The sequence below is a fragment of the Pipistrellus hanaki genome, assembly GCF_964339955.1.
Source record: "Pipistrellus hanaki genome assembly, chromosome: 8".
Lineage (NCBI taxonomy): Eukaryota > Metazoa > Chordata > Mammalia > Chiroptera > Vespertilionidae > Pipistrellus > Pipistrellus hanaki.
In genome coordinates, this window is record NC_140510.1 from 30,321,253 (window position 1) to 30,465,431 (window position 144,179).

The following is a 144,179-nucleotide window of genomic DNA, read 5'->3' on the forward strand; positions in this document are numbered from 1 at the left end:
AAAGGAAAGACCACCATAAATAACTACTTAAAATTCTAAAACATGGCCTGGCTGGTGTGGCTCAGAGGTGGAATGTTGGCCTATGGACCAGGAGGTCATGGTTCGATTCCCAGGCAGGCCATCTGCCCGGTTGTGGGAGGCAGCTGATCAATGATTCTCTCTTTCATCATTGATGTTTCTATCTCTCTTTCCATTCCTCTCTGAAATCAATAAAGCTATATTTAAAAAAATCAATGTGAGAAACATTGATTGGTTGTTTCTCATACCTGACCCAACCGATGATCCAATCCATAACCTAAGTATGTGCCCTAATGCAGAATGAAACTCTCCACCTTTCACTGTACAGGATGATGCTCCCTCCAACCAAGTAAACCAGGTCTGTTTGCTCCTATAGCCAAGCAGTCCCTTAGCCTCTCTTTCACAGTGTTTCAGAGTAATCCATTCATCCATAGCTCAGGGTCTGCTGGTCAGTCCTGGCAGATTATAATGACAATGGTGATCATGATTAATAGTATAAGCCAGGTACTCTGCTATAAATTCACTTAATCCTCACAGTAAACCTGTGAGACAAATCCTATTATCTCAGCTTCACAGATGAAGAAATAGATGTATAGAATGGCTAAGTAATTCACCCAGTGTTATATGGTTAGTAAGTATAAAGACTTACAATTTACCCAGTGTTGGAATTCAGAAATGCATTATACTGTACTGCCTTTCCATGACTAGACTTTTTCTTTTAATGAAATTAAATTTCCTTTTTAATTAAAGTGGTTTGAATTTGATTTTAATTTCTTGTACTTTTTAAAAGACCAGATTAATAGTTTCAATGATGAAAACTATCAGACATCTCCCATATGCCATTTTGAATCTTCTCATCCCACTCCTTACTCTAGTCACCACTACAGCAATCAGTCCTACTTCCTCTTGAACAGTTTGGGACAGATGTCATCTGCAGCATCTCACTTGAGCCTGCTTCAAGTACCTATCATGCCTGCTCCTGGATTCTCTGATGCTGTATCATGGAAGAGCCATGAAAACCCCCTTGGTGTCAGTGTACATGGAATCTGGAGCTATAGGGAAATTATCATCCTTGAGCTTACCCTTGATCAACTGGAGATCAGAACCAAAAGATACATGCTTCCCTCTTTCCTCTCCTGAGTGGATGGTTCTGATGCTCATTTCAGGAGGCTGCTCAGAAGATACTGCAGAATCATGCATCAGTCACCCACAGTGAGGCCAATTCAAGGGCACACCCACGCTTTGGTTTTCTCCACTTCCTTATTTAATTTCTCTTTTTCTTCTTCACTCCAGCACCCTGTGATAAGTTTTCAGATAAACTTCTTTCATGCCAGGCCTCTACTCAGGCTCTGCTTTGAGAGAAATCCAGGCCAGTCATTAATGACTTGTATCTATTTTCTTAATTTCATAATTTAAACAAGATTTGTGCTTGCAGAATATGTAAAAGAATTCTATTAGTTATAATACCAAAATGGAAATTAGAGTTTTTATTTTCTATGAAGCTGATGAAAATTCTTTGTTAATAGAGACTCAACTAGGAGGTGTTGAGAAAGTGACAGTAGCACTATTGTGGAAATTCTGTTTGTTGTCTATTCTTCATTCACATTTTTAGCTATAATAATGGCAACTTATTATGTACTTGTGTTATTACCACATCTTAATTTTATTATTAAGATGACCAACTTAGCCAGGACTGGTTTGGCTCAATGGATAGAGCGTCGGCTTAGGGACTGAAAGGTCCCGGGTTCGATTCCGGTCAAGGGCATGTACCTTGGTTGTGGGCATATCCCCAGTAGGGGGTGTGCAAGAGGCAGCTGATCGATGACTCTCTCTCATCGATGTTTCTAACTCTCTCTCTCTCCCCCTTCCTCTCTGTATAAAATCAATAAAATATATTAAAAAAAAAAAAGATGACCAACTTAATACTTGAATACCAAGGAATCATCATGTTTATTTTATTACTTATGAAGAAATGGGTCAGGTGAAAAACTAAATTAATAATTATAACAGAAAGCCTATGAGTTCTTCATTTACTTTCACTCACTCAAATAACATAAACACTTTTTAAGGGCCTGATGTGGTTAGTTCTGTGAGCTGCACATTGACATTAACTAGTAATGAAGAGCATGGTTGGAAGAATTTAATATTTTTGTTATAAACCCTTAATCATCTTATTTCAAAGATATGACCCAGGATTATAGTCATTAAAAGAGTCATATGTTTAAAGGACTTAAAATTAGGTAGAATTTTGTTTCCCACTTACCCAAAATGAATAGTAGTGGGCAAAACACACATGACCACAGCCATCCTCAACCAGACTGCCTTTGATGCCTCAAGACCAAGACAAACTCACTCGGCTCCTTGAGGCTAAGCCAGAACCACTTCCTTACCAAAATGGAGCTTTTCTTAAGCTACCAAGACCAATTCAGATCCACTGAGGCTTTGCTGAGAACCAAACTCTTGACAAATCTTGTGTTACTTGTAGAATATACCACTGATGATTCACCATTATAAATAGAAATAAAATAGCTAGTTTAATCTTTTTAAATACAAGGGTTGTAATAAATATGATACCAAGAATTGTAGCTTTTATCTGAGTAATAGCTATAATCTTACAACTAGTATAATCTTATGACTGATATACAATAGGTGTAATCTTACAACTGGCTAACTATAAAAACTTACCACTAGGATATGGTCTTTCAAAATAGGCTCAAAAGCCTAATGTTTTGAAATGGTTTGAATCTATAACTGAAGATACATAGAAGGGTTTTCTTTTTGATACTTTTTTTTGTATTGAAATATAATATACATACATTAAAAAAGCACTATATACAGTAAAGAGCACAACTCAACAAATTTTTATGACTTCAACCCACCCAGATTACCATAGATCAAGAGCATTATCAGCACCTGGGAAAACTCCTCTGTCCTCTTTCAATCATCCTCAGTCAGTATTACTCCAAAGGTAACCAATATTCTGAATTCCATCACCAGAGATTAGTTTTGCTTGTTGTTGAACTTTATATAAACTGAATCATGCATTATTCTATAATATGTACTCTTTTGACTCTGATGATATTGCTCAACGTTTTATCTGTGAGATTTATCCAAATTTTTATTTATACCCACAATTTGATTTTTCTTCAATGTGCAAAATATCTCATTGTAAAATACATCACAATTTATTAATGGACATTTGGGTTATTTCCAGTTTGGGACCATTATGAATAATGCTAATATAAACATTTTGTACATATTTTGGTGGACATATGTATGCATTTCTGTTAGGTGTATATCTAAGATTGAAATTTCTGTGACACGAGGTACCCTGTTTCCCCGAAAATAAGACAGTGTCTTATATTAATTTTTTCTCCCAAAGTTGTGCTATGTCTTATTTTCAGGAGATGTCTTATTTTCGGGGATACACGGGTATGTGTGTGTTTAGGTTTAGTAGCTATTTCAAGTAGTTTCTTAAAGCAGTTGTAACAATTTATATATCCTCAGCATTGTGGGAGAGTTAGTTGTTCTACAATCATTGGTGTTATCTGTTCTTCGTGGGTTTGTTTTTTCTGTTTTGTTTTGTTTTGTTTTTAGTCATTCTGATGGGTAGGTAGTGCTATATTATTGTTGATATAACATGCATTTCCTTGTTAACTAAAGATTTTGAATGTCATTTCATATTAATAATTTGCATATATTCCTCTCCAAGTGTCAATTTAATCCTTTCACATATTTGAGTGTCTTTTTATTTATTTTATGGTTAATTTTTAATATAAGTTCTTTGATAAATATACACATTTCAAACATCTTTGCTCCTCTATGGTGAGTTTTGACTTCCTTCATAATATGTTTTGATGAACAGAAGTTCTTAATTTTTAATAAGACCCAGTTTATCAAGATTTTCCTTTATAGTTAGTGCTATTGTGTCCTTTTAAAAAACCTTTGCTCAACTAGTGGTCATAGAGATATTGTCTTACATTAACCTTTAGAAGCTTTATTGTTTTACTTTTCAGATTTTAGCATATCATACTTAAGTATTCCACATCTAATTAAGCACATTAAGTCCATCTGAAGTTAAATTTTGTGTAAGATTTTAGTCAAAGGCACATGCTCTAGTTGTGGACTCAATCCCTAGTGGAGGGCATGCAGGAGGCAGCCAATCAATGATTCTCTCTTTCATCATTGATGTTTCTATCTCTCTCTCTCCCTTCCTCTCTGAAATCAATAAAACTATATTTAAAAAAATCAATGTGAGAAATATTGATCGGTTGCCTCTCATACCCAACTCAACCAAGGATTCAATCCATAACCTAAGTATGTACCCTGATGCAGAATGAAACCTTTCACTGTACAGGATGATGCTCCAACCAAGCAAGCCACAGCAGCCGAGGGGTGGGGGGGTGAAGGGGAGAGTTATTATTTTTAAAATAAATTTATCTGCATTTTCATTGTTATATAGAAAAACAATAGTTTTTGTATAGTTACCTTGTATTCAGTAACCTTGCTAATTCATTTATCAAGCCCGATGCTTTGTTTATGGACTTTTTGGCTTTTCCATGTACACAAGCACATAATCTCCAAATAATGAAATTTAAAATGTTTCTAAATCTCATGACTCATTTTCTGTCTGTTCTATTGCACTGATAAACCTTCACGTACAATCTTAAATGAAAGTGACGACACTGAACATCACTTTGTTATTTCTAACTTTGCAGGAGAAGGCATTTTCCTGAATTCCAGTTTTTCCCCAGTAACCATCAAATTGCCAAAATATGAGCGTGCAGCTTAGCTTCTCAGCCTCTCAGCAACTGTATTCTTCTGGGTTTCTGTCTCTCATCTTGTGCACATGCAGTTTAGAAGTTACCAAATGACTCAAGGGGAAACTGCACACGGAATGTGGAATTCAACACTCTGCAGATTTCTCCCTTCATCAAAGAGTTTTCAAATCCCAGTTGTCTAAGTAGCTTGAAATTTCAATTTTTGTATCTTCTCCCAGTGAAGCTGCCAGAATGCAAAATTGCTGCTTTTACTTTTGCAACCTAGGTGCCATGTCCAAAGAGATAAAAGCAGCAATGAAGACAGAACTCACCTCAATTTATTTTCTTTCTTTATGGAATCTTAGCCCATTCTGACTTGTCTGGCTAGATTGCTCTTTAGTGATTCCATAAAGATTTGTGTGTGTGTGTGTGTGGGGGGGGGGGGGGGGGGGAAGGTTGTTTATTTTATTTTTTAATCCAGTTTCTAGAGTTGATATTATCAGAAACATTAGTCTGGTAAGAGCTACTCCATAAGCTAGAATCAGAAGCCCCTAAAATAGAGCTCTAAAATAGATTATTTCGCAGCATCTATTTCTTCCCCTATCACTCCACAGGTAGGAGAAGAACAAAAAAACTGGTGTTTTGGCTGAGATTAGGAGTTTGTTCCCTGTCAGGGGCAGGATGAAAGATTCTGTATCACTCTCCTGAATCCTGTCATTGTTCATTGGCTGGGATCATCTTCATGGTCCATTGGTGTTGCCTCCAAATATTAGATTCTCATAATAATATTCACGGGTCTACCCATGGGCATATTTTATTCAAACTAGGTTTAAGATTTTTTTCCATCTGACACTGAAAAGAGACACCATATGATATTTCAAATTTGGTTTTGGTTTTTGTTTTTCTGTTCAAACAGCTACCATTTTAACCTCTGTAGAAGAAGGATGAATTATTAACTCATAAATCAGAAATATGAATCTACCATCTGAGCAACAACTTATAGACCTATGATTGATTCATTGCCTATAACTTCAACAGTCACAGTATTTCAAGAAATGTTGACAGAATATATTTCTTCCACAGGGGCCCAGCCCCCATCTTAATAATGCTGACCATGGACAGTCAGAAATTTACAATAGAGTCAAGAGGACTTTTCTGACAATCTACTTCCTGATTTATCCTGGAAGACTCTTATTCCCCCTCTGCTTATGACAAATTTTAGAAGGAATAAATACGCAATGGCTGAAGTACTCTTCTGGCACTGAATCTAAGAGCTTCATAGAAATAAATTTGCCTAGTCTATAATAAACATCTTCTAATTTAAAAAATAAATTCTGAGCCTTTGGTTTTCTAAATCCTACCATCAATATGGTGGTAATGGGATTGAAAAGCATTTTAGCATTCATTTCTGTAGAGCCCTTAAAAGAGATAAAAATAAGGGGTAGGAAGACTTGGTAGAAATGTAATCATTGTTCAAGAAGATACTTGGTCTCTGGTTCTAGGCTGTTTCCGTCTTATTTCTAAGCCTTCCTATTTCCTCAGTGCCTCTCTCCTCTCTTTACAGCCTCTGTCACCCTGCAAAAGGTTGCTGACACTCTGGAACACTAAAGGCTACTGGTTTGAACTGCTTAGCCAGAGTGGTTCACTCATGCTCGCACAGTCTTAAAAAGCTCAGATTGTCTGTAACTGAGACCTGACTTGCTTTTAGCTCTGGGAACAGTGAATAACAAAGTCTGAGATCACCCTCTTGTGCAGCTCCTTTCTTAAGATGGGCCCAAAACACAACCAGCCTTTTGAATAGGTGGCAGGTGGGAATATGCCACACTTCTGCTTTGGGACAAGGGATGAATTAATGACTTCCAAAGCTCATTTCCTTCCTATGAGCCTCTAATTAGATAATGCCATCTCATCAATTTATGATAAGAAAATTGATGTCTCACTTATTCAAGGACTATGCCACAGTATGGGGAAAAACATTCTCTTAAAGAATTTCTGAGACACTGAACAATAGGGGGAAAAAACAATTCACAGAGATGGGAAAGTAATTTCTCCAAGATCTTAAACATCAATCAACAAATGTGCACTAAAAGCTACAGAGGGACTCTAGCTAGTTTTGCTCAGTGGATAGAACATCAGCCTGTGTAATGAAGGGTCATGGGTTCAATTCCAGTCAAGGACATGTACCTCAGTTGCAAGCTCAGGTTCTATCCTGACCCAGTGGGGCCATATGTGACAACCAATTGGCATGGATGTTTTTCTCTGTCTCTCCCCCTTTCACACTCTCAAAAAAAAAAAAAAAAAAAAAAAAAAAGCTGCAGGGGATACCAAAACTTACCAAGCACTAGTAGTCCTGTCCCTGAGGAATTCTTGGACTAATTAAAAACAATTAAAACAGTCTCTGTGGAAAACACTGATAACACACTTACATGTATTCACAGGAGTTGGGCACTTTCTCCCAAGTCTGACAACACTCACTGGCCATATGTAACTATTTTTAATTTGAATTTCTACTCAAATACATTGTAAGCTTCTTGAGGACAGAAATGCTGCCTTCCTCACAAAACCTAAAGCAACGCTGCACAAATATTTGTTGGTTGAAAAGGCTTTTGATGGAGCCAGAGCAATTCTGCAATTTCCCTTTCAGTGCAAAAGTACTGTTTCCAGGTGCATGCACACACATGAGAAGGGGAATATTTTCTGATCTCTTAGGATGCAGAGGAATGTAAAAGTGTTTCTGTGGGAGTACTATTAACATCAGGAAGGATGAAACTACCGTTCATGCCATGCATTTCTTCCAAAAAGATTTTTCTGCAAGTGATTCAGGAAGTATCTATGAATGATTCACAGAAAGTTCTTAAAGTAAGCAGGGGCTTGGTTAACACTGTCAAACATTCTATTTAAGCACTTGAGGTTTTACTTTGCCATTGACAATCGAACCCCTTCAAGCTTCCTAACCTGACTCATATAGTGAGAATGGGTGTTCCTGCAGCAAAAGGCTAATTCCCCAAAGCAGAAGTATATGTAGAAAATAAAGAAAGGAAACCATCAGCAAAACAAAAGGGCAACCAACTGGGAAAAGATATTTGCAAGTGGTATTTCTGATAAGGAGTTAATATTCAAAATATATTATGAACTCACTCAACCTAACAACAACAAAAACAACCCAATTAAAAATGGGTAGAGGACCCAGCTGGCATGGATCAGTGGTTGAACATTGACCTATGAACCGGGAGGTCACAGGTTGATTCCAAGTTGGGGCACATGCCTAGTTGTGGGTTTGATCCCCAGTGTGGGGCGTGTTGGAGGCAACTGATCAATGATTCTCTCTCATCATTGATGCTTCCCTCTCTCTCTCTCTCTCTCTCTCTCTCTCTCTCTCTCTCTCTCTCTCTCTCTCAAATCAATAAAAAATATTTTTTAAATGGGCAGAGGATCGCCGAAACTGGTTTGGCTCAGTGAATAGAGCATCAGCCTGTGGACTGAAGTGGCCCGGGTTCAATTCTGGTCAAGGGCATGTACCTTGGTTGCGGGCACATCCCCAGTAGGGGACGTGCAAGAGGCATCTGATTGATGACTCTCTCTCATCGATGTTTCTAACTCTCTGTCTTCCTCTCTGTAAAAAATCAATAATATATATATATTTTTTAAATCGGCAGAGGATCTAAATAGACATTTTCAAAAAAAGACAACAGATATGTGAAAATATGGTCAACATCACTGGTTATGAGGGAAATGCAAATCAAAACCACAATGAGACATCAACTCATATCAGAATAGCTACTATCAAAAGACAAGAAATAAGTGTTGGCAAGGAGATGGAGGAAAGGCAACTCTTATACACTGTTGGTGGGATGGCAAATTGGTCCAGACACTGTGGAAAACCATATGGAGGTTCCTCAAAAGTTTAAGAATGGATCTACCATATGACTCAGCAATTCTTCTGGTTATTTATCCAAAGAATATGAAAGCTTTAATATGGAAAAATTTATGCATCCCTACGTTCATTGCAGCGATATTTACAAAAGCTAAGATATGGAAACTACTTAAGAGTCCATTAATGGATGAAGAAGATGTAATATATATGTTTCATTTTCCTTTCATTTAAAATCACCATAAGAAGCATAAAATGACAGGTATCTTGTTTGTTTTCCAATATTTGATGCAGCTCTCTGTTGAAGTTCTTTCTCTTGTTGCCATGACTAAAGTAAAGCTTTTAGGGCCTAGGAGAAAAGTTTTCTCCTTTTTTGGATCCTTTGAAGTGTTTGATTTTCACAAACATTGGGCTCTGCTTCTGAAGAATGTCTAGGTTTCTTTCAACTGTAGATTACTATAACTAAATAATGTCTGGCACATAATAGCTGCTCAAGGCATATCAGTTATGATTAACTCTTTTGTAATTATTAATAATTAAAATCTATTAACTAAAAAAAGCAGGAAGACAGAAGAATTATTAGAAAAATTACCAGAAATATTTCTATTGTTAAAAAAAAAAAGTAAAAGTACACAAAAATAATGGATACAGGAAAGGCTTATGATTCTCATGGCCCTGGTTTTCCAGCATCAGTATCAAATACATCTTACTTGCTCTGTGGAACTAGAACTCTGGTTAAAAGCCGAGATCCTTTGTCAGTAAGAAAAACAATATATTAATTGAGCATAACAGCTTGGTTTCTGGGTTCTCTGTTGTGTTCCACTGGCCTATATATCTGTTCTTATGCCAGTACCAGGCAGTTTTGAGAACAGTGGCTTTGTAATATAGTATAATATCTGGTATTGAGATCCCTCCTACTTTGTTCTTCTTTCTCAAGATTGCTGCAGCTATTCAGAGTCTTTTTTTATTCCAGATGAATTTTTGGGGAGTGTGTTCTTTGAAATATGCTGTTGGTATTTTAATGGAAATTGCATTGAATCTATAGATTACTTTGGGTAGCATGGACATTTTAATGATGTTGATTCTAAGAATTCAAAGAACTTACTTGAAGTAACATCAAAGACTATTCCTATATCTTTTGCAAAGATATTTAGATAATATGTTTTAATAAGTTTTGTACATGTATACATTAGTAAACCTATGTTTATAAGTACATGTGTGTTTTTTGAACATCCCTTTATTTAGAGGAGCTGAGATTCTTGTGACTTGGAATGGTCCTGACACTCATGTTCTACATTTTAAATAAGAAAGGAAAAGGGATGTTTAAGAAAATGATGCTAAAGAAATATTTTTAAAATACGGCACATTTAAAAACATTAATTATTATAAAGAAAACATATTACCTTCTCTTTATTACAATTGGAAAGATGTTGGTTTGTTTTCCCTCAGGGAATTTCAATTTTAGATAACACCACTAGTGAAACCGGTTTGGCTCAGTGGATAGAGCCTCAGCCTGCGGACTGAAGGGTCCCGGGTTCGATTCTGGTCAAGGATATGTACCTTGGTTGTGGGTGCGTCCCCAGTGGGGGGTGTGCAGGAGGCAGCTGGTTGATGACTGTCTCTCATTGATGTTTCTAGCTCTCTATCTCTCTCCCTTCCTCTCTGTAAAAAAAATCAATAAAAATATATATATTTTTTAAAAGACAGAAAGAAAACACCACTAGTTCCTAATGCTCAAAATTGAGGAAAAATATGGCATTCCAGGTGTAAAAGTTAGACGTCTTCACACCTGTGTTATTGCTCTTAATTCCTGCCTAAGGGTCCCCAGTAAAGATGTACAGACTTAAGGTCTCAGTCTTCTCCTGGAGACAGAGGACTAAGAAAACACTTAACTCATAAAACTTCAGCATTCCTAGGTTGGAAGCCCCACAAGCCTCAACTCCAAACAGAAATCTCCTGAAGGGCAGGCCTCTATTCGATTGCTACCAGTGACGAGAAGCTCACTACTTTGCCAAGTGCTCACTGTTGAACTACTCCAACCCAGAGGCAGTCAACATTTTATCTCTAACTTTTACTCTTAACTCTTCCCTTTGAAAACATCCTACATAATAAAAGAGTAATATGCAAATTAACCATAACTCCATTATACCACCAGCCACGCCCACTAGCCAATCAGAGTGGGTATGCAAATTAACCAAGATGGCTGCAGCCACAGAGAGCAGTTGAGAGGCTTGGGTTTCCCAGGCAATAGAGGAAGCCAAGCTTTCCACACATCCTGGCTGACCGAGGCCTCCACTCAAGGATACAAAGTTTCAATTATAGAAGATAAATCCCAAGAAAAATGGCAGCAGCCACAGAGCTGGAGAGAGCATGCTAGGGTTGTCCCAGGCAACAGAGGAAGTAAAGCTTTCCACACACCCTGGCAGGCCCAGGCTTCTGCTTAAGGCTCTGCTTAAGTTTCAATTATAGAAGGTAAACAAATCCAAACAGAAATGGCTGCTGGCTACCAGTGAGCAGGAGGCTTGGCTACGCTCCAGGCTACAAAGTTTCAGTTGTAAAAGGTAAATAAATTCCAGATACCAGGGACTCTGCTTGGGACACCAGGGGGCATGGCCGGCCTGCAAACCACCATAGACCCCTCACTCAGGTTGCCTCAGGCCCCAAAGGAACCCCCATCCTGATTAGGGACACCCTTCAGGGAAAACCAGCTGGCCCCCACCCATGCACCAGGCCTCTATCCTATCTAATAAAAGGGTAATATGCAGATTGACCATCACTTCAACACACAAGATGACTGCCCCCATGTGGTCAAAGATCCTGCCCCATGTGGACACAGGATGGCCACCACAGGATGGCCAGCAGGAGAGGGCAGTTCGGAGGCACCAGGCCTGCAAGGGAAAGCAGTTGAGAGGGACCAGGTCTGCAAGGGAGGGCAGTTGGAGGCAATCAACACTGCAGGAGAGGACAGTTAGGGTGACCAGGCTAGTAGAGGAGGGAAGTTGGGGGCAAACAGGCTGGCAGGGGATCAGTTAGACATCAATCAGGCTGGCATGGGAGTGGTTAGGGGGTGATAAGGCTGGCAGGCAGAAGCGGTTAGGGGCAATCAGGAAGGCAGGCAGGCAAGCAGTTGGGAGCCACCAGTCCTGGATTGTGAGAGGGATGTCTGACTGCCTGTTTAGACCTGATCCAACCCACCAGGAGGGTGCAGGCTGGGCTGAAGGACATCCCCCACCACCACCACCCCATGCATGAATTTTGTGCACCAGGCCTCTAGTCTATATATATATATATATAAAAGGCTAATATGCAAAGTGTCCCCTCGGGAGGTCAACTGAGAGATCAGGAGTTTGATCGCTTGCTATGATGTGTGCTGACTACCAGGGGGTGCTGCAGAACAAAGGAAGGCCCTGGCCAGCAGCCAGAATGCCCCTATCAGCACTGATCACTGGCCAGATCTAGGGACCCTACTCATGCAAGAATTTCATGCTCTGGCTGAAACTGGTTTGGCTCAGTGGTAGAGCATCAGTCTGCAGACTGAATGGTCCCAGGTTCAATTCTGGTCAAGGGCATGTACATTGGTTGCCGGCACATCTCCAGTAGGGGGTGTGCAAGAGGCAGCTGGTCAATGTTTCTCTCTCATCGACGTTTCTAGCTCTCTATCTCTCTCCCTTACTCTCTGTAAAATATAAAATATATTTATAAAATATATTTATTTAAAAAAAAAAGAATTTCATGCTCTGGGCCTCTAGTAGATAATAAATTAAATTCTATAACCAATCAAATCCTCCAAGTGTTAAAAGAAAGCTTCTTATTGCTATTGTGCCATCCATCACACTTTATTGTAACTGTCAATGTATCTGGACCACTAGATGCTAAGTTCTGTGGGCAGGACCACATCATTTTATTCAAAGCAGTTTCTTCTGGCCTAGTGTACAGGACAGAGTAAGTGCTCACAATATGTGTTAAATGAATAATTTTTTTTTTTCTTTGAGCTAAAATTTGAGGCAAAAAAAAAAAAAATGGGAGTAAAGCTAATTTCTCTCTCTCATTCTTTTTTTTAAAATGTTTATTGCTTTTATTGGTCAATAAAATTATATAAGTTTCAATTCTATAATACATCGTCTGTATATTGTATTTTCTGTTTACAACCCAAAATCAAGTCTCCTTCCACCACCATTTACTGCCCTTTACCTTCCTCTAACTCATCCTATCCCCTTTTCCTCTGGCAATCACCAAACTACTGACTATCTATGAGGATTTTCTTGCTTTTTTATTCTTTCTACCATCCTTTATTCTCATTTCCAAGACTAATATATTAAAACAAATTTACAGATATGCTGATGAATGAGGTAGGCTAGAAAGCACTGGATTAACTGGAGTACTCCAAAATATTAAGTCAGTAATTCCATTTGGGCTTTGAATTCCTTGAGTTTCTGATTCATAATAAGTGTGGAAATACACTAAAGATACCAGAAGATGACATTAGACCAAAAAGGAAGGCTGAGGGATGTTTGTCCTCATGGTCAAAAGACCTCATGATTCTGCTTTTTCAAAAATAGAACAAGCCTTTGTGACTTCAGGTGGCATCTTTGAAAGAGGCTGCCAACCTGGTGACCTACAGCATTAGCTTTTGACAACTCTTCCACTGCTTGTGACCTCAGGAGAAAATTCCACCTAGTGTGAGTCCTTTGAAGTGAACAGTGACCCCCTCTTAGTTTTTCTGGGACACGGCATTATTTTGGATGAAAGTCACTTTTATAAACAAAACAAAACCCAAAAGAAAAACCCAGGAGGTGCAAACTCTCACCTCAGAGTCTGGTAGCAAATGAGCCTGAATGACTTCAGAGTTGAGGTCAGCAATTGGCCAAGAAAACACCCAAAGTTTGAGAAAATTATGTCAGAAATCATCTGAGCTTTGGATCTAGGAGCACAAAAGGAAAACAGTGATGAGGTCATTTACTTAAGAAAGGAGAAACAGCAAGGACTAAAATATGACTTGACATTAAAAAAAAAAAAAAAAAAAAAAAAAAGGAGAATAAAACACAGCTATTTCAACTTCAAGCCAACGATATAAATTCTTTCTCCAAATTACAAATGCTTCCTCTTTTTTACTCAAAAGATTTATTGCATTTGCTAATTCAATCAGAGCCCCGTGCAAGCACACAGCACCAGCTGAGATGGAGAAGAGAAGGTATGTTCTCTGTGTTTTTTCTGGGGAAGACACGTGTTGCCATATTGGGATCATTGATCACAGTTGATTCTGTTGTTGATATTTCACATCATTGGATCAATACATCATGGGATCAAGACAGGAAATGAAGCTGAATATGGATTTGTCTTTTGTGCAAAGAGAGAACTTAGACCTTGGGGTTTTACTCCTGGGTTCATATCCTAGCTCCTTCGCGCACTCTGTCAGGTGATGGGGCAAGTTATTTCACTCAACTGTGTCTCAGTTTCCTCTTCTGTGAATTGAGGAAATGATAGCATATGAATCAAAATATTGGGGTTGGAGTTTCAAAGAGGTGATGCGGGTGAAGTTGTTAGTACAGCAAAAAATAATTATTTCTATAATAATAATTTCAGAAATAATTTTATTTCATATAGTTATTTATACTACTTCTAACTTACATATAAATATTAAATCATTATAATAACTAAGATAATTATTATTACTATTTACCATCACTGCTGCCACACTAAGGACTGTTGAATCTGAAACACCTATATATTTTCTCTCTATTTTACTCTGGCCTCAGAGCAGCAGCTGGGGATAAAGCCAGATGCCTAGGGCTGAGAAAGTCAAGTCTTTTGTTACTAATAGAGAGACAGCAGGGCTGCAGCCTAGAAACCTCCAGAAAGCTGTTCCCTGCAGGCCAATCATCTCCCCTCTCCCCCACCCCTTGCCACATGCACAGCATTCTTCTAATCTCCAAAGGCAGGCCTCAGCTCCTGGGATTTATTGTGATAAATGTTTCAGGCTACAGAGTGCCAGGAAACTTGATTCCTTTGCTTTTCAAATACCAAACCTCTACCTGAAGAAGGAATGCTGAGTTGAGAGCACGGAGTTGAACATGTTGACGGTAAATGTGCGGTTCTCCCCTTAGCCTATTGTCCGCTCTGCTCCCCGACTCAGAGTGGGAAGAAAAGTATCTTCACAGAAAGACTGTTGTAAATCACTAGTAAAAAGTTCAATACGATTTAGCAAATGTTCGTTTTTGTCTTGACAAGCAGGCTGTATTGGAACTGCCTTCAAGTTTAAAGGCAATGATGGTCTCAAGGGGATTGTATGTGTTTTAATAAAACCACTCTACAAAGGAACATAGTCCAAATTCTTAGCTGTGTTTCTAAACTTTTCATACCTAATGTTATTGTAAGAGGGAACACTGTTGTTTCTTTTTTCTCCCCCGACTCGAAGGGAGAAATAAGATTTCCTGAGTACCTGCTAAGTGCCATGTCTTTTACTTATATTGTACTGTGTAGTCCAGCAAAGCTGCATTGTTTTACAGACCAGGAAACTGACAGAATCAAGACCTTTCCTAAGTTCGTAGCTCTAACAAGCAGAGGAGGTAGGATTAAAAGGCAGGTATGTGTGATTTCAAAGCCAAACTCTTTCATGAGAACTGCAGAAGCGCTGCAAATACTTCAATTGTGGTATGATAGAGAGCTTTCATCTGACGCCATTCAACAGGCCACATCCACAGCGTCTTGCCTATAATTTTCAATGCTTTGTGCCTCTAGGATAATATATTTTTGAAGTTTGAGAAAGCATTTAATGATCAGTTCTTGCTCATTTATTTGCTTATGTGCTTATTGACTATACTAGAGGCCTGGTGCACAAATTCGTGCACCAATGGGGTCCCTTGACCTGGTCTGCAGGATTGGGCTGAAACCAGCTCTTCAACATCCCCCAAGTGGTCCAGGATTGTGAGAGGACACAGACCAGGCCGAGGGACCACACCAGTCACAATCAGGGCTGGGGAAGGACACGGGAGATAGGCCAGCTAGGGAGGGATTGTGGGAGGGCTCTAGGGCATGTCCACCTATCTTGCTCAGTCCCAATCAGCCAGACCCCAGCAGCAAGCTAACCTAAGAGTCTCAGCATCTGCCCCCTGGTGATCAGTGCACAACATAGCAACTGGTCAAGCAGTCAACTGTCTGTCCCCTAGTGGTCAGTGCACATCATAGAAAATGTTTGAATGGCCTTAGCATATCAATAGCATATTATGCTTTGATTGTTTGAACAGACAACCAGATGACTGAAAACATAGCATATTAGGCTTTTATTATATAGGATTTTTCTTCTATAATATAGGTTCCATAGGAACCAAGCAGTGTCTGTCTTGGTCATCTCTATATTCCCATTGCCAATGACAATTTCTGCCACAGAGAAGCAACTCAATAAATAGTGTGGCTTTTTTTTATTATTTATTAAAAGAGTTAAAAGAATGTTATAGATAAATAATACATTTCTAATATGCCTGGGATGATAAGACGTTAGGAAGTCAAGTTAATTCTCACTTTCCCTCTGGAGGTGAAGAATGATGGTAATATTTCCAATATCTTGTTACATTTCTCATTATGACTATATGTAGAAAAGAAACCTTTCTTCCTGTTTTGAAAGTACTAGTACTAATACTTAATTCATCAAGTCTAGAGAGAATTGTCATTCTCCAAATTTGTCATGGCATCAAATTTATACTGTTGAATCCTGAAAATGTTTCTAATGTTTTAAGACCTATCAGAAACTGCTCCTAAAAAAAATGCTTTCCAAATTTTCTGTGATTAATTGTGACAATAGAAACAGTGATACTCAAATGACATAGTATCATGTATTGCTTTAAACTTGATGACAGGTTTCTCTCATATGTTGCTTCCTTATTAGTTAGCTCAGTTGGTTAGAGGTTGATATAATGAGGCCCAGGTCATGGGTTCAAACCCCTGGTGCAACAATTAGCTTAAGTTTGTTCCCTGGATATAGGATTAACTCTGAGCCCCTTCCAGTCTGCTTTGCTTTGGTTCTGTGTTTCAGAAAGGCCAGGAGAAATAGTCACACAAAACAAAACAGATGTTTACTGAGAGAACAGCAGGAGAGTTCTCTCTTCATAAAATCTCCAGTTCTCACATTTATACTCCTCAAAAAGTTATATTACTATCTCACACTTCATTGAATATTGATTTTTATACATTTCTTAATTAGTGCTAACACAGTGAAACAAACACTCTATAAACAAACTTATAAATAACCAATTGGTTTATATAAAATTAAATATGAAAAAAAAACACACTAAGATTTCCAAAGACCAGAAGGAACCCTCTGGAATAAAACCCACTATAATACCTTAGGTAAGAGTTTGCCTTAATGAGAAAATAGCTACTCAATTTATTCTGAGGTTGAATGCACCCTTAAATTTTATACAAGGACTCTCAGAAAAGTATTAGTGACTTTCTAAGCAATAACAAGAAGGCATCTCATTACCTGAGGGCATTCAGTCCTGGAGGAGATTGACTCCAGGAGACACAGCCGAGACACAGTCCCTACCTCCAATAGGGACTCATTCAATTTTAGTCAAGAGCTGAATGAGAAATTGAACCTGGGTCTGGTCCACAGAAAGACACCACTTCTGTTGAGAAAACACGAGGTTTTTTTTAAATGAGCCCAGGCTATATTCGTTTACTGAACCAGATGCCATATATTACTTAAATATAATTTGTTTTTCTTACTTGAACATCTAGAGAATAAATGGTTCCAGAATTCATCAAGTTAAAAATGGGGAGAAGGGAGAATAGTCCCCTCTGGAAACTAAACAATGTTGCCCTTAAATTTAGCCAAACTGACATCTAAAAAGCTGGGGTATCCCACGTTGGCTGCCACCTTAAACCACAAATGAATGGCTGGTTTTGTTGCTATAATAAAATCGTAGCTAATGCTTGGGCAAAGGTACTGATTGAGATGTCAGGCTATATTCAGGAAAACTAAGACAACCTCTACTATATTACATTTAACATGGTCAGTCTCTTCACTTTTCTACCATTGCTTGCTTTTTTTTTTTTTTTTGTAAGGCAATGCCTTGGTTCTTTCTTTCTTCTTCCTAAGTAGTCTTGCACATTCCAAACCAAAACTAAGCAAAATGGTGAAGCATCAATATTGGCACTTTGTTCTCCCAAGTTTCCTCTTTTCCCATGTTGGGGCCTTCTCACCTCCCTCTCTTCCCATCTCGGCCCTCACCCTCACATCCCCATCCTCAGTAGACTCTGCAGGAACTTATCCATGCTGGGTACACCTGCATGCCAATTCTACTCCACATTTACCTTGTCAAAAGATTTCTAAATTTTCAGTTCTTCCTCCTCATTAAATGATATCTAAAGCAGATCATAGAGAAAGTTGGATATGTTTTATTTTTTAGAGGGAACATAAGTAATAAAAAGAGCAGAGGATCAGTGTGAGCCCTCAGACTGAAGTTTGAACTCTCTCAAAGGCTTCATGTCTCCCTGAAAGCAGGGAAAAATAAGTCTGCCTCAAGGTGATTCCAATATTAATGAAACCATTTTTCAGAAAGAACAAAAGCATGGTCTTGTATAAGAGATGCCATATGTATGACTTATTAATACCTGAGCAGTGATGGTTTCTGTTTTCTGTGAAATAGGGAGCATGACTGTCTGTTAAGAGTAAAGTGAATGGAACGGAGTGGGGTCGTAATATTGAGTGATATTGAGAATCAGAACAGCTGCCATGAAAAATGTGAAATGGAGATGAACAAATGATACCTAGCAACGTTCCAGTCCGGCTGGGTGGAAACCGTACAGTGGTAGGGGCAGGGTCATGCAGGGCATGATTGCCCTGGTATACGGTCAGAGAGTATATTGTTCACTTGGTCCAGAGTCTGGGTTATGCTTGTTGATGAGCAATTTGCGAGAAATTCTTATCAACAGCAACGCAGGCTTAACCCTCCACCAAGAAAGAAAAAACAGCGCAGAGTCTGGTCTATGTCGAAGGTACACTACACATTCATTAAAGATGCTCAGGTCTTAGGAAGCCCAGATTCCTGACTCAGGGCCTGACTTCTAAACAGGAAACAGAGAAACCCTGTTTGGTTATGACTATGGAAGATTTATGTCCTAGCTCTGGGGCTTTTCTCAAGCGTTCTTTTTTCTTTCTCTTTTAGGTTAAACAGATAGGATTTGATATAGGGTGTGGAACCAATGTCATGTGTGGCTGTTTTATCCTGGATCTCCATCACCTTTTGCATTCTGCATCGCCATGTCTGACAGGTTATCACTATTCACCAGAGTCTGGCTATTTTTTTTAGAATTTAGATAGATAATAAATATAGTTTCTCTGTTAGGTGACCTATAGACACCTAAGCAAGCTATTCTGAGAAAGTCTCTGCCCTAGCCAGTTTGCTCAGTGGGTAGAGCATTGACCTGCGGACTGAAGGTTCCCAGGTTCCATTTAGGTCAAGGTTACATGCCTCAACTGTGGGCTTGGTCCCCAGTAGGAGGCGTGCAGGAGGCAGCTGATCAATAATTCTCATCATTGATGTTTCTACTGGTATGTCTCTCTCCCTCTCCTTTCCTCTCTGAAATCAATAAAAATATATATTTTTAAAAAGTTTCAAGATGGCTTAGTTATTTATTTCCTTTAAATATGCTACTGACTTCTTTGCTCCTTTTAAAACTCCACTACCCTTTTCCCACTACCCAGTTTTGGCAGATACTACATCCTCTCCCCAAAAATCTCAGTAGACCACAATGGGTAAGATCCCTCATATTTTCAGCAGTTTTAACCTAGGTGTGGGGAATTATTTTTTGAGGAAAAATTAAACCATTCCATTCAAGCCAGACCACTAGGAAAATATATCACAGTCCTGAATCAGAAAACAGATAGGCTATATTATTATTTCAAGTAATAAGTTGGTAAAAATAAAAAATAAAATTATATATATATATATATATATATATATATATATATATATACATTCCTTATCAAAACAGTAAGGTGCCAGAGCTGGGGCAGGAACACTGCACGTTGGGAAGGCCCCAGGAAAAGTGATATTTGGTAATGGGGGGGGGGGGCAGCCCCCCTTTTGCTCTAAAGGAGCCACTCACGAAATAAGCCAATCAATGAAAGAGAAACACCACATGACCTCACTCATTTGTGGATAATAAAGAACATTATAAACTGATGAACCAAAAGATAGATATAGAGACAGTATATCAACAAGTAGACTGTCAAATTACAGCGGGGAGGAGAGGAAGATCTGGGGGAGATAATAGATCAACCGAAGGACTTTTATACATGCATATAAGTACAACCAATGGACACAAAACTCTGGGGAGGGAGGGGATGTGTGGGAGGGAGGGAGGGGGGCAAAAAAAATCAATAAAATATATTTTAAAAAAATAATAAAAAAATAATAATAAAGGAGCCACTCACAGTTCCCTGCGGAGCTGCTTATTTTTCCTCCTTGACCTTCCTGTTGCCAAAGAATTGTCCCAGTAGGGCTCTGTTATTTCAGGGGTAAAGTTAGCAATACCGCTTTAGGTTTCATTCCTGAAAACCAAGTGTTTTCCATATCCAGTACTTCATAACTCTTAACCAAGCAGCCAACAGTTCCTCTGTCACAGTTCTTTCCTGTGTCTGTTCTGAGCACAATCAGAACCCCTGTCCCTTCGAGGTAGAGCACCACTGCAGGGCTGTCCTGTCACTCCGCTGCAGGCAGGCCTAGGGCTCAGCACAGCAGCCATTGGAGGGGAGGTCTTGCCATCTTTTTTAGAATTTAGATAGATAGTAAATGTGGTTTCTCTGTTAGGTGACCTACAGACACCTAAGCAAGCTATTCTGAAAAAGTCTCTGCCCTAGCCAGTTTGCTCAGTGGGTAGAGCGTTGACCTGTGGACTGAAGGGTCCCAGGTTCCATTTAGATCAAGGGTACATGCCTGGATTGTACCCTTGACCTAAATGTACCCAGGGTGACATTGCCTCTCATGTGCTTGGAGCTGGAAGATGGAATGTGCGCGAACTTAGGACGTGCACATCCACATCTTAATGGACGGAAAGAGAGATCCAAAGAAACCTTTCAAAGTTCTTATCCAAACTACCTCCCCCAACCCCACACCTTAAATCAACTTCATGCCCTTGCATATAAAGCAAAACCAAGCAAAACGAATACCCAGAAACCGGTTTTCCGTTCTCAACGAGTGACCCCTGGGCTTTGTTTCAGAGCTTATGGAAAACGGTGTGGTGATGCGTCTGGGAAACAGGAGGCTGGCAACACACAGAAACCCCTCTCCTCACCCTCTTCCAGATCACTGGCACGTCAGAGGCACTGTCAGCTTGCTGGTCCCTCAGAGGGCTCTGGCTTGGCTTAAGGGAAATGCCTGCTGGCAGGCATGTTGCCACAGAACATTTAGGCTCTCAAAACCTCTCTGGCCCAAAGGATAGCACCAGGTTTAACCATTTCACTTTCTAGGATTAAAACATAAAAGAACCAGTGTCTGGAGGCAAGTGACACATGCCTTAAACTTGCAGCCATCCTTAATTTCTTCATTCATAAACTTAGTTTAAAAAAACAAAATTATCATTCTTCACTTTAAATAGATTCCTGCCCTCAGCCTCCATGGCCAATGGCAAAGACTGCTATTTCTGAATGAATGAGACTCCATCTTCATGGTCCTGGTTGGATGAGGTTCATATGGTCATCCACACCCCTCTCCAGCTGCCACTTCCCCTGAAGCTCTTCACTCCTGCAGCTATTGAATCTTGGACTTTTGTCCTTGCAATGCATGGTGTCCCGGGCCAGGTGACCCTGGAACGTCTCCAACCCACTGGAAATCAGGGCCTGGGCTTGAGCCAGAGGCACTGGCGAGGCTCAGTGCCCTCGTGCACCTGCTGCATGGACGCCTGGCTGTCCTCACAACAGCCTGCACCGCACCAGAACACGAAGTCCTGCATCTCCCAGATGCTCGCTCTCTTACAGCCTCCTGCTCCGGAAGCTGCTGCAGGTCTGCAATTAATGGTGGTCCTGAGCTGCTCTGCACAGTGACAGCACCCCCAGGGACTCCACAGTCCCTCCGCACCCTCCGGGATTGTTTGTTGTTGTTGTTAATCTTCACCTGAAGTCTTTTTCTTCCATTGATTTTTAGACTGAGTAGAAGGGGGCATCAGAGACAGAGAGAAACATCAGTGTAAGAGCAATACAATGATTTGTTGTCTCTAGACTCCCCGACCAGGGCTAGGGATTGAGCCTGCAACCCAGGTACTTGCCCTTGACCAGGAATCAAACCCTCTACCCTCCAGTGCACAGGTGACACTCTAACACTAAGCCACACCAGCCAGGGCTCTTTTTTTAATTCTCAACCGAGGATATGTTTTTACTGATTTTTTAGAAAGAGTGGAGGGGAGGGAGAGAGAGAAATATTGATGTGACCCAAAAACTTCATGCCAATGTAAACAACAAGGGAGTAATACCAGTAGATAAAATTCCCAAATTCTGTACAAACACAGACAAAGAAAAAATGTACACTTGTTGTTACATAAATAATAAGGCCCATGCTGAAATCAGTTTGGCTCAGTGGATAGAGCGTCGGCCTGTGGACTGAAGGGTCCTGGGTTCTATTCTGGTCAAGGGCATGTACCCTGGTTGCGGGCATATCCCCAGTAGGGGGTGTGCAAGAGGCAGCTGATCGATGTCTCTCTCTCATCGATGTTTCTAACTCTCTATCCCTCTTTCTTCCTCTCTGTAAAATACCAATAAAATATGTTTTTTTTAAATAAAATTAAAAATAAATAATAAGGCCCATCTTTGCAGTGATCCATCAGTGAACTTATGCCAAACAGACTGGAGTCAGGTCAGTGTTACATTTTTTTTAAAGGAGAAGAAACTCTAAGCATAAAAATATGCCAGTTTCCTAAGGAACAAGACTGATAAGCAAATATGTCTGTATGTTTACATCTTCTTTTGGAACCCAATAGTTCCCAAACTTTTAGAAATAACCATTTCGATAAAAGAAAAAAGATTGAAGGATGCATCTCCAATAATTATTGATTTTATAAACATTAATTAAAGTATTTATGTCACGTAAATCTATTCTAAAAATACATTGTGGATATAATAATTTTTAAATGATGTGATAAACATAAAATAAGTAATTTAAAAGCTTTACACATTTCCTACCCATACCATCACTGACTAATATCCTAATACAATATATACTTAGAATTTGTTATTAACTGCAGCAGAGGTAAATCCATATTTTAAAATAGTTGCATTGATATTTGTAATATTTCACTGAATTCCTATCAGATCCTCTTAATGTGGCTGGCAAGTAGAAATTATTACAAGTAGAGTAGCAACTCTGCCATTTATTATTACCTGCAGCTTGCATTAGTTTTATCTTGCATTTAATTTCCTGTGCAATACTAGAATATTTTATCAAATATTTCTTCCATAATTCTGACAGCTAAATTAGTAAATATGCTGTATAGGAAAAAATGTACTGATGAAATATATACATAATATGAATAATATGATGAAAAAATCTACGTAAGAGGATGCTTGAATTACAAGGCATTGCAATACACTGGTGTTAATCACATGAGGACACTAGTGCCAACTCTCCACGTGGTGGAACTCCTACTCTTTCTACAAAATAGCTTCTGTACCATCTGAAAAAATGGACCTACAGCAGGTAAATGTAACCGTTAATTCATATGTTAAAATTAGTTGTATGAGCAACAAAAGAAAAAAATAGATAAATCAAACTTCACCGAAATTTTAAAACTTTTGTGCATAAATGACACTAACAACAGAGTACAAAAACAACTCACAGAATGGGAGAATATTTTTACAAATTATATATCTGATAAGGTATTGATATCAACAATGTAACTACTATAACTCAATAACAAAACATGATGACAAAATGGGTAAAGGACTGGAACAGACATTTCTCCAAAGAAAATATACTAATGGCCAATAATCACATGAAAAAATGTTCAACATCACTAGTCATTAGGAAATTGCAAGTCAAAACCACTTCAAAACCATTAGGCTTGTTATTAAAATAAAACACAGAAAATAATGTGTTAGCAAGGATGTAGAATAGTAGAACACTCATGGATTTATGTTGGTAGGATGTAGGATAGTAGAACACTCATGGATTTATGTTGGTTATAAAAAATTGTGTGTCACTGTGGAAATAGTTTGATCCTCAAAAAGTTAAACATAAAATTGCAATATGATCCAGCAAATCTACTTCAAAAAAATTAAAAACAAGAAAGAAAATAGATAATAGAATGCAATGCTCATAGCAGCATTATTTCTAATAGCTAAAAGGTAGAAATAATCCAAATGCCCATCATTGGATGAATAAATAAACAAATGTGGTATATCCATACAATGAATTTTTTTGGTCCTAAAAAAATTCTGAATACATGCTACAACATGGATGAACTTTATTTTTTTTTTTACATTTAGTGTATTTTTTAAAATTTTTTAATTAAATTATTATCTCTGTACATATACCTTTGCCCCCCTCCCATACATTCCCTCCCTCCCCAGAGTTTTGTGTCCATTGGTTGTACTTATATGCATGTATACAAGTCCTTCTGTTGCTCTCTTATCTCTCCCAGATCTCCCTACCCTCCCCGCTGTAATTTAACAGTCTGCTTGTTGCTTTACTGTCTCTATCTATCTTTTGGTTCATCAGTTTATAATGTTCTTTATTATCCATAAATGAGTGAGGTCATGTGGTGTTTCTCTTTCATTGACTGGCTTATTTCACTCAGCATGATGTTCTCCAATTCCATCCAGGTTGCTGCAAATGATGAGGATTCCTTCTTTTTTATGGCAGCATAATATTCCATTGTGTAGATGTATCATAGTTTTTGGATCCAATCATCTGCTGGTGGATACCTAGGCTGTTTCCAAACCCTAGCTATTGTAAATTGTGCTGCTATGAACATAGGAGTGCATATATCCTTTCTGATTGGTGTTTCTAGCTTCTTGGGATATATTCCTAGGAGTGGGATTACTGGGTCAAATGGGAGTTTTATTTTCAGTTTTTTGAGGAAGCGCCATACTATTCTCCACAGTGGTTGCACCAGTCTACATTCCCACCATCAGTGCACGAGGGTTCCTTTTTCTCCGCAACCTCGCCAACACTTGTCATTTGTTGATTTGTTGATGTTGGCCATTCTGACAGGTGTGAGATAGTACCGCATTGTTGTTTTGATTTGCATCTCTCAGATAATTAGTGACTTTGAGCATGTTTTCATATGCCTTTTGGCCTTCCTTCTATCTTCTTTTGAGAAGATTCTATTTAGATCCATTGCCCATTTTTTAATTGGATCATTTATCTTCCTTTTATTAAGTTGTATAAGCTGTCTGTAGATGTTGGATATTAAACCTTTATCAGTGATAACATTTGCAAATATGTTCTCCCATACAGTGGGCTTTCTTGTTGTTTTGTTGATGGTTTCTTTTGCTGTAAAAAAGCTTTTTATTTTGAACATGGATGAATTTTAAAGACACTATACTAAATGAAATAAGCCAGACACAAAGGGATAAATATTGTATGATTCCATTTACCTAAGGTACCAGTATAGAAAGTTCATGGATACAGAAAGTAGAATAGAGGTTACCATGGGCTGAGGGCCGAGGAAAATGGAAAGTCACATTTAATGGTTAAAGAGTAATGTTGAAGACATTCTGTAAGTGGATAGTAGTGAGGGTTGTACAATGTTGTGCAATATACTTATTGCCAATGAGTTGTATTTTTTATTTATTTTTTTAATTTTGATTGGTTTCAGAGAGGAAGTGAGAGGGAGAGAGAGATAGAAACATCAATGATGAGAAAGAATCACTGATCAGCCATCTGCTGCATGCTCTCCACTGGGGATTGAGCCTACAACACAGGCATGTGCCCTGATTGGGAATTGAACTGTGACCTTCTGGTTCATAGGTTGACATTCAACCACTGAGCCATAGCAGCCAGGCTGAGTTGTATTTAAAATGGTTAAAATGTTGAGTTATGTTATGGGTTTGAAATCTAATCTGTGCTGTGCTCCCTAAGCCATGTGTTTGGGGGAAGGCTATATCATCCTAGGTGAAGGAATACATTATTTAAATCATTTTGAAAAACTTGCAAAGTTGTCATATGGGTAATAACCAGTAGTTCCTGTTATTACTTCCCCCAAGGCCGGAACTAGTAAATTCAGCATTTTATAAGAATATTCAATTGCATTTTTCTTGGTATATATGTAAAATAAGCTAAGTTTGCCAAATGATATACCATCTTGTTAGCCAAGACACTAAAAATGGTAACAAAGTGAAAAATGGCAACAGAAATATTGAATGAAGTAAGGGTGGCCATAACTCTCCACAATCCTAGTCAAATTCAAATTAACTCATTCATTAATAATAAAAAAAAGGACTGTAAATCTATTTTGTGTCAAGTAAAAGAAGAAACTGGGGGCTAAGAGGTGAAATGGGGTCTCCAAGGCCACATAGGTGATTAGTGGGAAAGTAGCATGAGATTCTGTAACCCCGAGCAGTTGAGGCTCACACCATAGACAGAGTGTGATGGGATGAGCATGGAGAATCCAGTCCAGGGACTGCTGGGAATGTGGGCCCTGTAGAGCAGGGTGTTAGCACCTTCATTGTAGATTGGTACATTTGTGACATCTTCACAGGAAGTAGTAGAAAGAAATGCATAAACTAAGAAAAATGTGGTTGCTGGTTATCTTCCACCATTCCATGCCATTTTGTGTAGCCTCCTCTGCTTTTCCCAGAATTTCCCACATTATCAGTGTTCTGTATCTGCTAAAGCAAATATAGACATTATCTTACATACATCCCATATAATAAAACCCTAATGTGCAAATTGACTGAACAGTGGAATGACTGGCAAACAACCAGTCACTATTACATGCACTGACCACCAGAGGGCAGATGTTCAATGCAGAAGCTGCCCCCTGGTGATCAGTGCACTCCCACAGGGGAAGCACTGCTCAGCCCGAAGCCAGGCTCATGAGTGGTCAGCACAGTGGCAGTGGCAGACCAAAGCTGGCAGTCAGACATCCCCCAAGAGGTCCCGGACTGTGAGAGGGCACATGCCAGGCTGAGGCACTTCCCACTCGTCCCCCACCCCCACTAGTGCACAAATTTCATGCTCTGGGCCTCTAGTATATAATACATTGTAGGTACTGTATAGAGATATGTATATATTTATTTTTCTCTCCAGTTACATAATCATATTTTCTTTAAAACTAATTTTACCTAGTATAAGTTATAGAATTTCAAATATTCCCAAAATAAGGGGGGGAAAAAAACTTTCCTTAATAAGCTGTTGATGGCCCATTTTTGAAATCATAACATGCAAATAAAGTAAATGAATCTGAGGGGAAGAAACAAAACTAAGCAACTGAAAAAAAAAAAGTCTTATTTTTCCACTTGACTGGCAATTCTCTATCCTTCTTTCCCTCCTCATATATTTTGGCCACTTCCAATTTCAGATTCCAAAAATGATATCCAATGGGCTATAAGCTAAGCAAGTGACAAAGATTGGTCAAGTTAAACCAACATGTTATAGGCCAATGTGAAGGGCCCAACTTCTCTGAAGAAGTTTGAAGTGAAAATCTTCACCCCCAGATTGTATTATTTCAGGACAGCTGAAACCCACCTATACCCTTAATGGATCAAGAGCAGTTTTCCTTTATAACATTCCAGATTTTTTATCCCCCGATTCTTTAAAATTCATGGAGCAATTGCTAGCTAAATCTCTGATGTCAACAGGAAAACAAATGCTAGTCATTGGGTCTTAATTTTATTCTTGGGCAAATCTGAGTTTCAGGGGAAGATGCCCTTAAAGTCAAGTTTGTTTTCGCTTTCTTTATCCTTGCATTGTGATAACATGTTAGGAAGCTGGTATTAATGGGAAATCAGATCACCAGCTAAATGAAGAATTATGTCCACTTGGAACAGTGACTTTAGACAACAAAATCATCACTTAGCATCTATATTGGATTCCTTCCTGAAGTTAGCCTTTAGGCAATCTGTTTATTAAAGGATTCTAAAAGCAGTTGACCTTTATGTGCATGAAGAGAAAGCTCAAAAGAATTTCTAACTATAATGAAATCATAAGGGTCATAAACCCGTATGCTGTAGACTTTAATGGCCAGACTGCCCCACAGCAGAGTAAAGTGCTGGGATAGCAGGTGTGTGTGGGGAGGTACTGACTGCCTGGGAAGCAGCTGGACTTGGCAGCTTTTGGACTGAGAACAGAGAGAGAGCAAATCTCTTGCACAGGGGCAGTTTGGCATTCCTTTGACCCAGCATGCCTTAACTGTACTCCTTTGTTACTTCAAATTTTACATCTGCATAGATAAAAAAAAAAAATATGGTTTTCCTATCCTTTAAAGAAAATAAGTTTGCATCCTATTCTCTCCCCTCCCCCACACCTGGATTGGACATTATTTATCCTAAGGCAGAAGGGCGGGGGTACAGCACAACACGTGATCATATTTAATGGCCTCCCAAATTACTTTTGTGAAATATCCACCTACTTGCCACCACTAGATTTACTGCATTGCCTGGGAATAACAAATGTAATTACTTTGGAATCAACATAATATGAGGCCAGATTGCCTTAACATTCCTTTTGCTTGAGAGAAACTTAATATGAATGAGAACCAGCTGTCTGTCTGTCAGCATGCGCATTTGGTCCGCTTTCATAACTGATGACAGATATGGCTCTTTTGGAAAATACTTTAAAGTCACATAATTGTAATGGCCATTTTTTCTCTGACAGATTTAATATCTATAATGAATCATGTAAAGCACACTTATCTTACCTGAAACCAAGAGATAACTTTGTGTTTTCCAAATGGATATCTCCCCTGGAATATTTACCCCCAACCTAAAGTTTTGGATTTCTTTAATTAAAAAAAGTAATATGTTCTTATTCAAAAGGAGAAAATAAATGAAACTTGTGACTTCATAGCTAAAAAAAAAAAAAAAATGACTTCATGTGATTAGATGGCAAGAAGGGTCTTCAAAGTGTGTGTGTGTGTGTGTGTGTGTGTGTGCGTGTAATTTAATTAAGGTAGCTTTTATTATGCATCTACTAATTATCAAACTCTTTGTCAGACAATTTAAGGTTTTAAAAGAACTATCATTTGGGGTCTCTATTTTGTGCTTAGGCTGTCGACATTCATTTTCTTACTTTATCTTCACAACAACCCAACCTTGTGAGTTAGGTATTTGGACCTGCCTCTTTCCAAAAGGAACAGTGAAAGTTAGTGGCAGTAGTAACTTTCCCAAGGTTACAGAACTTTTTAGTGATGAAGTTGAGAGTGTGCTGCGGGCCACTTTGATTCAAGTCAGTAATAAAACCATTAATGAAAGAGCTCAGCAAGATTGGCAAAAACCAGCTCAATATACAAAAACCAGTAACTATCTATGTTCCAGTCATAACAGTGTAATACAGAAAAATGATCTCCTTCATAAGTCAGAGTAATGAGAGTGTGTGATGAACAAATAGGTCAGTGGAACTAGATTACAGTCACATATATGGATACTTGACAGAGTGTCATTACAATGAAGAAAGGCTGGGCTAATCAATTAGTGGTGATTAGAAAATAAGCTATACATATGATTCCCTGCTTCATTCTGTAAAATATTAAAAATATTGCAAGGAAATTAAAAACCTATATCTGAAATGTAAAACTTTAGAATAAAGTAAAGAAGACTAAATGATGTTAAAGTATTGGAAGGAGTTCTTTAAAAACACCAACAAAAAAGCACAAATGACACAATGAAAGAATAAATTTGCCATATTAAAATTAAGACTTTTTAAAGTAACAAAACACAACATAAGTAGTGAAAAAGCAAGCCACAGGCTGGGAGAAGATATTTGCACTACATATAACTAATAACAGAATTAGTATCCAGAACATATAAAGAATATATACAGAAATCAATAACCCAACAGAAAAACAGGCAATTCACATAACAAGAAATCTAATCTTAATATATGAAATATTTTAACCATACTAGTAATAAGAAAAATAAAATTTAACAATGCTATATCATTTCACATTTATTAAATTGACCATTTTTTTTCAAGTCTTAAAATACCTATTGTTGGCCAGATGTGATGCAACAGGAATTTTCACTTATTGCTGATGGAATTGGAAGAACCACATTACTTGGCAACATCTAGCAAAGTTGAAGATTTACATTGCCTAACACCTAGCAATTTGGCTCCTATGTCTATATCTTAGAAAAACTCTCTAATATGCACACAAGAAGAAATAAAAAATATTAAGCAGACCATTGTTTATGAAAATAAAATAATAGCAACCCAAATATATTTAAATTTAAAAAGGGTATATTTTAATATATTTGTAAAATATAACATTATATGACAGCTTAAATAAACTAAATCTGCCTACTTAAAGCAACTTGAATAAATCTCGAAAACATAGCATTGACTAAAAATTAAATTTGCAAAAGCATTTGTACAATATGATAAAATTTATGTAAAGTTCAAAAATATTCAAAAATATGATATTGTTTATGGAAACAACTTATAGAATTTTATGTTTGTACTCATATGAAATACATATATGAAAAACAACAAAACAATATAGTGCTTCTCTATGAAAAGGGATAAATAAAAATGAAACCAGGGAATTTTGTTAGGAAAGCTCTTAAACTTTTTCTTTAAAAAAATCTGAAATGAATATGGTGTTAATGGGTGATAAAAAGAAAGAGAGAGAAAAGAGAAGGAAGGCATGGGAAAAGAAGGAATAGACAAAATGATGTAAGAAAAAAGAGAGAGAAAAGCAGGAAGGGAGGGGAGAAAGAAAATCTATAATAATAAAAGTGTAATATATTAATTAGACTGGAAGATCTGGATAACTTTCCAAATGAAGCCATGGGAGTGGGTTTTTTTGGGGGGGGGAGGGAGGGTTGGAGAGGGGGCTGAGGCAGAGGCAGCCACCCTTGCACAAATTTTGTGCATCATGCCTCTAGTTAAGAGTATAAAATTCTAGATCAAATAATTGAGACTCTGTCTTCTAGTGGAGAGTCATTTAAATTAAACACACACACACACACACACACACACACACACACACACAAATTAGCCTAGCAGGTTTGGTTCACTGGTTAGCCAACTACAGACTGAAGAATTCTATTCAGATCAAGAGCATATACCTCAGTTGCAGGCTCCATCTCCCAACACCCCCTTTTGGAGAGCATGTGGGAGGTGACCAATCAATGTGTCTCTCTCACATCAATGTTTCTCTCTGCCTCTTCCCCTCCTTCCCAATCTCTCTAAAAATCAATGGGGAAAAATATCCTTGGGTGACAACCAAAACAAAACAAAACAAAAACCCAAAACACAATTAAAGGAGAAAATTGTAGATTTTTTTAAAATCCTATATAATGGAGCTTGGTTTAATATGATTTAACAAAAATTTAAATCAATTAGGAGGTCAATTTAAATCAACCAAATCCAAAAATTTTGAGTACTTATAGGCATGCAATTATAAAATATCTGTGCCTACGGTTTTTCAAACTGACTGTAACAAACAATTTACCTTTGTGTGTGTCAGGCTTAAATCTTGAAACTTGAAGCTTTTAGGCCTCTGTGTGCCCCCTCTCCTCTCACCTGTCCCCCAGGGCAATTGTCTTTCCTGCCTTCCAGAAACAAAAACGCAAAGACATGTAAAAAGCTTAGACGTCATTGCTCTCATCCTAACAACAGGAACAAGTAGGGGAAATCTGAAAACGAACAATTTTCCCTGGACACATCCAAAAACTGAGATGTCCCTGAAATCTGACATGAAATCTGTAGACACAGGAGAGTACAGAGATCACAGCCAAGATCTAGATACCTGGAGCAGAGGCCACTGGAACCTTGAACTGGCGGGAACAACAACCTAGTAATTTTGACAAACTGCCAGAAGCTGAGTGTGGACTAGCGTGGCAATGAATAACGCCTGTGGCTCGGGGAGACCTTCACATTTTCTTGGCACTTTCCTTCTGGAGGAAAGATCCCCTCATGGCTCAGACAAGGGGAGGGGAGAGGTTAACTATTTTGAAATACACCCAGAGTTTTCTCCATAAAAAGACCTACTCTTCAGGGGAAAGACTTCACCAGAGCCTGACCCTGCCCCCCTTTGGTTAGCAATTCATGTCCACACAAAATCGAGTGTGGGAGCTGGCAAGAGAAGTTAGGAAGTTATTGCAATATCCATGGGAGGCAAAGCTGCAGAGATTTTTTTTTTTTCATGAATCAGGTGCTTTTTTTCCCATGAAGACTCTAGAAAAGACTGGGTCCATAGGAAAGGGAAAAAGAAAGCCAACTAGTAAGGCTGCTGAAAAGAAGGCAGACTATAGGTGTGGCCAGAGAAGGGAGAAGATGGACCATCTGTCTCAGAGTGAAAGAGCAACAGGTGTCCGGAGAGAGGAGAGCCCACGACTCCTACAGCCCATTGACTACTCCCCTGTGGCCAAACTACTTTTCAGGAGGTGAAATTGGTGAGCTCCCTGGACAAAGGGTAGAGAATTTAGTTACCCCAGGGAGGGACAAGGTTTACTCCCTGATCAAGGTGGGACTGAAGAGAACATGTGGAGAATTTATCCTTGTGCAAACCTTTTAGCAGTTTGCAGATGTGCCTTATCCAACGGGCTGTATGATTATAGAGCCAGGAGCACTGTTGGCACTCTTCAGCAAAGCTCAGATCCCAAGGTCACAGGGTCACCTGGACACACATTCATACTGGGAGTCACCTCTCTCTTCCCTTCAAATTCCCTGACATCGTGACCAATTTCTTGGCATTATTTTTATGGCTACACCAAATGTAGATGTGGATCGATGCTCACAGGCTGCAAAGAGGCAGATTACACCCATCCTAACACTAAGGAACTCTACCAGTCCCTGGGGGTCTGCTGGTCTTTATCCTGCAGTTCCTCAAGCATTGCTTTGAAAGTTCCTGAAGCCACTATAAAATTTGTATTTTACCATTCAGGTGGTACTCCTGTTTTTTGTTTCTCAGCAGATCCAGCCTCAACACTTGTATTTTCTCACTCAAATTAATCTAAACTATTCGTCAGAGCACAGCCTAAATGGCAGAGAGGACACATCACAGTACACAGACACTCTGGGCAAAAGACTCCCCTGGACTGGGCAGCCCTGTTTTCTCTGCCATTTCTGTGGCAGCAGCCGGACATTCTCGGGCCACCTAAGCTTGATGTAGCCTCCAGAGGCCAGGAAATGAGACCCAAGAGGATTCTCGCTTTTAGGAATTCCTGTGTTCATTTATGTCTATGTCGTGTCTGCATGTCAGAAATGTTTATACTCTGAACTTCCGAGATAGCATTACTGAGATTTGATAGTTGAATGTGAATGAATAAATGGATGGATGCATGAGTGGATGGATAGATAGATGATGATGAATGAATGAATATCAGAAAGCAATGTTAAATATGTAGTTGAACTTTTCTTACAAAAGGGAATTCTCAAAATGCCTCCCTTCAGGCAGAACGCATCCTAATTTCTCACTTCCTTTCTTTTCAGTAGGAAATTATTGAATGAGGAACAAAGAAACATATGGGACCATGACTTCATAAGTAAGTGTTGGTCCTCATATTTCATGGTCTCTCTGACCTAATACTCTCAACTCAGAATGGAGTGTTAGAAAGAGAAGATATACTAGCACTGCTGAAATAAATTAACACAAACTGGGTAACTTAAAACAACAGATATTTACTGTCTGATAGTTTGGAAAGCCAAAAGTTTGAAAACAAGGAATCAGCAGGGTTGTGCTCTTTTAGAGACTAAGGGAGACTCCATTCCATACCTCTCTCCTAGCTTCTTGGTGGCTATCAGCAATTCTCAGCATTCTTTGGCTTGTAGACACATCACTCCAATCTCTGCCTTTATCTTCACTTGGGCTTCACGACTGTGTCACAAATCTCCCTTTCCTTTGTTCTATGAGGCACCAGTCATTGGATTTAGAGCCCACTCTCAAACCAGTATGATCTAATCTCAAGATCCATAACTTAATAACATCAGCACAGACCCTATCTCTCAATAAGATTACATTTATATTATATATACCAAAGGTACCTTATCTTATTGGGACCTCTATGCAACTTACTAAGGAAATAACAGAGTATGTTAACTATTATAGTTGATGTACCAAGAGAGTATAGTGCAGGCTTCCTCTCTAGTTCTCATTTGGCTCCAAGAATGAAGGGAAGTCAATATAATAATGGCTCAATGGTTTGCTTATACACACACACACACACACACACACACACACACACACACAGAGTAGTGATTTTTGGAAACTATTTCAGGGACAAATAATGTTGAATGCCTAAGGTTGAGTTAAATTAGGTAGGTAAGTGATGGTGATTTGGAAAATACTCACTGTTCCTCCTGTGTTTCTCGTTTATTCTCATACTCACAACACTTCTGACACAAGAAGTGTGGAGGTTTTTCCACACCAAGCAGCTCTGTGACACCAGCTGGGTGTCCTACAATTTAACTCAATTCTGACACTGTCTGGAGACAATGTCAGAACCCACAGGCTCAGGCTCATGTGACTACTCCTCTCTACAGATGTCAATGGGAAGTACAGTAGTAGGTCCCCAGGTTACCCACAACTTCTGCTCAGCTGGGCTACAAACCAGAGGTTCCCATGCTTTGATTATTGACTACAGCAGGCTCACAAAACTCAAGAAAATTCTTACTTACATTTACCAGTTTATTAAAGAATATAACAAAGGATACAGATGAACATCCAGGGGAAGAGAGATACACAGGGCAAGGTCTGGGAGGGGCCTGAGTGCAGGAGCTTCTATCCCCATGGAGCTGTGGTGTGCCACCCTCCCTGTGTGTAGATGTGTTCACCCACCTGGGAGCTCTCTGAACCCCTAGTATACCACTGAGATTTTTTATGGAGGATTTCTCACATAGGCCAATTAATGCATTTCCAGCCCCTCCTTTTTCTGGAGAATGGGGTGTGAAGCTGAAATTCCCAGCTTCTGATCATGACTTGGTCTTTCTGATGACCAGCTACCATCCAGGAGGCCACCAATTAGAATAAAAGACACTCACTCCCATCACTCCAGAAATGCCAAAGGATTTAGGATTTAGGAGCCTGTGTCAGGAGTCAGGGGTCAAAGACCAAACAATAGAACCAAAGTTGCTCCCAGTGCTCTTATTGCTTAGGAAATTACAAGGGTTTTAGGAGCTCTGTGCCAGGAATCAAGGACAGAGACCAATGCATATATTTTTTTATTATCTCACAGATGGTCTCTCCATCATAATAAAAAATAGCAGCTGTTTAATTGCATCATTAGCAAAGCAACTTAACTTGTTAAAAGTTCTTCAAAAGCATTTGTTCTTTTAAAAAATTAAATAGCCTGCTTCCCTCAACTGGTTCACATGATTAGTTTTTTGTTTTTTTTTTAATAAATCAGATTTTAGCCTTATCTGAGGCTACATTTTTACAAAATTTAAATAAACTGAGTGTGAGTTGATGAACTGCCCTGGTGCTGAATTTACCCATCAATAAATAGCTAAACAAGAGGTAATATCACTTTTTTTTTTTTTTTGCCTTAGCAGTAGATGTTTGATTATGCAGCTGATTTTAATGACTTCTAAATCAGAGAGAGAAATGAACCTCATCAGTTAAAAAAAAATAGGGAAATAATACTGAAATGCTTACCACATGTTTCTTGTGTATAAAATACTGAAAAAGATATAGCTGGGAGGATTATTTTTTTATATTCAGAAATTCCTTACAGTTGATGTCATAGTCATATTGAACTTTATATTTTGACTGTGATATTATTTTATTTTTAAAAGAGATCAAGTAAATAATATATAAAGCTAGAAATAAAGAGGTAATCTATAAACCCCACAGTCCTATGGAAAGGAATCATAACTCTCTCAGCAAATGTGGTGAGTTAATATATACAGGAAACAACTGCCCAAGCTTTACAAAGAAGCCAGTCAAAAGTTCAGTCCACCCTGTTGAATGTATGCCAAGGCCATAATCATTTATTTTACTATAATAAAGACTATATCAAACATCTCCAGAATCTGGACCAGAGTACATAAGAATTAAATCATTTTTACAAAATACAAACTGAGGAGTCATATTCCTTTTCTGTGTGTGTGTGTGTGTGTGTGTGTGTGTGTGTGTGTGTTTTCATCAGTTACCCTGATATAATGCAAGGTGCCTCTAAAATAATACAAATATCTCAGCTCTGCGACTTACTAGTCACATGACTAGAAAAAAAATCTAAACAATGTGACCCAGAGCTTCCTCAACTGAAAGAATGAATCATAGTCTTACAAGGTCATTGCGAAAGTTATAAATATTATGGGAAGGATGTCTGATTTTTGAATGCCTACTGTTATTCCTAGTCTGTGGTCTTTCATTAGGTAATTCTCAGAAACCATGCTTAGGTGTGTTTAATTAGTTCATGTAACTCTGTGTCTGTGTCCAAAACAAAGTGAAAATTGGAATAATAATTTTTAGATTACATTTGCAATTAGAAAGTTGGCTATTTATTTGTATTTAATTGCAATGAAAGAAAAACGTGCTGCTCATAATGTGGCAGACACAGAAACGTGCCTAGAAAGGACTCATCGCCCAGCTGTGAGGAGTGTGGTTGGCTCACAGCCTCCAGTTGTTAGTTTTTGGGATCTGGCTGCTTCACCTTTGCAGCTGAGGTCACATTAGTGGGGTGGCCCCACGACAATGACCTAGCCAGATAGTGGTAGCCAAGAGCAGTTTCTTATCTCAGAAGCTTTAAGTAAATGCCTGAACAAAGCAGGGATACAGGGCCAACCATTCCTACCCCCTATATAGCTCTCCAGTGGGCAAGCTGTGCTCCAAGCTTCTGCTGGGCTGCCAGAGGGTCCACCAGGTTGGCATGGCAACCTGCCACACCACCTGCCCCATCCTCCTTCCTCCCATTTCCATTCACAGGTTCACTTCACAATATTTTATGCTTCTAGCTGCTTCGGCATCTGCTTCCAGAGAACCCAAACTGGGACACATAAACCTATAAAAAATTTATGTTACTGAACAATAACAACAAACCCTGATAGAAGAATCAATGGAGATGCAGGAGTTCATTGTTTTTCCTTAAACATTCCAAACAGGCATCTTACTCTATTCCTTTTTTCCCTCCTTGCTTTATTAAAATAGAATTGACATATAGCATTGTGTAAGTTTAAGGTGCACAACTTGTTGACTTGATACATTTATATACTGCAAAAGAATTACCACCAGAGCATTAGCCAACACCATCACTTTACATAATTAGCATTTTTTTATTTGTGGTAAGAACATTTAAGATCCAGTCTCTTGGCAACTTTTAAGGATATAATACACTATCGCTACCTATAATCACCATGCTGTACATTAGATCCTCAGATTTATTCATCTTATAACTGGAAGTTTGTATCTTTTGATCAACATCTCCCCATTTTCCCCCACCCTTTACTCCTGGTAACCTTTACTGTATTCCTAGTGAACAATTCATAGCTTCAGTCTATACCTATAAGTATTAAACCTATTTAATATTTGTAGTTTTTTCCCATGTGGTCTGACATGAATTGGCTCCCTGCAAGGTAAGCCCACTTCTTCACCATGTACTCGCTGTGAAAGATAAAGAAAGAAACACCTACACTGTGGTTCAAAACATATAAGCCATTCTTTCACTATTGATTAGGATTCTAAGCTTATTTAAACATCCCTCTGAGATCTTCAAGCTATTAACAATTTTATTGCTTTCTTGGATGTTAGCCAACTCTGCACCCTGCAGTTGAATTCAGATGAAGAGTTTAGAACTCAGAGCAGGTCCCTGATAAGAAGCTGGCTGAAGCAGAATAAGACAGAGCTGCTCAATGGCCATAACTCCAGTGACAGGGGTTAACTACAAAAACCAGCAACAAGCTTTCTGGCTATGTTCTGCTTTTATTATTCAGTAATTGCATAATCTAAAATATTTTATTTGTTTATACTCCTTGTCCTTCTAGAGAGTATTTTGGATGGGATTATTTGAAATGCACCAAGGGTCAGCAACATATAAGGCATGACTCCAACAGAAACACAAAATTTCATGCTTTCCATCAGTTTCCTAATAGACATTTTCAAAATCTCCCTATTAAAATAAGATCGGTGCTTACACCAGCACATGCCATTAAAAGTGACAGTGAAGGACACAACAGAACAAAGAAGGACCACATTCCTTTATCTTCCTCTATTAATCTTTTAATATTAATGTCCTCTCTGCTTGCCCTCTGGGTTTTTCATGAGCCAGCTTTCTTGGCCCCCACTGTGTGGTGTGACCTGCTTTTCCAGAAAATATTCCAATAATCTCTTCAGCCACCCTCAATCCCAGTTAGACTGAACTATATTCCGTTTATGTCCAAACACTGCTGCTGCCCCAAGTTCTCTGCCTTATTTTCATTGTCTGTGTCCTCAGATGCATTCCCTCCCCATTCAAAACAGTGTAAGCCGTCTAAAGACCGATTTGAAAAGCTCCTTTGACTAGAAGCCATTTCCATTGTCCACAGTAGTTGTTTGTCCCTTCTCTGAATTCCCAGAGCACTCTGTGGCACTAGCCCATTCCACACTACGTTACCTGATATGTGTGTCTTGTATCATGATCCTAAGATCTGGAATAGCATCTTTGTGCTTCTGACAGCTTTCTGCCAAATATTCATCCAATAAGTCATTGAATTGTCCACAGACACATGCCAGGCACTGAACTAGGTATTGGACATTTGACTATACACAAAATAGACTTGGTACCTGTTCTTGAGGGACATCTGGGCAGGGAGAACTACTAAATATACAATGACATACAATGACAATGGTTCCACAGGAAGCAGAGGGCTATTGGGCTGGTGTAGAAGACATAGGAAGGACTCTTAACCCATACTTCAGGATCAGGGAATTCTGATGAGGACTAACATGCAAGCATTTAGCCAGGAGAGCAGATTGGGTGAGAGTGATTACTACCGGTTGAGAAATAGATCATGAGATGCCACGCGAGACAACACTGTTCAAAGCATCAAGGGGGGGTGGGGGTAGGGGGAGTATGAGGGTGAATGCAGTCAAACTCAGAGGTTTGGCTGAGATGTAGGCAGAAGCCAGGCCATGACAGGCTCCTTGTACATGAGAGCATTCAGAGATTAGCCTGAGGACCATGGCAGGCCACTGAAAGATAATCACTGTTTGCATTTTCAAATGCTCCCTCTGGCTTGAGTACAGAGACAAGGTTGCAAGAGTGAGCAGGACAAAGAACAGAGAGACCAATTAGCAGCCTACAGCAGTAATCCAGGCAAGTCTCAATAGGTGGTGGGCTAGGAGGCTTATGCCCATATATTTTAAGCAAGTGTAATTTGCCAAATTCCAATTAAAATGCCTAACTACCCACTCTTCCCCCTCCAAGAAAAACAGTTTAAGTGAAACTGACAGAAAATATTCAACTCCCCATACGATCAGGGGGCCTCTGACTGTCCTGTGCCAGATTGCCTTGTCCAGCATCTGGATTTTTAATACACCTGGTAACACTTAAGCGTTTTAACCATAATTGTCATGAGAAATTCAGAGTTTCCAAGTGTTACTGTAGTTCATGGTTCATATGTTCAATCAATCAATACTGCAAGCATTTTTATTTTTGCAGCAGGCACAATTACAATATTAAACTGATAGGCAGTAAGAAAAGACTTATAGAGAAAATATATGCAAGAAAACCCACTACTGAGGAATCATGCAATTTTCTCTTCCTCACACTCCTTTGATCAAGGGCGAAATCAGTAGGCACTTCCATTCCTGCTATTGTTTAAAACTGACTGGGAGATGAGAAATGGTTTAGAGCCCACTACTCTGAGAGTTTATCTATTAGATTAGGAAAGAGCACAGAATTCCCTGCGCAGTATAAATCTGCTTTGAATGACAGAAAATGAGAAATGGAGAGTACACAGCCTGACATCACCCACCCCATCCCCCATCATCACTACCAGGTCATAGGTAAGTATTCTCTTCACTATGGATAACCTGGTAAGGAACTAGGAATTGTCTTAGTGGCTGCCATTGCAACTCAAACAATTAACACCAAAAGAAGAGCCATAAATAAGCCATTCTGAACCAGGTAATCCTTTTGGATAAATGTCCTCTATTATCTAATTGACTCTGAATTAAGTAATTTAATTTGCTCAGCTACCTGAACACATAAATCCTTTAAACCACATACATAATAATTTTGTCTTGAACTATACACCAAGAAGTTACATTGTTCATGTCAGTGTTCAGTGAATTCCTAATGTAGATGCTATCATTTGGGGATTTTGTGTTGTTTTTAGTCTAAATAGATGAGGTGAGTATCTGGTTGCATGCTTATAAACACTTTTAGGCCACATGTATTATGACCCTGTTCTACGGCAAATATTTGGGCCTGATTTGCCTTCCTATTTGTCTCTGAATTAACAAGGCTTTGCCCAGAGCCTTCAGTTCGGTGTGTCTCCTTGTCAAGCACCTAACTTTTCATAAAAAAAATAGCAGTTGTCTCCCTCTTTTCAGACATTTTGCTCAGCTAGCTGATAGAAGATACAGCTATACCTAGTTACAGACAGGACTAGATTGCAAACCCCTGCTACTTATCAGGAAAATAACCTTGAATTCTTTGTTCCTTGGTAGAAGATTGAAGGATATCCAATCCAACTATTCCTATAGCTATTCAAAAATCTTTACTGGATTATCCTTGGTAGATGAGTTATATATTGATAATTGGATGGTGTCGTATTGGCTTCCTACTTAAACTAATTTCTACCGATGTGCTGTAGCAATCTCCCATCAGCATAGGCTGAGGGACAAAGGGGACAGTATGCAGGAGAGCCCCATAAAACTCAGGATATATTTACTCTAAGGGTACCGTTAAATATATTGTTTCTTGTATTACCCAGTGACCTCTTTAAAAGGACCCATAGGATAAATTTCTCATAGGTCTTAGTGCAGGAAAGAGCCCTGCTCCCTCAGACAATTGGATTCATTTTCCTTTTATGGGCTCAGTGAATCAGGGGCCTGGTAATGGCCCAGTCTTTGTGCTTGGCTGCTGGAAAGCTTGCAGCCAAATTGGTGGTTCACAGATTCACACCAGGTCACTTTCTGCATTTTTTTATTACAAAAGGAAAATATAATTATTAAAACAAAATTGAAGATTCTAATAAGAAAAAAGAACATAAAAATTACTTTTACTGTCACTACTCCCAGAGGATCATTATTAGTGTTTTGTTACATTTCTTACAGTCTTATTCATATGCATGTCCTTTCTGTTTTTTAACAAAAATGGAAGCATACTACACACCACTTTGTAACTTGATCTTTTTTTACTGAATAATATATTGTGGACAGAATTTACACATTATTAAATGTTCTTCTAAAAACATTTTTAATGACTGCTGGGAATAAACATTCCAGAGGTGTATTAACATCTATTCAACATTCCCTTATAATTGAATATTTATGTTATTTCTATGTTTATGCTATAAATATATTCTGATGAATATCTTCACAGTATATCTTTTATTATTTTCTTAAGAATAAACTTCTAGAAATAAAATGACTGGGTCAAAATATATGCAAAATTATAAGATTTTTGCTAGAAATTAAGAAATTGTTCTTCAAAAAGGCAACCAACTTTTAATATGACTAGCAATTTTATTAAATGGCACATGGTGTCAGTTATGATACTTCAAATCTTTTGACATGTATGCCCACTCCACACACATGCACATTCACAGAAACTCAGGCTATCAATGTCTGTTGCTTGGGCATATTTTAACAGATACAATGGGATAGTTACCAGTTTACCACAACTTCCCTGAGACTGCCCCACAAGGATGGGCCTAGCTTCCCCACTCTCTGCTTGGTGATCGTGGCTACAGCTATTTAGCTCAGAATGTAGGGGCAGGCAGACATGGGGTGGGCAGCTTTTGCCTCACCTGGAAAGCAAGAGCTTGGAAGAGAGCCAGAGAAACATCACTATGCCAAGAGGCAAGAAATAGATTATCCTACATGATTATAAGGAGTAATAGTACCAGTTTTAAAACATACTTATCGAATTAGCAAGAAATAAGGTATCAAATTGTTGCTTTTACTTGCATAGTTTGTACTATAATTATTTTTGTTATTAAGGTCTCTGGAAGTAAATGCATTTTCAGTAGTCAACTTGACATTCTTGGATGAAGACTAAAAAGGGATAGAAAAGATTTTGGTGATGACTTCTCCAATGACTTCCTATAATAGATTCATACCGACTTGATAAAAAAAACTGTCACACTGAGAGTCCAAAAACCAGGGTTTCTTTCACGTTACCACCCATCTCTAAATTTAATCTCTATATCCGCTCAAAATCTCCCCAATTACAAGGCAGTGGTCTCTTGCTGCTGTCCACTAATTCTGCTGCTGTGAACACTAACTAAAGGTGCCTGTGCCACTGTGAATCCTCCCCAAATCTGTGCAAAAGACACCAGTGCCTGCTTTCCAGACACTGAGACCCTGAGGAGTTCCTGCACCAGAGCCGCTGCCCCGGCATGTCCACTGGCCCTCAGAGAGCACGGCACACAGGCCTCGGGGACTAGTTGCTTCCCACATTGTGACCACCTCAGCCTGAGAGTAATACCAGGTGGCATTCAAAGTCACCTTCCTTTCCTCTGTTGGCCCATCATCTCTGAACCAATTTTGTTCACCTCAGTGTATCCTCTTTCCCTGGAGACTCACGGCCTTTCGGTGGAAACAGACATTCCAGACATGTCTGAATACATGGATAAACACAGAGTAAGCTCAGACTAGGATTCTTTCTATTATGTCTATTATCATTATTGCTATTATCCTATCATTATCATCATCATTATGTTAATTATGATGGGGGTGATGAACTGGGGTCTAATAGTGACGCTTACCATATATCAGACCACAATGAACAAAATTAGATGCACTCACTTTCTCTATCTCATTTTTCCAATAGGAAACATTTCCAAAGACCTCCAATATTAAATAAGCTCAGTAGAGCGTTTTCTTCTTAAAAATAAACATAACAGATGTTACATGCTTGAGAGAAGAGACACGCAATACGCTCAGCATTGACTTTTTCCTCTTGTGCATGCATGTGATTGCTGCTGCAGATTAAAAGAGCAAGAAGAAAAGAAGCTTCAAATGGCCTCTCTGTAAGAGATTTGCCTTAGCAGCTAAAGAGTCTGGGTTATAATCATGCCTCACCCTTTCATTAAATGTGTGCATTTGAAAAAACCTCAGAACTATCCCAGACTTCAGGTTTATTGTTAATAAAATAATGGTAATAAAGTTTGTTTTGGGTAACAAGATTAAAGTGAGTGCTTAACAAATAATAATTCTTTTCATTTTAATTATTCCCTGGAAATTATTATATATATATATATATATATATATATATATATATATATATATAATGTTAAATGCAGTTTCTGAAGGCTGCTGTCAAAATTATGAGTTTGTGACTGGTAGATAAATACACTGACTGAGAGACAGATAGATATTACAAGATATTTAAAGGGAAAGTTCAAAACATTTCATCACCAATGTTACTGATAAAGAAACTATAGATCATAGCAATGTCCAAAATTATTTTCACTCTATATGTAAATATCTATTTATCCATTTAGGCATTCATCCATTCATCCATCCATCCATCTATCCATTCATCAGTCTGTATAGGTAGCTAGCTATCTTTGTTCATTTTAGTTTCATCACAACCACACACTCACAATCATTTTTATCCTGTGACTAGGGAGCTATAACTAAAATTCTAAAAGCTATAGAAACAAGTGAGAGATGTGAATAAAGTAAAATTCACTGCCTACTTTTTCCTTCTCTACCTCTCCTATCTCCCCCAGCACCAGTCCACTCCTACAGATACTATATATCACTGATGAGATTCTTCTGAGAGCAACAATGGCCATGACAAAACATTTCACATTTGTTTAGACATTATTTATAAGGGTTTGGGGTATTTGGGATTTGTCCGAAGAAACTCATTGTTTTCCTTTTTAAAATATTTATATTAAGAAGAATTTTAGGCACTGGCTTTGAAAATATGAGGAATAAAAAGATGACTTAGACATAGATGCTGCCCTCAAAGAACTAGTATTTGTGAATGTATTGGAGAATAAGATTTACTCATCTAGAACAATGTATGTGTGTGCATGTGTGTTTTTATTGCTACATAACAAATTACCCTCAAACTTAGAAGCTTAAAACAACACACATTCATTAGCTCAGTTTCTTAATGGGTCATGAATTTGGGAGTGGCTTAGCTAGGTTCTTCTGATCCAGGGTCTCTCAAGAGGCTGAAATCTGTCACCTGTGGTGACAGTCATCTGAAGGCTTGACTAAGGTGACAAGATCTGTTTCCACAATGGCTCATTCACGTGGCTGATGGCAGGACTACTGCCACTAAAGGGGGGATGTGTCCTAAAGGATGGGGACTTTAAGCTTGGCAATAAAGTGCCGCTGTCTTTTAGAACCCGCCTGTCAACTCATCCTTCCCAAATAGGAGGTCTGGTTTGAGCTTAGCATCTTAAATCCCAAAGGAGAGAGCAGCTGCTAGGTCACTATGTTTCCAACCTCTTCTTATCACACTAGTGCAAATTCTTCAGGGCTCCGACACAGACAGCTGCAGAAGCAACCTCTGCAGATTATGGTGGACTTCCAGGTCAAAAAAATCAGAAGTGATCACAATAAACTTCATTCCTGCCCCACATGTTATTTAGAGCTTAGGGATAAAATATGAACTATGCAGGATTTGGAGCAGCAGCTAAAATGGTCAATGGCCAAATATTCTAATTCTATCATGCTCTTTTAAAACCTCCAAAATACCATCGGTTTGACCTTTCGCCCTTCTAAACTGAGTTATGGTTTTGGCTGTGCATAAAAGTTGTTACTGCACAGCTTTTCTTTTCACATCATAACTAGGATCCCCCAACTTCCTGGAAATATTTTTCCAGCAATTTAAAATAATTTCTTAAAGACTGCCTCAGACAATGTCCATTCCTCCTCACTAGCTATCAAACACATCCTTTGACTTGGGTTAAAAATACTGTTTATCATAATTCATCCCAGAAGAGGTCATTAGCCAAAGTCTAGTACACTAATGCCTGCTAGTCTCAATCATGTTACATTTGCTAAAATTCTGAACAAATTTAGTAAAAGAACACAGAGTGCCTCATAGATAAGACTGTCTGTGCCAGTCAAGGAGGCTGGAATAGGAGACCAAAACATGTTGTATGTTTAGTCCTGTCAGACTATTATTATTAATAACAACACTGTGGTTAAATTAATAAATATTAAAATGCTTTGTCTTTTTATAGCACTCTGCAATTTAGAATACCCTACTGCATGTTGTGTAGTAATATGTAGCACAGCAGTTTCATTTTCTAGCTTTAGAAAGAGTAGAAAGAGCAGTAGCTTTGAAGTCAGACATTAACTAGACTCAAAAGTAATCTAAGTCTTTCACCAACTATAAGATGGTGAGCAATTCAACCAACTTCTCTGGACCTTACTTTCTCATCAGTAATATGAGACTAGAAATATTTATTTCTCAGGTAAATATTACTCAACTAAAGAACTGAAATAAATTGAGATATATAGCAAGACATAATAAGTGATACGGTGATTTCCCTCTTATAGGATAAGGACATTGAAACTCAGATATTGAGTTATTTTTCCTAAATTTTACAACAAATAAATGGAGGAGTCAGGCTAGAATTTAGATGGCGGGGGCGGGGGGAGGGGGTAACCCTAGAAAAATAAGATGTACACCACACTTACATAATATGTCTCTGTGTTCTTCCTCATGCAGAGGAAGAGAATAGGTAGGAGAGATGGGCTGATTGAAATCCGGTGTCAACATCCATTTTCTTACTCCTGACATCAGGAAAATGCAGTTCTCACTCACACATAGGAATTTTATAAAGAGCCATAGACCAGGATGTCATCAGGGCTAATTTCCTAAGCCCTTCTACTACGGCTGGACAAAACACTTCAGTCACCAGTCTTACCCAGGCAGAGAACCACATGCATCCTTCCCAAGTGGCAGAGTCATCTCCCCTCCACAAATGGGTCCCCTCTGGGATCTGATGTGAGCAAAAGAGACGATCAGGGAATATGGAGAGAAAAAGAAGCTACTTTGAGAGGTAATGTAAGCTCTTTTTCAGGAACTGTGAAGCATGCAATGCCATCATAATGTAAAATGCATTAAACTGTCAAAGTGAAGATCCTGCCTTCAATCATGTAAACTCCCTCAAGATTTCCACGGTAAATTTTGCATTAAGAAACCTCTTGACCCACTCCCTGGCCTCCAACCAAAAAAAAACAACAACAAAAAAAAACCCTTGCCTTAGAAAAAGAAGCTAAAATACTAATAGAATGTGTGCCAAGTAAAACTGCAAAATTGTAAACCTTTTCTTAAATAGATTTAAATCCATAATTCCATGAGTATCTACATAAGAAATTTTACAAGTAGCATTAATTAGAAATTATTTTGCTTAATAAAACAAAAAATAGAAATCTAGTGATTATTAATAATCAGTTGTTAGTATTATCTAATTTTAAGCCCACTGTTAAAGCTATTAGATAAAACTGATCACTTCAGAAGGCTATGCAAATGTGCTTAGAAATGGATACATGCCTCTACTACCATGTTTTCCAGAAAATAAGACATCCTCCGAAAATAAGACCTACTTACAGGTTTCCTTCTGAGTGAAATATAAGGCATCCCCCCAAAAATAAGCCCCCCCCCCCAGGCTCTGTCTCGAATGCTAATGCTAAACATGAGAGATTTGGTCCACTGATTCTGAAAGAAATGGAGTCACAAGAAATTCACCAGGAAATTCAGGAATTGGATGGTTGTGATGATATTCCAGAAGATGATGACATGATTGTCATTGAATAAATGAGTAAATTCTTGATACTGTAGGCTTCACAGTTTGTCTGGTTTGTGTTGACAACTACCGTACTACCATACAGTATACAGGTAATAAATTTTCTTTATTTTCATTTAACAATAAATGTGTACCATATATTTCTTCATGGAAAAATAAGACATCCCTGAAAATAAGACCTAGCGCATCTTTGGGAGCAAAAATTAATATAAGACACTGTCTTATTTTCTGGGAAACAGGGTAGACAGTTTTGTATTTGATAAATATTTTCCATTTGAAGCTATAAATATATTGATAATCACTATTTAAAACATTCTAATTTTAGATATTATGGCATTTTAAAATCTAGAGCTTCTTCCTTTATTAATACAAGATTTACTGATAAAAAGCAGATGGTCTGCCTTTATAGACACAGTGAAAACAACAAATGAGTAATGTCTCTTTTTCTTCTCTTCTTTTTGTAGTCTTTTATAGCCCAGCATGATTATGAAAACTTGATTCCTAAAAATTAAACTGAAAGCTCAAGGCTTTGCTGAACATTGATTCCCCCCCCTTCCCCATGCTACATTCTCCTGCTTCGGGTTTCTAGTTCTCTTCTGAGTCTCTATCATCTATGGATGATGACAGAAAAATCACTCATAATTGCTAAGCCACAGGGATCTTTATTGAAGATCCTTTGTCAACTATAGGAAATCCCTAGAATACTGTGCTCAAAGACCATTTTTCAAACTTTGTAGATTTTGCATTCATGCTCAATTTACAATGTCTGTATTTTGTCAGCATGTCCACAAATTATCCCCATCCTTTATTAATAAGAGCTCATTTTAAAAGCTGAAAAACCTGGTGTGTAGAACCTAAAGTCTGAAAAGACTAAAAGGACAATATCCATGGGTTTAGTGAGAAGTTAAACTATTCAGTCCTAAACATTTTAATAGATTTTCGCTAGAAACAAGGGATAATTAACCGGGAATTTTTAATTTTGCCTAAATTTCAGTGCTATAACTTTCATTTGTAGAAAAGCATATCATTTGCTGAAGCCCACAAGCCTAATTATTTAGGGTATTATCGAACAAAACAAGAATAACTACAAAGAAGCCATATTCATGAGCACAAAAAAGACATTCATAGTTTGCATGCCAGATAGATTGTCTGCAGTCTATAAATGAAAACATGTTCTATTACAGAGATTTTCAAGAATTTTTAAAATAGCAAAAGTCTATTTAAGTGAAATCTTAGACCCTCAATAATTAAAATAATTAAAAATCCAGATGTGTTCATTAAAGAGAACACCAGTGCAAACAGCTCAATCTTACCTGCTAAAGGTTGCTTCTGAAACGCCTCTGTAAAAGTCTAGATAGAAATCAGCCCTGGCTCAGTCAGTTAGAGCACCCTCCCTTGCACTGAAGGGTCACAGGTTTGATCCCTGGTTGGGGCACATGTGAAAGCAACCTATCAAAGTTTCTCCCTCTTTCTTCCTCTCTCTCTCTCTCTCTCTCTCTCTCTCTCTCTCTCTCTCTCTCTCTCTCTCTCTCTCTCTCTTTCAAAAAAAAAAAAATGATCATAAACTCTAATGAGGATTAAAAGATAAAATTTTTAAAAAGCATAGAAATCATCAATTAGAAGACCTAAATTCTAATGTGAAGATTCTGAAGGTCTGAAATCAACTCTTACAACAGCAACCAAGAAACTGGTTAACATTGATTAAACCGCTCAATTGCTGTGAGAATATTCATTGAGAAAAGGCGTTAGATGATCCCTGACCACTACCCCAACTCCAATACTCAGTGAGTGGGGTTGTATGAGGCATTGTTCTCCTGTGTTAACATCCTTTAGCAGCATTCCAATCTGTATAAGATTTCAGCCACTGAATTTTTGCAAAGACTATGGACGCTCACTAAGATGTGATTCCTCTTCTTCTTGAACATACAGCTAGCCTACATTTACTGGCCTCCCCTCAGTTGAGTACAGCCATCTTCTGAGTAATGGCCAATCCAATGTGAGCAGATATAATGTCTGCCACTTCCAAGCCTGGGTCACAGAGCTCCCCACATGCTTCATGCTCTTTCCTCTTCCACCAGCTAGAAGCAGTTGATAACGAGGTATTTTAAGTCCTTCCTTTTTAGAAACTGGTCTATGAATCAGAAGCAATGGTATCACCTGGTACTTGCTATGCAAAATCTCAGACCTCCTGAAACAGAATCTGCATTTTAACAAGCTCCCAAGATGATCCACTTATGCATTTAAGTTTGAGACCCAGTAGTCTAGGCTAGAGGATGGTAGAGCTGCAAAATGGAAAGAGCATGAGTCCCTAAATTGTAATGTGAAGGAAAGCCATGAGCTAACTAGAAACATCTGCCTTGGATCCATGCAAGACGAGGTACTGTATATGAATCATTATCATTTTTGCTTCTATTCATTAACACAGATGAGCTTACACTAAAAATACAGTGAAACATGTCTATTCTGAAACCATCTTGTGCCTTTATTCTGTTTTCCTTGAATTTGAAATATCAATAAAATATTTAGAAACAGCTTGAACTAACCAAGAGGCTATTTTATCACATGACAAATCTCTGCATGGCTCCAAACTGAGGGTGCTTTGGGATGTGTATTTTATACTAGAAGATAAGTTGTGTAAAATAAAGATAGGGTGTTTCAACTCCATCTATTCCCAGTTCTTTCCTTCCTTCCATCACCCCATGTTATCAAGTCCTCTGTAAAAGGCCTGGTGTTGGTTTTAGCATCCCTGCTGGCTTTAAGCATCTATCATTCTAAGAATGAAATCATTCTTCATGGCATATTATGAGCCTTTTTTTTGTCAGGTAGTTAACTAGACTGGCACCAGTTAACTGTGATCTAAACTTTATATTGACAGATCTGGCAACAGACTGACATTCCAAGCACTAATGTTGGCTGTCCAATATGAAAAAAAAATGTTTGAATTATGATTTATTTTAAGCTGACAGCAGTCTTCATCAGGGTGCCAGCCACTGACAGAGTAAGGGAAAGGACCCAGCATACAGTCCTAGCCTGCTATGCTTTCAAGGCAGGAAGAAAGAATGTAGAGCTCCCTCAAAGCCATAATTTAATTTCCCAATCAAGCTGGAAGGAAAACAAATGTTTCTTCCTAAGCCTCACCATCAGCCGTCTATTTTTCTCCAATACACATTTGTCTTACCTTGTAAAGCCCAGGATTACCATCCCCGAGTCTTACCATAATACCTGACACACACCAACTATCCCAGCCGCTGAGCAGCGTCCCTGAAATGCAATTATAGGAAAAGATATAATAAACCGAAGATTAGCAACAGAAATGTGAGCACTGTTAACTATTTTTCTTTGGGGCTGAGATGAAAGCCAGAAACTAATCAGCTGAAGGAAAAAATGACATAGAAGAGATACAAAATTGGGAAGATCCATCAGCATAATCATGGCACATAAGTGACACTGGGTAGCAGCAGAATGATTTGACCATTAGAGCCTAAATTGTTACATCTCCCTTTTCCAAATGAAAATGAGATGCAAAACACTTTTACACATTGACAAGAAGTTGTCTGAAACATTATCAATATTTCCTAGACCAATCATGCCTTTTTAATGACCCAAACCTCATGTTTTTAGAGTGTGCCAACATTATGGACAAATACAGCAATGTGCAGTTATTCACTGTCATCTTTTGTGTTTGAAACAAATTGATAAAGAGGCATGTATTTGTGTGCGTAAATTCTAATGATAAGCAAAATAAAATAGCCCTGGATTCTGTGTTTAAATCTTTGCATTGGTATTTATGGCAATAAATGAGATGGAGCAGAGAGGGGAGGAGTACATACTGCCTAGAAGCTAAAATTATTTCCTAGTGCCACCGAGCCAGAGTGAGTAAAGTTCTCCTGGGGAAATACTATTCATTCAAATGGGCTGAATTGGACACTATGGTGCCATTAAATGCATATCAAGTGATCATTTGCCAAATAGTTAACCTTTGATTATAGGAAAAAAGGGAAAAGAAAAAACTCCAGTCTCTTTATCTCTATTTACATTTTTGGCAGCTAAAATGTAAATGCAGGAATGAAAGCACACAAGTGATCAAATTAAACTTGTATGCATGGCAAGTCCCAAGCCATTCTGCTACTAGCTACTGCCTCTTTGTTCTTTGCACGCACTCTGCCCTTCCTCATGGCTGGCCATGTCACCCACCACTGCCCATCCCATGGCTGTCCATGAGACTCTATTGTGACTTCTTTGAAACCTTGCCCAGCAAACAGTAGCGCTCTATTCTCTGTTTCCTTCTTTACCTCCTCTTCTTCATTAAACGAAATTTTCATGTGGCCTCTTTTTTCCCCTCCTCATCATATTGGTTCATCCCATACTAAGTTGCCAAAGGAATGCATTCCTTCAGTGCTTTGAAACCAAATATGTTTGTACAACAGAGACTTTCTGTGTTTTAACCCTCCAAACAGTGACTGAGTCAGAGAAGTTAGATTTTGTGACAAAGTCTGGGGGTGGATGATCAGGGAAGCTGGGAATATAGTTTTAAGTAGACAGGCTTCTTAGCTTTTTTCAAATAGCTTGATAAAGATGGCTGTTGGGGCTTTTTATTTTTTCTTTTTTTTTTCTTTAATGTATAAGGCTGTCTTTAGCACTAAGAAAACCTTTGATTTGGGAAGACAAGACAAAATAAAATACGATATGGAAAGGAAGGAAAGGGAAAGGAATGGGAGGAAAGAGGAGGGGAGGAAAGGGGAGGGGAGGGGAGGGAAAGGAAGAAAAGAGGAAGGGAGGGGCGAGAGAGAAACGCAAGTGTAGCTATAAGACAGGCAAATGATAAGTGCTCTTTGTTATATATTAAATCAATCTCAAATTCCTATTTAGTGCACCTACCACCACCACTACCACCATTTTATAGGTGATATTCCTGAGAATTAGAGGCATTAGGTAATTTAGCCAAGTTACACTAAGTGGCACAGATAAAATTAAAAACCATCTATTGGGTGCCAAGTTCATTCACTTTCCTTGGCCCAGGCTGCCTCAGGCATAGTATATTCTGCCCCATCATTCTGCCAGATAAATGGTTGGGATAATTTATTTATTTGTTTTAAAGGGAATTTTTCTGAGGCCTCCTTCTTGGACATTAAAACTTTCCTAAGTGTTATCTTTCCTTATGCATTTAGGGTCTATAATTCCTTTTTCTCACTGTCCAATGCAGAGCACCTACATATTAAAAGTAGTTTTGACCAGTCTTCCACTCTCCTCTTGACTAATGTCAATATTTCAAACTTCGCCTCATTTAGGAAAACAAGGATTCCTTGTCTGCAATATGTTCAGGATGAAGTTTATAAACAGGTGGAATTCTCTTGAGAAAGAACAAGAGAAATATTCGGGAAAGCCCTTGAGTGAAGCTGCGGGTCATTAGCAGCATGACACGGAAGATTTCACATTGATCCTGGCCTCCTCTGACATTAACGCAAATACCGCAGTCTAGCCCCGAGGGTGGCGGGGTGAGAAGGCAGCCATGTGACATGATGGATCCTGGCAGGTTTGCATTGGGGGTGAGGAGTGGAGACTAAGGAGGCAGAAGCAGGGCAGTAAATGCAGCCTGTGGGCTCTCTTATCCTCGTCACCCCTAAGTCCCCATTCCATTCCATGAGCAAATCTAGAGCTACATAAGGAACTGAAATTAGCTTTGTTTTATTTTTGTTTTTATCTGTCACATCCAAGTAGACTGTACATTTAAGGTGGCAGATAGATTCAAGAAAAACAGCTCAGAGCAACCAGAATAAGGAGGAGGCAGCATCAAGCAGTGGAGGGACAACAGAGCTGAGTGCACATCTTTGCCATCTTGGTGTGGCTGTACACGTGTGTAAGATAAAGGAATTGAACACCATCATCTCTAAAGTCTTGTCCAAGTCCAAAATTTCTTTTCACTCTTACTCTTACCATCCCCCCATTTTAGAGACAATGAGATATCAGGGGCTAATTTGAAGTGAATCGCCATCTTCCCACACCCTTGTGGAAACAGCTGGAGGCATTTCTTTTGCCAGTAATTTTTACTGTTGACTCTCTCTTACTTCACAACCTCAGCCAAGCTCAGGGAAGCCTTAGTTCGGGAGGGATTAAAATGAGCATCTTGTGAGAAACAAGTGCTGTGCTAAGCACTTCAACACACATGACCTCTTTTAATCCTTGTAGAAGCTACATAATTATTATTAATGTCTCCATTTTACAGATAAGAAGATTGAGGCATATTAACTGAGCAGCCCAAGGCCAACAGCAAGCAAGTCTGAGCTGAGATTTGACCTAAATGGTCCGACCCATGACAACTGCTCTGAGCGTGTGAACTTCCATTTCTGCTTCTGCAAATCTCTACAACATATACACAGAACACATCCACGCCCACCAGATGAGGTATATGCAAAAGGTATATCAGGACGTGAGTTTGGGGAATGCACTGGCAGCCTATTATAAGTTCTGTTGAAAAGAGAATTCTTATAAGAACATGAGAATTGGCTGCAAAACTGGCAAAACCAAGTTCAAGTGCCTGCTGAGGAAGAATTGGAGCCACAGTATGGCAAGAGAGCCATGGTCAGAGGCATTTGTATTTGAGGACATGGCTCTCCATGGCCTGGATTCTGGGGAAGTTGGACTCCCATGAAGCCCTGGAACTTTGTTCATGTTCTCCAGCAGTGTTCTGAGCTGACGCAGAAGACAGGCTATAGTGGAAAAAACAGGACATTGAGCACCTAGTTCTATATTTGTCAGGAATATAGTTGATAGCATTCTAATATCAAATTAATTAAATGATATTACATGATCTTTGAAATTTCTCCAATGCTAGGATATCATGAGGGGGAAAAATATGTCTTTGCATTGCTATAACTTTGCACAGTGGAGAAGAGAAGATGAAAACAATAATAGTGATTACCATTTATTGAACTCTTACTATCTGCCAAGCACTCCTATCTCTGATTATTAGATATTGTAATCCATTGGACAAAGACAATGGCAAGAGGTAGAACAAGGACAGCAATGAATTAATTAACAAACTCAGAACTTAATTTGAGTGGAGCCCAAGGGCAATTGTAATGCATTCTGGCAGGTTGCACAGATTCGTCTAGCCCTTCAACAATGCAAAGAAAATGTTAGACAAAGGAAGCTTCATGAGGCCTCCCCATTACTGCCAGTGTTCCTGGCAGCATCCACACCCACCGGCCAGCTGGAGAAAGCACAGTGGAATTGTTTTAAAGATGATGCCTCTGACAGTGATCTTGACATGAGGGGCAGGTGTGACCTTTTCTGAACTCTCATAGCATGTAGTGACAATCATCACAGTAATTACTATTTGTAAAAAAAAAAACAACACACCATCATCTGTGCTTTCTCCGTTCATTGTTTGCATCATTGAATGTGATGCTAGCGGGCCACTTGACTACTTGCCCTCCTCGGACTCCTCTCCAAGTGGTTCTCCAATTGAACCACAAGTTCCTCAAGGCCAAAGCCCTGTGCACTTCAAGAGCAGTCAGCTTACTGATATGCACACAGGAAGTGATCAGTAAATTCTAATGGAAGGGAGTGGAAAATCAATCCTGATGTGGACTCAGCAACCACTCCTATCCAGTGTATGTGTGAAAACTATCCTTTGTTGGGATGGCAGCTGCAACATGTGATAGCCACCCTGGTCAGCCATCTCCAGAAAAGTCTCCTCTAGCCCTAATGAGTACCTGCACAATGCTGCCTGGATGCTCTGCGTCAACAGGTCCTTGCAGTTCTCTTCAGGCTTCTCTTTTTGTTGACCCCTTTAAACCTTTTAAGGGTCTTGCTGTTTGTCCATCACTCTTCACATGCTTCAGTCCTATAGAATTTCACTGTGGTAGCTATCCCAAAGATTCTCAAACTTAAGCAAACCTAAGAATCCCCAGGTTCCACCCTTGGGTATTCTGTTCTGGAATAGAATCAGGAATCTACCATTTTAATAAGCCCACCAGGTTATTTCTGATGCAGGTGGTCCATGAATCACCCTTTGAGAAACACTAACTATCTCAAAGGAGTTATAGGATAGGACCTTAGTCTAATGATTAAGTATTATTATGATTCCTAGGAGCCAGAATCCTGAATGTTTTTACCCATGGGGTCCTAGAATTACTGCTAACTTTTCAGGAGTCCAGTGATTCAACCAAAATATTTTCTCAGAGCCCAGCCGGCATGACTCAGTGGTTGAGCATTGATCTATGAAACAGGAGGTCACGGTTGATTCCCAGTCAGAGCACATGTCCAGATTGCGGGCTCAATCCTTAGTGAGGAGTGTGCAGGAGGCAGCCGATCAATAATTCTCCTTAATCATTGAGGTTTCTATCTCTCTCCCTCTCCCTTCCTCTCTGAAATCAATAAAAATAAAAATATATTTTCTCAGAGAAAATATCATTAAAAGCCCTGGGTTGAGTCAGAAAGTTGTCTGTGTGCCTAAATACCAAACTGAGAGGGAGTGAAGCCATAGAACCAGTGGAAAATCAATCATTTTAGGAGGGCAATGAGGACAAAAGACAGGTTTCAGGTCACAATGAAGGGATGCTACCATTCTTGACAGCATAAGGGGCCAATAAGTTGCTCACGTGCTTTGCTTTGGTTAAAGCTCTCAGCCCTTCTGTGCTACATCATCATTAACTTAAAGCAGCAATAGTCCTTGTTACCAGAACTTACATGGAATGTGAGGGTGATCCTTAAGCAAAACAAGTTAGTAGGGTCTGTACATTTACCCTTTCCTTTAGTTATTTTATCTCCATTTTATTGTACAGCTTTCCACTGATCCACTTACCAACTTTCTTCAGATTCTTTCCTTTCCACCAGATGAACTTTAATTTCCAAAAAGCATGTATACATTTAAGGTCAAGTAATTTACACAGCTTAAAGTATTACCTCTCCCACAATTATTTAGATCTAACTATGAATAGATTAAAGTTATCTATACTGAGCAATGTAATTACAAACCATCAGGCAACCATGAGAATTATCATTTTGTAAGATATAATTTTGCAAGCAATGGGAATTTCTAGTATTTCTTTGCACAGATATGAGACCGATCTTGATAAGCAAATTGCATGAGACATTTGAAACCACCTAAGCTGAGTTTTAAACTGGCCTAGGAGTCCAACACAGAGTAGCCACAGGCAAAGTTGGTTACATAATTTATTGTGAGGGTATCCACTCTCTCTGGCTCCCACAGTACCCAAGTCTGCATTTATCTAGCATTTCTCACACAATTTGTACTGAACTTTTATGTTTCAGTTTCTCCTCCATTCTCCGCCAGAGTGTGAAAAACTCACAAAAATAAGTCTGAGCAAGATGGCCTCCTAAGACATCCCTCAACTGTGTATCCCTGCCTCAATAACAATAATTTAGCATCCGTCCACAGACAAAAATGCTTTTGTTGATCTCCCAGCTCTGCAATCCAAAGAGATTGTGAAATCTCAATGCAGCCCAAGAACAAAGAAAGCTGTTTTGAAAAACAGGCCTACACCCAGATAGACTGACCTGCTGACCCTCGTCCTGGCTATAGATCTGGAAACAGCTTCATAACCCTGAGGTCTCATTTGGCCTTGGTTTTATCACCAGTACCATATGCCAAGGGAAAAAGGAGTCTTGTTCACCTTTGTGTAGGGCAATATCCATGCAGATCCTGTGGACCCTGAAGCAGCCAGTGAAGCATCTCCTGTCCCTCTCAGTCATGGTCCATGGGCCCTGGAAGGATACTGATTTAAACAATTACTCACAGATGAGAGTCTTTGTGGAAGTTCAGGAGTCTGTGAAGAGTTTCACCATACCATAGGAACAAGAACAACAACAAAAACAAACAAACAAATAAAAACTCATTGAAGAGAGCAAGAGGAATATTTAGACTTTACCCACATTACTCCTCCCCAAAGATGGCACACCCGTTCCCAAGGGAGCTCTTCTCAGCCTTTATTTCACCCCCCAGGAGAAGTCAGATGTGTGAGTGAGCACCCAGCTTCCCCAGCTGTGCAAGACACTTCCAAAGACCTCCGTTCTGTCTTGCCTCATCCAGAGTGCTGAGTCATAAGTTGCACAACTGGAAGTCAGTGGGCTGGTGGGAGAACAGTATCCAGGACTCAAAACAGAGCATATCAACAGAGTGTAGATCCCATTAACTGCGTCTTGGACTCTTGGACATATCAGGAGGGCCACCCATGTGCCACTGTGGCTGCCTCCCTGGGATGCCCAACTGGCCCTCAGGCAACCTCAGCACTCTGCGCACCTCACCCCTACACACACTCTGCAGCCAGCTCTGTGTGTGGGTTCCCAATGACAGTGAGAGTGAGCTTTCACACACAGCTAGGGAGCACACACAGAAAGTTGGCCCAAATTTCAGGCCTGGGAGAAACCACAAACCTGAGCATTCAGCACAGGCTAGGGAAAGCAAAGGGGAGGTTGCCTAGCTTTGCAGAATAAGGAGAATGCATACAAGTGCAAAGTTCTGCCACAAGAAGGAAAAAGTGTGAAGCAGACATACCCATATATAAGGTCTCAATTTAAGTATACAATGAAATGATTTTTTATAAGTTTATGAAAATATGCAACCATTAATAAAACCCAGTTTTAGAAAAAGTGATCCTTCTAAAAATATCCAGTGCCCATTTGCAGTCAAATCCTCTTCTCATCCCCAAACTCAGGCATTCACTAATCTGTCTCTATAGGTTTGTTTTCTGAACGTGTCATATGTAGAATGTTCATGGAATCATACAACATGTGTTTTTTTTTCATGTGGCTTCTTTCACTTAACATAATGGTTTGAGGCTCATCCATGCTATAGCACGCATCACTAGCCCATTCCTTTTTATTGCTAAATAGCATTTTATTATATGTACAATATATACCAGGTTTTGCTTATCCAATAAGTTAATGGCCATTTAGATGATTTCCACCTTTATTTATTATGAATAATGCTTCTATGAATACTTACCTACAAGTTTTTGTATACACATATTTCTTCATTTCATTTGGGGAGATTCCTAGCAGTAGAATTATTGGATCATACAGTAAATTTATATTAAGCTTTTCGAAAAACTGCCAAACTGTTTTCCAAAGAAGTTGTATCATTTTACATTCCCCCAACTAAGTATGATGATTCCAGTTTCTCTGCCTCCTCACCAATACTTGTTATTGTCTGTCCTTTTTATTACAGCAATTCTAGTACATGTAAAATAATATCACTGTGATTTTAACTCACCTATGACTTAATGACCAAGGATATTGAGCATGTTTTCCTATGCTTATCAACTCCTTCATTCATTAGGGTTTTGTGTGTTTTTTTTTTTTAACATATTCTTAATCATTGTTAACATAAAATCATTGAATTTCAGAAACACAAAAAACACTTCAAAATTATATAAAATAAGTGAAGATATACAGAGTGCTTTGCTCAATACACAAAAGCAAACTTAAGGAAAACTGGGATTCTAATTTCCTAATTCTGAATTTAGCTGAAATTGGATTACATGTTTCCCCATACATCATTTTCCAAGCAATAATTAACTTATGTTCTAATAAAGTTATTGGTAAAAAGAGACAAATGGAAAGTCAAAATTGTAGACTCCTTGAGAACAGTTATGTCTTATCCAACCATGTGACTCTTTGCATCTACCAGTCTCTTACCCATTGTAGGTGCATCATGAATGGCTGTTGAAAGGAATAACATGGAAAAGCATTAATGAAATTTCAGCCCAGTCAGAATTATATCAAAGTTAAATACAATTATATTCCTTGAATATATTGAGCATATCTGGATTTCATATTGTGATTTCATATTAATTATATTTTTATGACCTAAAAAATGTTTTTAAGTACTATGGACATGGCCCTAGGCAGGTAGCTCAGTTGGTTGAGTATCGCCCAATATGCCAAGGTTTTGAGCTCAATCCCCAGTTACTACACATATAAGAAGCAACCAATGAATGCATAAATAAATGGAACAAACTGATGTTTCTCTCTCTTCCTCTTTCTTACTCTAAAAGCAATCAATCAATCAATACTGTGGAGACAATGGTTATTGAACCATTTACCCAAAATGGTATATACTTGGAGCATTTACCTCTGAATGATCTGGAATGTTTTAAAAATACAGATGCCTAGGGATCTCTCTAATCTTACTGAATCAGAACCTCTGAATGCAAGACCTGAAAATCTGTTTTTCTAAAGCCTTCAAGAAATTCTTGGGCACCAAAAGAAAAGAAAAACAAAATTTTAACACAACAGATTATGTGTAACACATTTGGAAACTGTTTGCTTGCAGGCATTAAGACTGGTGACTTAGAAGAGATGCTGGTACTGGAAAACTCAAAGAATTCCCATCTATTGCATGACATAACATAACCTCATAAATTGCCAATGGTGTACATGGAAGCCTTGAGAAAGTTCTGGTCGCTAATTGGTACTTGACTTTGCAAAAAAAAAAAATCAAGGGACAAAATACTCCTTAATTGAGAAGGGAATTAATGGAAAACGCTTGAAGGGCTCTCTGCTCTGCCTCACGGTGCTGCCCGTGTCTCTGCCCCAGTCGTTTGGGACATGAGAACTTACAGGCAACACCAACTTGGATATGTCTGCATTTGCTTGTGTTAGACTGAGGAGCTTTGTACCACAACCATACCTAAGCAGTCAGCTGTGAAACTGTTCACCTTCTGCACATAATTAGGCAGAAAAAGAAGAATGCAAAGGTCTAAGAATGAACTGAAGCAAAGGTTCACAGAAAGTGGATAAGCAAGACTAGCTGGATTTCCTTCAGCTTGGCACTCCTCAGCCCACCTCCGGTGTTAATATTGCTAATGGGGCATTTATGGGAATGTAAATTGATAATTCCTATTCAAGCATGCTCAAACTGGAGCTAACTGCCTTCTCACTGGAATGCTTTTCCCACGCTCTTTCTCATAGCTGCTACCCTGACTAAAAATAACTCTTTCTTCTGCCCCAACCACTATCACCCATATTTCCTTTTCTCCAAGCATGGAGCAGATTGTATTTTCCAAAAGCGGACACAAAAATATTCCCCATCCTACATGCTCGTATACAATGTGACTTTGCCACTTGCCTATCAGAGGTAGAGTCTATTTCTCAACCTTTTCTTGGACTTTGATAGATGCTGAGATTGATTTGACCCAAAGAATACTTCAACGATGACTGCACAGCTGTCAGGATTTCCATGAACTATCTGACAGCTTTTTCTCTGTGATGTGTAAAAACCAGATACCACGTAAAAGTGTGACGAGCATTTTGTAAAAAGCCCAAGTCACCTGGAGAAGCTCTGGAGGATGAGGCATCACGTGGCAAGAGAAAGAGGCCAAGGCGACCGAGACACCAGATGTGTGAGTGCAGGAGCCATCTGGGAAGTAGACCCTGCCTGGTGACATGTGGGTCAGAGACACCAGCCCAGTCAAATCCGTCCCACCTTTCTGATCCACAAAATCAGGAACAAAGCAAATACAGTTGTTTCAAGACACTAAGTTTTAGGGTGATTATAGAGGAAAGGAGAGACAAATATGCCACTCAAGAATGTGCCTATTTGGCATAAAGATTATTTTGAGAAATAGCAGACACTGAAGAAACTTTGAGAAGAGAAGTTATCCTTTTGTAAGAGAGAGTTAATTATTATAAAGGAAATACACATTTGTCTCCCTCTCTGTACCAAAAAAAGAGATGATAACTCTAAATCACAAGAGAAGGCACTCACTTTAAATCTCCGTAACAACCCTGACCCTTGTTTACTGTGCTTTTTCTGATAACCCCTTATACTGGCCTCTGCTCCTCCCAACATATATATATATTTTTTTTGTCTGTAACTGAAGATAGCTTGGGCCACCTCAGGGACTTACTTAGTTTCTCTGGTTATCTCCCATGCATACTGGTATGTGAGGCACATGTATTAATAAATGTCTGTTTGTTTTCTTTTGTTAATCTGCCTTTATTACCGGGGGTCTCCGCCAAGAACTCAGAAAGGTTAGAAGAAAAATTACTTTTCCTCCCCCACAACAGTAATAGATAGCTAGAAGAAAATGCTTAACACTAAATTATTTAACATATATTTATTTTCTATCTTCTCCCCCCCCCTCACCACACACACACACTAGAATGTGAGTCCCAATCAAGTTCTGTCTTTTTATCACTGTGTGATCAGTGCCTGGAATAAAGTAGGTGCCCAATAAATATTTGCTACATTATTATTGAATGCATTTCCTCCCCGGAGGCTCAGAAGGCAACTAATAATATCCTCTGGCTGATACTCTGCCGGTGCCAGTTCTTCCGTCATTTCTATTAGAGGCATTCATCTTTGTGAGGAAATACATCTCCTGCAAAGTCCAGAAAACAGATTGGCCATGGAGCATCGCCACACTCATCAACTACGATTGTCAAAAGCAGGCCAAGCCTTTCCGCTAGGGCCCCCAGGATTTAATCTTGTCAAGCTCCTAAGCTCCCACCACAGTCACAACATAAAGAAACCAGTATTTCCTCTTTGGTCAATGCGATGGCTGATATGGGGCTTTACAAGGGAGTGAACGTAGTGTATTAACTGGTGAGGGAGCATGGCTTTCAAGGATAAGGGGAAAACTGTATTTCAAGGATAAGGGAAGAAACACCAGCAAGAGGTAGGGTTAACAACTGGTTGTTGTTGTTGATTACAAGGTCCTCAGAGCCCTTCACTGATGGAGGATTTGACTGTGCCAGCATAGTAAGATTTTCTCTGTTGAAATGCTGAAATTGCATTCTGCTCATCTCTTCCTTTGTATCTAATAAAAACCTTGAGAACTCCTGTGGTTTTGTATCTTCTAGCAAAGTAAGTGTTAAAAGTCATCCTAGATGTTTGCAAACCTTCAACTGGAATCTTCCCTACAAAGCATATTTATACACCAAATAGGTTATTTTCTAAAACAATTTCTGTGCTTCCATAAGGAATGAGTAGTGATAGACACACATAGTTTTTCCACGCCTTTTGATTGTCTGCAAAATAGCTAACAACATTAAGTGGCAAGCTTAATTTACCATCTCTGTTGCTTTACCAAAAGCAAAGTCGGTTTCTTCCCAAATATCAGGAGTTCATTTTCCCCAGCACAGGATGGCAAGCAATTGCAGCCCTCAGAGACAGCTGTATCAGGCTCCACACAGATGCATGGGTAGATGAAGGTACAGGTCTTGTATACCCTAGAAAGAAAGATTGATAGTGGCCAAGAGAATGTTAGCAAGCCTTTGTTCTCCCTCTTCTGTTTTACATAAGATTTTATTCCTGCTTCACCTTTCCCCTGCAGAGAATTGTACACACATTTGGCATTTGGTGTTTTGTCAAGGATTTTTTCAGATTTTTCCTTATATAAATGCTATGTACCAATTCTCATAATTCGCTGAAAAATTTGCAGCATTCTACTAGAACATTTACTCTTTCTATTGTACACCCATTGATGGAAATTCACATTACGGCCATGTTAAAATTCCCTACCCCAATATCTTGTAACTGCATTCATGAGTCTATGAAACTCCATGTCTCAGTTTTAAAGCACACCATTCTCAAAACAGAGTGCAAACCACCATACATAATTAAATGAGTCAAATCGCACTCTTTGCCAATGTCAGCATGGCAGCATCCTTCCGACTGCACCTGCCATGAGCAATGCCAGCAACCTGAGCATGCCTCCTTAGTTCCCAGCTGGAGGTGCAAAGAGATTTTTGTGGTTGTACCTCTGTAAAATGAAACTATTAAAGGGTTACATACCAGAGCTATTTCTGATTGCAGAACATTTCCTAGGTCATTCACAAGAAATTCTGACATTCACTTTGATCACAGTTTTGAAATTTTTGAAAAAATTATTCTTTTCTTTGCCTAAAGTCATATCATGTCACCATTATTATTAAAATCATGATGGAATTGCAAGAGCAAAGCAAGGCTAAGAGGACATTAAAATAAATGGTGTGCTCATCCTATATAATAAAAGGCTAATATGCAAATTGATCCCTCTGAAGTTTGACCAACTGGGAGTTTGACCGCTCTCTATGATGTGTGCTGACCACTAGGGGATGGCGCGGAAGGAAAGCCTCAGATAGCAGTAGGGGGAAGAAAGGCCCCAATCAGCCCTGATCACTGGCCAGGCCTAGGGACCCTATCCATGCACAAATTTCATGTACCAGGCCTCTAGTTTTTTATAATAGTCCCTGTACCAACTATACAGGATCTAGAACCTTGCTCACTTTGAAAGAAGGACTTGACAGATACATTTCTATGAAATGAGAGTCAGTTTTCAACTCACAGAAGTTCTACCAAAAGAGGAAAATTTTCAATTGCCTCTTTCCCTGCCACAAAGGTGTCAAATAAGAGAGGTTAACCATTCTGCTGAATAGTGCACTCTGTGAAAGATACAGAGAGCTGCAGAGCCATGGGGAAGAAAAACTTCCAGAGAGAAGGCAAGTTATTGGGGCTTACAAACAGCACTGCTGAGGAGCACAGCTCCTGATTCCAGAACATAGCATCAACAGCTTAAACAAGAAAGAGAAGAGTATTAATCCCTCACAGTCCGATCCTTAGAACCTAAACATTTAAGGAACCCAAAAGATATCAGAACAGAAAATATTCCTTTGATTACACTGATTACATGGTTTTACCAGTTTCTACTAATAGGGCATTAGAAATTAATATCATACCTCCACTTGTTATCATTAAATGTGTGTGTTATATAATGACATAATTTTCACTCCATTAAGCGGTTTCATTCATTCTCGGCCAATCCTTCTGATTTTCTTCTTAAAGTCATGAGTTTTTAAACCCCTCCAGATATCTATCTGATGCTCAAGGTGAGAAGACTATATAAATAATATCTCTTATAGATTGCAGCCCTCGCAAGTATTCATATCTACCAAACATTGCTATAGCTCACTTGTAATACTGGAATAGTTTATGAGTCATTGGTGCCAGTTTAGCTTGCACAACTCTATAAAAAGATTAAAGATCATAGAATGCAAATTATTGTCTGTTCCCCTCTCAATGCACAAGTCCAGTTGAAACATTATTCATTTACCCATCAGATGCACAAAGAGGCAGATGCCATCTAGTGTTTGATATGCTAAAGTGCATCCCAATTATACTCTGAGTCTAGTTCCATGTTGGTATTATCCAGATATAGGCATATCAAAAGGTACTGTGATGTATTACATGCAAAGAATATTCAGCACATTATGGTGTAGCTTTTCCATTAACTAGCTGGATTACGTTGGTCAAGACCCCCATGTGTCTTGAATTAGTTGCTCTCCACTGCCTCTTATACGCAACAGACGGATTGCAAAAAAATATAAACTTTATACATTGCAATCTTGATACACTGCAGACCCAAATCTCAGGACACCATACAACACTTTCTGGGGCTAACCTGTGATGTATGTTGACTCTACTCTGTAAAGCAGAATGTTTTTTTGTGTTACACAGAACAGACATAAACTTGAGACATGAGGACACATTAGATCACTCTGGGCAATGATTTATCACCAGGTATAGTAAGGAAGAAAAGAAGTACAAACAGGGTGACCATAACTCTTGGTGATTTTTTAAAACTTTCTAACATTACTATTAAAGACATACTCGCTGCTTAAACTTTTGTCTGATAGTTGAGATAAATGTTCTCCAGTCTTATTTACTAAAGGGGTCTGTAAAATTTCTTTTTAACTAGATCACATGACAACTAAAATCTTTCCCACACGCACATACAAAAAAAAAAAAAAAAAACCTGAATGGAAAATACAGCAATATGTGACACCTGCTAAAACTTGTTTCCCAATCTCCCAATCTTCAATTCTTTAGATCAGTGTTTCCCAAACTTCTCTCATGATGAGAATCACCTGGTGGAGTTGTTAAACTACAGATTCCTGAATCCCAACTAAGAGGTGCTAAACTAGAATTTTTGGGAACATATAGGTAAAATTGTATACTTAACTTAGTGCTTTGTTCCTTGTTTGCCTTTTCTCCCCTTCCGTGCTTCCTAGACTGAAAATCATGCCTAGTAACTTGAAACAACTCAAAACAAGCTCTTCAGCCTGACCACAAGCCACGCTTATCTTGATGTAGCATGAGCTTCTCAGTCTGCCAGGGCCATCCCATGTGTCAATTAAGGAAAGCTGCTTATTATGGGGTTTTCGTCCTTATCTACCTTGTGGGGAGGCCAATCCCTTTAGGTAACTGAAGCAGGTTCTGTCATCTCTGCAGGCTTAAGAGCTGCTCAGCAGTTACCTCTCCCCACCTCCTCACTCTGAATTTTTCTGGTGTCAATCATCAGCTTTTCTCCGAGATCATGCTTCAGATCCAATTCCTCCATGTCATTCCATCTAGGACCAATTATGTCTCTTCAAGAATGAGTGACATTTTCAACCCTTTGAAATGACTTAGGGACCAAATGGACTGGATGGCGAAGGGGCCCAAGTTCCTGAGAGGGTGTCTTCCTTCTTCCATTTTCTGTGACTCTCCCTGAAAACCAGGGTCTGTGCGCTCCAACAGACTTGTGGATTTTTTTTTGTGTGTGTGTGAAAAGCTACCATAGACTGTACTCTATACAATAAATGCCTTTGTGTCTTGGACACCAATTATTAAATCACTCTTCGGGCTATTTCTTTCAAGCTAAATAGTCAAAATATTTTGTATGCACATTTCTCTGTTAGATTTTTTCTGCTTTCTTTTAGGTCTTCCTATGTCCTGTCATTTTATTGTGTGGATTCTTCAGATACTAGTACACTTGGATGTGAACTGAAAATGAGATTTGTCAATTCCAAATATTATTTTTACTCCTGCACATCATATGCATGTTATATCAAGAGTGTCATCCTTCCTTAGTTAACCATCACAGAAATTTGCTGATGCCAGAAAAGCTCATAGTCCACTATGACTTTTCAGTTCTTTCTTGCTCCATTTAGTCATTGTCCTGAATGTTTTTTTGTCTCACTATATGATGGAAATTGCCACACTCATGCTCATGGCATTCTTACCAACATGAACAGGGAGTCGGTGGCCTCTGACGTGGTACCTGGGATATTGTCAAGAATAGAGAGTAGCAGAGGGAACTCTTTTTTGTGTGATTTTTTTTGTCATTACTGATTTCAATTATCTGAAGGGTGGTTTTATTAGAAAAGCTAATGTAATAATACTGTCATAATGAATAAGTGTAGAGAATTTTGAAGGGCTTTCACATATATGACCCATTGATGTATGCTGAGCAAGGCAATATAGTATTATCCCCTATTTTAGAAACATACAGAAACTGAGGTTTATAGCACTTTGTGATTTGCCTTTTATCACACTATTGGTAAAAACATAAGTCACATTAAGAATCCAGATTTTCTGATCTAGAATTTTTTTTTTTTTTTTTTTTTTTTTTTTTTTTTTTTTTTTTTTTTTTTTTTTTTTCACCACAGTTGAGTTTCTGGAACCCATTCAGGGACCTGCTACAAGGATAGGAGGAGGTCAAGTGGCCAGGACTTTATGCCTCAGGCCCTTCTTTGATCAAGATCAAGATGGGTCTACATATATCTATTTTATAATTGGGTTTCAGTTCAATATTTAGTTGAAAAGATTTCTGCATGAAATGAGAAATAGGAGCCATGAAGGACAAATGGAACATGAGAGCAATAGGGGCCATGAAGGACAAATGTGTCCAAAGAAGAAAAAATAAGCTAAGACACGAGTGAATTAGGGATCAGCAAGGGTACGTACAGCCAGAGACTTGTGGCATATTATGTGGCAGTGGCCCTGCTCAAGAGTAGGTGATCCCTCGTCAGAGATTAATAAAGGTGCAGCAGACATTGTTCCTACTCTTTTTTCTTTCTTTCTTTTTTTTTTTTTTTTTTTTTTTTTTTAATCCTCACCCAAGGATATTTTTCCATTGATTTTTGAGAGAGAAATACCACTGTACGCGAGAAACATCAATTATTTGCCTCCCATAGGTGCCCTGATTGGGGTCTGGGGATCAAGCCTGCAACTGAGGAATGTGCTATTGACCTAAATAAACCTGTGACCCTTCAGTATACAGGTCAATGCTCTATCCACTGAACCAATGCTGTTATGAATATGAAATCCTCAGAGAGGGAAAAAAAAAAAAGGGTGGCAGCTGCATACAAAATGCTCAAAGACACATATGGCATGATTATGCTAATGTACATACATAACAACATTTCAGGAGGCTTTGGTGCTGGTGTGATGCTGCAGCAGCCGTGGCAAAGCCCCATCCACCTTGCCCACTCTACCTTCATCCTCCTTCATGGAGCCCTTCTCCTTGTCCAAGGCCCCCAATTCTCATAAGTTTCTATATTTGCTTAGTTTAAAAAATGGAGGTTGGAGAACCACTGTCATAAGCAAAGCCACAAGGAATGTAGTTTTTTTTCTTTAAAAAAAAAAAAAAGGGACTTTGCCAAGGAAAAGATTAAGGTTGGAGATAAAGAAGTCGACTGCTCATGGTCCAGTTTTTGGTGAAGGAGTCAGGTCAGAACAGAAGATCTCCTCATCATGCTTTATATCTGTCCACATATAGGCACACGGGAAGTCCCTGGCACACCCCCACCACGCCTGGGAGCCCAGATAGAACTGTGGTGATTCAAATGGAGCTAAAGATTTAGAGCCATTTACATGCCTGAGTTCCTTTCATGTTCCTGAGAGAGGTGCTGACAATGTGTTTTTGTAAAATTTGCACAAGTGATTTTTTTTTATATCCATGATTATTTTGGCTATCACCAGACTTCCCTCATGTCAGGGGACATCAGTGTGGCTGTAGGCATTGTTGGGATCCAACTAACAGGAAGCTGAGAAGAGAAACATTTAATGTTAGTTAGTGGAATGTATTTATGTGGTTCACAGTTGTTTATATAACTATGTTATGTCTAGCTATCCTACTGTAGGAATGGCCTTCAGAAATATTTGTATAGCCCTGTGAGCCATACCAAATGAGGGACCAATCTAGAGGTCATATTGAGATATGTTTCTCTTAGCACCCAGCACTGAAGTATGTGGAAAATAGAGGGAAAAAATAGTTTTTAATTGTATGGAACCAAAACTAGTCTGAAGAAAATTCTTCCAATCATCAAATGGGCAAAATTCTAACTAGAGTTTCCATTTATCATCCTCATCAAAAGAGAAACTTTCTTTTGTTGGGGAATACTTCAATAATTCAGAGTGGATAATTATAGAAGAACCATATTTTTTCTTGGAATTATGTGAAATTGAATTCATTAGAGTCCCATGTTTGAAAGCCACCAGTCTCGGAAAAATACTGCACAGCAGTATGTCTGTGTGTGGTCGTACTTAAGTAGCCCAACTACCAAACAACCAACCATGTTAAGTGAAACACTCAATTATCTTCATAGAAAATGATATTACAAAATCATTTCACATGAAAAAGTAATCATAAACTAATCATCTAAAAATGTAAAAAAGGGGAAAAAAGGCTAGTATAAAGATGAGGTAGGCAATTATAATTTAAAATATCATATTTTTGCAAATGATAATACTGTAGTATTGTCAGTTTTATTAAATTTTATAATGTTTTAATTTCTCTTTTCACTCCAAATAAATAACATTTTTTGTTCTTATGTATTTTTTTAATCTTTTATATTTTTCTCTTAAAGAATTCCAAAATTGTATAAGTTTTGGTCTATGAACCCTAAATTTCTCATTCGGGGAGTGACAGTTGAGGTGAATTATGCTAGGAAGACTATTGTCTCCTCTTCTAGAAAAAGATGAATTATGGTTATAATTTTTATTTTTACTATTGCCCTTTGTTCAGCCCCACAAATGATTTAAAAAGCACAATCAATCATTATTACAAAAAAATTCAGAATCATTGCCAAATAAAAATGATTCATTCTTTACCAAAGAAGAAAGAAACAATGCACTATTAACAATAAAATTTCTGTAAACATAAAAATCTTGAATCATTCCTCAAAAATCTGTTTTGCAAGACTATTCATGCTTTTCATTTAAGTTTAACATACATATCATTTACTAAATTTACATCAAATCTAATATAATGTATCTATAACATAGTATCTTAGTATGAAAGTCAGTATTTTAATATAATTGTCCATTTATAGTAAAAGCCTCTTATAAAAGTCTTTCCCCTTCTGAAAAGCCTCTTTTTCCCTAGTGAGAATAATAGTCATAATTACAAAGGAGTAACATATGACAGATAACGTTCCCGTTTTAGAAAATTAGCTCTTTCTTAGCCTTGCAATTAAACCCTTTTTATCTGACTTTGGTATTGGTGTCATATAGAAAGAGGGTATCATTGGGCTTTTCAGGGTAAAGAGACACCTAGTAAAGAATTCACTAAGGCAGAACTGTTGTATTAGCTAACACTGACAAAACTCAAAGAAAAATAAGATAACCACACCACAGAAAATAGTTTTGTTTTGTTTTTTCAACTGAAGCAGTTTTTTAGAATTACACGTTAAGCCATGTCTTTAAATTAAAATCAAGTTTTATATCACAGTATGTTGCTTTTCCTTCTGGTAAATCTCTATAGTGAGCCATTTTCAAATATTTTTTGATGTGTGTAAGCCTAGTACTATATCTAGTCTGTTCATTACATGCTTTAAAATTTAGCCTGAGACTCCACTAGCTAGTTTCTCTAGAATGTTTGATTGGTTGATAATGATATAGTGAAATGAGCACTGGCCAGTGTGCCTGCACCCAGGCCTACTACTGCACAACCTCTCATTAGACCTTAATTTGTGCTTAAAGTGGGAATGGGAAGGGTGAGTGAAACCAGGTCTTTTTTTGAAGGGAGGGCTTACTCTTTTTTAGTAAATACCCATTATCATGGATAAACCTATATTCTCTTTAATTCTCACAATGACCTTGAGAAGCAGTTATCATTTTTCTCCATTTTATAAATGAGAAAACTGAGTCTCAGAGAAGGGGAAGAAAACGGGTAGAAAATTCCCTTTTATTTAAGACGACTAGAGACTTGGCTTGTCATTACACTTACTCCTTTACAAATAAGTCAGCCAGATCTTTATCGTACCGAATTGTAAACGTGGTCACAGAACGCTGATATCACATTGCTAGTCAGTGTCAAACGGACTTTGAGTCAAGGTTCCTGCTCACTACTGATGCTTCTTCTTTTTCTTGTTTTAATTGTGATCAGATCACTAGACATGGAATCTGCCTTCTTAACAACATTTTAAATGCACACGATACAGTAGTATTATCTATGGGCACAATGTTGTACAACAGACCTCTGAAACTTTTCATTTTGCATAAATAAGACTTATCCCATTGAGCAGCAATTCCCCATACTCCCTCCCCCCTGCCCTTGGCACCTTCATTCTACTCTGTTTCTGGATTTCACTCACTTAGAAACTTCATATAAGTGGAATCAGGCAGCGTTTGTCCATCTATAACTGGCTTACTTTACTTAGCACAATATCCATCCATGTTATCACAAATGATAGGATTTCCTTATTTTTAATGCTGAATAATATTTCACTATATGTATGTACCACATTTTCTTTATGAATTCATCTATTTATGGTCATGTTAAGTTATGCCTAGAGCTTGGCTATTGTGAATAATGCTGCAGTGAACATAGGGATACAAATATTTCTTCAAGATTCTGATTTAAATTATTTGGAGATATATGCCCGGAAGTAGGATTGTTGAATTATATGACAGTTCAATTTTTTAGTTTTTGAGGAACCTCCATATAATTTTCCATAGTGGTTGTATTCCCATCAACAGTATACAAGGTTCCAATTTCTTCATATCTTCTCCAGCACTCACTATCTTTTGTGTTTTTTTATATTAATCATCCTACACAAATTTGAGGTGATACTGTGGTTTTCACTAGCATTTTTCTGATTATTAGGGATATTGAGTATCTTTTTTTAGACCTGTTGGCCATTTGTATGTCTCTTTGGGTGCAAGTCTTTTCAAGTCCTTTGCTCGTTTTTAATTAAATTACTTGGGAAATTTTTTACTATTAAGTTATAAGAATTCCTTATATATTTTGAATAATAACCCCACATAAGATATATGGTTTAAAAATATTTTCTCCTATTCCATGGGTTTGTGTTCACTCTGTTGACTATTTCCTGTGCTATGCACAGCTTTTTCATTTGATGTAGTTCCACATGTCTGTTTTTGTTACGTTTCCTTTTAGTGTCATAGCCAAGAGACCAATGTCATGAAGCTTTTCCACTCTTCTTTCTTCTAGATTTACAGTTTCAGGTTTTACATTTAAACATTTAATCCATTTTGAGTTGATTTTTGTGTATGGTGACAGGTAAGAGTCCAATTTTGTTTTTTTGGCTGTTGATATCCACTTTTTCCAACACCATTTCCTGAAGAGACTATCCTTTCCCCATTGTGTCTACTTTGGACCCTTGTCAAAGATTAGTTGACTGCATGTACATGAGTTAATTTCTAGATTTTCTATTCAACACCTCTTCAGAATAAAAACTCTCAAAAACTTAGGTACAAAAGGAATTTTTATAGTTAAAATTACCAAATATGAAAAGTCCACAGCTACATCATACTTGACTGGGAAGACCAGAAGTTTCTTCTATGAAGAACAAGTCAAGGATACCCACTCTTGCCATTTCTATTCAACATAGTACTGAAGTTTGAGCCAGAGAAATTAGGCAACAAAATATATATATAAATAAATAAATAAACAAACAAATAGTATCCAAATAGTAAAGAAAAAAGTAAAATTGTCCCAATTTGCCAGAAGCCAATTCCAGCATGATATAATTGTTAAGAGTTTCAAATGCATGAGCAAAAAGCATTGAATATTCTACTTCTTATTGAAACACAGGGATTTATCAAAACTGGTCACTGACTACTGAGATTAGTTTGAATTACATATCCCCTCCTCTTAGGGAGCAGAGAGAAGATCTTATTTCACTATGAAGAGACTTAAGAGGTATCAAGGACTTAAGAGGTCAATATTATTCCTCCCAGATGAATCTACATTATGGGAATACATAAAGGATTTTGTCACATTTCACTATCTTATAGATTGTAGGCAAATTTCTGAAATATTAATGTACCCTTAACCGCATGAATAAATCAGCAAATTGAGAACCCTGTCCTATGATGGAGAAATAAAACTCTACATATTTTGCCTGTTTGATTATAATATCTTACCAGCAGCACCTGCCACAGCATCTGTTCTTTGACAATAAGAAAATACCAAGGTTTGCTCTTTGTATTTTTCCTGTTAGTTTCAGCTACTCCCCGAGCCATAATACCAAAAATAAATCAGTTTAAAAGATAAGCTTGAGATTCTGAAAAAAGAAGAGAAAGGAACCAATGAGATAGTGAAGAAAAGAGATACAAAAGGACAAAGCAAGCAATCAAAAGCTGAATCCGAGAGGAGACGAGGGTCTGGGGAGCCTTTCATCTCTAAATAACCAATTCAATCTGTCACTGATATGTCCCCGATATGTTGTTGCTGGAAATTGCCACCATCTGACAGGTTCCTGGTGGATGGTAAAATTCTGTAGCCTGGTCTACCTCCTGGGAAAATCAGAACCAATCTTCCCTTCTTACCTCGACCAAACAGCGGTCTTTTCCCAGGGTCCCCTTAGTAGATCTGACACCGAGATTCAAGGAAAAACCACTGCAGATAAAATGCAAATTTCTCATTACATAAGAAATATGTTCTTCCCTTCAGAGAGCCGTTATATTCTATTACAGTCTTCTTACTTCCCTAAGAATTGTATTGAAAATGTCTGTCTCCTTGACAAAGGCAGACCATGTGGATTGCCTTTTACCTCTCTTTCACGCAAATTCATTTCTACTCCCTAAAATGGTGTGCATTTGATTCGACCCCCTCAAGTTAGTGTAGAAAATAAGACAATACAGAATCTAAACTAAGATCTGATTGATTTTACTTAAATCTGCCACTCTACTTCTTTTAACACTGCAAAATTATAGGGTTTCTTTTACACATAGCCACAACCCATGAGCCTCTTTGATAAATAAAGATGCTCAAGGAAAGTGGAAGGGAGGATATTGTGATAATCAGAGGAAGTGAAATTTGTAACATTTGGGGAATTGTTACTGTCAACATGAGCAAACTTTTAGTTGAAAGGCTCTTCCCAAAAGTCTATTATTCCTCCAACAAAATGTTGGAGTTCTATCAGTTTTCTTTGTTTAATTGGTTATAGTATATGATGATCTGCCTATTATGGAGGCTGATTTCTTCATCAATAGATACTAAATGCCGCTGAACTACTAAAATCACTGATATACTCCAGCACCTATTGCAGCTCCTGGCTTATTGCCCTGAGGATTCCCAGGCTACACCTTGCTAGGTAGGCCCTGAGCTCCATAACTCAGCATGTCATTAACTCTTGAGTGTTCTTCAGCCTTCCCAGGTTCATCTACTTGGTGGTCTTATCATTCTTTTACATCTGCTCCAAAACCATGGTTTTAATTTTGTCCTAACCTAAGCCAACTGGTGTTGCCTTGTTGCAAGACTATAAAATGACTTCTTAACCCACAGCCTTCATGCAATTATCCAGTGCAAGCGCAAGTGGATTTGGCATCAGTCCAAACTCATCTCACCTCTGTGAGGAAACTAACGAAGACCTGATCCTCCTGGTGTAGAGGCATTTGCTCATACCAGTAGGCACGAGGACTCTGTGTTTTTCTCATATCTGCAATGAATGCAGGCCTTATTTATGAGAGGTAAATAAAATGTTCTGTTGTCCAACAGGGCTAACCAGGGGTAAGGACTATGTTTGTATTGAGAGGAACATACTGAGGTCTAATCTATCATGTAAATCTCCTTCATCCTTGACATATTATGGATTCTAGACAGAGATTTGGAGCGACAATGATGAATTGTCTCTTCAATGCCCAAGAAAACCAGTTTAATGGACTTCCCACCACCATGTATCAGAATCAGAGAGTGGCTGGCTCTGTAGAAGACATGCTATGCCATTGGTGGTACTGTTTGTATAGGATAAACACACTCCTGTGTGTTTCTTCTTTACTATTCACACAGAACACTTTACTTCTGACACCTCTGGTCACCAAATGTCTGGGAGATTTTCCCCAGCAAGCAAATCTCTGCAATACCAACTGGACATCTTGCAGTTTAACTCATTCTGACACTACCTAGAAATAACATCGGATGCCACAGTTAAGGGCTCTGTCCCACAAAACTGTCCCCGTCTGATGCAGATGCCAATCTCCAGCCACAGGTTGTTTTCTGAACTTCTAACCAACCAGCCATAATGTGGGGTTCCTATGATTTCCCCCTTGGGTTTGATAATTTGCTAGAAACTTAGGGAAATACATTTTCCAGTTTGTTATAAAAGGATATGATAAAGGATACATGTGAACATACAGATAGAAGAGATGCATAGGGCAAGTATGGGGAAAGTGGTGCTGAGCTTCCAGGCCCTCACTAGAAGAAAGCTACCCTCCCAGTACCTCCATGTGACCAGCAACATGAAATCTCTCTGAACTCCATAGTTTGAGATGATTTTGTTTTGTTTTGTTTTATTTTGTTAAAACAATAAATCTTTATTGTTCAGATTATTATAATTGTTCCTCTTTTTTCCCCCATAGCTCCCCTCCACCTGATTCCCATCCCACCCCCTTCCCTTACCCCTCCACTGTCCTCATCCATAGGTGTATGATTTTTGTCCAGTCTCTTCCCGTACCTCTTTCCTCCTTTCCCCCTGAGAGTTGTCAGTCCACTCCTTTTCTATGCCCCTGATTCTATTATATTCGCCAGTTTATTCTGTATATCAGATTTTTAATCCATTTTATTTTTAGATTCACTTGTTGATAGATATGTATTTGTTGTTCATAAGATAGTTTGAGATGTTTATTGAAGTTTCATCACATAGGCATGATTTATCATCAACTCAATCTCTAGCCCTTCTCCCCTTTCCAGAGGATGGCAGGAAGGGACAGGACAGGGTGCAGGGTACTGATGGTTGTAAGCTTCTAAACATGGCTTGGTCTCTCTGGTGACAAGCCGCCATTTAAGAGCTGTACAGGAGCCCACCTAGAGTCACCTCATTAGAACAAAAGACAAAGATGCTTCATGCACCCAGCAAATTCCAAGGAATTTGAGTGCTCTGTGTCCAAAACCTGGGTCAAAAACAAAACAAGTTTCTCCAAGTGCTCTTATTATTTAAGAAGTTACAAATTATATCAGCCATGAATTCGAGGCAGATATATTTATATTTTTTTCCATTATTTCACACTACCCATCTGTCCCTTCTTCTCTGGAAGGTCTACTTGTCCCCAAATTTTTCATAGTCCAGGAATACTGAAATTGATCCCAAAAGATATAAAGGCCAGGACCTTCAAGTCTCCTGTTTCATCATTTAATAATTCACAGAGTTATCCAAGTCATCATTCCCATCAATGAGCATTCATAAATCCCCCCAGGACTTCCCAGTATTCTCCCTGATACCACTGTGCTGTTTGTTTAATTGTTGAATACCCAAAGGGTTTAACTGCATCACTATAACTAAAAGAAAACAGTAAATTAATCCAAGTGGTTATCTCACATGCTGTTCTCTTGACTCTGAGTAGCAATTATGCCATTCTGCTTTAAGACGTTCATGTCAACTCTGATACAAACTAAAAAAGATATTACCTCAGGTCCTAATATTTGTAAACAATGAAGGCCACATTAAAGGAATTGGAAATAAAAGCCAGTGCTTGCCACCTTAATACTTTGCTGCGACTGGCAGCTACAGTGAGTCTTGCATGTTTGACTCAGGAAAATGTTTGACTTCTTACCAAGGGAAGATTACATTTGTAGTTTTCATTATCTAAACTAAGCTCACCGACCAAGAAAGAGGAGGTTTCAAAGAGCCCTTCTCTTATCCTAGTCTTATTTCTTTCCCTTCCTCCATTATCTTTTTAATCTTCATCCTTTTTAACTCAATTATTGACGGAAAACTGAACATTCTTTTAACTTAAGAATTGTTTTGTCTGTTCGAAATGGATATTGGAAGGATTTATCATAAAAATGCCAGGAACTAGATTTTCACTTCACATATCTCCTTAGTGTCTTGTTGCACCTGGTATATTTCCAACCCTGGAAATTCCTCTGTCAGATTAAGTGACACTTCATGACTGGATAAGACTTCACCCTGCTCCCACCCAATGCTAATCTACAGCCAGAAATGAAAGCAACTGCTTTCATAGCAGAAGCCAACACTGAGTGGAACAGGAAATGCCTGAGAATGCTTCGTCTGTCAGGCGGCTATGCTAAGGCTCATGGGGGAGGCTCTGGTTCCAGGTTTGCCATGGCAACCTCTAGAGATACATATCTAGTATGTTAGTGGCATGCTGACATCACAGTTTGCTCCTTGAAAGAGGAGCACTTGCAGAGGCAAGACTCCCTGATTATCATCGTGAGGTTAAAATGATGCCTTGGGAGGGAGCTGCCTTTACATAGTTTAAATTGCTGCCCGAGATAAAAGCAGGAAATATGTTACTGTTTTGCAACTTCTTTTCCAGAAGAAATGTGATCTGCTGTAGCAGATAAAAGTCTATTGGCATTTAACAATAAGAAATCTACTTCGTTATTTAGCTTTTAAACAATACTTTGCCCTTTTGAAAATAAACTACAGAATCCTGTTTGTACCTATGCCACCAGGTTTAAGGTGTTTTTAAACTTAAATCTTTCTTTTATCAAGCATTGAAATGACAATGGTTATTATTTTAGTGGTGTACTGCAGTGATTAATGTCTGGATAAAAAGAAAAACAGGTTCTTTCAACACTGTAATCCCTGAAAACCCAATGAGCACACAGGATGGATGGTGCTTAATGAGAGTTAGTGATGATTTTTGAGAATCACCCTATCTGTCCTATTCTTTGAATGGGAAGGAGGGTATGGGTAGGATGAAGTATGTCAGAGATACAGCAGAGCAGCATGAAAGATTGGGATTATCGTTGTCAGGGTCTGATGTGAAGAATTTTTTATTAAACTCACTAACCTTTGAATCTTCCGGATGTGCTTCCAACTCTGGGAAAAGGAAAGAGAAATTGAACAGGTTCTGTGAAGGTTGGGGTGCTGTCTTTGGGCTTACCAAAATCAAACTAGGTCTCTTCCATTTTTATCATAATGAGATAGAAATTACAGGGCACTAGGAGACACAAACTGACTAAAAATGTTTCCCTCTCATATTATTCATTTTAATTGCGGTATGAAGTCACATCGAGACCCTCTCTTCTCTTGATTTCTCTTCTCCTACCAGCTTCCATCTGTTTTGTTTTGTTTTTGTTGTTCACTTTTGACTCCTCTTCTCCCACCAACTTCTGTCCTGTTTCTCTATTCTCCTATCTATTCCCAAGGTCTTCAACTCCTTTTTCCCCATTTTCTATTAAATCAATCCCCCAAAAATTGAGATTTGAAAAATAGGTTAGAAAGAATTTAAGTTTAGGACTATAAGTTGTCAAAGAAAAAGCAAATGTCCAGGTAACTGAGAAAAGTAGTAGAAAGTCCTAAAGTGTCTCAGTCATATATAGAGAGAGAGGCTGGATTTGATGGCATTAGCTTGTACGAAAGTTCAGATCACATAAAGAAATTTAGAAAGATTGTCTTTTCATCCATCTTATCTTCCTCTGGCTTGGGGAACCTTTTCCATATTATGCCTTAAGGTCATAATTCTTGGGAGACCTTTATTTTCAGTGTGTAGGATGCTTTGGATGTGGATTTGAAGGTTTGTTATAAAAAAAAAAAATCAAACATACACAGAATAGCACTAAGCAATAAATAAGAAAAAAACATCATGCCAACTCAACAACTCAGATAGGTCCCAAAAATGGAAAAAAGTTCCTCTCAAATCACCCTTTCTGTCCTACTCTTGATATCAGGCAGCTTCTTCATGATACATACCATATGATTTCCTTTCTATAGCAATATCTAAGTGACACAATTATAGTGATGGAGAACAAATTAGTATTTGCAGGAGTTAGGTTTTGAGGAAGGTTGTGACTTTTATGGGAAAGCACCAGAAGTTCCTTTGTGGTGATGGACTAGTTCTGTATTCTGATGATGGTGATGCTTACTAGAATCTGCATATGTAGTCCAACTTTATAGAACTACACACACACACACACACACACACACACACACAAGAATGCATTTAAAAACTAGTGAGTTCTAAATAAGGCATGTACCAACACTAACTTCCTGACTTGGCCAACACATGGTAGTTCTGTAAGATATTATCACTGGGGAAGCTGACTGAAGGGTACACTGTATTTTTGCAACTCTTTTGTGAGACTTAAGCTATTTCAAAATACAAGGCTATTTTATAAAATTAAACATATAACTTTTGAAAAGAAAATAAAAGAGAATAGTAGACAGTTCAGAATTATCTAATTAAAGAAGTATATGGGGGGAAATGTACAGATTTGTTAGCTATCACAATTATGAATAAAGTGGTCATAATTTTATTAATATTTTCTAAGTATTTGTATCCTCCATTTCTAATCCTCAAATCTAAAATCTTATTAAAAGTTCATATTTCACAGATTAGCAAAAAACAAATAACAAATATATAATAATTATACAGAACCAAAGTCCAGTTGGCCTTGGGTTTTTAGCTTTAATATGCATGCTAGCCTAACCAATGGTAAACATATAATTTAATAAAGGATATATCAGCATTTTAAATAATGATATGTCCTTTTATCTGTTGTAATAGAATCAATTAAAAGAGTTATTTGACCTGTGACAATACACAAATCAACTTCATTTCTGAGAACTAACAGTAGTATGAAGAATTAAATTCATGTTAGTTATTTTTACTCCTCATAAGGATTTATGAGGTGCCTACTTTCTAATCAGTTCTATGTGTGACACTGGGAATGCAAAATAAATAAGCATGATTTGTGACTTCAGAGCATTCACATTGGGCACTGAGAGCAAAAATAAACGCGATTATGCATATGTCTACCAATCTCCCCACCCAACTCATTTTACAGTAACTCTTTTGTCTTCCAATGCTGTGAAGGCAGACAAATGAGTTTGCCAAAGTTCCACTGCAACAGAATTAAAACTTGTGATCAGGCAGCTTCTTCATGACCAGAGCTGGGTAATAGGAGTTAATAGTTCTCAATGTGGAGTGGAAGCAAAGGCAAGATAACAGGTGACTGATTATGGTAATAAAATAATTAAATTTCATTAAGATCAATTACCGACAGAGCGATTTTAGCAATTTTCTTCTTAGTCATTCACAATGGTCCCTTCCCTCTCTCACCACCTTATGCTACAATATTTATTATCTAGAAAGGAAATTAACCCAATCTGCTTTTTTCCCTGGTTTGATGCACAATGCTCATATTCTCATCAGAAAGAATCCTGCCTTCATTTTCTTCATTGCTTGTGTCATAATCACATTTCCTTGGCTTGCCCCCAGCACAACACAATCTCAACACCCAGTATCAAGTCACTTACTGCAAAGCATGACTGGTCTTTGTTTAGGACTCTGTAAGCCAGGGCTGGTATTTGCTTTATTCCTAATCAATTCCTACTTTATTGAACATACTGGTTTTACAATATCAGATGCTTACATGGTCGGTGTGTCTCAGTGGTTGAGCATTGACCTATGAACCAGGAAGTCATGGTTTGATTCCTGGTCAGGACACATGCTTGGGTTTCAGGTTCAATCCCCATTGTGGGGCATGCAGACTATCAATGATTCTCTCATCATTGATGCTTCTATTTCTCTCTCCCTCTTCCTTGTTTTCTGAAACTAATCATATGCTTAACCTTCTTGAGTGTATTGTAAACTTTAACTTCAAAAAGTTATAGGTATAGCCGAAACCGGTTTGGCTCAGTGGTGGAGCGTTGGTCTGCGAACTGGGGGGTCCCGGGTTCGATTCCGGTCAAGGGCATGTGCATTGGCCGGGCACATCCCCGGTGGGGGGTGTGCAGGAGGCAGCTGGTCGATGTTTCTCTCTCATCGACGTTTCTAGCTCTCTATCTCTCTCCTTTCCTCTCTGTAAGAAAAATCAATAAAATACATTAAAAAAAAAGTTATAGGTATAATGCCTATTTATTACTGATATATATATATATATATATTTAAATTTATTTGTTAGATCTAAAAGGCAATCTTATGTCTACTCACCAAATGGCAACTATAATCCTGAATGCATAATTAGATCCATTTAAACCAGATCAGTTTGAAGCAGGTCCACACTTAAGAGTCCTTGGTCCAGCATGACAAACTGGCCAGCATGACAAACTGCCCTTTGGTAAATGAGTTCTGTGTATCCTTCCTCCTTCTGTTTCTTTACCTTAGTCATCCTTGATTAGTTCTCATGTTGGAGAGGAAGAATAAAAGTTAGAAACTTATCTTCTTTTGGATTTTGGAATAAATTTTATAATAAAATAGAAATTAGCCCAACTTGACATTTTCTTCACACACACCACACTTCCATATGGCAAAAATAAAAAAATTAGGAAAAAAAAAACAATATGTGGGTAGTGTGTAATCCTTATATATTAATTTATTCAACAAAATGTGTATTGAGCACAGAGATTGTGATAGAAGAGTGAACAAAACAAACACCCCTGGGTTCACAAAGCTTGCATTCTAACAGGAGAAAAATAATCCACAGATACAAGAAATAACCCAGGGCATGACAAATAAACTGCTCATTTGCATGGAAATATAGGGGCTATTTTTTTTATAGGGGGCATGTTCAAAGTTATGTGACATGGGAACTAGCATTTTTTCATGTGTAATTAGAAAACTATGGTTCACTTTTTGGTATAGTGTAGTGTGCTTGCTTTTTGGGTCAACAAGTGAGAGAACTATCCATTGCTCTCACCATTTTGTAGACAAAACAAGAACTGGCACCCACATTCATTCTCAGTCCCTAATTCTGAGCCCAGCTCCTCCTGATGAGCAGAGCAGAGCCTCCACTAACACCAAGACTAATATGAAGGCCTGGAGTTTATGAGACCCCCGAAGGGATCAAAGGTATAGGCTGAGACTGAAGTTTCCCAGTGAAAACCTGAGGGCACATGTCTAAGGGAAATGAGAATTTGCTTTGAAGTTAGAGAAAAATGAAAGAGAAGGAGCGATTGGAGAGAATGAGCACCCTCACCTTGAAGCAGAGCATCCATAGGCCCTTACCCTGGGTCCTGAAAAGGAACAACAAAGTCACAATTTTCTCTATACATGTGCTTCCTCCATTGTAATCATGTATGTGTTTGATCTGGAAAAAACTAAGCATATAAAGGAATCTCAGGAAAAGTATGACAAATACTCCTGAAACATACTGCTTGGCTTTCCAGCGGACACCACACACACACACACACACACACACACACACATACACACACGAACAAGGAATATTCTTTAGGACAAAGGAGGGGCTTGGTCATACCAGAGTAAGTATGTATGAAGAAACATAATATATTACATACAATGTTTGGAATTTCTTTGGGAAAGGTCCTCTATTATTCTAGAGAATAATTATTCAAGTAAAGTTACCGGCTCCTTCCATCTTGTTTTATACCAAGTAATTGGGTCAATATAGAGTATAAGCCCTAGGTGACCAGTTAACTTTACAAACACTGAAACTTAGAACAAATTTGAGCCACGTCATCAAATAATATAAAGCTCTGTATTTATGTTCTGCCTACTAATAGTTTACATATGGATTTTACACATAAAATATACTACATTATTATACTTTAAATGGCCCAGAATAATACACAGCACATGTTTTATTAATATTTCTGGGACCTATAGAATAGGATAGAGTCCACAGGAAAAGAGATAAGCAAGTACAAGCCTAACTTTTTGGTTAGTATATTATGTATTTTCTTTCCTTTACTTAGATCTTGAGCCATGTGTATATCATAATTTATGAATACATACTTCATTAATTAAATTCTAACCTTATAGAGGTGAAATTATGGATGTCATTAAGTTATTTTTGAAAGAAATTTTTCAAGGTTTTCATGTTTGAGTAATTAACTAGTTTAGTTAATGTATTAAATATGTTATATCTTGCTCATATCCCTTTGTGGAGTATCATATCTCTAAAACTAATTATAGAGCCATCAAAACATTTAGATTGCTTTAAAAAAAATAAAACAATGCCTCATAATATGTTTCACTTCAAAGTATAACCTTGATATATTAAATTATTTTAACCATAGCCAGAACAAACACATTTTAAAAAGCAGCACAATTTAAATTCAGAATTGGTGATATTTCAGGTTAACATTAAAAGTTCTCCTAGATAGCTTACCTGTTGGAAAAATGCTCACAAAGAGAGAGCTTTGGAATAGCAAAGAAAACATTGGGTTTAATACCACATTCAGCCTGGACAGTCTTGAGGATCCTGACTTCTTTGGAGTGCAAATAGCTAGTCTTCAAGGAGAATGAGAAAGCTAAACACAAACCACTGCGATGTCAGATATTGCCAGAGCCCACAGCCAACAAGAGATATGCTGGAAAGGTGATCTGTCTTACCCTCTTCTCTTTTATTTTATTTTTAATATATATATATTTTATTGTTGATAGTATTACAGATATCTCCCATACCCTCCTCTCTTAACCCTCTCCTCCCTCCTCTTCTTACTTCAGAAAAAATTATATATATATATATATATATATATATATTAGACACAGCTCAGTGAGCGGAGTAGGCATTTCCATGAAACTGCTAGAGAGGAGGATGAGATAGTCTCCCTAACTTCACATCCTTGTCTTCCACTGAAGGGTTATAGAAATTCAGGAAACTAATCCATTCTCTCTTCTCTAGAGTCAGTATTTTTCTAAAAGTGACTCTGAAGAGCCCTGGCTGGATAGCTCAATTAGTTAGAGTGCTGTCCATATACTAGTACACCAAGGTTGGGGTTTAATCACCCGTCAGGGCACATATGAGAATCAACCAATGCATGCACAAATTAGTGTAACAGCAAATTGATGTTTATGTCTCTCTTTCTCTCCCTTCCTCTCTTTGTCTAAAATCAATTTTTTTAAAGGTGACTCTGAAGATATTTCATACTAAGTCTATTAAATATCTTTATATAGATGATATGGCAAGGAGAACCTGAAATTTGGTTATTACAAATAAAAATTCTATTATAGACATCCTTGTGTTTAGATGCAATAAATATGTGACACATTAAAACAATATTTATATTCTCAGTATATCTGGTCTACTACATATATTTTTAAAGAATATCATCCATAGCGGACAGGGATCTGGATTACCAAATAGAAAAAGTTGAATAAAGATTTTTCTAGCTTGAAATATCGAAGTATCATGCCACAATGTTGAACAGTCACTTAGATGACTAATTTTCTTTCTTGATTCCATTTGCCTTGCTTTGGCTTGTTCAGATCTCAAATACATTCCTCAAGAGATTTATTCTGACAATCCTATCCAAAATAGTATCACTATGATCTCTCTCTTTTTTTACCCTGTTTTATTTTTCTTTATGACACACATCTTACTAACATTGTAATATATATTTATTGCCATAACCTTCCACATAATGCAAGGCTCTTTAAATGGGAGAGTTTATTAAATTCAGTGCCATATTGCCATCAGTGCATAAATAAAGACACTGCAGTGGTATATGATGGAGTATCATTCAGCCATAAAAAAGAGGGGAATCTTGCCATTGCAACAGCATGGATGGAACTCTAGGGCATTATGCCAAGTGAAATAAGTCAGACAGAAAAAGATAAATATTGTATGATTTCATTTACATGTAGAATCTAAAAAATGAAAAACTGAACTAATAGATACAAAGGCAGATTGGTGGTTATTAGAGGGGGTAGTGATTAGGGGTGAAGGGGAGGCAAAAAGTACAAACTTCCAGGCTCAAAACAAATAACTCATGGGGATATACGGTAATGTACAGTGTGGTGACTATCCTATCTAATAAAAAAGTAATATGCAGATTGACCATCACTAATACCTGCATCCAATGCACCTGGGTCTTCATGTCTGATTGAGCTGAAGTCATTAAACAATGTGAATTTCATGCACAGGGCCTCTAGACATCATAAGGTTGCTCAGGATCTTAATGAGAACTTAAAGAGATTTAATAAGAGCTTCAAGGGACTTAGTGATACTATTAAGGATCTTAGTGAGAATGACAAAGGCATGGAAAAGGACCAGTCAGAAATTAAGCATACACTGAAATAAAGAATAATTTATAGGGATTCGACAGTAGAGTAGAGGATTATGAGAATCAAATAAACTATTTGGAATATGAGAAAGCAAAAAAATAGAAGATCAAAAAAGAAAAAAAGAATCCAAAAATATGAAGATAGTGTAAGGAGCCTCTGGGACAACTTTAAGTTTACCAACATTCACACTACAGAAGGGCCAGAAGGAGGAGAGAGAGAGAGAGCAAGGAATTTAAAACTTATTTGAAGAAATAATGACAGAAAACTTCCCCTACCAGGTGAAAGAAATAGACTTAAAAGTTCAGAAAGCCCAGGGAGTCCCAAACCCAAAGAGGATCACACAAAGACACATCATAATTAAAATACCAAGGGTTAAAGACAAAGAAAGGACCTTAAGAGTAGCAAGAGAAAAGCAGCTAGTTACCTACAAGGGAGTGTCCATTAGACTGTCAACTGATTTCTTAACAGAAATTTTGCTGTCCAGAAGAGAGTGGCAACAAATATTCAAAGTGATTAATGGCAAGGACCTACAACCAAGATTACTCTACCCAGCAAAGCTACCATCTACACTAATAAAAAAAAAGAAACATGCAAATTGATCATCCCTCTGCTACGCCCACCAAGCTAATCAAGAGCAAGTATGCAAATTAACCCAACAAAGATGGAGGCTAATTTGCATATGTAGGCATGAAGCAAAAACTGAAGACAGCATAGAAGGAAGCCAAGCACTGCAGAAGGGAGCAGGGAGCAAAGTGGCAGAGAGGGGAGAGAGGCAGCAGAGAAGGGAGAGAGCGAGTCAGCAGAGATGAGTGAGGCGGGCTACACTCCCTTCTCTGCTTTGCTCAGGCTGCAGGAAGCCCTATTCTTGCAGAAATCTTCCCGCAATGGACCTCTAGTTTAGAATTAAAAGGCAGATAAAGAACATCCCAGTCAATAAAAAGCTAAAGAACTTCATCACCACCAAACCAATATTATATGAAATCTTAAAGATCTCCTATAAGAAGAAAGAAAAAAGAATAAAAATATGAACAATAAAATGGCAATAAATGCATGTCTATCAACAATTAAATCTAGCCCTAGTTGGTTTGGCTCAGTGGATAGAGCATCAGCCTTCGGACTGAAGGGTCCCAGGTTTAATTCTAGTCAAGGGCAGATTTCCAGGATGAGGGTTTGATCCCCAGTAGGGTGCATGAAGGAAGCAGCCGATCGATGATTCTCTTTCATCATTGATGTTTCTATCTCTCTCTCCCTCACCCTTCCTCTCTAAACTCAATAAAAAAATATAGATTTTAAAAAACTATAAAACAAGCAAAAATAAATGAAGAAGTAAAACAGATAAAACATTTTGACAGGTTCCAGATGGGAGGAGAGTTAAAGAGATGTGTGAAAAAGGTGAAGGGATTAAAAAGTACTAATTGATTGTTACAGAATAGTCATGGGGATGTAAAGTACAGAATAGGAAATATGGTCAATAATATTCTGATAATTATGTATATGTAGTGTTAGATGACTACAAAATTTATCAGGATGATCACTTAATAAGTTATATAATGTCTAATCACTGGGGTGTACACATGAAACTAACATAATATTGTATGTCAATAGTAATTGAAAAAATTACTTAAATTTTAAAAATAAAAATAAAATAAAACAATAAGAACGGATGGAGAGGAGGATATATCCTGGGGTTGTGGGAAGTAGGTTTAAGAGCACTAAATGTTTAATTTCCATAGTAGAAAGCCAGTAAATAAGACCTAAAACTGAAAGAAAAAAATCAAGAAATCATGTTTTAAACTAGGAACTGCTCGGAGTTGAAAGAGATTGCCTCCTGAGACTAGGAATCAAAGAAGAAAGGGGTGGAGCAGGAAATTGCTGTTTTACATTATGAGTTTTGTAAAAGGTTTGACTTTTTAACAGTGTACATGTAGAACTTTGATAAAATAATATTAAATTTTAAAAGAGAGAAGGTGACATAAAGCTTTGTGAGCCCCAAAATAAAACTAAAATGAGTCACTGGTATGACACTAAGCTTAAAGTGCTTGAATACTAAAAGGAAAACCTTGCCTTTTTTTATTCCTCATTTTTTTCTCCACGGATTAATTCAGAGTTGTTTCTTTTTTTTTTTTTAAGAGCTCTATGAACTAGTAATTACTAGCAATTAATGTCCCTTTGCCTCGTGTGCAGTTGCAAATTATTGTTGCCTAAAAACTAGGACTGCCAGGTTCATTCTAAGGAGGTGTATGGAGGTCATAATGTACCTTATAAAAGCCAAGGTGAAAATCTACACTTTTTGTTCCATTTCCCTTGTGTGCCTAAACAAAAGGCATGAATAGCAATGTGACTCTCTGTAAAGCTGAATGTGTTCCAGGTGCAAGGACAGATCGCACTTCATGTTAGTGAATACACCAAGGACTTCTCTGCTAAACACTTCACTCTGCTGCAAAGAATTACTGCCACCAGAGGACCTCTATTAGCAGAAGCAACTACAAATGAAGGAAAATGCAACATAAAGCTACACAGTATTGACTGGAGATCAATGGCTCTTTTGGATTTATCCAAAGAAGAGCTCCTCCTCCCTACTTTCAGATGCAGCCAGCAATGGTGTTGCTTTATTACATCAGTTTTTCAGATCGATATAAACAAAGAAACCTCTCCTTTGTAGCTTGCTTCTACCTGTAAGCATTTCCAAGCTAACAAGAGTGTAATAACGTCAGGTTAGCACGGCATTGCAGCCATAATTCTCATCTACGTTTGAGGGGAAATTAAAGTATAAAAATGGAATTCTCTCAGGCATCCTCTAATTTTGCTCATTACTTACTTCTATAAATACTGATTCTTGCTCAATGACTATAAGTGGTAAAATTTACAATGGGGGTTTCTTTGTCCCACTGGGCAAGTGAATATGGGTTGCTTCAATTCCAGTTAGTAAGTTCAGCTATACCTAGTTTTACCTGTTCCTAGCTGCTTACAAGAGAATATTCCTCCCATTTTGAAATACATCTTCCACCAGGGGCGATACAACTGTCTATAGAAAACACAGTTATGTATCATGCCTTGTGGGAAGAAACCAATGTGATCTGGGTTTTAAAAAAATTCTGCCTGTGGAATGTTTCTGAAAATGATTATGCAGTCACAGCATCCAGTTAGCCATTTCTGAAAACATGATTTCCATTGTGCTGGCCATTTTGATATGCTTTCTAGTTCTCAGATGGTTCCCATTCATTCTACTAAAAAAAAAAAAAAGTAAGTGCTAATTGCCTTACTCTGGACTTTCTTAGTAGGTGTAAACTTTCCATCTGAGACAGGAGGGTCTCGTCCCATGATTCTTATTAATGTTAATAAGTAAAGCTCTATAGTAAAATGTTGGCCAGGGTAAAATAATTTTTAAAACATATGGACTCAAGATGATCAGCCACATACAGGCAACAAAGAACTGAATCTAAGAACCAAAATGTTTACTTTTCTTCCCAGTTCAGACTAGTTTTCTGCCTCAAATATCTGCAAATATGTGAAAATAATTTATCCCTTGACCCTTCTATTCATTGGCTTATAGTTTGTAAAAATCATGCTGCACTTTTTCTGTGCAAGGTGAACATTTCTCACCCATCATTACCTGCTATAGGAAAGAGATTTACAAGATATGATACTGGACTTCAAATATTTGGGAACAGATAGGACCTACACATCAAATAGTTAATTAACAATAATACAGAAAGTTTCCTAAATGACAACTGAATGATGCAAATGAAGCAATGCTATAGGAATTTGGGAAGGAGAAGTACACTGTTTGGGCAAGGAAGGTAGATTAAGAGGAAGTGACAATAAACTGAGATTTTAAGCAAGCTTGAGATTAAACTAAATGGAGAGATGGCATAGTATAATTTTTAAGAATATGAACTCTGGAACAAGTTACCTGGCTTCAAATTCCAGTTCTGTCAGTTAATAGCTGTGTGACCCTAAACATTGACAAACTTTAATTTCTGCACTCATAAAAGTGAGATTAAATAGTATCTGTCATATTAAGGGCTGTTGAGATGAAATTTAGCTAGAATATATAAAGGACTTAGAGCAAGTCCATAAATATATAGCTGCCATAATATTATTATTAATCATATTATTCCTGTTTTCATTAGTATAACAGGAGAAGAGCAGACAAGACATTCCTAGCAAGGAAAATATTTTCAAATTAATCAAATTTAAAAATTTGTTAATCATATTTAATCACATAGTTATGCTGATATGCAAAGCTCATGCCAGCACCAGCATGGGCAACTTTTCCACTTGCCCTTGATACTAGTGAACTGGCAATTTGGAAAAGCAACTATTTAAACAGTGAGATTTTACTTATATTATGCATTGCCCATAGCTACATTAGAAATTTTTATTATTTGCCCAAAAGGTAAAAAGCGGGAGCATATGTCATTAATTTAAAAAGAGACAGATTACAATATTTGTTTAATGACTTCAGCTCAATCAGACATGAAGACCCAGGTGCATTGGATGCAGGCATTAGTGCAACACTAAAACACAAGAAAATGAGGTGCCAAACAGTCCTCATGATTTAGAACTCATTCCTCCAGGAACTATGAATGCAAATGTCTCATTTACATAAAATCCACTCATACTGATGCTAATCGGGAGCAAAGGAGCGGCTATCACTTCTCTATCCAGCATCAGAAACAGGAAATCTGAATTCAAATTATTCCCTTTGGAAATGGTGATAGCACCTCTCAAATTGCTATGTTGATCAGCTTTAGGATTTTTATATTAATTAAAGAAACATCTATTGAATAAGAAGCACTTATTGAGTGATTATCATGACCCAGGCATTGTTCTAAATGTTTTTATGTATTTTTCATATAATTTTTACAACAATCCTAATAAGAAGGTTCAATTATTATCCCATCTTTACTGATAAAAAAAAAAAATAAAAAAATTGAGGCTTAAAGAGACTGAGCAACTTGCCTTGTATCCCATAGAGTATCTATCTAATTTTAAAGGCCATGCTGCCTGCTCACTATTAATTAAGGTATTTAATCTAATTCCATCGGCACCACCTCCATCTGCTCATTCCCATTCCCATCCCTCAAATCCAAACAAAGCATCCAAAGAACGGCTTCTTTTCCTATAAATCCAGCAGAAAATCATGCAAGGGAGAAATATGGAAGAATTAAGAATGATACTAGTAAAAGTGTCATTCACATGTCTACCCAATAGGCAAATTGTCATTACCTGCCATTCTGTTTTAATCAATCAATAGCAGCAATAATCTAAGTCTATCCAAGGAACTATTTGCCATATTAGGTACAAAATGACAAACTGCTTAAATGACTATATTTTTAGCAAATAGTGAGGACAATTGGAGAAATTTAATGCAAGGAAATAAGATTTGTGCATTTACAGCTAGATGCATCTGATAATTTCTCACGGTACCAGAGTTCTTCAAATATTTTATTTCAGGCAATCTGTAGGAGTAAAACATATGAGCCAAATGAATCAGCATAGAAACTTGCAGTGGAGTCTGATTTTTGACAGCAATATTTTTCATCTTGAGAAGATTGTCTTGGGACCTTGCTTCAGCTTCTAACCCATGGAGGGATCCTTTTAGCATTGCATCTCTTCATTTCAAGCACCACCCACATTGCAAGATTCAGAGGAAACGCACTTTACAAACAAGTTGGGGACAATTAAAATCAAGTCCAACATGAGAAAACAACTTTAAAATTTTTATTTAAATGTGGTTATTTCCAGAATTTATAGAAAGAGTAAAAAAACAAAACACAAAAATTAAACCCTTCTCAGATGAATGCCAGGGAAAAACATCCATATGCATTTTCTTCCTTCCTTCCTTTTTCCTTCCTTTTTCCTTCCTTCCTTCCTTCCTTCCTTCCTTCCTTCCTTCCTTCCTTCCTTCCTCCTTCCTTCCTTCCTTCCTTCCTTCCTTCCTTCCTTCCTTTCTTCCTTCCTTCCTTTTTTCTTCTAAGATAGGCTCTTTCTTCAAACCTTTAAATCACAGATCTATATCCACCCATTCAAGAGAAAACCTACCAAACCATAAGAGTTGATTTTACCAGGATCAAGCCATAAGACTCATGGAGCAGTCAAGTCCCAACCCTGCATTTAGCCAGGACTAACCATGGAGGGTGGTTGGGTGGAGTGAAGGAGCTCCATATTCTAAGTTTGTCCTCCTACAGGTCCAGGTAACCCTCTCATTCTTCCAGGTTCTCCCATAGAGAAGCACTGCATCAACAAATGTTACCAAAGAATTTTCAGAAAACTACAATCTCAATCCATATGAAGGAAAATAATTATTTCCATAAAAGTACAATGTATGTTGACTTTATTCTGAGTATGTGAATTCCAGGGATTCGTTCTTATGCCCAGAATCCAAGTGCAGGAAAGGCTAAATCTTTTCACACCACTGAGCCAGATGCCCCTAATTACAATCTCTGACTATACCAAATCCTGGCCCTCACTTCAAATAGGTCCCTTTCCTTGTCCCCCAAGCTTGATCAAATTCCTGGACATGCATCTCTCATAGTTATGTAAACAGAAGGATCAAATAAGGATTCACAGTTGTTTATAGCAACTGTTCTCTAGTGGAGAGTTCAAACTGATCCATTTAGATGGGGGGGAGGTCACTTAATACAAATAGAAAATCAAATAAAAATTCTTTGCATATTTTCATCCTAAAATTGCAGAATTTGAAGTTCTATGGCTTTTGTAAAACATTTAACAGTAGTCGGTTCCATTGTTCTAGATAACACCTACTTAGTGCAAAAATTCTGTGTGTGTGTCATTATTAGACAGGGCTGTCATAATTGCCATGGCAGGTATTCAAATTTTGCTCTATATTGTAGTAGCTTGAGTCTTAGGATGCCACAAATAGTTCTTTTCTTGATAGTCCAGACTCCCCTGCTCCTTCATCCATTTCCCACTGTTCTCTTTCTCTGACATGCTTTATTCCCTTTATCTTTTCTCACTTCTGCTACACTATCTCCCTCCATGATATTTGAGAACTAAGGGATAAAAACAAATCTAGGGCATCTAAAATTGAATATGTGTGCTTTTCCCAGGTCCCTAAAAGTCAATATGTGTAATGCAATGTGCAAAACATAAAGTCTCCTGTTGCCTTTAAAGCCCTTAACTAATTTAATATTTGAGAAACATTTTTTTTTAATCCAGGGATCGGAAGAATAAAGAAAGTCTGACAGAGAAATTAAAAAGTATTATTATTCAGTGGTTTTTAGTAAAAGTACAAAGGGAATAATTTGAATGATGTGGATTCAACACCACAATCCCAGTGGTAACCTGACAGGACAGAAATTATTTATATAAACCAGAAGTCATGAAACTGAGGGCTACAGATCAAACCCAGGCAACTGGCTATTTTTGTTAATAAGGTAATATGGGGATACAGTCAAGCCCATTCATTTACATAGTGTCCCGTGGCTGTTTTTGCACTGCAATGACCAAGTTGAGTAGTCAAAGACCCTGAAGTCCCTAAAATCTAAAATGTTTACTATATAGTCCTTTACAGAAAAACTAGAAAATTTGTATCTTATATATTAATTAATATAAACAAGAACAATATCTCTAAAAATATATTCATCATCAAATTTGCATCTTATATTGTCCTTATATTTGGAAGTTGCCATTGCTGTTGTGATTGCTACCACACATTGTGTCTATGCCCCAAAGTGTGTATGATAATTAGTTAAAAAGAGTATTGCTCACAGTCTTTTTCACAAGTGCAATGTGTAAAAATTGGCATTTGACTTAGTCTTTGCCAAATCCATCAGTAAAACCTTGTGCAGACTTCTTGGGACTTTTTCTGAGTGCTGTTTCTGATTGCTATGAACCACGAAGGTCCAACATCCTGAAGGCATTAACACAGTAGCTAAGTACAGAGCCAGATTTCATTGGGTCAAATTCTGATTCTACAATTAATAGTTATGCCTCTGTAAAAGGGCGATAATAGTGATACCTACCTTACAGGTAAAGACATCTAGAAGAGTGCTGGGCAATTTCTGCTTAATTAGCATTCCATAAATATTAGCTATAATTATTATTATTTGAAGGTATTCTCCACTCTGTCCTGAAACATGTTATGGTATCCAGGATAATACTTACTTCATTTTATCTTATCATTTTGGGATTGATTATGTATTCTATATAATGGTTTTGTGTTAATCAGTAATATTAGTCAATTAGTAAATATTTATAGAGCAGCCACCCCCATTCAGAGGAAGACCTTAAAAATTTGGGGGATACAAAGTAAGCATGAGCTATAATTCAGTCCCTGGTAGAATTACTAGCATTGATACCTGGGGGAATGACTATACCCAGAAAATAAACAAACAGAAAAGAAACAGTGATTATCCTCCGATATTCTTCCAGGCAAAAGTGGATGAATGGGGAACTCAGAACATCTTTATTGTGGAATGAGGCATGGATATTCCACTGTCACTAATCTGTTACTCAATTTACCATTTGTAAAAATTCAAAGAAAAGAGAAACCAAGATGGCGGCATAGGGTAGACACCCGAATGCAACCTACCACAACAAATTTGAATTTAGAACTGGAAAATGGGGGAAACATCACCCTGAAGCGCCAGATGGCTAGCTGAGAGGAGGCTCTACCATCTGGGAAGGAGAGAAGAAGGCACGCTGAGCTACAGGAACTGTAAAGGTGCAGAGAACTGTGCGCACGAAAAGGCAGCTGCCAGACTTCGCTGATGGCTTGCTTGCAGAGTGCGGAGAGGGCAGGCCAAGTTCACTACTGGCTTACACCCTGCCCGGAGAGGGTGGACAGCTAATGCGCAGCCTGCTTTCTTGTTCAAGAGGAAAACAGAAGCACCCTATTGCTCTGATAGACGGCCCCAGACAGGAAGAGGCCAGACTGTCAGGCAGTGGACAGAGATCTCTGGAGGTATGTGAAGCCAGTGGCCATTTCTGTGGGACTCAGAAACCAGACCCTCATAGGGAGGGGCTGACCAAAGTTTGTCTGCACCACTCCGAGACTCTGCCCCATCCAAGCGGAGCACAGAAGCCCTTCCAGTGGCTAGCTTTCTCGTTTGCTGCAAATAGGACTCTCCTATGGAGGAACAGACAGGAATCCAAAGCTTGTCTGGCCTATACCAAAGAGGTGCGTGTACCTGCAACCAATTGTGCGGGATTCAACAAAGCTTGTCTGTGCCACCCTGAGACTCCACCCCTTTCAAGCAGAATACAGAAACCCTCCTAGCTGAGACACTTCTGATCCTCATAGCCAATTGGCTTGGAGATCAGCACTTCCCAGTGATACCAACAACAAGCAAGGCTTAACAATAAGACTGCACACAGCCCACAAAGGGCTACACCAAGACTGTCCACCTCAGGTAACTGGGAGGCTGACCCACTGAACCATATAGGACACCTTAGCACACAAAGCCACCCTATCAACTCAGGGAAGCTGTGAAAATGCCGAGACAAGGAAACAGATCACAAACAAAAGAAATGGAGGACAAGAAGCAACTGGATATAGAGTTCAAAACCACGCTTATAAGGTTTTTCAAGAATTTCCTAGAAAAGGCCGATAAAATAAACAAGACCTATGAGGCTATAAAAAGGGATCAACTAGAAATAAATAATACATTGTCTGAAATAAAAAATATTATACAGAGTCCTAAAAACAGAATGGAAGATTGTAAGAATCAAGTCAAAGATTTGGAACACAAAGAGCCAGAGGACACTCCTCCACAGAAGCAAGAAGATAAGAGAATCCAGAAAGTTGAAGATAGTGTAAGAGGTCTGGGACAAGTTCAAGCAAACCAACATCAGAATTATGGGCGTCCCAGAAGATGACAAGAGAGCAAGATACCGAAAACATACTGAAAGAAATAGTGACAGAAAACTTTCCCCATCTGGTGAAAGAAATAGACTTACAAGTCCAGGAAGCGCACAGAACCCCCAAACAAAAGGAATCCAAAGAGGACCACATCAAGACCCATCATAATTAAAATTCCAAGAGCAAAAGACAAAGAGAGAATATTAAAAGCAGCAAGAGAAAAGCAGGTGGTTACCTATAAAGGAGCACCCATACGTTTATCAGCTGATTTCTCAACAGAAACCATGCAGGCCAGACAGGAATGGCAAGAAATATTCAAGGTGATGAATAGCAAGAACCTACAGCCAAAAATACTCTACCCAGCAAAGCTATCACTCAGAATCAAAGGCCAGATAAAGAGCTTCACAAATTAAAAAAAAAAAAAGCTAAAAGAGTTCATCAGTGCCAAACCAGAATTATATGAATTGCTGAAGGGGGTTATATAGGAAGAGGAAGAAGATAAAGATAAAAATTATGATCAACAAATACGTAACTATCAACAAGTGAAACTAAAAGCCAAGGGAATTAAAAAATCTGATGAACAATATTAACTGATGAATATAATAGAATCAGAGGTATGGAAGGGGAGTGAACTGATGATTCTCGGGGAAAGGGGGAGTCGGGGGTGTGGGAAGAGACTGAACATAAACTGTGCACCTATGGATGAGGACAATGGGGGATGGGGAAAGGGCAGAGGGTGGGATGGGAACCTGGTGGAAGGGAGCAATTGTAATAATCTGAACAATAAAGATTTATTTTAAAAAAATAAAATTAAATTAAAATTAAAAAAAAAAGTTCAAAGAAAAGAGAGAGTTTAACAAAACCTGCAGTGGTCACACAAGGAAGGCTTTATATGCAGGGGAAAATATGAGTTGATGTGAGTTGGAAGAGAGAACAGAATAGACCTTGAAAAGCAAAGTCTATGCATGGCATGGGCAGTAAATAGACCATGCTAATGGTGGTTGTTGGGGCAGTGGTCAAGGGCCACATGTGAGCTATGGAGCTAATGGCACATATAATACAAGAAAATGAATGAAGGAGATAGAGAGGCTTAGAGTGAGCTTTTTATGGAATTTGCTAGCCTCTTGAGTTTCCAAATGGGGACATTGGTTTGATGGTATGTGCTGCAGGTAAAGTTCAGCTCATGGTTGGCTGCCAAGTTCAATGCTGACTGTGGGGGCAGGAAAAGGGGTTGAGAAAGGCCATTTTAACTTAGAGTGGGACAATGAAATGGTGTGTTAGATTCTAAACATTTCAAGTGGTTCAGAAGGCACAGTCAAGATTAGTAAAATGAGAAGTATTTAAAATGGAGACAGGGAAGTCTTACAAAGCGATAGTTGAGAAGATTAACAGCCTAGACACAGGGAATGAAGTGGGGAAGGAAACTAAAGGTCACCCAAGGGCTGTTTCAAAAGACTTCAGAAGCCATGATGCCTTGGCCACAATCAGAAAGTGGTGGTGAGTACAGGCTCCGGACCTTTAATCCCAGTTCTCTTCAAGTGTACAGTAGAAAGGACTTCTCAGAACAATGACTTTACAAACACAGCATATACGTATCTAATGCAACCTTTTTGTGTGAGCTTCAAAAGAATAGTCACAGCTCCAATATTTCTTATCCATAACTTATTTTCTTGAAAATATTTTCTATAAAACTGAACCTACAATCTGTACGTGGGAAGCTGACTCAAAGTCTGTCCCTTTGGCAGCAATCTGGAGAGAACCACCTACTGCTGCAAAGTCAACAATTCTCAATATGTGTATCTGATTAAAAAAAAAAAAAAAATACCTCGGTGTTCTAAACAGACTTCCCCATACACCCACTTTCACAAAATTTCTTGTTTGAACAACTCACTACTCAACATCCTGAATCCTTATAAATAAGTCCCTGGAACAAGAGGAGAGGACTTCGACACCTAATGGGGATGATTACGGTGTAAGGAAAAGGTAGGAGCACGGTCTTGAAATTTATTAATTTAGGGCAGATCTGATTCTTTCCATTTAAGCAGTTGTTTTATATAAATGCTGTCCTTCAGATTCTTTCATTTCTACGCTGTTCCCCAAGGTGGCATCTGCCTCTATTTAGGAGTTAAAAGATGTTGAGGGTGCAGGAAGAGGGCTCCATAACAATGCACTTGGGTTCATGTGCTGGCCTCAGGACTCCATGGCAATTACGCCGTTTGAGGGCCCTGCCCCTCTGAAGGAACAGGAGAGAGATAATGCGAGAGGCATTGGCCTCTTCAGCCTAGGACATGACCCTGCTTTCCTGCCTGTGGCTTCAGTGCACCAAGGTGAGTAATTCTCAACAGACAGGGCCAATAATGGCGGCCTCGATGCTGCATCATGGCAGTGCCCACTGGCTCAGCGGTACCCAGCAAAAGGTGCCACGGTGCCCAGCTGACTGTCTAGAATCCAAGGAAGGAGTCTGGGCCAGGAAACGGAAAACAAAGTAAGTTCATTCATGAACTCATTTGACCTAAACTTCCTGAGTTCTTAGAAAAATATCAGCTTAGGTTTTTAAGGGTTTCAAAGCCAGTCCACATGATATGTATTGAATAAATGTATAATTTGCATTATCCTGACTTTAGCCAGGGTCTCGTTCTGTTGCCATGGTCAGCAGCTTTAAGAGAAGAGCTGTTCCCAACCTCTGCTTTGCCAGCACTACTAACCAGCCCCATCACCTGCCTTCCTTTCTGTAGTTGAGGACTGAGTCACAGAGAGGTTAATCAGCTTGTTGTAGGTCACACAGCCAGTTAAGTGGCAAAATTAGAACACAAACCCAGGCATTGTGTTTCCAGAGCTCTTTTCTTTTTTTTTTTTTTCTTTTTTTTTTAATATATTTTATTGATTTTGTACAGAGAGGAAGGGAGAGAGATAGAGAGTTAGAAACATCGATGAGAGAGAGTCTTCGATCAGCTGCCTCCCGCACACTTCCCACTGGGGATATGCCCGCAACCAAGGCACATGCCCTTACCTGGAATCGAACCCGGGACTTTTCAGTCCCCAAGCCGACGCTCTATCCATTGAGCCAAACCGGTTTTGGCTCTTTTCTTAATCAGATATAGATAGATACATGGATGATACATACCATATGTACATATAGTAGATGGATAGATAGATGGAGGGATGAATGTGCAGACAGAAATACACTGACATGATAACTGAGAATTAAAAGGAAGCAATATTATCAGTAGGCTTTTAGAAATATCTATGTGAAAGGTACATCAGAGACCATCAGTACAGTGATTTTCAACCTGAGTAAATCGTCTCGAGGGAGGACTCTCAGAGTCTATCATGTAGGTGGGATGAGAAGGGGAGTGAACAAGCCCGCAGGGCTCAGAGCCCCTCTATTCCTGATGCAACCTGAACAACTCTGCATTTATCTGTTTTATGTACTGGGATTCTGTATAAGATTTTTTTATAAAAAGAATTATGCTGTTAAGAATAATTTTAGAATCAGTTCTCTATCCCAATGCTCTCATCAAAAATGAGAAAACTAAGGCCCAGCTTCATCTGGATCACATAGCAAGGTTGCAGCAAAGTTAAACCAAGCATTCACTCTAGTAATTCATTTGCAGAGAATAAGGAACACCCACGGGTGACTTTCTAACATTCTCGACAAGAACAGTTGTTGAGAAACCTGACTCATATTTTTAGGGGAGAGGGAAGAGATAAAGACAACCATGTTATGACAAAAGAACAATCCTTTATTATTAAGGTAAATGTGACCTACAAAAAAAAATGGCAAAGACTTCTTGTTCTCTTATCTACTACTTACGCCTTGATTAGGAGTTTTCCCTGTGGTTTACTTGAGTCTTTTATTCAAATAAGAGAACACTCCTCTAGCATTATATCTGATGCTATGGGCCAGGGCTACTGAATAAAGAAGAAAGACTTCCTCATCACTTCTCATCCTAGGGCAGCTGAGTCCTCTCGGGTATCAGAGAAGGATGGCACAGAGTTCCTAATAAGTTTTGTGCAAGGATTAAGTACACATATTGTGCCACAAGCAGCACATAAATGTTGTGAGATACAGTAATTCATAATGGAAGGTGCTCCAAAGTGAAATCTACTTACAGACATAGAAACTCAGACTTGCTGTTTCATCAAGAGGAACTTTATCTCACATGATTAATCAAACACCTACACACACACACACACACACACACACACACACACACACACCACAATGACCATTCATTAACTCACAATGGGAAATCTGCTCCTTAAGTAGACTGAATTGTTCACATCTACAAAGTACTGCATTCCTTACCCAAGATGGCATCTGCCTATAAGCAATCTATGCACATAGAAGGTCATCAGTATGTATCTATTAAATTAATGAGGAAAATCCAATTATGAATATAATGTCAAGTTATTGATCTACAGGGAGAAATGTAACTCTCAAAGAGACTGGATGATCATAGTTAGCACAGTCATTCCCTGTAAAAAAAAAATATATATATATATATATATATATATATATATATATATATATATAATGAAAAAAATATCTTGAAGGGGATAGTAGCTGTGATCAGAAGTCTATCCTTAACTTCAACCAGGAAGAATCGGATACCTCCTGAGACACTATTACCATAACACTCAGGGACCAGTTACAAACCCACGAACACCGGGTTTCAAGCAGTATGAATATGTGGTCTCTGATGAGCTCTGCACTTTCTCACAGAAAGGTCAAGTTTTGTCCAGAGAAAGGTGAGGTCTACGATCCAGGCTGGAGGGAGAAATGTGCACAGTGTTTCTTCAAAAATCTAAAAATGGAACTGCCATTTGACCCAGTGATACCACTTTTAGGAATATATCCAAAGAAAACAGAAACACCAATCAGAAAGGATATATGCACCCCTATGTTCATAGCATCACAATTTACAATAGCTAAAATTAGGAAACAGCCTACATGCCCATCAGCAAATGAGTGGATTAGAAAACTGGAGTACATCTACACAATGGAATATTTGGCTTCTATAAAAAAGAAGGAATTCTTACCATTTGCAGCAGCATGGGTGGAACTGGATAATATTATGCTAAGTGAAATAAGCCAGACAGTGAAAGAAAAATACCACATGATCTCACTCATTTATGGATAATAAAGAACATTATAACCTGGTGAACAAAAAGATGGTTACAGAGGCATAGAAGCATTAAACAGACTGTTACATTACAGTGGGAAGGTTGGAGAGGGTGGGGGGAGGAGGGGAGATAAAAGATCAACAAAGGACACTGGGACACTGGGAGGAGGGGGGTGGGGAATACATGTGCCAGACAGTATGAAAGGCTGGGGGAAAATCAATGGGGAAAAAAGGAGACATATGTACTACTATTTGCAATACTTTAAACAATAAAATAAAATTTTAAAAAATAGTGGCTTATATAGGATACCAAGTTATAATATCTGAAGGTTGTTAGGAAGTTAAGGAATTAGAATTAAGGGACATGAGCATCTTAAGAAATTACTCTCAAAAAGGAATGATTAAGGCCCACTCAATTCATCTAATATGAGTTATCCCTGCCAAAAAAACAAAACAAAACAAAAAACAAAACAAAAAAACACACAAAACAACAACAAAACAAACAAACAAAAAAACGTAATATTTAAGTACACTAACCAAGAGTCCTCTCCTCTTGAGGAAGCTGGATAGGCTCTGCCCACACCTGCCCCTCATTCTCCTCCCATAATTCACATGTCTACCCAGACCCATTCTGATGCGCTCAGATTTTTCCCCTAAGATCATAGCTGTCTCACCAGCCTTGAGATGGTTCTGTTTTTCTTCACAGTGCCTGGGTCTGCTCTATCCCTGAGGTACTGATTGTAAACAGTAACCTGTCAAAAGTAGTCTTACCTTCATTATCTATTTATTTTTGTTGTTGTTATTTGTGAGGGATAAAAGAGGAAGATTTGAAACATGTAGCATCTTGGTAACCACAATCCAGGTTATATAAAATGAATTTTTTTTAATCCTTACCCAACAATATTTTTTCATACATTTTTAGAGAGAATGGAAGGAAGAGGGAGAGACAGAGAGAAATATCGATGTGAGAGAAACACACCGATTAGTTGCCTCCTGCACAAGCCCCGACCAGGGCCCCAGCCGAGGAGGAACCTGCAACCCAGGTACATGTCCTTGACCAGAATCAAACCTGGGACCCTTCAGTAAGCAGGCCGATGCTCTATCCACTGAGCCAAACTGGCAAGGGCTATAAAATGAATTATTTTTCATTTAACTAATTCTGTAAGTTTAGAACTCCATGAGAATTTTTATGCCCCTCAATGTAAGATGAAGCAATGTTATGAGAAAATTATAAGTCAACTCCACTTTCCAACTCTTTACATCATTATGAAAGTACTAGAGGCCTAGTGCATTGGTAGGATCTCTAGCGGCTTCCAGTTCTCGAGGGGTACTCCCTCCTTTTCCCTGGCTGGCCCCGCCCCCTGGTCAAACTCCCAGACACACTCCCGGTGGAGGGGAAAATTTACATACTAAGCTTTTATTATATAGGATGTTTTTAGAGCCTTATCAAGTTAATGAGATTTTAAGCATTGACTTGATAGCTATGTTAAACATAATAAATGTTGTAAAAACAAACATAAGGACAGACTCACCAATACTCTGAGTTAACAAAGCAAAATAGATCCCTTTTTAATAATTTCATGTATAATGCTCTCTCCACTAAAACTCAACCATGCATTCTTGTGCCTGAAAGCCTGCCCCATCATAAGTACAGCATGTATCCAAATAGACATATTTTACATTACGTCCTCTATTTTTTACAAACTTACACTAGCATAAGTGGGGTGTACCTATTCTGAATCTAAAGACTTCCCACCAAGAATACTTACCTTTCCCTCATCCTATAATAGGCAGAAATATAACCCAAGTGTTACAAAGGCAACAGAGAGTCCAGCAGATGAACAAAGAAACAAAAATCCCCTCCTGGGTGCAATAGGGTTGAGGCCAGTGAAACTCTATCTGAAAATGCCAGGTCTGGGATTTCTCCAAAAACAAATGAAAAGCCTACATTGAGCATGCATTCCAGGGATTATAAACTCATTTTGGCTTATGCTCTTTAAAGAGGTCCGCAGCTGCATTCAGAATACATCCAGCTCATCTGTAGGCCCAGGGACTGACACGAAGCCAGGAGCCCCAGCTGGGACATACAGGCAGGAATCAATTTAAGCCTTTCTGGCAGAACCTGGGGCGGTTTGCTATAATGAATGTTAAGGAGAGATACCAGACCATGGAGAATTGGGTGTTTATCTTTTCTGAGTATTAGCGAGATGATAAATTGACGGATAAAAGTATGTAGGAGACTCTCAGAAAAGATATTGTTCATGCTGGGTAAATGCTATGTCAGTTTGACAATGAGGACTTAATAAAAATAAACCAGGGTTCGAGGGTTGGGGAAGTCCTGCCTGTGCTGTTGAGAGGAGAAAGATCACCTGGTGCTTCCTCAGGGCTTAACAGAAAAGAGGGGGCATTCATTCGTAGGCACCTCAACATCAGTGAAGCAACAAAGCTTCCAACGTTTTTAGAATTCTACATGTTTTTAGTAATTACTGCCAAGGGAGCTAATAATTATATTGGGAAAGCATAACTCAAAAGTAAAAATTATAGAGGAGGGGAATATTTTAAGTCCAAAATCAATCTTATAAGTACCAAGTGAACTGTAAGTACAGTTATAATCCAAGCTATGCCCATTCAGGTTATGCGAATCCACATTTAGGAGGCATTTCATATACTATTCTTTCCTTTGGCTTCTAAAGCATTTCTTCCCATTAACAGGAACCAATTTAGACTTCCTTCACCTCCTGAGCCACATGCAATCATCTTTGCACATGTAGTTAGCTCATATTACATTAAATTTTCCTCTCAGGAAACTTTGGGTTTGCTCATTTATAGCAGCAGCCACAATCTCAGGCATCAAGCCACTTATAATTCCAACTTGTCCAGTGAGTGTGACACAATTTGCATTGTTTTCACTGTTTTCCTTCATCTTTGGTTTGAATTTATTGTTGTTATTTATGCGTTTGCTTATTTTGCAGTAAAGTTTGAATTATACTATTATTTTGTAACTAGAGGCCCAGTGCACAAAATTCGTGCACAGGGGTGGGGGGTGGTGTCCCTCAGCCCAGCCTGCACCCTCTCCAATCTGGGACTCCTCGAGGGATGTCTGACTGCCCATTTAGGCCCCTAAAAGGGCAGTCGGACATCCCTCTCACAATCCAGGACTGCTGGCTCCCAACTGCTCACCTGCCTGCCTTCCTGATTGCCCCTAACCGCTTCTGCCTGTCAGCCTGATCACCCCCTAACCACTCCCCTGCCAGCCTGATCGATGCCTAACTGTTCCCCTGCCAGCCTGTTTGCCCCTAACTGCCCTCCCCTGCAGGCTTGATCGTCCACAACTGTCCTCCCTTGCAGGCCTGGTCCTTCCCAACTGCCCTCCTCTGCTGGCCCTCTAGTGGTGGCCATCTTGTGTCCACATGGGGGAAGCCATCTTGTGTTGGAGTGATGGTCAATTTGCATATTACTCTTTTATTAAATAGGATAATAATGTTAATATACAATATTTAACTTTGAGCATTGCATTGGGTAAGGCATTATGCTAAGTACTTTTCTCATATTAGTTAATTAGTCTTCACACATCCTAAGAGGCAGATACTATTATTGTTCCCATTTTTCTAATGAAGAATATGAAGCACAAATAAATTAAGTAATTTAATCAAGATTATGGAGTTAGTAAGTGGCAGAACTGGGATGTTTTGTTTTGAAGTATAGTCAGATATAATGCGATAAGTGATTAAAATTGCTTAACAGGAACAAGCAAACAGCTATTTTCTCATTAAGGAAGAGAAAACACCTTGTCAGGGTCAATTATGACAAGTTCTTTTAATAATTATTAAAATAATTATGCCTAACTTAATGAGATATCGTGTTGTTTTGGTCTAAGTGGATGTTAATTTGAGGCCTAAAAAACATTTGACCTAACAAAACATATATAGGATCTCTGAATGCTAAAAATTATAGAATGCTGATGAAAAAAATCAAAGAAGATCTAAATACAGAGATTATACCATATCCATACATTGGAAAACTAAACATAGCAAAGTTATTAATTATCCCAAAATTGATCTATAGCCTAACCTTTATCAAAATCTCAGCAAAGTTTTGTACAGACATAGACATCTTATTCTAAAATTCATATAAGAAGACAACAGAAAATTAGAATTGCTAAACAATTTTGAAAAAGGCAAATAAAAAAGAGGAGAGACTCTACCCAACACTAAAGCTTACTATCTAGCTGCAATGATTCAGACAGCTGGTACTGGTGGAGGGAAAGACACATAGATAAATGGAACAGAATAGACAAATAGAATACCCATATAAATATGCCCAATTGATTTTTTTGCCAAAAGTGCAAAGCAATTCAATAGAGAAAAGATAGCCTTTTCAATAAATGATGCTGAAATAATTGGACATAATAGGAAAGAAAGAAGGAAGAAAGGGAAGGAGAAAGGAGGGAAGAAATAAAAGAAAAGGAAAGGGAGAGAAGGAAGGAAAAGGAAGGGAGGGAGAAAAGAAGGAAAGAAAGGAAATTACACAAAAACTTCATATATTACACAAAAATTAACACAAAACAGTTCATGAACTTAAATGTAAAACTATAAAACTTTTCTCAAAATAGAAAAATATCCTCAGGACCTGGAGCTAGGCAAAGAGTTCTAAGACTTGACACCAAAGATTCAATCCATAAAAGGAAAAATTAACAAATTGAACTTCATAAAAATTAAAATTATTTTGTCCCTGTTAAATGATGACCCTGTTAAAATGATTTTAAAAAAACAAGCTACATACTCAGAGAAAATATTTGCAAACTACATATCAGACAAAAGGATAGCATCTAGACTATAGAAAGAACTCTCAAAACTCAACAATAAAATAAATCCAAATAGAAAACAGTCACATGACATCAGCTAATATTTCATTAAAGAGTGTATACAGAGAGTAGGTAAGCACACAAATATATATTAACAACATCATTAGCAACTAGGAAAATACAGTTTAAAATCAAAATGAGATTTTAGTACATGCCTATCAGAATATTTAACATAAAAATAGTGATAATACCAAATGCTAGTGAGGATGCAGAGAAACTGATTGCTTGCACATTGCTGGTAGGGGTGTAAAGGAATACATCCACTCTGGAAAAATTTTTGGCAGTTTGCTACAAAATTAACTTACACTTACTGTATGACAATTGCATTCTTAGAAATTTATTCTATAGATATCAAAACTTATGTTCTTTCAATGTTCTTGAATGTTCATAGCAGCTTTATTCATAAAGGACAAAATCGGAAAATAATCCAAAATGTCTTTTCTTTTTGTGCGCGAATGTTTAAAGCAACTGTGAGACATCCGTACTATGGAGTAGGAAGTCGTAATAAGAAAGAACAAATGTTAATTGATGGAACAGTTTGGAAAGAATCTCTAGGGAATTATGTTGACTGGAAAAAAAAACACCTCAAGTACAAAAGGCCACATACTGTATTTTTACATTTTCATAAGATTCTTGAAATAAAATTACAGAAATGAAAAAGAGATTTGTGATTGGCAGGGGCCAGGGATGGTAGGAAAAGGTGTGGATATGGTGAAGAGGATTAAGATGCGGGGAGCCTCATGGTGTTGGGACAGCCTTGTATCTAGATTGTGGTGTTTGTTATACAAACCTACACAGATAAAATGGAATACAACTACACACACACACACACACACACACACACACACACAAATGCATGTGTCTGTATTGTACCACAGTCACATTCCTGGTTTTGGTATTGTATGTTAGCTGTACAAAACATCACCATTAGGAAAAACTGAGTGAAGTGTATTCAGCACCTTCCTTCAAATTTTTTTCACAACTTCCTGTGAATCTATAATTATTTCAAAACAAAAAGTATAAACAAAACATTTTTTTTCATTTAAATTATTGGCAATTACACTTTTTAATTATGATTATTTATCCCTTTAAGGATTTTATTTCTCAAGAATAAATTACCATTGCAAAACAGGAGAAGACTACTCAGATAAAAAGCTGTCCTTTTCCTTTGAGCAGAATGTTCCCCAGAGGGGTTTGGGAGAAGATGTAAAGTACATTATGTTTTGAGTTCCCTTCCCTGAAGAACCCATACCAACTCCCAACATTTTGATACCAGGGAAACCAAATCCTATTAACATCCAGGATGACCTTGAAGAAAAAAGTAAGTCACCGAAAGACAACACTCAGACTGAGAAATTTAAATATGCATTTTATTTCATTAAGAATCAAAAACAAATCTTACTAACTTTATAGCAAGTTCAAAAAATTACTGTGTAACAAACTTTAAATTCATTGACTGTACAAATTCACCTGTGAGCTTTGACATGGCACTTTATTGACATATCTATCTCTATATCTTGATGTAGATACATCTATTCTATACTAATAAAAGGCTAATATGCAAATTTGTCATGACACCCTCACAGTAACAACTGAACAGCAGGGTGTGTAGGATCTAGTGAGGGACAACCGAACGACTGAGCAGCAGGCTGCATGGGATGGCTAGGCCAGGAGAAGGGACAGTGAGGGGCAACCAGGCTAGCAGGGGGTACAGTTGGGGTGACCACCAAGTTGGCAGGAAGTGGGGGGCGGGGGGCAGTGCAGGGTGACCAAGCCAGCAGGGGCAGCAGTGAGGGGCAACCAGGTCGGGGGGGAGGAGGGCAGTTAAGGGTGACCAAGCCAGCATGGGGGGTGGGGGGTAGTTGGGGGAAACCAGGCCAGCAGGGATGCACTAGGGGTGACCAGGCTGGTGGGGTAGGCCAGGCTGGCAGAGAGGGGCAGATGGGGATGACCAGGCTGGTGGAGGGGGGCAGTTAGGGACAATCAGGCAGGTGAGTAGTTAGGAGCCAGCAGTTCTGGATTGTAGAGGGATGTCCAACTGCCGGTTTCAGCCTGATCCCTGGCTGAATATCTCCCAGGGGTCCCAAATTGGAGAGGGTCCAGGCTGGGCTGAGGAGACCCCCCATGCACCAATTTCATGCACTGGGCCTTTAGTACATAACATATCTAGATCTACGTATGTACTTACTTGGCATAATCCAATATAACTTTTAAGAACTATATTATCTGGCTCTGGCTGGTGTGACTCAGTTGGTTGGGCAAAGTCCCATGCACTGAAAGGTTGCCAGTTTGATTCCCAGTCAAGGCACATGCCTGGGTTATGGGCCCTATGCCTGGTAGGGGCCATGAAGGAGGCTCAGTGTTTCAATCTCATATCTATGTTTCTCTATCTCTCTCCCTCTCTCTAATCATAAATAAAAAATAGTTTTAAATATATATTATCTGGCTCCCACTCCCAGGAAAGGGGTGGGGGGAACTTGAGATGGGAGGACTCCTCAAGAGTTTATGAAAATGTTGAAAACTACTCCTATATGGATACTACTGTGCTTTTAACAAACAGTATTTGAAATTTTGACAGTAAACGAGTCAGAATCATATAGGTCATATATACCTTTCAAGTTCCTGTGGCTATAAAAATGAAAGAGAATTTGGCAAAACTCAGAACACTTTCTCAATGTTTTGGTGATGTAGAAAAATGTGTCTGGATTTTTCAACCAAACCTTTCTATGGCACGTGGCTATAGTTTACTGCAGAATGGTGTCAATGATCATAATTTAAAAATAACACATTAAAATCAGAGGCTATCTAGTTCTCCCATAAAATTGATACCAAATTTTTGGACTGGAACCCGGATTCTTTGTCCACCGGAATCAAAGAATGAATCCAGACAGGTGGAGATGAATCCACAGACAGAAGGTGGTATAGCAAAGGTGGAGATTTGTTGAAGAACAAGTACAGACTCCCACCTGGGGAGAGGAAAGAGTCCCACAGAATGAACTCCCATGTAGGGAGGGAGAAGACTCCCACTGGGTTCCCTTCCCCTATGGGTTATAAAGGCTGCATATCCTAGTGCCTTGATATCCCCTTTGATTGGTCACTATTCCCTTAGACTGGTTACTATAGTAACTCCTGGGCTCAAAGGTTGAACCTCACATGAAACACCTGAGGTTCTTCCCCCTCCTTCCTTATTGTTTTCCTATTCCCTTGGGGCTTCCTTCTCTTTATTTTGTAAATATAGACCTTTCTTGGCTACTTCCAGTTCCCTTGTTGCTGCTTCCTTTTGTTATGGAAATGTAAATGCACTTGGCTTCCTGGTGTTATCGAAATGTACCTTCTGTGGTCCCGTGTTTTTTTCCATGGACCCCAATTCTAAAAAATCCCTAAACCTGCCTATATCTCCCTAAAATTCCTGCTTCAAAATGACAAAGATGTCTGCTGAAATACTGTGTGAAACAGCTTGTTCCTAGAACTAGCTAAGGAAGCAGGCGACGGTTATATCATCTCAGCTTATGCACCTTTCCCTCAGGTGCAAACTCGGCATAGTTTATCCTGGTTTCGATGTCCGCCATTCATTCTGATTCTTTGTCATGAAATCCAAAGCTCTTCACCATATGGTGTCAGTTTTGAAACGTTACTAAGTGGAGCTTGTGATGCCAGCGAGGTTCCCAGCTGGTCCCTGTATTGGCTATTTCACAGACATTAGCCCTGTTTGGAATGAAACTAAATTAGAGAATAAAATGAGATATTGTCATGCAAAGTCAGGCAATACTATTTGACATCTGCGCCATCTCTGAGAGCTTTATTGAGTGGTTATTTTAAAATTTAAGCTAAGAAGGAAAGAAATACAAACAGTAAGTTAGGGCCAGATAACATACTGGTGTAGCATCTTAGGAGATGATAACAATAGTAATAATAGTGCTGCTTTGAAGAAAGGCCTCTATCTACATGGACCTCCATTTGGGCCAGAGGCTAGGGTGAAAATAGCTTTGCATAAGATTTTTACAGACCCAAATCTTTAGTTTTTCCTGGCTACGGAAACACCCATAAGGATGTATGTGTGTCAGAAATGCATCTGTGTGTGTTGTTTGTTTTTTTCTTCCTGTCATTTCAAAGGGCACTATTGGAAAGCAAGGAGATGAACAAAAGAAATTAATGTTGTTTTGCAAAATAATCTAACATATAAAGTCCACTGGAAGAGAGGAACCTTAGTAATAATCACATGGGGTTGGAGATGACTAAACTCTCTCATTCTTTTATGACTTAAGACTGTCCTTTCCCTGAGAATCAGTATTTGTCTGTGGCAGATGTATGTGTATGTGTGTTTGTGTGTGTAAGCATGCATGCATGCATGCCAGCATGTTCATGTGCACATGCATATAAACAGTTAGTTATGTATGCGAAAATCAGAAACAACATTCCTCTCTAACTCACGTTGGCTGTAGACCTTGAAAAGGACTGAACTTGGACCACGAAACCTCCTGCACAACATCCTCACTTGCAGATTTTCTGCAGGAGTTGAGAAGTCAGAGGTCATTAAAACCTCTTCTGCTTTAGCAGTGGAGCCTAATTCCATCCTGAGTCCACAGACTTCGGGAAAGGCTTTGCTGTGAGAGAGAGATGGGTCCAGCGTGCCCACGATCCATGTGGTCAGAGTGGAGATTTGCCCAGGGAGGTCTGAAAAGAAGCTCTCATAGAGTGGGGTAGACCTGCGGCCAGGGGGAAAAGAGCAGGAATGGATTTGGATGTGCCCTGAGAGGACCACCTGGGAAGCCTTTAACTTTTTGGAGGCCTGCCCTCTGAGTGTTTCCTTGGGATAGTATAAAATGCCTTTCTTGTAAATTCCCTCAAATGGGATGTGACCCTTCAGTGACATGCGGTGCATCCATTAACCTGGGTGTCCTCAGTGCAATGAGAAGTAATGGCAGGAGATGAGAGGAGTCTGCATTTACCCCTCTCCATTCCTCCCTTCTTCCTAGTCAAACCCTTGCCTCATCGAGGAGGCCTGCTGTCCTGAGTCCCAGGGCCCAAGCTGAAGACAAATGATTAGAGGCTGTGTTATGACCTAGATACTTGTTTCCCCCCATCAACTTCACATGTTGAACCCCTAGCCCCCAATGTGATGGTATAGAAGGTGGGGCCTTTGGGAGGTGATTCAGTTTATATTAGGTCATGAGTATGGGATTAGTGCCATTATAAGAAGAGGACAACACCTCTCAATTGAAATATAGTAGCAACCATACTTGGGTAAAACTGCTGTTCGAATTTTAACCCCGCTATTCTGGCTTCTGCACCTGCTTCCAGGTGGAGACCTGGAGGTTAAGGCAATTTTCCTGTGCCTGGGACCAGAAATACAGGAGATTGATTCCCACTGACTCAGTAGCTTTAGGGGTAGAAACTGTAGATAACCTTTAGAGATTAACCGCTGAGCTCTGCTTCTGTATTATCGGCTATTGCAAGATAGGGCCACATTCCAATGAATATAGAACAAAGGAAAATTCTTGTGGTTTGCACCTTTAAAAGAACTGCCTACACCTGGGACAGTGTGGTAGTGTGGACTCCTCCTGTGTGTGGTGCTCTCACGGCCATCCTGGCCAGTTTCAATAAATTCTTTCCTGCTTTTTTCAATCAATCATCAGCCTCCAGTAGCCTTATTTTGAACCCAGGGTTCGACCCCACAACATATCTCTCTCCCTCTCTTTCTCTCCCTCTCTCTCTCTCTCTCTCTCTCTCTCTCTCTCTCTCTCTCTCTCTCTCCACACACACACACACATACACACACACATACACACACACACACATAAGCACACATGTAAGCACATGCATCTAGGGAGGGCCATGCAAGCCCACAGTGAAAAGAAAGCTGTGTACAAGCTAGGAAAAGGGCTTTCAGCAAAAATGAATCTGCCAGCACATTGATCTTGGACTTCCTAGGCTCCAGCACAGTGAGAAAACATGTTTGTTGTTCAAGCCACCCAGTCTGCGGTATTCTGTCATAGCAGCTCAAGCTAAGACAGACTGTACCTCAGAAAAGAAGCACTGGAGAAGCAGAGTCACAGGATCAGATTTAACACACGCTCCTTCTTTTCCAAATTACACTACTGGGACGGAGGTTGTAAGAGCTGTGCAAAACTGGCCCTGAGGTTAGACCAGACGACATTTATTATTTTCCAGGTGCCAGTTGTTCTCATCGCTTTGCTGGAATTATATTCAAACAATGCTGAGAGGTAGATGCAATCACTTCACCTTGTAGATGAATGCAGACTTAATTCAGTTGTTCAAAATCAGAGAGGTGGAAAATAGGGAATTCTAGATTTGAAAGCAGGTGATTCAACTCCAAAATCTGAGCCCTTGGTCACCATGCTAGCCTAGCCTCTTTCTGGCTTTCTCTGAGCTAATCACTGCTAATAGACTTTAACCCTCCACGTTTTGTCCAAAGTCTAGGGCTTTCCAAAATTCTACCCTCTGCCCTGAGCCTGTCCTGTTTTGCCCAGGAAATATGCTGGCCCCTTCCTCTGTAATCCCAGCAAACCTACCAGCTGGTCTGGACAGAGTAATTGCCATTAACTAGTGCCATCCTTTCAAGCATCTATTTTTCTCCAGTGGTTTGATAAACAGTATTATTCTTTGCAAAGCCTGTATTTGGTGCCTGTCCCTCCAGAAGAATTACATTTCCCCACTGGAATGCAATCAGGCAGGGTGCTGGGATTTGCTTTGTCAATGAAATGTGAGTACAAGTGCCAGGTGTCTCTTCCAGGTGGAAGTTTTAAGAGCCAGGACCTCCTCTGTCTGAGCAACTGGAAATACTCAAATAGGAGCGACTCCCTCTTCCTGGGTCCCAGACCAAAAATGACATGGAGCAGAACCTCAGCCAAGGCATAAAGCATAATGAGCAAGAAACAAACATTGCTATGTCGCTGGAACGTTCAAGTCCTGTGTTACTGCAGCATACGAACCCATCCTGGCTGATCCAAGCAGAGAATCTGCATTTCTGATACTCTCCTCTGCGTCAGTGTAAGTCCCATCTTGCTGTGCCTCTGCTTTTTCAGCAGGCTTGATTTGCCTCCCAGGGGACAATGTCTTGAGACATTTTGGGTTGTCAGTTCTTGGGGATGCTACTGAACCTGAGTGGGTAGAGGGCAGGGATGCTGTTAAACATCTTACAATGTACAGATACTTCTCTACAATGAAGAATTCTCCCGCCCAAATATCAACAGCTCCAAGGTACAAATCCTGGTCTACACTATGCATCAGATGTTTTCAATTTATTGCATCAGTTAGGAGTGATTTGTTTTCAAGGAATAGATGCCTAATAACAATACCTTAAACAAAATAGTTCACTTTGTTTTATTTTATTTTACTTTTTTTTGTTTTGTTTTTCTGCCTAACAAAAATGAAGGAGCAGTAGAAAGTCCAAGAATGGTCTTGAAGATATCAGGATTTACGTTATTCCTGCTTCCTGTGCTGCCATTCTTGGTATGTTAGCTCATAAATTCATGACCACAAGAAAACTGCTGCTTTTCCAGCCATACTCACACTGCCATACACACCAGAAAGACAGAGTCAACTGCCTGAGGCAACTACATCTAATTCATTGTACGAAGAAAGCAAAGTTTTTTCAAACACTCCTCAGAAGACCTCCCTCCTTTAGGTCCTATTGGCCAAAGTTTCTCCACTTCGTATACTGAGTATCAAAGAAAGTTAGGAATGCACATATTCAGCTTTCTCAGGCTATAGTAGAAAAAGTAAGAGGGGGGAAAAGTGCTGGTAATTGGTGTTTAGGGAGCAACCCCATAGTGTCTTTCCCTAGTCTAAGCTCTAAACCAGTTATCATTAACTTGTGCCATGAATGAGCAAAACAGAAGAAGACACACAAGATGGTTTTGAGGGACCCATGCCCCAGGTTCTAAAAGCAGCTTTGTTAAGTGAGATGAAAACAACCTCTTCCCTCTCTTTTCAATGTCTCTTCTAGCACCCTCTGTTTCAAGTTCATGCCCAATCCACACCAGTTTATGAACTGCATAGCTTCCCAGAATATACCTGTAGAACTACATGAATGTTGGTTTTCCCAACATTACCTAGTGTGGACTCTAAGACCCCAAGGAAATAATAAGAAAGAGTTAGACTTCTGAGGCATTAATCTGGAAGATTGGTAGAAAGACAAAAACAGTGATCTTTGCCTGAAAGTCCCAAATTATTGGCAATAGCTAGCTAGGTCTTTCTTCCCAAATCTCACTGCATCAGGCTAGTGTGTTCTCCTGGGGGTTATACAATCTATGACTCAGTTAATAGGAGCACTATGTGCTGGGGAGGACTTCTAATAGAAAATGCATCCATATGGAAATGAAATTAGAAAGTACGGAGGAGCGCAGACGATGCATTATGATAACCTTAGTCCATTCAGTAAGCCAACAAAAGTGTGTTTCACAGTAAATTAAAATGACTAAATGTTAGCCTTTTTGCCCATTTTAAGTAATATTCTTTAATGACCTTAAATGAAACAGAAAATTAAAAATCTGTGAGATGAAGAGAAGGGCGAATTGAAATACTTGCTCAGATATGCTATGATGGCAGCAAGAAGTTAATAGTCATTTCTATGTTTAGTGCACTGATGGAAAAAATGGGTTGTTATAAGCTCTTTACAATGTTACACTGTGAATGCTATTTTTAAGGATACTTTTCATTCAGAGGCAGAATGCAAAAGGTTAGGGGGGAAAAGGTAATATATAGAAAAGAAATGACTCAGTGTGGGCCTGGTCAGAAATTGGGACATAAGTAAGGTACTTAACATCTTCCAGATTTGACTATTACAATGCTGCCTTAATCAGAGAAAATAGTTTTAGCTACCAGCCCATAAATGGAAAGCTTTATGCTGTACACAATTTGACAAATGAAATTGGATTTGGATTCTTAAGAAGTCCATGACTTAACACTTGAAAGCTATCAGAATGAACCTACCTACGTCAGCACTGGCCCTATGGAAGTAAGAACACTGTGATCCTCACATCTTTCTTTGGGCTAGGAGGACACTGTGGTGTTGGAGATGAAAAGAACACTGACTTTCTTCCTTGGCTCCACCGCTGATGTCCTAGATAAAACATTTTGACTAAGTCTTTATATCTCCCGGCGCCTCAGTTTTCTCCAAAATTTATGCACATTATCTGTTGCTGCAAACTTTAGCAGCTTAGAATAGTAATGAATATTCATTATCTCAACAGTTTCTGAGTCAGAATTTCAGGAGCAGCTTACCTGGGTGGTTCTTGGCTCTGCATCCCTCATCAGCTATTGAGATGTTGTCCCTAGCATCATTCATTTTAAGGCCTGACTGGCCTTGGAATCCAGTTCCAAGACAAAGTAGTTATACAGCTCGCACATTAGTAACTGTCTATGGGACCACCCACCATGGAGAGTCTCCATAGGACTGTGAGCTTTCTCACAACAATGAAGCTGGCTTCTTCCAGAGCAATGTGCCTGAAATGACTTTTTTAAATGATAACAACCTACAGTATTTAAAATGTATCATCCAGATTCCAATCTATGGCCAGGAATATAAACTTTGTAAGGGGCTGATCAACCAATCTATGAATGTATATGTCTGTATAAACATGTATTAAATAGTACTTGCAGAATTATAGGGGGAAATGTCAGGGACATACCTTATTCCCATACTTCTCAGACACAATAACTTCCAACAATTTAACATTTTAATTCAACTTATACAAATAACAAATATAAACTTTATTTCCTAATTTTATCATCCTGAAGATAATTTATTGGCTCTGTAATATTAAAGGCAAAGTTTTAGTTCTCTTATCTTCACCCTTTCCACAACTCCAAAAAATATATATCATAATTTAAGGTAAAATCAACATATAATAAATATACCATTACTAATGTTGATGTAAAATTAGGTCTTGGCTAGTCTGTATAAAATATTATGTGATTTTTTTAATGAAAACATGCATTTTATTTGGGAAACATACTGAAAGCTATCAATATTTCTCAATGTTATATGTTATAGAGAAATTAAACAACTTTCCTAAGGCTTTGTTAGCAAGAAATCAGGTTGAAATGTTTGATTATTCTATGTTCAGGAAGGTAGATTGTTAATGTTTTTTAATTGTAGTGAAATATACGTAAAATTTACCATCTTAACCATATTTTAAGTGGATAGTTCAGTGGCATTAAGACATTCGCAATGATGTGCAACCATCACCATAGTCCATCTCCATTATTTCTTCATCTTTCCCAACTGAAACTCTGTACCAATTAAATAATAACTGCCTGTGATCTATTCCCTCCAGCCCCTAGCAATCACCATCTACTTTGTCTCTATGAATTTGACTGCCCTAAGCACTGCACACAAGTGAAAACATATGGTATTTGTCTTTTTATAGCTGGCTTATCTCATTTAACATAGTATTTACAACTTATTTCATCATGTTGTCACATGTATCAGAATTTACTTCCTTTGTAAGGCTGAATTTTATATATATTTCTCCTTTATCCATTCATCCATGTTAGACACTTGGGTTGCTTCCACCTTTTAGCATTGTGAATAAACTACTATGAATATGAGTTTACAAATATCTCTTCAAGTCCCTGTCTTCAATTCTTTTAGGTATACTTGCAGAGTGAAATTGATGGACGATATGGTAATTCAATATTCAATTTTGGGGAGAACTACCATATTGTTTTTCACAGTAGCTGCACCTTTTTACATTCCCACCAATATTAAGGATTCTAATTTTCCTTTTATTTTGTTTTTTCATAATGGCCATCCTAATCAGTGTGAAATGATATATCATTGTGGATTTCATTTGTGTTTCCCTAATGATTTGTGATACTGAGCATCTCTTCATGTGCTTGTTGGCCATTTGTATATGTTCTTTTAGGGGAAAAATGCCTATTCAAGTCCCATGCCTGTGTTTTCTTTCTTGTTGAGTTATAGGAGTTCTTCAAACATTCTGAATACTAATCTCCTTTCAGATCTATGATTTGCAAATATTTCCTCCTATGCCATAGGATGCCTTTTCACTCTGTTGGCAATGTCTTTTGATGCACAAAAGTTATTCATTTTGTTGTAGTCCCATTCATCTATTTTTGTCTTTGCTTTTAGTGTTATATCCAAAAAAAATCATTGCCAAATCCAAGGTCATGAAGCTTTTTCCCTATGTTTTAATGTAAGAGTTCCATAGTTCCACATCTTTTTTTAAGCCGTTGATCTATTTTGAGTTAATATCTTTACATGGTTCAAGATAAGGGTCCAACTTCATTCCTTGCAGGTGAATATCCAGTTTTTCAGAACCATTTGTTGGAAAAACTATCCTCTTCTCATAGAATAATCTTGAAACCTTTGTCAAAAACTTTTCTTTTTCATTTTTTTAGCTTGTATCATTTCTTATGCTATTTTTTGTTGTCCTTAGAGTTAATAATTGTTTAATTCTTTCATTTCCTTAATTATCTTTGTATTCACCAGTAATTTATACCCAACTGTCCCAAGATATATAAAATTTTTCTCATTATAGGTTTTAAAACCTGGAGATTTTACAGTTTAATATATTTTCTTGGTTGTTTTTTGAGACATTACTCTTAGAGCCCTCTGCCTTCCATCTCTTCATTACAGGTTTCTGCAGAGCTGTTATCTGGAAATTCATCCTCACTATCACTCTGGAAATCCCCATTGTTCCTTCTTTTTGTGAGGCCTCAGTTTCCAGGATTCCATATCTTCCCCTCTCTTTTACTTGCTTATATTAGTGAAGCATCTTATTCAGTGGCTTCCTGAAAACATTAATTACATCTTCCCACTTTAGCTTTACATGACTAAGTATAAAATTCTAGGTTTGAAATATATGGCCTCAACAATTTAAAGGCTTTGCTCCACTGTCTTGTAGCCTCTAATGTAACTGTTACAGAGTCTCATTTTAGACAATAATACATCACTAAAGGATTTTAGATAGAAAATTTCATAGTTGTAGTGTCTTTTTAAATTAGATCACATTGACTGCTGTACAGAGGATGAACCTAAGATGTATGGTAATAAGTTGGAAGACTAGCAGAAGTCCAAGGTTGAAATGACAACACCTGAACCAGGACAGGAGCCATAAAGATGGAAAGAACAGCTGAGACCGGTTTGGCTCAATGGATAGAGCGTCGGCTTGGGGACTGAAGGGTCCTGGGTTCGATTCCGGTCAAGGGCATGTACATGGGTTGCGGGCACATCCCCAGTAGGGGGTGTGCAGGAGGCAGCTGATCGATGATTCTCTCTCATCGATGTTTCTAACTCTGTATCCCTCTCTCTTCCTCTCTGTGAGGAATCAATAAAATATATTTAAAAAAAAAAAAAGATGGAAAGAACAGATAAAATTCAAGAAATACTTAAGAGTCAGTACGAGCAGGATTTTCTCAATGTCTTGAGGAAAAACAAAACAAACAAACAAAAAAAACAGGTAAAGTCTCTGAATTTAAAAGTGCCTTCTAATAGGTAAATATATTCAAAAAATAAAGTTAGCTTCTTATGATATGATAGATGTCTCACCTCTGAATACATTCAAATGCAGACTAAAGGAGTATTTTTAGTCTCCTTTAGATTATGAATCATTTGAGAATAGAATAGAAGCAAAACTATAATACATGCATGTGTGCACGCGCATGTGCGCGTGCGCGCGCTCACACACACACCCCTTTTCCATACATAGTTTAACCTTTAAATCAATCAGGTCAAGAGAAAATGGACCAATTGATCATTTACAAAGGTACAGTATAAAGAGGATTCCTACATTGACTCTGAGATAAGATCACTGACCTCTAATTGGCTTCCAACTTTCCCCCCATTATTCTAATTCCATAAACAATAAAGTGTTACCTATTAGCTACGTGCCAGCGCCAAAAGTGCATTGCCAAGCTCATCTCACCACGTTACTGTTAATTACTTACATCTTGACCTTCTTGAGGTTAAGGATTTACTTTTATTCGTCTTGATATCCTGTCATGCAGCATAAGGTTTATTTAATAAATATTGTGAAAGAGTGGCATAAGGAAAGCAAAATAGTATGGCCTGTGCCCCTTTAGCAGTACAGTGTTTTATTTTTGTTTTCTTCACTGAGCATCACCATAATTACCCACTGGAATTATACACAAGCTTTCACATTGAATTTTGTGTCCTAACTTATTTAATATGCTTAGGGGACCCCTGGACATACTAGTGAGTCACGTGAAATTAGTTTTAGATTTTGAAAGAACTTTTGATGTCTCCAGTATAATTTCCCCAACTACAGCAACAAGAAAGAAACGAGAGAGAGAGAGAGAGAGAGAGAGAGAGAGAGAGAGAGAGAGAGAGAGAGAGAGAGAGAGAGAGAAAGGAAGGAAGGAAGGAAGGAAGGAAGGAAGGAAGGAAGGAAGGAAGGAAGGAAGGAAGGAAGAAAGAAAGAAAGAAAGAAAGAAAGAAAGAAAGAAAGAAAGAAAGAAAGAAAGAAAGAAAGAAAGAAAGAAAGAAAGAAAAGAAGATTTTAATCCTTTGCTTACTGCTGAGGAGAAGCCATGGTGATAAAATAGGAAGGCATGAAGCTGGAATTTGGGGGTTGATATTTGGTCCTTAACTAAATCTGAGTCCCATGATGAACTCTTTATCTCTCTGGGCTTTGGTTTTTTCCATCTGTAAAGAGATTTGATTGTACCTTTCGTGTGGATGGACTTTATTTGGGACCAGCTCTGATTGGTTGGTTATAACTGTGTGGGGGAAGATCATGCCTCTAGGTGTGGGCTCAGGGCTGAGCAGCACTGTTTGCATAGCAATGCCTTCTGTGGAAGAGGCAGCACCTGTGCCGTTAAGATGCCAGTCCTGGAGTGGATGAGCACTAAACCCTTTCAGCTTCCAGACCCTGTGACTAGTGTGCCTTATTTTTCAGACCTTTGCCTTCTTTGTTGCTCTAAGCTAAAGTTTCTGAATTTTCCATGCCTCCTTTTAATAGAAGAGTCTAAAATTGGATAAAAACCTCTTGAAAAGCTTATCAGATTTACTATGCTAAATTCTACATTCCTACTCATTCACCATAATGTTTGCTTCTTTAATTACAGAGTTGAAGTGCCAACTGATGATACATGGAACAGATGATACTATTAATAACTTCCAGCTACAGAAAGATATGCAAAGTAAAATAACTCAACACAGCACATTGTATTAATTTCCTAAAGCTGCTGTAACACATTCCCACAAATTGGATGGCTAAACAATAGAAATTTATTCCCATCAGTCTTGGGGGGTAGAAGTCCGAAATCAAGTTGTCAGGAGGGTCATGCTCTTCTGGAGGGTTCTAGGAGAGAACCCATTCTTGCCTCTTTACAGCTGCTGGTGGGTTAGTGGCAATCCTGGCATTCATTGGTTTGTAGATGCATCACTTCAACCTCTGCCTTCAGAGTCAAATGGCCTTTTTCCCTATGTTACTGTGTCTCCAATTCTCTCTATAAGAAAACCAGTCACTAGATTTAGAGCCTGTCCTAATCAAGTATGATTTCACCTTAAATTGATTATGTCTATAAAAATCCTATTTCCAAATAAGGTCACATTCACATGTGCCAGGGGTTATGACTTCACCATATTTTTTTGAACATTCAATCCACATGTTATAGCTAGCAACTTCTGCATTTGTCCAAAATAATAAAATTACTAAAACATGACAAACATTCGCCTTCTGTTTTGCATAGCTTGATGATAAAGATCTATAATTATTTAACTTGATAATAAAGATCTAAAATTATTCCACTGATTGTGGAATAAAAATACCAGACTATAGTACAGTAAAATCTTATTTATAGGAGGTTATATAAAACTATAGGCCCAGTGCACAAAATCTGTCCACGGGAGTGGGGTGTCTCTCAGTCCAGCCTGCACCCTCTCCGATCTGGAACCACTCTCTCACAATTCAGGACTGCTGGCTCCCAACTACTCACCTGCCTGCCTTCGTAATTGCCCCTAACTGCTTCTGCCTGCCAGCCTAATCACCCACTAATCATTCCCCTGCCAGCCTGATTGATGCCTAACTGCTCCCCTGTCAACCTGATTGTCCTTAACTGGCCTCCCTTACAGGCCTGGTCCCTCCCAAATACCCTCCCCTGCTGGCCATCTTGTGGTGGCCATTTTGTGTCCACATGGGGGCAGCCATCTTTGACCACATGGAGGCAGCCATCTTGTCTGTTGGAGTGATGCTCAATTTGCATATTACTCTTTTATTAGATAGGATATCTTCCCCAATAAATTCAATAAAAATAAAAATTAAAGTATCTATATGTATGTACATACTTTGAAAGACATTTGGGTAAAGCAAATATCATTTTTACAAAAAAATAAAACTATAAAGTTATAAGTTGGACATAACTAGTCTATATATATAAAACCCAAATATGCAAATAGACCGAATGGCAGAACAACCAAACAACTGAACAACTGCTTGCTATGATGTCCACTGATCACCAGGGGGCACATGTGGAACATGGCAGGCGTTGGCAGCAGGTGCAGAATACGGAAGATGGTGGGCATTGGTTGTGGCAGGGTGGTGGAACAGGTGAGCAGGGATGGCAGACCAAGGTGGGGCACCGGTCGCTGTCATCAGGGCAAGCCGCTGGTGGTTACTGAAAATTCTTTGCTCCTGCACACCACAGTTCTGCTGGGTGCTTGCACCTGCTGCTAGTACCAGCCCCGCTTGCACCTGCTACCAGTGCCTAGTGCCAGTCCCAATTACTTGCCACCAACAATGGGTGTGAGTGGCGGTTGCCAGCCCCAATCATCCCTGAGGGCTTCTCTATCTTCCCCTGCTCCTGAGGGGCAAGAGGGACAGCAGCTACCACTTGCACCTACTGATAGCACCAGCCCCACTCTCATCTATTGCTGGCGCCAGCCCCAATTACTCCATGCCATCAGTGGTTGCAAGCAGGCCAGTATAGTCAGTGCGTGGGAGCGGCATCAGTAAAGTGGGGAGAAGTGTGGTCCACAATTCCTTTCAAGGAGGGATGGGGAGAAGTGTGGTCCACAATTCCTTTCAAGGTGCATGAATTTGTGCACTGGGCCCCTAGTAAACTATATATATAAAAGCCTAAGTGACCGTTCAACTGTTCAACTGGTAGCTATGACACACACTGACCACCAGGGGGCATATGCTCAGCACACAGGCATGGAAACATGGAACAGAGAGGAAGGGGAGAATGGGAAGATATTAACTAAAGATCTTATATGCATAATAGAGGCCTGGTGCAGACTTGTGCACTGATGGGATCCTTCAGCCTAGCCTGCAGGGATCAAGCTGAAACTGGCAGTCTGACATCCCCAGGGGGGTCCCAGGTTGTGAGAAGGCACAGGGCAGGCCAAGGGACCCCACTGGTGCACAAATCTGTGCACCAAGCCTCTAGTAAAGATAATAATACCAGCAATAAAAATTTTTAATTATTTGCAATGCTTTATACTTTACAAAATAAATAGGCAAAGTACAAATAAAAACACCATTTTAAAAGATGTATTTTTTATTTAAATTATTTATTGTTGAAAGTGTTACATATCTCTTTTTTCCTCAATAGAAAAGATGTATTTTTAATATTTTTAACAAATAAAGGTGGGTTTGTTTTTAAGTTTAGCCCTTATCTTTTTTTTTTTTTAATTAATTAATTAATTTATTTATTTATTTATTTATTTTTTACATATTTTCTTGATTTTTTTTTATTGCCCCCCTCCCTCCCTCCCACACATCCCCTCCCTCCCCATAGTTTTATGTCCATTGGTTGTACTTATATGCATTTATACAAGTCCTTCGGTTGATCTATTATCTCCCCCTGATATCCCTACCCTCCCCACTGTAATTTGACAGTCTGCCTGTTGCTTTACTTTCTCTATATCTGTCTCTTGGTTCATCAGTTTATAAAGATCTTTATCATCCACCGATGTGTGAGGTCATGTGGTGTTTCTCTTTCGTTGATTGGCTTATTTCACTCAGCATGATGCTCTCCAATTCCATCCAGGTTGCTGCAAATGATGAGAATTCCTTCTTCTTTATGGCAGCATAGTATTCCATTGTGTAGATGTACCATAGTTTTTGGATCCAATCATCTGCTGACGGGCACCTAGGCTGTTTCCAAATTCTGGCTATTGTAGATTGTGCTGCTATGAACATAGGGGTGCATATATCCTTTCTGATTGGTGTTTCTAGTTTCTTGGGATATATTCCTAGAAGTGGGATTACTGGGTCAAATGGGAGTTATTGTTAAGCTGTTTAGCCCTTATCTTTATAAAATTTTTGGTTTATCAACAATCAGATATGAAAAGAGTTTTACCTTGTTGCTCATAAAGGAAGAAATTCCCTCAGTGAAATCCAAAATAAATTTATTCAATAGGTCATTTTATGTCTGTTAATATTATGTAGGAGACTGTCCCATTATGTTATCACTATCTAGGTTGTAGTACAAACAGAGATTACATCAGGTATTCCCCCTTAAGTGATCCTACAATAGTGAATTCAGAAAAGCATTTCAAAGAAAGGAGCCCAGCCAAACATGAGCCTGGAGGCTGAATAGAGACTCAAGCATGCACTGTTCAGCAATTCTGCAGGGACTTCCGTGGCTGACAACTGAAATCCTTGGTCAGTGGGGCATGCGGCTTCACTCCTTCCACCTGTCTTTTAGTGTGTCATTATTGCAAATTAAATAATTCAGTTGAAAGCTAAAACATTTGCTGCACTGTCTGCAGAACCTCTCGACTCCAACATGTGACATACATAATTGAGTTCTCTTCCACTAAAAGTCAAAATATCACAGAGTTCCAACCTAAGTCTCTCAGACCTTCCCTGCCCTATTTAAGAAGGATGAGTGTATAGAATCTGACACAGTTGACTTTTTAACTGCAAAGGAAGGAAGTTCCTTTAAGCCTAAGAAAGCAAAACCATCTGGTATTGCACAGCTGCGGAAATATTGTGTATATAATTATTTATGGGCTTACCTATTATTTGGTCTTGATATATCCCAAAAGACTTTGAATAAGCAGAGTTTCATAGTGGCTTCAGATCAATAGCTTCTAAATCATTATTCTTGTTCAAGATTTTTCTTGTCAAAATGAAGAATGGGAAAATCCTGTTTTCATTAAAGAAAAACAGAGATTTCATCCTAAGTTATGGGGAGGCATGAGAGATGGCAGCCTTATGTAGTACTATAGAAAAAAATAATTCTGTCAATCGTTCCATAATCTTGACCTTTCAATTCCATCAATCAGAACAAGTAAAAAATATATACTATATATTCAACAAAAGATAGGGTATGTTTAGACATCTAAACACTCAACTATTATTTGTTTTATACTCTTTACAGGTTAACTACTAAAAAAGAGTAATATACCTATTTTAAAATAGAATCATAAAAATATAAAATTTTAGAGTTTAACACTTGAGAGAGATTTTCTGCTTCCTAAGCAGCAAATTAGAGTTTTGACTTTATTTTCTTTGTATGTTATTGGCCATAAAAATCTTCCTCCTGAGAACTAATGAAAAACTAGAAAAGTATTTTAAAAATATAAATGTTTGAAGCATCAGAGAGTTTTCCAAAGAGTGAGATTTTTAAAAAGCTGATTTTAAAAAGAAAAGGAATACAGAGAAAATGAGTTCAACAGAGAGTGTGTTGCTTTTGTCCTGTAGACTTTTTCCAATTTACCAGTGATGGCTTACAGGCTGAAATGGAGAACAGAAGCCTGTGTCTGGGAGGATGAAAAGCTGAATAGAACTTTCAACCATCTTGAGAGGCTGAGGAAGACATAAATTGGAATTCGGAGTATACTAAGAAAAAAGAAGGTTGATAAATCACCAAAATTTTCCATTAGGACCCCTGAAAGACTTTTGTGAAATTCTAAAATAGGGTTAAATCAGAAAGACATTGTTGAATCCATCCTCACAAATACTAAAACTGAACTTTGAATCATCTCAATTCCTGGCTAGATTGAGGTGGCATTCCCCTAGCTTAATTGTCTGTTTTAAACAAGCAAGTCCTCTCAGGGAAAAAGAAAAATAGGAAAATCATTCAGAAGCAAATTTTTCATATATGATGTCAGACATTAAATTCAAAATTATGAGGAAACAAGAACACCTGACCAAAATTAAGGCAATAACAAACAGTATGAACAGATCCACTGAAAATTTACTGGTGTTCTTAGACATACATTTTTTAAAACTAAAATTAATACCTTCAAGAAATTAGATAGCATGTTAAAGAATTTCAGCAGAGAAATGGAAATTATTTTAAAAAATCAAATAAAAATTTTAGAACTAAAAATATAGTAAGTAAAATTAGGAGTTTAATTGATAGGTTTAATGGTAGATTAAATAAAGCTGATGAGAAGATTTATGAACTGTAAGGTAGGTCAGGAAACATATACAAACTGATATAAAGAAAAACAAATGATTAGAAAATACAGAAAACCAAAGACCAAAAAACAAGTATAAGCAGCAGTGGTAAAAAAGGTAATGCATCATTCAAAGAAGCAAGTAGATGAGCAAATAAACTGACAGATGACTCCATAAAAGAAATAATGTAATCTGGAAAAAATTGGAATTACTCAAAGTGTAGAAATAAAGCTACTACTTATTCAGTACAAACTCTGCATCCCTCTCTCTTTAATAAGAATGTAGGGGAAGGGATTCAAAGTTTCAAGGAGATTGGAATGCTGGAAGAGATTAATCAATTAAGGCCTACTCACCCACACTGCATAAGTTCAGAAGACATACCTTTCATCAATTCTTTGGTAAATAAATGTGTGAGAGGAGCCTCAACATCTTTGAAGAGCTCCATGAATGCTCTTTTCTGTAGACTAGGCCTTACAGGGAGAACCAAGGCAACAGGGAGAACCAAGGTTGAAAAATATAAATTCAATGGGAGTAATTGGATCCAGGAATTCCAGGGCCAAATGGTGGAACTCAACTCAAAAGCAAGACGGGTGCAATTACAATGGGCAGCAAATCTCAAACAGCTATCAGTAGACTGACAGGTAATGCCACAAAAGAAACTAAAATTTAAAAAAAAAAAAGAAAAAAAAGTTGGAGTGGCATATTCAAAGTGTGTAATATTACTTATTTAGTCCCACTATGCCATACTAAAACCTAATGAGAAAGAAAATGTGCAGAAGGGTTAAGTATCTAGCCCAAAATAACAAAGTACAACCAGACCAAACTTTCTGGTTGCCCATCAGTCTCCTAGTTTGCTTGTATTCTTTCCATTGTCTTACTCATACAAGTACTCAAAGAAAATAAAGAACAGCCTATCCCAACAAAGAAATCACTGCTGTCTGTACATATTCCTTTCCAAATATGTATTTAGGTATCCCTTATATAAAGAAAATAATCTTTATATAACCCAACAGCTAAATTTTGACCACACATATTAACTTATCTGAAAACATACAGATTCTATTCTTGTTCTTTGCAAAGAATTATTGCTGGGAAAATGCCTACTAAAAACAAATCCCCTAGATTATAATCCTCATCAATTTAATTGTTGCATTCCCAACTTCTCTGGGAATTGGGTGAGGAAGAGCATCATTATTCTGTATGTGTGACCCTTTATTCAACTGAGTACTTTTATCAACCCAATATCTCAAACATGACACACCTGCCTTTTTAGACACCCGAAATAGACCTATTTTTTTTTTTTAATGTTTTGAATTTGCAACAAAGATTTTTTTGGTGCATAAAATCCTCTACTTTCCTAAGTCATCTGTTCCACAGTTCCAGCAGTAGAGATTTATAAATGTCATTCTTCTTAATGCCACCCCTGAAAATGTGCCTTCAACATGCACATTTGTGCAATTCAGAACAATGGGGGGTCTCCTTAAATGGCTTTCTCTGAATACATTTAGGGATACAAATTGCTCTGCATGATAGAAGAGATTGGTAATATTTCTCATTTTTTGAAAACGTTATTTCTCTTTTTTACCTAATTGAAATAGTTAAAGAGGCCCCAGCAAATAAAATGGAGGTGGCTCACATTTAGATATGTAAAAATAAAACAACTACAGGGATTTTATGTCAGGTTTACAGGAAAGAATCAGAACATGTAATGCCTAAGGATTTAATTCAAGGAATATGAGAGCATTTCCTGTCACCAACTTAGCACTGCCTTTTAATATTCTCATGAAATGCTAGACAGCACTCAGGGCACCAAGTGAATGAATAGGGGGCAAAGTATATTCATTTTGCTACTTCTAAATACAGAACTTTGTCTCTCTGACTAATGCTTTACACCTAGTCATCACCTTAAAATAGTCTCATTATTTTTATTAATATTAGCCCTTTAAGTAAGGTCCATGAGTGGGCAAACTTTGCAGTAGCATCTGTTTTAACATAATCTTACTGTGCTAACTATCTCAGTAACCACCCGTGTGTGCCAGATGGAAGTGACTGCTCTAACTCTACATGGTACCTGTCAGCAGTCCAGCAATCTAAAGGAATTAAATTACTCCATCTGCTCTTCCAAATTGCCCGGGTGACTAACCCTCAAATGTTAATGTTAATAAATAATAAAATGACACTGTCAATTATGTGACTTGAATGATTCATAATTTGTGCATCACTCAAGAAGCATTCATTGAGTAGCCACTATATATTGTACATTCACTATACTAGTTACTATAAGATATTAGAAAAAATAATTCTAAAAAATAAAGAACATACCTAGAGAATAATTCATGGTTCCAACAGTATTATGCATGACAGCTAATATAATAATGTTATAAATTATGTGATACTGACAGAGACCAACATAAAGAAAATAATTTTTTAAATATTTTTCCATCTCCATTTATCCTCACTGTACCTTCCTCTACCTTCATCCACAGCCACCTCCCCTACAATCACCTGTTGTCCATGCCCATGATTTTTTTTCTCTTATTTTTTCTTTTTTGCTCAATCCCCTAGAGCAGTCAACCTGCTCTCTGTCTATGAGTCTGTCTCTATTTTGCTTATTAGTTCAATTTGTTCACTAGATTCCATATATGAGTGAAATCATATGGTACTGATGAGAAGATTCATGAACTGTAAGGTAGGTCAGGAAACATATACAAACTGATATAAAGAAAAGCAAATGATTAGAAAATACAGAAAACCAAAGACCAAAAAACAAGTATAAGCAGCAGTGGTAAAAAAAGGTAATGCATCATTCAAAGAAGCAAGTAGATGAGCAAATAAACTGACAGATGACTCCATAAAAGAAATAATGCAAACTGGAAAAAAATTGGAATTACTCAAAGTATAGAAATAACGCTACTACTTATTCAATACAAACTCTGCATCTCTCTGTCTTTAATTAATAATGTAGGGGAAGAGATTCAAAGTTTCAGGGAGATTGGAATGTTGGAAGAGATTAATCAATTAAGGCCTACTCATCCACACTGCATGAGTTCAGAAGACATACCTTTTATCAATTCTTTGGTAAATAAATGTGTGAGAGGAGTTTCAACATCTTTGAAGAGCTCTATGAATGCTCTTTTCTCGCATATTTCACTTAGCATAATGTCCATCCATGCTGTCTCAAAGGGTAAAATTTTCTTTCTTTTTACAACCAAGCTGTGGTTATAAGACCTCTTTAGCTAGTCTTCTGCTGGTTATTCAGAGTGATTTCTTCCTAATTCAGTTATAATTCTAGTTTGATTTTGGGAGGAAGTTAGAGTAGCTTCCACCTAATCTGACATCGTCTTTCCAATTTGATCTTTTCTCATTCTGAAAGCTGAGATGTTCAAAGACACGGTGCTGGCAGATTTCATGTCTGGTGAGAGCCCACTTCTGGTTCATAGATTTTTTCCTTTTTACTATGTCCTCATATGTGGAATGGTGGAAAATATCTTAAAAAAAAAAAAAAAAAAAAGGAAAACTAAGATTATAATAAAATGTAAACAATATGTGTGTTTGTTTGGGAGTGCAAATGGAGGAGTCCAAATTTATTTAACCAACAAATACTTATTAAATGTAGACTACATGCTTCAAACTATGCTACAAAGAACAGTGGAGAAAAGAGGAATAGGATATAAACCCTCCCTTCCAAGAGATTTTACACTTTTAGATGTAAGAAGACACAATCACACATAGCTCTAATAAAATGGGATCAAAAATTGCCTACTTAAGAGTTGATATTAAAAATTACCTTAAAAAGTTGGAGGTAAGCTATGAAACAACATTGCAATAGCAATAATGGTTCCTTTAGATATTTTGAGTAACAATCATCTTCTAGTCTTGTTAACTATCTCCTCCAACATTTGACTCCAAGACACTTAGTATTCTCTACATTGTCCTAGTCTGACCATTTGCTTAATGATGATTAACCACAATAATGACATCTCAGAAATTGTTTTGGTGAACTTTATTACAGCAATAAATTAAAAAAAAAAAAAACTTTTTTTATATCCTCACTCAAAGATACGTATGTTTTTTAAAATTGATTTTGAGAGAGAGAGAAACATCAATTGGTTGCCTCCTATTTGTATCTCAACTGGGATCGAATCTGTATCCTAGGTATGTGCCCTGACTAGGAATCGAACCTGAAATATTTTGTTGTATGGGATGACACTCCAATTAACTGAGCCACCTGGGCAGGGCCTTTTTGAAACATTGTATTGATAGTTGACAATCCACTGGTGGTCAGTAACTAATATAAACATATTACTGCAGCAGAAATCTGAAATGGAAGACAGACCACTTGAAAACATAAAGAAAAGTAAACACAAATCAAATGTTTATTAAAGTCTAAATGACTTTCTAGATCTAAACATGAGCAGTCAAAGCTTCATCTTATGCCCTAGGGAAATGCAAAGCCCTCTCAAAGTCTTCAAAGAACTTAGAAATTTACATGCTCTTGTTGTCACCTCTAGTTTCAGCTCTTAAAATTTTTGAATTAGTTCTGTGAAAGAAAAAAGCCACATGCTAACCTGACGAACTCAGGGGAGGCCTGCGTGGCAGTCTTGCAAACTTAGAGACCTAAAATAACCACAAAAGATGGTTTGAAAATTAAATATCTAACTACAAACAGGTTATAGTGGGTAGTCATGTTCTAGGCCGATATTTTCCCAAAGATCAACTTCGATCTTTTTACTGAGTCCATTTGCCTTTTTGCCTCTAAGATAATCTATGAGGTGTCTGGGTAACTTGTAACTTCCCTTTTTCTGGAGCCCCTGGGGAACAACAAATGTGATGGGTGCCAGGACAGATGCCTCACATTCCTTCGTTATCACGTTAATTGTTCCTGCACTGACCTGAGTACATGTCCATCATTTTACTTTTTATCCAATCCCAGGAGTTTCCCACCACTTTGCTTTCTCCCGCCTTCTTACTCCATCACCAATGAATTTCATGTAGCCCACCTATGTCCCTCCTTTGATTTCAGTTTATAAATAGAAATGTAACCTCGCCATTCTTCGGAGCATTATCTCAATCCATTGAGGTTCTGCTTCCTGGTATATGTCGACAGTTTGGCTCAAATAAACTCACAAAAATTCTTTACAGGTTTCAATGGTTTTTTTGTTAACAGTTCCATTAGAAAACATCTCACCTTCCTGTTCATGCATCCTGTTTAATTTCACACTACATTGATCTAACTGTGAAACCGTTATTCCTAACTTCCACAAACCAATCACTCCTGTGGGTATCTATATGTGGAACAAAACCAGACTGCAAATTTAGGATTTCAGAGAATCTATATGGCCACAACACAAACAAACCAAAAATGCAGGTTTAAATATTCTTGATGCAGCCGAAGCCGGTTTGGCTCAGTGGTAGAGCGTTGGTCTGCTGACTGAAAGGTCCCAGATTCGATTCCGGGCAAGGGCATGTACATTGGTTGCGGGCACATCCCCGGTATGAGGTGTGCAGGAGGCAGCTGGTCGATGTTTCTCTCTCATTGACGTTTCTTGCTCTCTATCTCTCTCCCTTCCTCTCTGTAAAAAAATCAATAAAACATATATTTTTTTAAAAATATTCCTGACGCAACTGTCACTTGGCCATTTGCACAACTGGTATTTAAATCTCCTGCCATGTTATTCCCTCTTAAAGGGCTGGTGCATGAACTTACACAGTTCTGCTCCCTCTGAGCTCCAGTGCTGGGGGGCAGCATTGGGGAAACCTGAGCTGACTGGCAGCCATACCCGAGTTTTCATCAACATGGCTCTCACTGTTCACTCAACCCTGGGGATTTCCTGAGACCCCGCCCCATCCAACTTGCTGCCCCACCCAAGCTGTTTGCAGTGGTTTTTCCATATGAATGGCTTGTCCTGGTTCTGACTTCCTATAATCTCTCCAACAAGCAGCAGCTGGTATCAAAATACCTATCAATAAGAGGCCTGAGACCTAGCACTAGCACCAGCCTGCCTTATAAATCTACAAGATATAGGTAAAATACACTAAGATAGACTAATTTCTGGGCCATAAAATAAGTCTCAAATTTAAATGATTTCAAATCTTACAAAGTATGTTCTCTGACTACATGGAATTAAATTAGAAATAAGAGAATATATCTGGAAAAATCTCCATATATTTGGATATTTAATGACAAACTTCTACATAAACCAATGGAATTTAGAAAATATATCGAGCTAAATGAAAATAAAAACACAACATAGTAACTTTCGTGAGATGTGACTAAAGCAATATTTGGAGGGATACCTGTAGTTCAAAATGCCTATATTAGGACAGAAAAATATTCCCAAGTCAATGACCTCCACTTCTATCTCATAAATTAGAAAAAAAATTAAACAGACAAAAGGTAAAAACAAAAGACAATGTAATCAAAACAGGAAAACCATAGAGAAAATTTATGAAACCAAAAGCTTATTATATTTTAGATCTGTCAACTTGATAAACCTTTAGCCAGAATGACCATTAAATAAAGAAGATAAAACAAATTATAAGTATCAAAAGTGAGAGAGGGAATATTACCATAAATTCTCCATATATTAAAAGGAAAATAAGAGAATATTATGAGTGACTTTAGGCCAATCATTTTGACAAACTTTGATGAAATGGACAATCTGCTTGAAGATCTCATATTACCAAAGCTCACTCAAATAGGAAATAACTTAAGTAGTCTTTTTATCTACTGAAAAAATTGACTTCATATTTAAAAACTTTTTCTTAAAGAAAGTCCTGGCCCAAATAACTTGAGTGAGAAATTCTACCAAACATTTAAGGAAGAAATAATATAATTCCACACAAACTCTTTCACAAAACTAAAGAGGTAATACTTCCTAGTTAATTCTATGAGGTCAACTTTACTTGGATACCAAAACCAGAACACTTTACAATAAAATAAAACTACAATCTAATATCTCTCATAAACCTAAATGTATAAACTTTGAAGAAATATATTAAAATGATAACATGTCATTGCCAAATAGGCCTTATCCCAGAAATGCTAAATTGGTTTAACATTCAACAATTAATCAACATAATTAACCATGTCAGCCAACTAAAAGAGAAAAACCATACGATCATCTCAATAGATGCATAAAAAGTATTTGACAGAATCCAACACCTATTTCTGATAAAAATTCTCAGCAAACTGGGAATAAAAGGGACCATCCTCAATCTAATAAAGGGAACTATGCAAAATTCACAGCTAAAATCTTAGTAAGGATTAGAAACAAGAATAACCATTATTAAGACACTTCCACTTACCATTGTAATGAAATTTCTAGCAAATGTTGTAAGGAAAAAAATAATACTTAAATGCCATTCAGATTAGAAAGGATGGAGAATTTGTAGATAATATAATTATCTATAAAGAAAATTTTACAAAATTTACCAAAAAGCTACTGGAACTAATAAGTGAGGTTAACAAGATTGAAAGACACAATATCATGACATTGATATGGGTATAAAAATGAATTGCATTTCTATATATAATCAAGAAATTAACAGAAATTAAAGTTTTAAAAATATTTTTTTATAATAGCACAGTAACAAACTATTTAAGGACAATGTTGAAGAGATTTATAAGATTGCCTCACTAAAAACAATAGTTTTCTATGTTTTCACTAGATTTCACTGGTCCATGTATAATTTCTTGCCCACATTTCTTGCTTACAGTCACATGGAAAACAAGATTGTCATCCCGGTCTCCAAGAGACCATTCTGGCCTGACCCTCTGTGACACATTGAACTAACCTGCTCCAGAAATGGTTCCACTTAGCATGAAGTCATTATACTGTTGAGCCTCAGGGCAGCAACATCATGACCCCTGTTTTTAAGGAAGGCTCTTCTGTGCTTCTTGCAGATTTCTCATGCCTAAGGAAAAATAGTTTGCCAACCATCAAGTGGATTGGGACGTTATTCCCATCCTAAGACAAGAACAGGAATATCATATTACTTTTCCAAACATGACATTAAGGAAGGAATATTTGAACTACACAGCTCTTTTCAAATTCTGTTTTGTTTATGTAAAAGAAGATACATTCATTCATAAGAAAAATCTTATATAATTTTGGAATTCCACACCACAGAGCTTTTCCCATAACAGGATCACAGTTTCAATGCCTTTAGGCTGTAGACCTGGAGCCATTGTTAACTGCTCCTTTAATACCATTTCATGCAAGTCTTTCTCAGATGTATTCTCTTTGGCTACACTCCCATTCACAGACATAAAACAGGAAAATACTTAAGGAAAACATTTCAAATGCATTATTAATAAATAATGACCAGAGGTTTTTTTTCTTAATAAATTATTATAAAGCTTTCTAAGGAAGATTGAAAAGCCACATGTAAACAGCTTTACATATTTTTACCTGTGGATATTTTATAATCAATTTTAATAGCACCAGTGACCCAGTGCACAGATTCGTGCACGTTGAAAGGAAATTAATTAGAAGATGGCTGGTGGGGCGAGACTGGGCGAAATGGGCCAAACGTGCCATGTAGCCAACCCCCATGGTCCCTCCTTAATGTCTGTGTAGTGAGCGAGGTCTCTCTGGCCCATGGGGTCTTTCAGCCTGGGCTGCAGGGATCAAGCCGAAACCTGCTCTCCGACCTCCCCCACAGGGTCCCAGAGTGGGAGAGAGCACTCTGCAAAGTTGCTGTAGTACAGGTTGTGGAATGCAAACACAAGTGTGCATTAAACCAGATTCAAGGATAACAGTGCCCCAGCAACAACATAACCCATGACCGAAGGTGGAATTGCGCTGCCCAGTAAGGAATTGGGCTCCGTCCTCTCTGGTTTCAGGGTGAGTCACCAGAGAACTGCCGCTGCCAAGTCACTGCAGCTCAGCAGCTTCTGTGTTGAATGTCTGCCCCCTGGTGGTCAGTGTGCTTTATAGCCCAGTCGGATGGTCAAACACTTAACATATTAGCCTTTTGTACATATAGATAATATACCTCATTTCTGCCTTAATGTTTTCAATGATATATTTAACATTTCCTCCTAACCTTTTCAAACACAGGAAAGCAAATCTCACCCACCTGATTGGTATGTTTGTCTGATGTATATGTTATTCTAATTTTCTTTAATTCAAGTGGACATTTGCTTTCTTTGGTTACATTGCTGAATAACCAGTTATGTAACTGACTTGTAGATGCATTTAAACTCTTATTCCTGAGGGGATTGAATCATACATATTGTTGTCATTATACTTTATCTCAACGATTTATCTGTCCCAACAGTCTCATAAAATGAGTTGGTATAACTACCCCTTTTTATAGGAACCCAGAGACATTACACTATACTTCTGCATGAATTTGTGCCAGTCAGTCAGAAGTGGCTTAGCCCATGAGGTTCTAATCTATAGCATAAACCAGAGCTGCCCCACATCCCACGAGGGCCACAATTTTCTGGGCCATTATAGCAAAGAGTTAAAAGGGTAGATACCATTTTGAAAAGTTATATTTTTAACCCAGATTTTTAATGATTAGTACTACCAAGTAATTATAATACTACTGAGCATAAGAGACCCTCTCCGAATCTATATTATTCTGAGTTAACTTGTGTGACCATGGAGTAGGAGAAATTTAAAGTCATAGACTACTTAGTATAAGGTTTGGATTTTTAGGGGTGTTTTGTTTTATTTGGCATAAGCAATGGACTTGAAGGGAGAAGCAAACTTGAAGTACAAAATATGCACCTGTATTTAATTAAGAGCATTTTGAAGAGTGTATATTAAGCAATGTGATTTTAGGACTCAATCATTGTAATATGACCAAAACCTGAGTGAAGAGAGAATCAATCAGCTTGCTGTTTTGTCTACAGACTCTAATTTTTGTTCTCACTAACTTTGTTTTTGTCTGAACAAGTTAGTGATGTTTATTTTGTTTAATATATACTTATCCTAAAAGTAATAAGAAAATTTCCTAAAATTACAGGTCCTCTGAAATCCACCCTTAATTTCATTTTCTAAAATTAGGAAAACTAATCACTTGCACATGCAAAATATCCTAAATATTTTAGACCCAGCTGACTCTCCATTCTATTAATTCTGACTCCATTCTTTTTCCCCCCTGATAAAAATGATACCTTTGACAATAGGTTTATAGTTTTATTCCACCTTAAATCACATCCTATAGAAACTATAAAGAGAGTGCTGAGACCCAGAGGTACCAGGTATTTGGTCTTTACCTGACCCCAACACAAACATATGAACACAATTACCCTAGAACCACAGGCCAAATTCTTCACTATTCAACAGCAAAAAAATTTGGTCCCAACCACTGGAGAAAAGTATTATTTCACAAAGTTCTTTAAAATAACTTCAGGTTTACCATTTGTTTATCTGAGGAAGAGCAAGAAATTCTACTGAGAGAGACACAGAAAGAGATCTTAGGGCAGAAATTCCCTGGCCCTAAGGGTGAGGATTTTTTTTAATTTTTATTGAAAAACTAGAGGTCTGATGCACAATATCCGTGCATTGGCAGGAGGAGGGAGGGGGAACTTCAGCCTGGCCTGCACCCTCTTGCAGACCAGAATCCCTTCGGGGATGTCCAACTGCCGGCTTAGGCCACTAGAGGGGCCTAAGCCAGCAGTCGGACATCCCCCAAGGGGTCCTTCGTGCTGCCACGGAGGCAGGAGAGGCTCCTGCCACCACTGCTGCGCTCACCAGCCATGAGCCCAGCTTCTAGCTGAGCAGTGCTCTCCCTGGGGGAGCACACTGACCACCAGGGGCCAGCTCCTGCACTGAGCATCTGCCCCCTAGTGGTCAGTGCATGTCATAGCTACAGGTTGTTCCACCATCTGGTCAATTTGCATATTAGCTTTTATTATATAGGATATATAGAGGGAAAAGTGCACATAGTGTACATTTTGACAAATTTTCACAAGCTGGGTATGCCTGTTTAAATAGTTCATAGACCAAGGAAGAAAAAATGTCCAGCACCCCAAAAGTCTCTCTTACACCCATTGCCATCATGTCTATTCGTTTAAAAACACATACACACATACACACACACACACACACACACACACACACACACATACACACACACAAATTAAAAAACAAAACAACAAAAAAAAAACTATGCGGTAGGCAATATCACCACTCCCAATGTACAGATAAGGAAACAGATACAAAAGACAATGTTACTTGCTTAAAGCCATATTACCAGCAAGTTGGGATTTGAATCCAGGCAGCCTGACCCCATATCCTATGCTTTTTACCTCTACACCAATTTTCTAACTTATGTATCCATAGAAAGTTGATACAAAATCTTAACCTTTTCTTTTTTTTTTTTTTCTTCTTTTAATATATTTTATTGATTTTTCACAGGGAGGAAGGGAGACGGACAGAGTCAGAAACATCGATGAGAGAGAAACATCAATCAGCTGCCTCTTGCACACCCCCGACTAGGGATGTGCTTGCAACCAAGGTACATGCCCTTGAGAGGAATAGAACCCGGGACCCTTCAATTTGCAGGCCGACACTCTATCCACTGAGCCAAATCGGCTTCGGCCAAAATCTTAACCTTTTCTTTACTTATCACAGATGCTTCTGTTAAAAGGAACCAATTTTTCCCCAGAGCCTAATTTGCTCCCCTGATGCCTATGCCACCCACAACAGAAAAACAGGAAGTCATCTCTTAGAGACAGTTGGTAACTGTTGAACTCGAGAGACCCAACACATTTTCTTTTGGCATAGTTTACCACCAGACAGTCAACCAGACACTGGGAGAAATTAGACTCATTAACAATTTCTGTGTCTCCCATCTATCGCTGCCTCAGGGCAGGAGTCAGACAAACAGAAGGGGCACTGCAGGCTCCAGACTCAATGTCATCCAGTCACAGCAACCAGTACCTGGTAGCACTTGTACTGTAAACACACCAGCCCTACAGAGGGATCGCCTGCTGAGGGAGAAGTGGGGTTCATAAAGGGCATTGAGCAATGGCAACATCATTGAACTTCCTGGGGTGAGGAATCTGAAGGTCAAACTTCTGTGGGGTGTACTGGTGTTATTGTTTTAAAAGTATACCTCATTATTTCACAGGTATATGTTACCATGTTAAGGGCCCATAGTGATGAAAATATAAGTGAGAAAGTACATACATCTCTTTACTAAGAAGAGTATTCAAAGGCTTAGCGTTACCTGGGTGTGCTGGTCCTGAGCTCTGGGGCATCTTCCATTCTTTCACTCAGCAAATATTCACTGAGTACCTTCTCTATGCCACATGCTATTCTGGATGTTAGAGATGGAATGGTAAATAAACAGACAAGATACAGCCCATCAAACTTTCACTTCTACTTTCAGAACCAACTATTAGCTTCCTTACAGGAGGCTTCTAAATCTCTTTTGGCAAGAAATGATTCTGTGTCTCACCAATAACAATTTTGTTATTGACCAATAGGCAGAGGTAGGAAAGAGGAGGACAACTTATAAATGCTACAACCATGTGAAAAATATTCATATGGTAAGGTTTAAAGATGACAATGATAATTCCACACCCCGAGTTCACTGCTTAAACTCCTAAAAAACTCTTTAGGGAGGGACAGAGTAGGGGCAGTGAGGGCCCAGGTCTACACAGCCAGCACTCTGAACTTTGTCCCGGTGTGAAATGTACAATTTTGAAGTTCTTGCTCACTTGTGAAATGAAACAACTCTTTCTCTTACTAATGACCGCATGACCTTATATACTAATAGCTGTATTAATGACAAAGTTTCTCAATCAAATAAACCACCACTGGTTAGAGAGTTAAACACATAAATAAAAACACAATTAAGAAATGTGTTAATTTTTTCCTTACTTAAAGACAATATTCTGTCATTGCTCTTGGACAGATAAGCATTTTCCATAATAAATCAGATATGAATAGATTCATTTAGGGGACACTCATTTCCTGCCATAATCACCTCACTTAACATTTTGCCTATATATAATTAGAAATGCTAAATAAAATGTCAAGTATATTTGGGAAATTAGAATGTAAAACAGGCAGCTGGTGACATTACAATCTTAACGTGGCAAAGTGGGCTTTTCTTGTCCTTGCATTCCCTTCTTGCCTTACCTCTTCACTCCTTCCTAGGTGGAAGTAGAGGTGACTTAGGTAAAAGAGAACTAGATGAAAATGTTGCCAAAACTTTTTTGGCTCAGTGGATAGAGCATCAGCCTGTGGACTGAAAGGTCCCAAGTTCGATTCCAGTCAAGGGCTTGCAGGCACATCCCCAGTAGGGGGTGTGCAGGAGGCAGCTGATCGATGTTTCACTCTCATCGATGTTTCTAACTCTCTATTTCTCTCCCTTCCTCTCTTGAAAAATATATATATATTTAAAAAGAAAAGAAAATGTTTTCAGCATAACAATTGTATCAGCCAGGATAGAGGCAATCAAGCTGTGGTGATAAATGTCCCCAAAGTCTGAGAGTCTCCAATTCAAAGGTTTACTCCCTCCTATGATGTGTGTCCATGGGCATTTGGAAGAGACTCTGCTCCATGTCATCAGCGCTGGGCATCCAGGTTGAAGACGCTGCATCTTCTATAATGATGTTGGGGGAAGAGGGGAGAAGATAAAGAGAGACAGGGAGTGAGAGCTTAAGGCATAAACTGGCTCCTAAAATCTGTTTCAGATTTTATTAGTAAAAGCAAGTCACATGATCAATCAATGGAGTCAGTGAATGTGATTATTTCCTAGGGGGTAGAGGAGCAGATATTAGTAAAACATAAAATAAAATAAAAATATAATCAAGCACACAAAGTTTTCTATGAAAAGTAAGTTAGTTTAGCAAAATTAAGTTTTTCTTGTCTTTTATAGGGTTCATTCTAATGAACCAGAGGGATCTATAAGCAATGAACAAAATAGAAAACTTGGAAACATTCTTATGTAGCTGAGTCCTGGAGGAAAGCAGTATACTTGAAAAAATATCAAAGGACACTGGGGAAGGAAAAGAGATAAATATCTGGGGGGAAAAGGATTCCAAGATGCCCAATTCTTTCAAAGAATGCCATTTTTCTCAAATATGCATGCTTCCTTCTATTATAATTAAACAAGTGCCCCAGTGCATAAATTCGTGAACATTAAAGGGAAACTAATTAGTAGGTGGCTGATGGGGTGGGACTGAGTGAGATGGGCCTGACACACCCTGGAGGAAACCTCAAGTGGTCCCACCCTAGCTAGCCACACCTGGGGTGCCACCACGGCTCAAAGGTCGACTATGGAGTGAGTAGAGTCCCTCTGACAGGTGGGGTCCCTTGGCCTGGCCTGCAGGGATCAGGCCAAAACCAGCTCTCCGACATCCCCTGAGAAGTCCCACATTGTGAGAGAGCAGTTCTCGGGTGACACACCCCAGAATCAGGCTCCCTCCTCTTTGGTTAGGGGGTGTGGGGGTGGGGTGTCACTCAAAAACTGCAGCTGCCAAGTCACCGCTTCTCAGCAGCTCTTGTGTTGAGCCTCTGGCCCCTGGTGGTTAGTGTGCATAATAGCTAGTGGTCAGATGGTTAAACGGTCGGCTGGTCATTTAGGCTTTTATATTTAGAGATTGGACATATGATCCCCTACAGTAAAGATAATTCTTAGCCTCCTTGTGGCTGGTGTGTCCATGTGACTAAATTCTGGCAAAGGATGTAAATAAAGGTAAAATATGGTAACTTCTAGGATACTCCTTTAAGAGAAAGTAGATCATCATCCTTTGCCCTGTTCTTGATCCCAGTCTTTTGTCCTATTAACTTTCAGCAACATTGCCACTTGGGAATGTTAGTACCATACTCTAGAGTTGGAAGAAGCCTAGGGTAATCAGAAGACTCTTGCTACTTGTTCTAAGCCTTCTGTGCTGTTTGTTACTGTAAATTTCAATATTTGATTGTGAAGTATTTAAATTAAGAAAAGAAAATTTTAAAAATTGATCAAGGAAGCTTTCACATAGGAGACCGGATTTAAAGTGGGTCTTAAAGAATCCTTAGAGTTTAGATAAAGAGTTAAAGTGAGGAAAGGGGGAAGGAAAGTAGACTGACATTTGTCAGGCGACTCCCAACGATACCTTGTAATTTCTGAGCGCTTTCATTACCCCATGAACTTGTGCTAAGCACATTATTTCATTCAATTCTTGAAACAACCCAGAAATGCCTGCATTGTTATTGCCATTTTCAGATGCAGAAACTGAGATTCTTTTTCACAGAGTCTGAACACTTGCTCAGTTATATAGTTAGTAACTGGTCGGGCTATCACTCTGTCATAGAAGCTCTTCCCTTTCCAAAAGGTAAAAGTAAACATAGGCATGCTAGAAGGAATGTGCCTGGTGTTTTTTGAAAAGGCAACCCACTGGAACCAAGTTCATTTTAGGGAAACACTAAAACCTTCTCCCATCAATTGGTGAATGCTCTCTGAATTAAACCTAAATTTAATATTGACTTTTAAAGAACACGATTTGCAACCAAAATAAAAATCACACACTACTTTCCAAAGTCAAATAAAAATATTTTTGATTATGTGCGTTTAAAAATTATTTATGATACTAATCTTCTCCATCTGTGTAGAAAATTAAGTTCTCTGTATTCTATGAAGCATGCCTTCAGATTTGAAATGTGTCTACATTTCAAATAGCATATATTTTAACCATCTCAATTGTATTTTTTAATGTTGGAATAGTGCCTATATTTACAATATGCTTTGCAAACAACCTATAACTGCAGCATATGTCCATTTATCAATATAACATAAATATTTTTTAAAAATTAGGAAAATAATCTAGGTCTGTCTAATAGAATACTTTACTGTGGTTACTAACTTTTGTTTTCAATATTCTTATCAGTGGTAGAAATGACTGCTGAATTTGTAGTGTTCAAACTTATATTTGAATAAGCAAATACAATTCTGTATAATATGCCAAGTACAATATACATTTTAAGTTTCTTTAGAGAAGTTTAATTGCAGTTCCTGCCTATAACAACTAAACTTGCAATTGCCTTCTTTAGAGAAGTTTAATTACAGTCCCTGCCTATAACAACTAAACTGACCTTAATACACTTCAGTTGATTGAAGTGAGAAAATTTCCCTATTTTCCCACTTTATTTTTTATTATTTTACTTTTTTAAGCCTCACCTGAGGATATGTTTCCATTGGTTTTACGGAGAGAGAAAGGGAGAGAAAGAGACAGTGAGAAGCATAATTATGAGAAACATCAATTGGTTGCCTCCGGTATGTGCCCTGACCAGAAATCAAACCCGGGACCTTTCAGTGCATGGCAAGGTGCTCTAACCAGCTGAACCACACCAGCCAGAGCTCCTCTTCCCACTTTAAACCCAAGCTCTTTCAGTAATCAAAGGACTTCTCCCGCTACACCAGACTGCAAACAACATTTGTGTTTCATCTAGATATGAACTTAGGATCTACAGCAACTATTTAAACTAAAATAAATTATTGAAAACAGTCCATAGCTGACAAGGTTACAACACAAAACCATCTAATGCCAAGTTTGATACTGGAGGAAATTATGTAGATTGAAAATGCATTGCCTGTTCATTATATTTGACACAGGAAGTTTTCACATAGCCCTTTAATGTCTGTTTCTTGTCTAAACTGATATGTTTTCATAAATGTGAATAGCTTTTCCATCTAGTCTCAACAGTATTAGTACTTGGAGTTCATATCTTTCTTTATACAAATCTATGAAAGTACAAGTTTTTGTTCAAACTCATTTTAACCATTGTTAGTGGAAAATGTTAGAAGATGTGCAAGAAGGTCCCGGCAACTATATTTCTTGATTTGAAAACAGTGAAGAGCCCAAATAAATATATTTAAGTGCCCATTTATTCTGCTAAAATGTATTACTCCCCATATCTTTTGTTGTCTCTCACTCTCCCCAACTCTTCCAGAGAACCCAACTGAATAGGCTCAAGTAAAAATCAAGGTAAAAGGCTATATTTTGGTGACATGCAAACCATACACTTCCTCCTTTGGGTGATTTTCAGTTCATCCTAGGTGCAGGAACAAAAAGCTAACATGCATGGGAATGTAGACAGGACTATTCGGATTACTGCATGAATCCAATTGATCAAGTAGACATCCTCCGTTATTTGAAAAGTAGTTTAAATTTTTTTTTTTTTTTGTGCTGTGTGAACCAAATGACAACGTGTGACTAAAACTACCTTTAGAACAATCAAAATAGTTCACAAATACAATACTTGTTTACTTACTCTTCGAAAGGTGTGAAAATTTAGACAATTGCCACTGACAATTCTTTATTGAGCCCAGTGTTTTCTATCAGCCTACAAAATATATTAACACCATACTTCAAAGCACGATGAAGTTTTTCTGCATGTGAAATGTAAGTTTGAGATTAGAGCCAGATTCCTTCTAATCATCAAACTTGCACATACTTCTCCAACAGCACGGACTGAGTCCTTCCACTGTTTCATTTTGTACTGTACTTGCCATTGACCCACCCTGTAACGATTAGGAGGAAGGACAGTTGAAATGCCATCAGTAAAGAAACCAGTCCAGTGGTCGGCAAACTCGTTAGTCAACAGAGCCAAATATCAACAGTACAACGATTGAAATTTCTTTTGAGAGCCAAATTTTTTATACTTAAACTTCTTCTGATGCCACTTCTTCAAAATAGACTTGCCCAGGCCGTGGTATTTTGTGGAAGAGCCACACTCAAGGAGCCAAAGAGCTGCATGTGGCTTGTGAGCCGCAGTTTGCAGACCACTGGTCTATACTAATTACAGTCTAAGTGTTGTGGAGGTCCTGCAGCAGAGCCAAGCAATAGGTCTGCTGTGGAGAAATAAGTCCAAGGCCATGTTAAATAAAAAATAACAATAATAAATAAATAAATAAAAAATAAATAAATAAATAAACAAACTAACTTGGATCTCTACTGGATCAATTCTAAAAAAAATCTATTTTAAGGCAATAGTTCTACATAAGGGAAACAGCATAATGCACAAAAATGTTGTTTAGAGATTGATTATTTACAATAAACAAATGGAAGGAACAACACACTAATAGCAGAACCATTAAATAAATTCATTGCTCAAGGAATATTATAGCCATTTAAAGTGAAACGCTTTTTCTGAAAAAAAGAGGAGGGGGTGTTTATGTCGAATGACAATTTGGTGTTATCAAACTATGTCAAACAAGCTATAACTCCACCTAGACAAAAAGTGAAATGTGAGCACAGTGGTTTTTCCTTCCGTGGTGGGACTTCTCTGTATTTGTATAATTGTTTGTAAAGAAGACATATTATTTTTTGCAAGAAAAAAAAAATTTAAGTCTGATAAATTTTATCTGTATATAAATAAACCAGAAAATCCTCTACAAAATGTTAAATGAGGATAAAGCCCAAAGAAGGAAATAAAGAGACCAAGTGTTTATTTTCTCTCGCCCATTAGCTAAATATAGTCCCGTGATGCTGATCCAGCCCTGGGGTTTTTCTCCTTCTAATGAGGGGCCTGCCACAACTCTCCATAAGGCTCTTTATTATTCAGTGCAGGCTAGCAGTCAGAGCTTCGTCGGCAGAGAGGATTAAACAAGGAGGCTGTGCATGTTGCTGTTTATCAGCAAATCCACAGTGACACGCATTTTCTTTTTTCCTCCACTCATGAATACTAAAACCCTCAGCTGTGCACGTCTCTCTCCATTGCATCTGTGCTGCGGGCTGAGGCCATCTCCCTGGCCCTGAGTGCTGGTGGGCGGGCTGCAGCTTCTTGGTCCTCTGCTAGTTACTAGCAAGGCCGGTGGGGCAGCCAACAGCCAAGAGTAACATGAGAGATGTCTTTGAATAATGATTAAGAAAGGGCGTGTGGATGAACAGATGAAAGAAAAACTCCATGTTATCTTTTTCTAGTAAAAGAAGGCCAGCTTAGCCACAACTGGAACATCAAAGTCACTGGCTGTTTTTAAAGGCTGAAAAGACCAACGAGTGAGGGGATTCGTTTGGTGAAAAAAAAATGAATTTTTTAATGGAAAAGCTTAATTGTGGCAAATGGAAGTCACACCCCTCATTTATTTTATTCATCCTCCTTTCCTCATACCTTTTGAAAAGTCCTATGAGGCCAAGTTATGCTGTCAAAATATATCCTTACACTATCATATCAGACTATAATTAGCTCCCTTTGGTGTGGGGTCAGTTCATCTGCTCAAAATGCTAATTTTAAAGCCAGGGTAGAGGCATCAGGTTGACTCTTTGTTTCTTGTTTGTTTTGTGCTACTGACCCAGGAAGCCCTTATCTGTAATTCAGTCACTAGAATGCCAGAAGTTATTGGGCTTACTTGTCATTTACATAGGACCTCTCTCAGCATGCAGACAATTAAAAAAAGAAAAATTAAAATAGATATTCTCTATAAAGGAATGTTTCCTCACCTTTTCCTATAGTGCCCAATAATATGAGTGCTCAAAAAATGTTTAATAAGTCAATGAAAGGTATACTGTTCTAAAATCATTTCATAGGCAAGAACCACATCTTATAAATCTTTTGTCTATTCCAGCACACAGTACAGTCACAGATTCATAATAGGTAGTCGATCAAATATTTAGGTAAATAAATCCCCCAAAATTGATATTATAAACAAAAATATAAAACCCGCTAAGCAAGTTTTATGTAAGCTACCTAATAAATTTGTTTCTTTGCCCCCATATTCTTTTTGTCCAATCGGCTCTCATAGATTTTTATATGACTCTTTTCCCCCTTTCAAATTTAATCATATACCATGAGTTCCCACTTATATAAGCTTGAATTGAATTTGAACATGGATGTGAATGACTGAGAATTATGACTCATAATGAGCCCTTCCTGCCCCATTTTGTGCAACCTCACTTGGTGTAAAAAATGCACCCTGCCACCCCGAAGGAAATGTGTTAGCCCCAAGACAATATCAAACCACCACGTACCCAGCTGAGAAGAATCATAATCACTGTACATTGGTATTTGACTAGAAGCAAGACAGCTGTTTTTCCTAATCTGATTTTTTTTAAGGCAGTGATAAAACAAAGCAGATTATGCAGACATTTAAAGTATGTCTGAAACCTCCCAAAGCAATTTTGCCTGTAAGAGAGCAGTAATGCAATAAATACGCCGCCATATAAATATATAGCAGAATGCATTTGAGTAACTTACATAGTCATTCAGAGCAGCAGATAAGAGAAAACTGACAAGCTAAATAATAAGTCTGTACTGAAGATCCTGGGCAAATATTATAAGAAACAGGATTGGGAATTAGGTTTGCCTAATGAAACCTGGTCCAGTGCAAGTTCAATCAGGCAGACCTTGCAAAGATGAGAGGATATTAAAAACAACCCAATTGCACAGAAGACTTGAATAAAATAATTTAGTAGAAAAATAAATGTGCCAAGGATGATGGCATTCTTATTAGATTTGGGGAACGAAATGTTGGTAATTCCCAAATTACTGAAAAGTTCAGCTCATGTGAAAACTATAAGCTGCCTCATCTTTGGTCCCATTTGACTTTACCAGACCAGTATTTTGTTCCTCACCCTTATTCTGTTGACCAACTACACCCACTACTCATGCTCAGCTTCCTCAGAAGTAGTTAAGGACATTTCTAAACTATTTGCCAGTCCTCCTCTTACCCCTCCAACCTCATCTCCTGTTTCCTCTCTCTCATCACTGATGTTTCTACCTCTCCCTTCCTCTCTGAAATCAATAAAAATATGTTTCTAAAAAATTATCTAGTGGGGGGGGGGGAGACAAGAAGTAGAAGGAAGATTAAATAAAAATGGCAGAGGTTGGCAGTTGTCACACGCCCCAGCACAGTAAACAATGATTCCTGCAAGCACCTCTGCAAGAAAGCCACCCTCACTTTCTGACCTGATGCCAGACAGTCCAGCTTCTCCTCATGGGTCCCCAGAGTCTTGCCAGAAACTGGAGTTCAGAGCAGTAGGGAACTTGTATCTCCTTCCCGATTGAAAAAAAAAACAGCACACCCAGTCACCAGCCGCCAGCCTGATTCTCGTGCCTCTGTACCTTTGCTTGTTCATGCCTCTGCATGTCCTACCTGGTCTCAATGCGCTTTTTTCTTTCCTTCTAGTTGTTCAACTTTTACTCAGCCAGCTTTCCCGTGGTTCTGGATGATAGTTGTTTTATCTTTTAGTTGTG